Source organism: Schistocerca piceifrons, chromosome 11, assembly GCF_021461385.2.
Source record: "Schistocerca piceifrons isolate TAMUIC-IGC-003096 chromosome 11, iqSchPice1.1, whole genome shotgun sequence".
In the NCBI taxonomy this organism is placed as follows: Eukaryota; Metazoa; Arthropoda; class Insecta; order Orthoptera; family Acrididae; genus Schistocerca; species Schistocerca piceifrons.
Window position 1 is genome coordinate 108,397,892 of NC_060148.1, and position 144,179 is coordinate 108,542,070.

General features: G+C 42.6%; 1 protein-coding gene across 2 annotated transcripts; it reads right to left on the reverse strand.

Moving 5' to 3' along the window:
• Positions 1 to 17,622: 17,622 nt before the first annotated feature.
• LOC124719976 (TD and POZ domain-containing protein 1-like) lies at positions 17,623 to 90,675 on the reverse strand. Of its 2 annotated transcripts, none has more exons than XM_047245199.1 (4): positions 90,514 to 90,675; positions 29,723 to 30,296; positions 25,651 to 25,797; positions 17,623 to 18,034 (listed from the first exon to the last, which is right to left on the reverse strand). In XM_047245199.1, the coding sequence occupies exons 2-4, from the start codon at positions 30,283 to 30,285 to the stop codon at positions 17,641 to 17,643; spliced, it is 1,104 nt and encodes a 367-aa protein (XP_047101155.1). In that variant the 5' UTR covers positions 30,286 to 30,296; positions 90,514 to 90,675; the 3' UTR covers positions 17,623 to 17,640. The 2 variants fall into 2 exon arrangements, with proteins under 2 accessions (XP_047101155.1, XP_047101156.1); XM_047245200.1 differs by lacking the exon at positions 90,514 to 90,675 and adding an exon at positions 67,722 to 67,843.
• Between the last annotated feature and the right edge of the window lie 53,504 nt (positions 90,676 to 144,179).

Below are 144,179 nucleotides of genomic sequence, written 5' to 3' on the forward strand. Positions count from 1 at the left end.
TTTTACAATAAAAACATTATTTGCATGGCGAATATCCTTCCAAAAAATCATGAAAGAAGAGATGAGCGACCTTTCAAACGAAGTGAAAATTAAAATGTTTTTGTTGCTATTTAGCAGACTCAAGTTTTCACACTGATGTACGAGAAAACTTTGGTATACACAGAACAAGTGTACAACTGACATTTCCGGATATTCAGCATCATCTCTTCTCACACCGTAAATCTTACAGTTTGTTACGTTAGGAATATAGGCCAATCAGAAAAATTAACAGCTGGTTGATTACAAACGTAGCGATGTGCTTCTCGTAACGAACCCCACGGGCGATCGCTTACGTCCTTGACACGCGAGCAGACCATTCTGCGTCGTATTTAAACAAAATTATCTCGTCTTAGAAAACTCTGCCACAGTCCCGGTTTGGAGTAGATGAAAAATGATGTGATTTTAAGATTTCATTCACATAATGTGTTGACCTAACTTCAGTAACAGGAATGGTTCCCACATGTCGTAAATTCAATACGATCGCAGAAAATGCATTTTTCTAAATTGTCTTTAATCGTCTTAACTATTTGTTGCCGCACATAAAAGTGAAATCTAAACGTAGTGCAACTCTTTACAGAACACACTGACGCCAGTTCCATCTTCGTACACTGAACGCTTTGCCTGTTTGAGCGAGCTGAATGAAGTCTGACGTTACGCGTGCGTTCTGTGCGTGACACGGCGGACGACACACACAAGAGAACCTTCTCAGGAAGGTGGGGAGCAAGTGGGAAGGAAACTCTCTCGCCACAGAATACGCTTCCGATTTTTCATTCATGCGAAACTGAAAACTTTCTGAGAGAATATTCTTTAGCTCTGATAATCTTCTCCGGACAAAGATGTCTTTTTATGTATACGACTCCTTATCCTCACGATTCGTCCCCATGAATGCGAAATCGAAGGGCGTACCCAGGACATAAACTAGAGGAATTGTGGCGGGAGGGGGCAGGTCATACTATTCGCAAAGAACTGGGAGTAGGCAAACCAGGCATCATTTCTTGATAGAGGAAACAGAAAACTGGCGACAAACTGCTTTCAATAAACATTTTAAACATAAGAATGCACTCGCGTAACAACACAATAATTTAAGTTCTTGGATTGGACTCAGATGTTTCTGATACTTCCTTTTTTTAAATTTCGCCTTATTCTTTCACGCAGTTTCGGTGTTCGCTCAGCAGGAACAACGCAGCCAGTCTCCCTCGTCTGTCTCGATTCGGTTCTGAGCCAAGTCTTTGCTGTTCGTAGGGTATTGAACGATCGTTCCATAGTCACCGTCCCCGTGGAATAGTATTCAAAATATTAGTGCTAGAGAAAAGGTTCTTGCCCTAGTCAAACAGAGCAACGACCTATAAATCACTTAATTTAGAGTCAGAGACACACTTTCACCTCAATCAGTTGTACTGCGGGTGCAGCTGAATGACAATGGCCATAAAACCGTGAAGCTTTTAAAACAACTCTACGTTTTTATGGAAGTGCGCTGTGCTACTTTTGCAGATATTCGTGGGATGTACCTTGTTCAGAGCAAACGTTGGAATAATTTCAGGGGAAACTGAATCCTTAATGGAGACGGGAGTGATTCGATATACGGTGATGCGACCGAACGTCATCAGCACTTCCTCTCTTTTTCCGTCAAACATTTTCTTTCGAATTTTTCCTTACAAGCGAAAGGTCAAAATTTAATTTCCACCTCCGGTCCCCCTGCAGGAGCAGCCTGTGCTTCTACAAGTAATTCCACACTCATCGCGTCTCGTTCACTTAGGTTTGCACTCAGATGGTCGAGAACCCGTGGCGTGTGTTCACCCACCGACTTACACTGCAGGACATCCACAACGGGTACCACAACTCTAGAGACCTCGCTACTACTATTCTGCGAAGAGAAGATAAACTACAGCAACGTTGTCTTTAACATGTGGATAACTGAATACCACTTTCTGTGACCTGGTAGGTAATTACATGACTAATTTTTTACAAATTAAATGCCATTATCTCATACACTCATTACAGATTCATACAGGTCATGCAGTAATACGCTTATCTCCTGGTCTTCATCAGCAGCATAACGAGTACCGCCTGCCTGCCACCACTAACTCTGCAGTCGACTGCCTTTCATCTGCAAACAGAACATGCCCTGCTCGAAAGCTGCGTTTGAGATGTAGGGATGTGTCTTTATTTCCTTCATTTGATAAAAATGATATGTACAGATTCCTATACGAAATGTAGTTCATCTACACAGATGGGTTACTGCTGCTACGATGGCAGCTTATCAACATTTAAGTGAGTCTGAACGTGGTGTTATAGTCGGCGCACCAGCGATGGGACACAGCAACTCCGAGGTAGCGATGAAGTGGGGATTTTCCTGGACGACCATTTCATTGGTGTACCTACAATATCAGGATAGAGGAAAACATCAAATCTCCGACATCGCTGCGGTCTAAAAAACATCCTGCAAGAACAGGACCATCGACGACTGAAGAGAACCGTTCAACGTGACAGAAGTGCAACCCTTCCGCAAATTTCTGCAGATTGCAATGCTGGGCCATCAGCAGGTGTCAGCGTGCCAAGCACTCAACGAACAATCATCGAAAAAGGGGTTTCGGATCCGAAGGCCCACTCGTGTACCCTTGATGACTGCACGACACAAAGCTTTACGCCCGTCAACACCATCACTGGACTGTTGATGACTGGAAACACGTTGCCTGGTCGGACGAATCTCCTTCCACATTGTATCGAGTGGATGGACGTTTACGGGTGTGGATACGACCACATGAATCTATGGACCCTGAATTTCAGCAGGGGACTGTTCAAGCTGGTGGAGGTGCTGTAATGGTGTAGCTGGAGTGATATGGGACCCGTGACACGTCTAGATACGACCCTGACAGGTGACAAGTACGTAACCATACTGTCTGATCACCTGCGTCCATTCACGTCCGTTGTGCACAACGACGGACTTGGGCAATTCCAGCAGGACAATGCGACATTCCGCTCGTCCAGAACTGCTACAGAGCGGCTCCAGGAACACTCTTCTGATTTTAGACACTTCCGCCGGCTGTCAAACTTGCAGCATACTGTTCAGAGGAGATCTCCACCCCCTCGTACTCTTACGGATTTATGGACAGCCCTGCAGGATTCATGGTGTCAGTTCCCTCCAGCACTACTTCAGATATTAGGCGAGTCCATACCACGTCGTGTTGCGGCACTTCTGCATAAAATATGTCGACTTGAACAGCAAATTATAGGTGTGTGCCTCTAGGTTTACATCTACTCCTTTTCCTGAAATTGCTGCTCTAGCTTTACTCTTTTCTAATGGGACTGTAGGGCAAGAATTATTCGGATTGCATTTATTACATGCTGCGTCACTAATCAATGTAACTGGAGATCTATAGTCAATTACCGCGGTGGAATTTCTGAGTCAGTTGATATCTTTATAATAGCACGATACACATTCTCTTGTGGCTGTTCTTTTCCCTGCAATAACGCGTCTCTTATATCTTCCAACGTGATAATACGTTCTGTTACTGTGTTCGTGTTGTAAAAGTGTGCAAATTTATTAAATCCGGAACTTTACGATTAATCTGTTTAATAAAAACAAACTAGTCCCCATGGGTTAATGCTCTGGAAAAAATGCTGTTCGTGAAATGGTCCCCGTCCGTTGACGATTTTCGTAGCAAACAGATACTGAAATGAAAATATCTCACCTCGTTATGCAATTGTTTTCTAAGTAGTGGCGCCTAGTCGCTCATAAATTATTTTGCAGAAAGCTTCGTCCATTTCGTGCTCAGGTGAACGCCAAGTCGAGTTACAAATGATGTTTACAGTGATGCTCAGGTGTACTCACAATAGGTTACATTTCGTTTGAAACAAGTGTGCACAAGTTAAGAAAATGGTCCACACTAGTATTGTGCACTAGCTATAAAGTCATCAACTGAGGCAAAAAATTACATTCATGGCATTATTTTTTGTCGTTATTCTGCACAAAATCTCGTGAGACTAATTGTGATTATATTGTCTTTTAGTCGCAGTAAGTATGTATCGAAGCAATGTCTTTTCGTGGTTTTCATACACGAAGCTGTTGGTGTACACAGTACGCTATGCAGCTCATGTTGGAGTGTCTTCCAGCACTCGTGACGTTGTAACACCTCACCAAGTGAAAGCGTCGTATCGTGACTGTCTGGGAGGCGGCTGAGAGCAGACTTGGTGCACTCAGTACGTGTCAGTAACAAATCCAGTGACAACTCAGAGCCAGACCGCTCACAAAAGGTACCACCATGTCACTTTTAACAAAATGTCTGTGAAGTAACCTAAAATCACGATAATCGATGCGGCATGTCGTGGTGTAGAAAACGTTAATAATACCTCCAACTTTCTCACAGTCCAAAGAATAACTATACTCGAGTCCACGAATGTGCCGCTTTCTGTTACAATACAGTGAAAGAAAATAAAGCTAAGACGTTTATCGAAAACTACGTATGGTAGATTCTCGGATTAAATGACAAAGACTAACAAACATTTCTCACGAATATCAGCATTACAATTTAGACAGATGTGTCCATAGTAACATGTCAAACAGAAAAATCATAATCGAAATTTGTTGTCACTGTGCTAGAATAGAAACATTAAGATACAGTAATCATTACATGTATAATGCATTATCAAAATATCAATAGGTAAACATTGTGTTGTTACGTAAGAGTACAATAGTGATTTCTGCAGAGTGTGTGTTTCTATGTACTCAAGTAAATGCACGTAAGTATACAGGCTAAAAGAAAGGAATGGAATGTGAACAATATTTTGCTGCTGTAGAGGAAAAAAATAAATTATTACATTTCTCTGGTGTCTGTCAGTCACAAAAAAAAAAAAAAATAAAGCAAATGAAAATGTGTCCACAAAACCTTAACCTATGCACGTGCCAGTTACTTAGAATTACCCCAAATGCAAAATTTAAGTGTTATCAAGAAGAGCACTTAATATCTATGAACAACTAAACTCAACGTGCAGAATGAAAATAATTAAGAAATTCTTTTTCCGATTAAATGTGGGGAAAAAAGAACGAGAATTGATATTATTCTGTGAATGAGAAGAAAATCAATTAGTGCAAGCAAAGTCACAACTTTCATCAAAGCAAGTAAATCGTAATAAGCGTCTTCAATCCTTCAGGTTGTTATTCCCAAAGAAAAAAATTTAAATGTTTGAAAGAAAGTGTTTATCTTCCTATAAATTCATAGTTTTGTCTTACCGCTTTGTAACACCTTATCGCAAACCATTAGAAATTCCAGAATGAGAGTTTCACTCTGCAGCGGAGTGTGCACTGATACCAAACTTCCTGGCAGAGTAAAACTGTGTGCCAGACCGAGACTCCAACTCGGGACTTTTGCCTTTCATGGGCAAGTGCTCTACCATCTGAGCTACCGAAGCACGACTCACGCCCCGTCCTCACAGCTTTGCTTCCATCAGTACCTCGTCTCCTACTTTCCAAACTTCACAGAAGCTCTCCTGCGAAAGGCAAAGGTCCTGAGTTCGAGTCTCGGTCAGGCACACAGTTTTTATCTGCTCGCAAGTTTCATTAGAAATTCTATTCATCAGAGAAACACACCAAAACACAATCAACAAAACATGCTCCAAAGGTTAAATCATCTCGTAACACCTAACACCCCCAAACATCAGTGTGACACACTTCATATTATAAATCATAAACGTCTGCATAATGATCATGAAAAGTTCGCTACCCTCACTTCCTATTATCTCATCATATCTTTGTTGCAAAAATCCATAAATCATTGCTACACATGCTCCACCTAATATTAATCCTTAAGTCTTCACATATGACGCAGAGTAAAATTCTTACAGTCAATGAAGAAACCCTGGTTATAGCTCAGGATTAGAGTATCCCAGTGGAAGACGAAGAAATTAAATATCTTCTCCGATAGTTGACAGTACGTGTCATACCTGTGCAAATATACATTGTCTACCTGTTTTATCAGTGCTATCTGGAATCCGTTATTGCATACTTCTGTACCTCAACCTGTAAGAGAAAATGTATTAGCTCGGGCGAAATTCTATGTTATTGTTTCACATGTTGCTTTTATCTTTTGTGATGCGTTTGTCTTTGGCGAAGGAGTCGTTACTGTCTTCTTTTACGTAACTTTTGCTTTTAAAATGATGTATTGTAAAGATCGGGGTCAGTTATGTTAGAACACGGAATGGTATATACTCTGTAACAATCATGACAGAGTGAAAATAAACATCCGAAATGGCTTGTGCTGTATGAGATAAAAATGTTATTGTCATGTACTCATACATGTCAATGAAAGAAAATTTGTAGAAAAAGTTTAACTACTACGTACAAACGGTTGGCGTTATAAGGAAACGAAGTGTAGTATATCGGTATGGTTTTGTCTTCATGAGGAGTACAAAGTCAAACAATGACACAGTGAACGGTTTTGTATTGGTAATGTGATGAAGACCTCTCGAAGCTTTCGTTCTGAGTGTTTCAAGATGTCCTACGTTCCGAAGTGGGATTCGTCGATTCCGAAACGGTTCGTTATAAAGCAATGCAAATTTCTGACACCTGTTCTTTACTTTACAACACAGTGGGCGTGTTTGAACTAAAACCTTTTGTCCAACTTCAAATTTTTTAGTGAGACTTACCTACTGTTGTAGGCTTTTTCTCTTCTCAGCTGCCTCTTTTGTATTAACTGTTGCAGTGTGTCAGTTTACGATGACGTAGACGCTGTGACTTGGGGAAAGACACAAGTTCTTTTATTTTGTCTGGCTGATTTTTATCCTTCGAAACAAAACGTGGCGAGAGCTAAGTTGCATCAGTAGGGGCAGAATTAGTGGTGATCTGAAAAATCTGTCCAATGGAGTGTGTTGTTTGGTTCGTCTGTTGCTGCTTCACGACTGTCTTCCTTGGGTCTGACTGACTGCGAAACGTCGAAATTTAATCCTTCATCTGCATTGACTGTGGCAAAAGACGTGTCAGTGAAAAAAGATGTGACCCACTGATTACACTGTTCTACAAAAAAAAGATTTTTTCTATTTCTGATAAAAAATATTGTGATCCTAGTTGTATTTTGAGTGCTGAATTGAAAACTGTTTTTGGTTTCTTTCTGCCAGGGATAGTTTATGAGTAATCGCAATTTTATTTCTCTTTTCAGTTTCTGATATAGTGCAGCAAACGTGAGGTGAAATTCGACAAACAAATGTACATCTTTATGATGTTATAAGTTCATCACATTAATGGAGGGTGGGATCTAACATATAACACAGTAACCTTTGTGTATACACTTTGAAGCATTTATTTGACATGAGAAATTACAGAAAATTGACAAAAAATGAGCCACTGCTTGTAATGCACATCACTTTTTTCTCTCGTATTGTGAATCTTTCTTCTCTCGAATGATATTCCAGCAATAATCTGCTAACATAGAAGGTACCCACTTCCCTTCATAGCGCCTTTCTATGGTAGAAATGTCTTTATGGAATCTTTCCCCATGTTCATCCGATACGTCACTACAACTCTCTGTGAAGTAGTCCAGATGAGAGTCCATCATACGTACCTTCAAAGAGATATTGCACCCCAAATCCTGATATGCTTTGATCATATCCTTCACCATTGCTTTGTAGTTAGTAGCTCTTCTTCATCCGAGGATGTTTTCCGACACCATCTTGAAACAGTCCCAAGCGGTTTTTTCTTTATCAGTTAAACATGCTTTTAAAATTTGCATTTTTCTGCAGCTCCCTGATTTGTGGGCCCACAAATGCACCTTCCTTTACTTTTGCAGCTGAAAGACGGGGGAATTTGGTAGCTAGATATGCAAACCCACAGCCTGTTGGATCCATGGCCTTCGCCAATTGTTTCATCAGGCCAAGTTTGATGTGAAGCGGCGGAAGTAGTATACATTCAGGAGCTACCAGACTTTCACGTTGTACATTCTTTTCGCCAACTTTCCATCTTCGCCTAGGCCATTTCTTTTTCATGTAGTGAGAATTTCGGTCTCGACTATCCCACTCGCAAAGAAAACAGCCATACTTTGTGCAGCCTTGTTGCATTCCCAGTACCATAGCAATTACCTTGAAATCCGCACATATTTTCCATTTGTGTTCATTGTATTTTAATGAATTTAGCATCATTTGTACGAATTCGTAATTCTCTTTTGTCAAACTAGCGTAAGCTACTGGAACATAGGGTATTTTATGGAGCAAAACACCCTTCAGACTTGTTTTCGATGCATCTATGAAAAGTCTCCACTCCTATGAAATATAGGTGAAGTTCAGCACTTTTATCAGACCAGCAACGTCATTGCAAAATGTCAGTGCTTCGTCAGTTGAAAAATGAGAAATAAAGGCATGTTCTCTGTGCCTGAACGCACTGATTTTATTACTTTGGTGCAGTAGATTATACTCTTGTAATCTTGAACCAAGCAGCTGCGCCTTTTGTTTACTTAGTCCTAGATCACGTACTAAGTCATTTAAATCTGCCTGTGTTAACAAATGTGGCGATGACTCACTTGTGCAGTGTTATAAAGAATCATCATCTGTGATTTCTTCAGTACTACTTATTTCACTGTCACTCGGAATTTGACCTCGAGCTCTTGAAGGTACTGGAAGGTTGTCGGAATGCTGCACTGGCATTCTCGCTGAAGGCAGATCTGGGTAAACAATGTGCCTCAGCCACTTTTTGTTTGTAAAACTCTGAATTTTTGTTAGACAGAAATAACAATCATTAACATGGTCCTTAGGCTCCCTCCACACCATGGGAACAGCAAACAACGCCACATTCTCTTTACCTTTCCACCACTGAATTAGTTTGCAGTAACATGTAGCACAACAGAAATGTGGTGCCCATTCTTTATCTTTGTCTCCTACCTCTGCTCCAAAGTAATGTTTGTATGCTTTCTTTATGACTGAAGAAATTTTCTTCCTATTTCTGGCAAAAGTGAACTTCCCACAAATGTAGCAGAAGCTGTCCGGCTTATATCGACATCCACGACGACGTGGCATTTCTGCAAATTTAAAAATGCCACTTTGGTAATACACTTGTATTAAATTAATAGTAGGGAACTAGAGGAATGCTGATGTGTAAAAAGAAGCACTCGTTTTACCTTCATCACCAGGCTCAATCAGTTTACACACAGGAACCAAAAAACTCAACCGTGCTCGGAAATATGACAGACAGTTACTTGTCAGCCAAAATACCCACTCGTTAAGACTGACACAAATTGCGGCTAACGCCACTGTTGTAAACTCGATGCAGCTGCCCCTAGGAGGCGTGAAGCTTTACTGCCGAGGCAGCGACCGGCTGTCGCCGTTCGAGTTAATGAGATGTTTCGGGTGGTCTTAATGACATAAGTGTGGCGGGGGATAACCTAATGATGTCTGATTCTTCCCGCCTGCTGTTGCACAAGAAATTATCACGTTCTATCACTACTGGATGCCGCAACATACCCGTATTTCTCTATAACGTCTGTGTATTTGCCATTAATTGTGAATATAAATATATACACATATTACATAAAAAGTATCCCTGACAACGATATTTTGTTTACACATTTGAATTTCCCAGGGTAAAATGGTCTAGAAGCACATACTTTAATATCAGAAATAGAACCCATGTCAAACAGTGTTATTCTTTGTGTATGAAAAAAGTTCTGAACTTTCGTCTTTTGTAATGGGATTGTAGAGCAAGAATTATTCACATTGCGTTTATTGCCCGCTGCATCACTAATTGATGTAACTGGAGATCCATAGTCAGTCAGTGTAGTGAAATTATGTAAGTCAGTTGGTATGCTTTTAATCGCATGATGAACATTCTTTTGTGGCTGTTCTTTTCCCTGCAATAACGTCACTCTTATGTCTTCCAACGTGATGATATGTTGTCTTACTGTATTGATACCGTAAAAACTGTAAACTGATAAAATCCTGAACTTTACTATTAATCTCTTTAATAAAAGCAAAGTGGCCCCAAGTGTTAATGGTCTGCAAGTAATGCTGTTCGTGAAATGTTCCCTGTCCGTTGATAATTTTCGTAGCAAACAGATCCTGAAAGGAAAATTTCTCACCTCGTAATGTAATTGCTTGGAAACACAGTGCTTGGCTGCTCTCTGCGCTCCAGTTGCAAATTTCTGACTCCAGTTGCTGAGAGCCCAGTGCAATGCTCCAGACAGCGAGCAAACTGTTTTATACACACCACTGAGTGAGACACTGCTTTGAATAAAAATGGCTTGGACCGAGGATGTGGACTATGCTCTTAGGTGAAATATGCCTTCAACAAACTGTCTTTGCATTATCTGATATTTTATTACCTGTGTGCAGTTCATATTACAACACTTATTAACACTGTCAAAGGAAGACACCGATACCAAAATCTTACTCTCACAAACGTCAGTGAAATAATTGACAGACATCAAAAAACCCTCACAGTGAGAATTAAACAATCTTTAATGAAAAATTTCAATTTCCTTGATGTTGCTGTCTAATTCAAAAATGAAACTAATGTAACTAGCGTGACTGCAGTGCCATAAAATAAAAAAAAGTTCCCTTCATTCCTCTTCACACTCTTTTCTGATATCCTTACACCTCATTTCATTCTGAACCGTTAATCGTATCTCTCTCCTCTGTTTCACAGCATTCAAACACAGAGCACTTCACTTAAACGCAGGCTCTCTTAACTTCACGCCTGCACTGCCCAGAGCCCCCTGCTCGGCGTCTCAACTCACAACTACCCCCCTGACGCTGGAACTCCAGCGCCCCTCTCTCTGCCCGGCAGCGACGACAAACACGTGGACACCCTCCAGCTACACAGCTACTCCTCCCTTCTTCCGTTTGGTAGGTAAATAGACCTGGTTAGACACTGTTCATATGGGACCCTGCTACCTCAAATGCTGTCTCCCTTATCAGCAGGTTAATGAGCGCCACGTCGCTGCCACCATTTATTCTGATATCGACTGCATTTTAATTTTTTTTTTTTTTTTTTGCCAAGGAAAGATGCCCTGCCCTGCTCGAAAGGAGGCTTTTAAATGAATAGAAATAAGTACTTTCTTCTAGCACTGGGTAAGTAATTACATGTGGTTAACATTTTTTTAATTTTACCCTCTGCAACGTCAAAGGCTATTATCTACAGCTTCCTAATTTGAAGTAACAGGGGGGTATTCTCCTGTTCTTTATCAGCATTTAACGGACGTCTTTTAGTCTACTCTGCCGATGACTGCATTTTATCTGCAAATGGAAGATGCCCTACTCGAACACTCTTTTTGAGAAGTAGGGATCGTGAGTACTTCTTACTTACATTTTATAACAAATAACATCTGGTTAACGTTTTAAACATTACATTCTGCTGCCTCAAATGTTTTCTACAGAGCCCCACATGAATTGTAGTAATAGCACTGTTCTTTTCCAGCATGTTATGAATGTCTTTTGGATGCCACCATTTTCTCTGTGAACAACTGTGTTTTATTTGCAAAGTGGAGGTGCCCTGCCCAAAAGCATGCTATGAAACGTACAGAAACCAGTACCTCCTCCTTTAATTTGGTAAGTGATTACATCTGGTTTAGACTGTCCATATTACGTTCCACATATTCAAAATGTTACAATAATTGTGACGATAATGGAAAAGAAAAGCGTTGTAATTTTGTGTCGCGTTACCAAGACCTTAGTGAGTGTGTCTGCAGTTTCTTTGCCTCAGTCTGTCATCAACTGAAGGCCGCGGCAGCCGCCTCTTACCGACACACTGTGGTGACGTCACAACACCACCGCCCACACACGCTGGCCACGTAATCGAGTGAGCCTGGCCTTACTGCCTCTCACCGGAACAGCAAGTCAACACTTTGAAGTCTGGAAACAAACAAACTGAAAGGCATTTACTAAAAAATATCTTAATACACAACTAAATTAAATTAAAATTTTTTATAAATAATTTGTATACGTAATTGGCTTTCGTGTGAAATGGTTCAAAGCATTCTGGCATGCACAGCGCAACATCACACACTGGACAACAGTGTATTGATTCTTCCCTTTTCCACTCTCCAGCTTCTTTTTTAACTTTGTCAGCACACGCTTTACACCATCTCCACGGCCTCGCTTTGCTCTCAGTTGGAGGAAATTTTCTTCCAAAATGTCGCCCAGTTAGTCTGTCGCCTGCAGTCGAAGGCTTCGCCCCTACTTGTTCCTTTCCAGCCACTGTGGCCAGTGTTCCTCCAGTTAACACACATGAGTTTATCTGGAGGACATGGTTGCCTGTGTAGCATTTTATACATAATGTAACTGTTTACTATTCCCCAAATGAAAATTCTGTAGATAAGTGAGTCGTGCGAAGGGCTTGCCAACACGTTTTGTATTATTTACAGTTTGATATGTCACGTGAACGAGTTATTTTTTTCAATGATGTGGTGAGAATTACTAATTATTCTTACAAGTTTCAAATAATTCAAAATGAAATTCACGATTTACTTCAATCCTGTAGGCGACATTTGTAACTAATTTCCGAACACCGGGTTTTACGAGATTCACCCACCATTCAATTGCTTTACGGAAGAAATGTTTCCAGTTAACGCACAATTTGTAGAGAGCAATGAAATCCATATTACGTGCAGCAGGTTAGAATTTAATTTCCAGTATCCACTGAGAATTATTTTGGGACTGTGTAGACCTTTTGCTTTCACAATTACAGTGTCACGGTCGGAGAAGCTGACAGGGGCTGCTTCGTAATCCTGCGCAGTTACTCACACCCCACTGTGGTGTGGAGTCTGTCAGGCCTCGAAGCCCACACTGGCGAGGCGTGCGTGCAGTGAGTGCGTGTGGCGGCGCGCCGCTCAGCTACGGCTTCCGTGTCCAGACCTGCAGTCAGAGTTTGCAGGGCGCCACACAAGGGTGTCGCGCCTTCTGAGTCTGTCGCCCTTAAAATACAATTAAAATGTCCTGCGCTGACGAAGTCACCTTTTGCCTGTCTCAGGAAATACGGGACTCGATCGCTGAAAAATCTTTCCCTAGCAGCTCTCTTGTTTGATGCGGAGGGAGTGCAGAGGTTTAGAGAGGTGACCACAATCACAACGCCTGTCGCAATTCGTCCTCCCGGCTCTTTTCCTACATCCTTTAGTAACTGTGTTCGTGAACAGTCACTCCCTGAAAAAGGCGCAAAATCTGCATTACGAAACTCTGCACTTGGCCGGTGGCCACCCGAGCCAGAAGCAGAACGGGTACTTCTGCGCATGCGCGGGCGTATCGAATCCCTCTGCTGGTTCTGTGATGCTGGCACCCTTTCTGCCTCCAGACGGCTGTCGCGCTGGACCTGTACCGTACGTTTCTGACAGCTCCGTCACTCTCTTAATAGTAACTGGTTCCAGAACAGAGGAGCGTTCCGTTCGGACAGCTAGGCCAACAAATTTAATTACAATCAGTGTTCATGTCCACTGTAAGGTACAGTGACTGTCACAATGTATGTGTAAAAATATATCATTTCAGAGGTCCCAAATACGTAAATGAAGTCTAAACATAAATATTAACAATATTCAGGGCCAACATTTTAATCAGAGTAATTTGTTTTGCAGACAAATGACATATACAAATTAGACTGAAATCGGCCTGCTCTCTCGCAGGCGAATTGTTCGATGTACTGACTAGCCTCTAATTCGCTCGTGTAGCGTGTGCTTCACATATACATATTTACCAAAAGACGTGGGACATCCTGATTAAAAAATAGACCGATCGTCCATGTGTAACGTCAGTCCCGGATGGCGCGTAAATATTTAAGCGGAATGTCTCAGCGACAGAACATGCAATTGCACGTCTGCTGGGATAAAGTTGGACGTTTTCAGGTGTAAACCCATCCCTCAAAAGAACTGCCGTTGCGTTGTTTATTTCTGCATGGATAGTAATGACAGCTTGAAAGCCAGCTGATGTCCCTACAGCTGCCGTTGAGACTTGCTGCAAAAATAATACATCAAACGTGACATCTTGTATTAAATCATCTAGCGCACTATTTGTAACAGAGGTTGTTATCGAAATAGTGTTTAGTGTTAGTACATCGTGGGCTGCCATTAGACAGATGTAGCGTGCTGTGACGTAACTCCGAAATTGCTACGAGAGTGGGAAAAAATATCTTTGTATTACTGGGACATTAAATGGCAGCTGGACGCTGGTGTCTGCGATCATCACCGACTTTGAAACTGTTGAGTACAACTGTAGCTCTAATCGCTAAACAGTATTACACATTTTATGTGGGAAGTGATCGTCCTGACTTAGTTTCGGCCCCCCTGTCGTGTGGCCGGTCTTTTCTCCGCCGCCGTGGTTAGAACGCCCCTACCGCCTGCTCCCGCCCCGCCGCTGCTTCTGCGCATGCGCGGCCCTCTGTCGGATTCGCTGCCCGCATTCCGCGTCGCGCCCCCACCTGCGAGTTTCCCCTCGGCGACTGCGCGGGCTGTCTGACGCCACCTGTTGCTGTTTGCACGTGAATAACAGCGTTGTAAGCGTTTCTGCCTAAGAGACAAGACCGAATGTTTACACAGGCTTTCGTTACGTAGAGAGTAATGCAACATGTTACAATTATGTTGCTCTTTCTGGAAATAACTGTTTCTTTGGCGTCATTTTTATCGATGAAATTCGGATCTCGGAAATTTCTTTGTTATCTCGTGATCTGGCGTGCGCTGACGCATACTTAAATGAAAAAAAGTGCCCTAAACTCATCGCTGTGAAACTGGGCTTGAAACGCAGTTGATCAGTACACACCTGTCTGAAGCGTATTTCACAATGCTCTTCAACTTCTTCCACTGATAGCCGCGCTGTTGGTGCTGCAGAGGAAAGGAAAGCTGAAGCCTGTTTCTCGTCGCTCTTGCGAAGCACAATAATATTCCCAACTTATTTTCTATTTCTCTTTACGGTCGTATTCAGTGACACTGTAACGCTCGTCACAACCGATTCCCCGTTCTACCCTAACAGATTCGAAAAGTTCGGGTCTATTTGTCACTTGCAAGCCTAAGATGCTGTCTTCACGAATCGTTCCTCAGATTAATGGCCCGAGGTAGTTTTTGAGTGAAGCACTTGGATCAGTTTCTCACGTTTCCCTGGCCCTGCCGTCAGTCTCAGCCACCTATGTCGCCCACTGCAGAGGTGGCAGGTTAAAGGTTCCACCTAAAACTGTAACATGGCGAGGAAATGCACGCCAGATGTTCTCCGGGTTTCTTACTTTCTATTCAGAGCTCTTCATGGACGAGTAGTCCTAAGATATTTCTCGCATCGCGACTGCAACAGGAAAAGGCCGAAACAGGTCTCGTACTCAAACTATCCTCCGCCACACACCAGAATGTATCTGAGAAATTATCATTTCAGACTTTCCAAATCGGTAAGTTATTTCAGAAAGGCGTTATCTTGTGAATTTTGTAGCAGTTCTGACACAAAGCGGGATGCGTTACATTTTATCTTCATTTGCACTACAGATACGATAGCAGATCTGGTGCAGTTATTGTTTACAAGTCTGAAGATAAAGATTTACAATATTCAGGACCAATATTTTAAATTGAGTTATCTGTTTTGCAGATAAATGGTATGCATAAATTACATTGAAAACGACCTCCTCTCTCGCAGGCGAATAGTTTGATGTACCGGCTAGCTTGGATTTCGCATCCTCTAGCATGTGCTTCGCATACTTCGGAACAAAATTTAATTTTTAGACTTTTCTGTCGCACTGGACTGAGATTTACGTATTTCGATATCAAAATAAATTTTAGCCATTTCTCAGATACCAACCACACACTTAGAAGCACTAGTTTAAATAAATGCGAACACATTTCAAGATATATGACGTCTGTTTCGACAGCGGATGTCTGCCGTGAGTGCTATTGTGTTTGACGATGCGAAGAACGCAGGTGGAGCTCTGGGCTGTTTTCCGTCTGCTGACGCGTGCCATACCGTTCCAAAGTGCCGTAATAGCAGACTGCAACAGGTGAATGGCGTTAGGCGCGATCCGAATTTTGGGGAGTCATCGTTTTTTTTTTTTAGGACGCTCTAGCGCGGTCACCACTCGCCGTCAGAAAATCACTGCTGATTGCTGCGTGTTGTAGAAGAGTTTGTCCAATTTAATTTTGTGTTGGGTTTTCAACTTTGAGAAACACGTAGTCTTTGTGAAATAAATGAAAATCTGAGAAAAGTCGGAAAATATTGGGGCTTTCGTTGTTAAGCCGACATACTACAGGGCAGGAAGCACGAAATTTGGATTTAGGAGCCCAAAACATGTGATTGTGGAATCGCTGAGGAAAGATCTGCCGCAGTTTGTTACCAATTGGTATTTTTTGGTCATTGCACGCAGGGTGGCTCTGGATAGTTACTGCTCGATATTTTACGGTAGGTAACATACTGTTTCCAGCAATTTGTGATCAGCAGTGTAATTGTACAGTAGTGGATTTCTTTTCCTATGTATGCAGAGCGTGTTAAATTTATTTATGTTGAGGATCAACTGGCAGAGCCTGAAGTATTCATCAATGCCGTGGAGGTCACTCACCAAGTCAGTATTGTCTCCTGGCGTCGCTGCTTCCTCACAGAGAATGTTAAGGAGCTTCCGTGTGTAACGCCGCCACATGAGGGCCACAGAGGCTCTTGTTCAGAATGCAGTCTGCCACTTTGGTCACACATGCACGCACGGGGATGCCAAGTTTAATTGTATCACAGCAGACAGGGGAATGAATGTTCCAAATGTGGTCTGCTTTCAAAACGTCTACAGAGACGCAAAAGTGTACTTTTTGAAAGTGATGTATATTTCCACTACTGGCTGCATGTCTCACGTAATTGAGTATAACTTCCTGAGAGATGGTAATTTGTTCTGTAAGAGCAGCAAGTGAGGTGTGTGGGAGAGGAATGATTTTAGGTGGTTCTCCAATTCTCCTTATTTGTAGGTGAGCTGGCAAGACGGCTGCAGATGGTGCGAGCATGATGTGGTATGAGCATTGCTACAAATGTGACATTACAATTAAACACAAAAGTACTTGTGCAGTGCACACACAGAAGTGAATTCAGTGTGAAGTCTTAAGTGAAGATACATTCTAAGTGAACAGCTTATATGGCAGTAATCTGAGTATGGCGCAGTTCGCAGTGATGTAATGTAGCACCATAGACACTGCTAGCAATTAGTTTGCAGTAATTAGGTAATGTAGCGGACTGGTGGGAAGAAGTGACTGCTGGGCGACGTGTTACACAACAACCGCTATTCTCGCATTTGTCTCTTGGAAGAGATTAGGTGTTTACGTTTCGAAATACAGGCGGTTGTGAAAGAAGTCAGCTGTAATCTTTTAAGCTGTTTGAATATTGAATGTGGGACCAGAAACACAAGACGGAGAGGGAGAGAGAAGTGGACTTTATGAACGATGGAGTATTTTGCAATTGTTGCTGAGCTTTTGCAAGAATTGCTTGTGAAATGATTTACAGAGTGAATTCTGAAAAGGAAGGTTTGTCACGTTGGTTTACAGATATCCCCTGTTGTTGCAGTAGTTGTGGTGTTACTGGAGTAATTGTGTGGACTTCAAAAGGTACAAATGAATAGAGAAAGCAATCTTTTCTTTCAATTTTTTATTTTAATATTATGTACAATGGAGTACATGATGTCATTTCCTCTAGTAGCACGTATTAACGCTCTGTTAGCATCTCAACGATCTGCTGATGGTTGCACAGCCTGGCGATGTCCAGGGGGGTCCTCCCTAACTCATCCGCCGCCCCCCTGTCGGCTCCGGCTTGCAGCAACGCAGCCGCCGCTTCTGCGTGGCCCCACCACGCCGCCCAGTGCAGCGGCGTCCGACCCCGCTGATCCCTGGCGTTGGGGTCGGACGCCGCAGAGAGCAGCAGCAGCAGCTGCACCACAGCCGCGTGGCCTCTCTCTGCAGCCCAGTGCAGGGCGGTCAACCCGCCCCCATCCCTCGCCCCCACGTCCGCCCCAGCCGCGAACAACAGCCGCACCTCCTCCACCGCCCCCTCCCCAGCCGCCTCTCTCAGCCTCCTGTCTCGCTCCTCCTCAGAAAGGCTCCTGCACAAAACATCAACACACTTACTCTCTACTATCGAGACACAGACACCAAATGAAAAACTGTAACAGCCGCAAAACTGCCAACAATTCTGAATACACTTCTTCCGAGCAACAAGTCACAACTCTAGAAATCTCGCCTCTGGGATACGGGTTAACCAGCGTATTACAGACAGATCCACAGCACTAGCCCATAATCAAAAACTTCAGCCATCTGCCATTAAAAATAGGTGCACTCCATCTCCTAACAAATTCATTTGGCACATTTCCTCATAATTCACTCCACAGATCCGCCTCCTTTCACGTCGGCATGAAGTTGCTACCCAACCCTTCATCTACATTCAAACACACCCCTAAAACTACCTTCTCTGGGTACCTATTCCTTCTGTCACTTAGGAAGAAAACGCTAGATACCATACATATCTGTAAGAACTGAAATACAATTTCCTCACCAGACAGCTAAGTGATTCAGACCAGTGACATGGAAATTTCCTGACATACCGACAAAAGATATAAAAGTCACTGCTTCGTACACAATAAGTTGGTCGACATCTTTCAAATACAACAAGGGCACAGGTCGACTCTCCCTGACACACACACACACACACACACACACACACACACACACACACACCTTCTACACAGTCCTCCTTATCCATTTTCCACTTCTTGTCAATAATTTGTTAAACGTTCATATTTCCTTTTGCCTGTTTTATTTGCTGAATTTTTATAGTTTCTTCTTTTAACAGTTGAACTCAGTATCTCCTGCATTAACCAAGGATTTCTATTTGGCCCTGTTTCTTACCTATTTGATCTTTTTCTACCTTCTCTAAAAGCTACCGATTCATCCCCCAAAACTTTATTCTTTGTTTTTCATTGTCCTAGTTTGTTATTGTGTGTGCTGTAAGTCCATTGCTTCCTTCTCTAACAGTAAGTTTCTCACTTTTTTCGTTGTAACATAACCTGTTGTGTTTGCATCCCAAACATTTCCCCACTTCCTACCTTTCCAAGTTTTGCATCTCATCCTGGCGTTCTATTTTTTTCTGCTTTGTTTCACATTGTCTACGGAGCATACTGATTTTTAATATCACCAAGTGCTGCATAATTAATACTATTATCCTGGACACTAACTATACAATTCGACACTATCAGTGATGTTTTCGGTGTGCATGTAGCACATGTACGTGTGTGTCATATTATATTGCGCGTTTTTAAAATTTTCTTTACTTGTTAGTATGTACTTCCTGTGCCAAATTATGCGCTATTACCCGCATGATTTGTATGCACGAAAATTGAAAAATTTCTGTTTGTTGCCTGCTCCTGATATAATTTCAACACTAATTCTCTGTGTCTTCCATGACTGCCACTCGAAATGGGTGTGCTTCAGTTGCTTGCCTGAGGTGCAGGAGGGTTTTAAATGTTCAGTGGATTCCAAAGTCTGTATCTGCAGCTGATTATCTTGGTCAATCAAAGCAGGAAGTACTTGAATCTCTATACAGGAGGGAATCAACATCTACATCTACATGGTTACTCTGCAATTCACACTGAAGTGCCTGGCAGAGGGTTCAATGAACCATTTTCATACTACTTCTCAACCATTCCACTGGCGAATGGCGCGTGGGAGAAAGAAACACCTCAATCTTTCCATTGGAGCTCTGATTTCTCTTATTTTATTATGATGATTATTTCGCCCTACATAGGTGGATGTCAACAAAATATTTTCCATCGGAAGAGAAAGCTGGCAATTGAAATTTCGTAAACAGATCTCGTCGCAAAGAAAACCGTCTGTTTCAGTGACTGCCACACCAACTCGCGTATCATATCAGTGACACTCTCACCCATATTGCGCGATAACACGAAACGAACTGCCTTTCTTTGCACTTTATCGCTGTCCTCCGCCAATCGTACCTGGTAAGGATCCCACACCGCGCAGCAATATTCCAGCAGAGGACGTACAAGTGTAATGTAGGCTCTCTTTAGTAGGTTTGTCGCATCTTCCAAGTTTCTGCCAACAAAGCGCAGTCTTTGTTTCGCCTTTCCCACAATGTTATCTACGTGGTCATTCCAATTTAAGTTGCTCGTAATTGTAATCCCTAGGTATTTAGTCGAATTGACAGCCCTTAGATTTGTGCGATTTATCGTATACCCAAAATTTAGCGGATTTCTCTTAGTACCCATGTCGATGACCTCCCACTTTTCTTTGTTTGGTGCCAATTGCCACTTCTCGCATCATAAAGAAATTCTCTCTAGATCATTTTGTAATTGGAATTAATCGTCTGATGATTTTACTAGACGGTAAATTACAGCATCATCTGCAAACAATCTAAGGGGGCAGCTCAGATCATCACCTAGATCATTTATGTAAATCAGGAACAGCGGAGGGCCTATGACACTACCTTGCGGAACACCGTATATGACTTCTATTCTACTCGATGATTTGCTGTCTATCAGTCTGAACTGTGACATCTCTCCGAGGAAACCAAGATTCCAGTCACACAATAGAGACGATACTTCATACGTATCAAATTTGATTAATACTTGATGTATACGTGGACAAGGAAAAAAATTCCCGGATTTCCCGCTTAAAAATACGCTTTCTCCCGCGTCAAAACACTTTTTCCATCTAAAGTGACAGTATATTTTCCCTCGGAAGTGCAAAAAATTATCAATCCTTTGAATGGTTATGGTTTTGGACATAGGCGTAGAATTTCCTGGCACTTTAGAAAACGAAACTCGGGGAAAAAATCACGTTTTGGAAACACCTTTGATGTGCAGCAACATGTACGTTGCATATTTTCGTATTACGACAGCACACATTGGAATTCCACCAAACACCGCATGTTACTTTCCAAATCACTGAAATCTAGATAGCGATGCGCTTTTGTAACCCAGTCACAGCTCATGTCACGTGATCTCGCCAGCTCATGACAGCAAGTGTTCAGAGCATAGGACGCGTGATGTAGTCAGCCAATAGCAACATCCCTGTTAAGCAGCGGTAAGACACAAGTTAAGGGCTTACATTAATATACATAGTGTTGCTACAAGAAAAGCAAAGCTTCCACATATAATATTGGTCACTAAGGTTAATAAGCTGCAAGAGAAGCTAGTCTTTCGATATAATGTTGATTTTTGCGCATGTTACACTTTACGATACATCACACAAATGTGGCGGTAAAATGTTTAATACTGACATAAATGTCTGATCTTCAGGGTTCAAAATTCTTCTAAATGGCCATCCTCGAAGTGTTGATTTTTAAATGGAGTCAAACACTCTGTGATTTAAGAATTTCATGGTACATCCTCGCGCATAGTCCAACTTACGTTAAAGGATATTTACTTTGAAAGTAACGCTTTTCAACCAGCATTCGCAATATTTTTCCATGACCTGCTGGAAACAGATTCGTTCCAGCAGCTGCCAGAGAGCGCCAGGTAAGAGGCACCCCGAGCTTGCGCAGCTAACATGACTTAGGGAGCCCGTATGTACGTACATGTAATTGAAAGATCTTACATTATGTTGTAAAAGCAGTAAGACGTCACAGGGTACTCCAAGAGCTCAGAATTTCGTGAACCATACTAAAATGTGCACATTTAAACTGCAACTTAAAGCGCACATTCGTATGTCCAGATTCGGATGTAAATTTTCTTGGAGTACCAGTGCTGCATTATCTCATGTTTGGTTCTTTATTATGGCATAATGCCGTACGTGCTAGAAGGTGAAAACTCGAAATGTCGTTGTCTAATACTCAAAAAGCTTTTAATACAAATAGTACCAAAGACTGGTGTGGTTTCTCGATCTCATTACGTCTATAGTCACTGTTTGCAGGACGAAAGAAAATAGGCCTTTCTAATATTGCAGCAACTGTAACACACACCAAACAAGCGAGATTGTTTTGGTAATAATGGTCATTTTTATAATACGGCAGAATATAACTCGCCAAGTACCAATATGAAATGCCTGTTTGGCCTACTACAAGCAAAAGGCTTTATGTTAGGTAATAGTTTCATGTTTCATTCATAAGCTCCCGTTTCTTAAGCATGAGATCGAAAAGTAGAAAAGTAGTAGTACGAAATTTTTGTACAAATCTGGAACCACCCCATTTCTTCTCCTTCCTCGTTCTAACAAAATCTTCTCATGCCTAATTCTGTAACTATTCCTATCATTGTCAAAGCTCATTCTCCAGTTAACTCTACTAACTCTGCCAGAATCACCGGTTTAGTAATTATCCAGCGATTATTCTCCATTTAGGCGTTATTACGTGTTCGTACAACGCGTTTTCCGCGCTACTCCCAGAATGGAACTTAAGCGGCTGCTAACCAGGAAATGTACAACTTCCCTCTCTAGTGTACCGACCTGGTCAAAAACTTTGTCAAACTCATTTTCTTTGATACAGCGATAAGATAATACGTTAATATTTCGTATCTGTTATTCCTGTTGGTCGTTCATTTCTACTCTGGTCGTCTGAATCTATGGACGTAGCTATTCGCTCATCATCTGCATACCAGTCAGCACATACACATACTACATTCACCCGTGCGGCTTTATTCCGCTCAGCTCGTGTAGCCCCGTCCCCTTTTGTCTGCAGGAAAGTTTATTTCCAGATGCGACGAGGATTCCCCTGGCAGGTACATCACGTACACTATGCACGCATTCAAAAATCAACTTATGATTCTTTCAGATATCAACTTAGAATGTGATCAAAAATGTTCAAAAAGCAACAGGGATGAGGTTCAAACTCTTTTGAATAAACGATAGACCAATGTGCTCTAGATGCTAGGTGCTTTGTGAAACAAGGTTATTTTTCCTCAACAATACGAATTTTCCCCCCGCCCTCCCCCCTCGCCGCGGAAATTGCCGCCTGGTTCAGATACTCCGGTTTGCTGCGTGCAGAACCAACAGCGACATTCCTGTTTCCAGAAGCGGGAGAAGGTACTACTCAGACGCGACTCAACTGCGCATGCGTGTGATTCCGCTCGTAGCTGCTTAAATGAATCCAATGTAAACAGTTGTGACATCACGCTCATCGGAGATAATTTGTTGTTACGAAGCACTGCATTGTCTTCCTACAGCCTTTCTCACATTTTGCTGTTGGCAGACGCTTGTATGAGCGCTGTGTGTTTTTTGTTTGTATATGAAGCAATTCCTTTGGAATTTAAATTTCATTCCCTCGTTCATATTTTGTTACTGCAGTATTATTCTGCAGTAGCGGGATACAGTAATGTCCTTTGTTGGAGTATCGGTCATTACCAGTCACAATGACAAAAACTGAACTGAAAACTAAATCAATGAAAAACTCCCAGGATTCTAGAAAATTCCCGATTTTCCCGGTTTTCTTGCGGATGAAAAAATTCCTGGGGTTTTCCCGGATCTTCCGGGCCGTATACACCATGTAATAGTCTCTTGTTAAGAATGGTATCAAAAACGTTCTGGAAATCTAGGAATATGGAATCGATCTTAGATCCCTTGTCGACAGCACTCATTACTTCATGGGAATAAATAGATAGCTGTGTTGCACAGGAACGATATTTTCTGAATCCATGTTGGTTATTTATCAGTAAGTCATTTTCTTCAAAGTGAGTCATAATGTTCGAGTACAGTATATTCTCCAAAATCCTACTGCAAATTGAGGTCAGTAATATGCGTCTGTAATTCAATAGGTCACTCCTATTTCCTTTCTTGAGTATTGGTGTGACCTGTCCTACTTCCCAGTCTTTAGGAACAGACCTTTTGCCAAGTGAACGGTTGTATATGATTGCTAAGAAAGGAACTATTGTGTCTGCATACTCTGAAAGGAACCTGATTCGTATTCCATCTGGACCAGAAGACTTGCCTTTCATAAGTGATTTGAGTTGCTTCACAACACCTAAAATATGTACTTTTATGTCACTCATGCTAACAGCTGTTCTGGTTTCGAATTCTTGAATAGTTACTTTGCCTTTTTTTGTGAAGGAATTAAGGAAAACTGTATTAAGTAACTCTGCTGTAGTGGCACCATCATTGGGAACATTTCCATTGCTATCACAGAGTGACGGTGTTGACTGTTTTGCCACTGGTGTACTTCACATACGACCAGAATCTCTTTGGGTTTTCTACCATATTTTGAGGCAATGTTTCATTGTGGAAACTATTGAAAGGGAATAAGTCAAGTCCATTCAAAAGACTCCTGCCACATTATCCACATTAAATTACTTGTTTGGCTCCCACATTTCCCTTTGTATAGGGGAGAAATTTCTGTATTATACAATAGCTTATTGCATTCTGCTATGGTTAATTTCAAAAGGCATGTCTAAGAGTCTCACTGCTGTTGGTCCCAGGTGTGTGTGTGTGTGTGTGTGTGTGTGTGTGTGTTACTGAAGCATAAATTGGTCCATACTTTATTTTGAAATCCACCAGCTATTAGTCATCTTGCAAACATGTCAGTTCACTTTGAGATGGCAGTATATTTTCAGTAGGACCGACTATCTTTGCCCACGTCGGTTGCTCTTTTCTAAAAATAAAAGTTAACAATACCATGGAATTATGCAAAACTTCTCCTCGGTGAATCAAATCCACTTCTCATCACACCTGGTGACCTCCATCGAATACAGGAGTTTGTTTACGAGTGACGAGCCATACAGTGCTGTACGCATCTCCACTCAGCCACACCCACTGCATTTCTCACTTCTCGAGAGCAGATGCCTCAACCAATAGACCAGCTGAGTGCGTTTGCTGGCGTAACTGGAATTGCCATTGTGGATGACATTTTTTACCCATGGTTTGCAAACACTACCAGAGATTCTCATGTACATTCTCTGAAGTAGGATAACATCCACCGATTCGATTTCCCTTTTGCTACTCTTCCCCCAAGTCCCCCGGAATAAACTCTAGTGTAAGCGTCGATGAGACACTGAGTCAGAAGTGGAGGTGTACTCAGGCAGCCTACCGGTCAAGGTGACTGCCTGCAATAAGCAGCAAATCTGGGTTCCTGTTACAGTGCGGCACAGATTTTCAATAGTCACTACAGATGTAACTGACCAGAGAACCATTTAAGGAATATTCGAATTACATTTTAAGACATACCCAAAACAAGCTGTATCCTCATTACTGTACTAAATATTAACTTTTTGACATTATTACTTGTATTTCTGTTTACCTTAATTTCGCCATTTCTTCCTCAGTGTCTTCAATAACTTATATCTACAACCATTCACATAGGTTTTGTTGAGTGGAATTGTGTGAAAAATCCCGTTTCCATACCCATTTAATTCAGAATCAATTTGTAAGACACACAAACATCACTAAAAACAAAATCTAGATTAAACACATCAATATATAAAGAATCTTTGGAAATGGGTATGATTTGTATGGGACACTTCCTACGTAACTACAGTTGAGTGACTCTGAACTGAACGTAATTCTCACGGCAAATACAGAGAACGAGAAATCTTCTGCATATGTGCTCAATCTTCAAAATATCATAGCCAAAAAAGTGAGAAAGGAGTAATGTTTACTGGCAACTGTAAACTCTATCCAAAAACTGAAGGAATCTGTATTTTATTTTAATTACTATATCGGCTGGTTAATGCCAAAATAAGCAGTACTCTGAGGGTAAGACTTGGGCACGTATGGCAACACAACTCACCGGAAGCGAGAGACGGCTGCATCATCGGGTGGAGGGGTGTGTCGGGCAGACGCGGGAGGCGCAGCTGCAGCAGGAGTCTGGCTGTGGCCGCTGTGGGGTTGACGCTCAGAGTTGGTGGTGGACCCGCCCCCTGTGGCAGTCGGCGAGCTGCACAGAGAAACACTGTGTGGGTTGGCGTGTTCACACAGGGGCTCACTGCAGGCGGTACAGTTGAGGGACTGTCCACCGGGGCAACAGAACACTCAGTGCCAACAACACCAGCCTGTCACTTAATGTGACTGTGCCACCAATTAACTGGTCTTTTTCTGCACTACTTCTGCCATATTCCCCATTGGTGTAGCTTAAGATGCAAAACAACAAATTGTTCAAAATGAAGCACAAACCAAATTCCAAACATAAGGGCCAATAATTTTGCTGCCCTGACAAAACAACTTTCAGACAGAATTTAGAAGCAGTTAAAGTCAACTGGTTGCTACTTTGGGTTGTGAGGTAATTTGAAAACTGATATATGGATGCTGAATTATATCACTGGAGGGAGGGGGAGGGGGGGGAGGGGGGGAGAGAAGGAGAGAGAGAGAGAGAGAGAGAGAGAGAGAGAGAGAGAGAGAGAGAGAGATATCCAGCGATAGGGAAACAAACTGGTAAGTTGGGGTATCAACCTACTGTTGAAACTATACGGTCATGGATATGCAGGCACTGTTTGATGTGAAGCCCGAGGGAATGAAGAAGATGGACAAGAATTACAAGAGCTATGCTATAAAAGTTATCAAGAGTATATTCAAAATCTGCATTTGAGTAAAGCAAATAGAACTGTATATATGCATGTAATGTCTCCACAATTTGATTCATTGAAAAGACAGCAGTGGTGATTTATTTCTTAAACAACAATTTTCGTGTTGAGCAGTTTGCAGTAGAGGCCACCATTAAAAGAAAAAAATGGGCTACCCAGTGTATGCAATTTTATCTGATGGACAACGTTTACAACTTGTGAAGTAACCTGTAGTCTACTGAATATGGATTTTTTTTTTATTGAAAAGGAAACAAAATAGACTTGTATGGAGCATATGTATCCGAGAGACAGAGGCAAAAAATGATAGCTGGATGAAAAGTCACATCAATACTGACGTCGTGGGAGATATGTCTTACACCTGTAGGTGGACAGCGAATATAATCTGCTGTATCCCAGTAGCAGGAAAACTGATAGGATTCCCTGGACGACCTCGTAACGCCACAGGGAACTTCAAACAAGACAGTGGGGCAGAGATTGCCTGTCTGTTTAGTGAACGGGAATGCACGGAAAATATTCGGGGAGATAGTTGAACAGAGACGAGAAGGAAATGTGATTGTAAGGCACAGGCTTGAGTGTAACAATATTATTGTGCTGGCTGAAGTATTCTCTTCTTGTTTGCCCCCAGTGTGCATGAGTAGCCCCAGTACTCATAGCTCCTGCTTTACTGGATATCTCAGGGAGTCATACCCCGCTCTTTGGGGCCAGTCACCCAGGGGTAGCGTCTTTTTTAGTAATCAGGAAAGTCCTCAGTCCCAGGTTTGAACCTCACCATCACTCTAATTTTGAATACGAATCATCAGCATTGGTGTCTGAAGACTTCCAGCATAAGGTGTCACCCTCTTTCAGCCAACAGCCTTTCCAAAGAGGGTGGAGGGGCCGACAGAGGTTCAGGGCACTCTCCTTATCTTGAGGTCGGAAACTGCTCCTAAATGAGGAAGAATGGGCAATTATCAACGTGAGGATGCAGAAGGCAATGTAAACCACTGTGTAAATATGCATAACGTGCATCAACATGACATGTGCCATGTGATTCAATAAGAGCCATAATGGTCTCTCCATTGGCAAAAGACTAGTCCCCCATTCAAACCTCCAGGCGAGGTGGCCCAAGAGGGAGGTTACTACGAGAAAAAGGTTGAGTAACCAACGAAAGGATAAGATTCTATTATTCGGGAGCTGGAAAGTGAGGAGTTCGAATGTGGTTGGGAAGCCAGAAAATAAGAAACGGATTTCTGGTCACATGAGAATAGGGTATTAGCAACAGCAGTAGGATTCAGTATCAATAGAAAGGCAGGGCAGAAAGTAAGTATAGATATGTTCTCGTGAGAGTCAAAAGCAAATGAACAACATGCATAGTTCAGCTATACATGATGACGTCGCAAGTTGAAGGTGAAGAGGGAGAAAAAGTATGAGGATACGGAACAGGTAATTCGGTACTATGTAATAGTCATGGAGGGATTGAAACGCAATCGCAGGGGAAGGAGTAGAAGAAAGGGTTACACGAGAATATGTACTTGATAATAGGAATAGGAGAGAATAAAGGCTATTTAAGCTCTACAGTCTATTTATCCTAGTAATAGCTGTTATTTTCTATTCAAGAATCACTAGACGAGGGGGTATACTTGGAGAAGGACTGAAATATGGGAGGTTTAAAGGCACACTATATTACTGTTAGGCAAACATTTTGAAATCAGATACTGGACTGTAAAGCATACCCAGGAGTAGATATAGACTCATAACAATTTATCAATGATGAAGAGTAGGCTGAATTTTATGAGACTCGTCAGGAGCCATCGATGTACAAATAAGTGGAATACAGTAGTACTAAGGAAAGAAGAGATGAGATTTATGTTCTCTGAGGCTACAGATACTGCAATAATAAGCAGCTCAATAGGCAGTTCAGTTGAAGAGGAATGGATATCTTTAACAACGACAGTAACAGAAGTTGGAAAGAAAAACGTAGGTACGAAGAAGCTAACTGCGAAGAAACGATGGAAAACATAAGAAATCTTTCAGTTTATCAATCAAAGATAGAAGTTCCAAAATATTCAGGAAAATTCAGTAATAGAGAAATATGTCACTTAAGGATGAAATGAATAGGAAGTGCAGAGAAGCTAAGGTGAATCGGCTGCACGAAAAATGTGAAGAAATCAAAGAAGAAATGATTCTTGGGACGACTGACGCAGCATATAGAAAAGTCAAAGCAATCTACCACGGAATTAGAGGCAAGCGTGGTAAAATTAAGAGCACAATGGGAATTCGAGTGATAAATACAGAGGCCAGACCGGATAGTTGGAAGGAGTACACTGAAGGCCTCTCTGATTGGAACAACTTGTCCGATGGCGTGACAGAAGAACAAGCAAGAGTTGGTATGGAAAATATTGGTGATTAGAATCAGATTTTAAAAGCGCTTTGGAAAATATAAGATCAAAGAAGGCATAAGGTATAGAGAACAATCAATCAGAAGTTCTAAAATCATTGGGGGGAGGTGGCAAAAGGTCTATTCTCACTGGTGTGTAGAATGTATGAGTCTGGCAATATACAATCTGACAGAGAAATATAATCTGCACGATTCGGAAGACTGCAAGAGCAGAGAAGTGTGAGAATTATTGCACAATCAGGTTAACAGCTGAAGCATCCACGTTTCTGACAAGGATAATACATAGGAGAATGGAAAAGAAAATTGAAGTTCCGTGACGTTCATAGGATTTGTGGTCCTGGAGAAAGCGTTCGGCAATATTCAAGTGGTGCAAAACGTTAGAAATTCTGACAAAGATACATGTAAGCTATAGGAGAAGTCGAGTAATTTGCAATATGTACAAGAGGCAAGAAGGTAAAATAAGAGTGGAAGACCAAGAACAAAGCACTCGGGTTAAAAAGGGTGTCAGACAGGGATGTAATGTTTCGCCTCTACTGTTCAATCTATATACCGAAGAAGCGATGACGGAAATAATGGTAAGGTTGAAGAGTGGAATTAAAATTCAGGGTGAAATGATATAAGATTTGCTGATGACTGATTCCCTCAGTGTCAGTGAAGAAGAATTACAGGGTTTGCTGAATGGAATGAACAGTCTAATGAGTACAGAATATGGAATCAGAGAAAGGCGAAATTGGTAAGAAGCAGAAGAAGTGTAAACAGCGAGAGACTTAGCATCGTGACTGACGATCGGTAAGTAGATGATGTTAAGGTGCTATGCAACGTAGGCAGCAAAGAAACCCATGATGAACAAAGTAAGGACGACGTCAAATTCACACTAGCACTGCCAAAAAGGGATTCGTGCTTACCTGGCTTCTGCTGGTGGCTCACGGAGTTGACGGATGACTTCGTTGACTTCTTGTGGATACTCGAGCACAGCGTCCACCCAGCCCCGCGTGGCCATCACCTGCGGGTGGTCCTTTATGAAGGCGACGGCAGCCCTCGTGGCGTCCGGGCACGAGTGCCTCACTGCCGTGACGGCCGTCGCCGCTGCGGTCTCGACGGCCAACTGCGAGATCAGCTGCCGCTCGCAGGCAACCTTCAGGGCCGACAAGCCGTACTTATCGGCCACCGCCAGCAGCTGGGGGGCCGTGTCGGGCAGCTGGGGGGCCCGCAGGGTATACGTGTAGGCCACCAGGAGCCTCAGCACCGGGCCCTCCACGTCGTCGATGCTCACCTGGCCGCAGCTGGCCTCCAGCATGTCGTGCGCGAACATCGCTTCGAACACTGGGCTCGCGGCTGCCAACACGGCCCTGTGGGCTGCCACCCTCGTCTCGCCCGCCACCAGCGTCACCAGGGCGCCTTCACCCCCGTCTAGCAGGGCGGCCAGGGCCTCGGTTGTGGTGTTCTGAACCTCCGTAACTGCCGACATGGTGGGTGGTCCTGAAACACAGTACCACTGAGCAGCCCTCACACTGCACCCTCAACACTTGTACGAGGCGCATGCATACGTGTATGAAACAGCAGCTGTGAAAGCGTTGTCCACCCTAAATCAATTGCAATGTCACCAGTTTCCTTAAAATGACAAGGGCCCGTACTGCTTCGTGATCACCTAAGGTTTGTAACTACCAGCATGGTACTATGATAGACTGCTTTCACCTTCTAAAAATGTTATCGTTCTCAGTCAAAAGATGGTTTATATATGTCATAGCAAAAAAATGGCAAAGCAACAAACTTCTTTCAGCACTAAAGTTACAGGACTTATATTTAAATCCAAGCTCGTGGCACCTCTGAGAAAAATTTTCTTCCTCCTTATCTCAGATTCCTCAGATCCGTGACACATCAGAAGCAATGTACATGTAATGCAGAAATCAGTTTCCTCGGTGAATGTCTCAGGGTAGGCACAATTAAACTTGACCGACCATGGTGGCCGAGCGGTTCTACTCGCTTGAATCCGGAACCGTGCGCCTGCTACGGTTGCAGGTTAGAATCCTGCCTCGGGCATCGATGTGTATGATGTCCTTAGGTTAGTTAGTTTTAAGTAGTTCTACTGGACTGATGACCTCCGATGTTAAGTCCCATAGTCCTCAGAGCCATCTGAACAGTTTTGAACCACTGTAAAAGCCTAAATTCATTGGTATGTTTAACTCTCCTTTTAAGAGACTGATATCTGCGTCTTCTTTCTTAAGAAAAAGATGCAGCGCCCACGTCAGTGGTAAAGAATGCTGCATAATACAATCATAAATCATGTCACCATTTTATCCGAATGTTGCAAGCTATGGTGTACCCAGGTATTTCCAGGTTGAGCAGTTTAGGAATTAAACTCGTTGCCTCCATTTCCTGAACGTGTGTTGTGGAACTTTCGCACAAATATATATGTGTACCTCCTTTTGGCGTGGACATGTTTGTATAGCATCTTTGCCCCACAGAACGTTCGGATACTTATTAGATGGCAGATACGTCATGGCTAAACCAAAGTAAGCTCTATCACAGCTCCGACATCACTCTTGACTCTCCTGGTCGTATGAGGGGCGAACGACGGAGTCAGTGAAGTAGCTCCACACCCTACAGTGTAAACTGGTTTCCTAAATTCAGACAAGTGGGTTTCGCGAGAATGGCGTCCACTTTTTTCGAAACGTGCCGAATCAGCATCTCCATTCCACCAGTGTAAGACGTCTGCCGCATCGTTGCGGTGCTAACAGAGTGACTAAGAATTCGTCCGAAGGCTTCTGTCGCGTCAGCTCGACGTGGATGGAGACGCCGAGGCAGTGCTGCACAGAGCGTAGCGCCGGAGGTCAGCGCAGGATCGCAGGCCAACACGTACACTGCAGGCTTCTGGAAGCCACCCGACCAACCCAAGTCTTCCTTTACCATCCCTCGTTAGTTGTACATTTGCTTCCGTTTTATGTCGCTTTGTGGTTTTCTTCGCCTCCCCATACCAAGTATGCACTCAATGTTATAGGCTCAAAACTTTGGACACTGGCGTTGTAATCGCATAATGAACGACTTTTTACTGTTGTTTACAGGTATTGTTACCGTATTTTCCTACATCCAAGTGGTGCTGCATGTCAATAAACGAAGTGGTAAAAGCTGTAAAGACGTTTACATTTCCATATAGTCTTCGAGCATTGACATGTTCCTCGTCTAAGAAACAGACGTCATTGTCTTATAAATCTTTAATGTATCCTGAGATCAGTGGTGTAGTATTCTACTTTATTGTGACACTCTCAATCCGACTGTAGTTTACACTGAGCTTTCGCAGATTCTTTCACTCGAACGGTTTTCTAAGTAATCACAAATTTTCCAAGATACTGAGCGGGATCGTGTCTGAATTATTAGTAGACAGAGTCATGGTCCCGATCACCTTCAGCATATTTTGGAGACACAATCTTTGTACGTGTCTGCGCCATGTAACTGACAGAGAAACGTGTGTGAAATGCAAGTAGTGGACTGGATATGCAGGGCGCGGCGGTGAGACACACTGGGCTCACATTCGGGAGGACAGTGGTTCGACCACACACCGTGCAGTGTGTCTGCGGCAGGTCTTCAGACAGAGGGTGAATGGGTGGATGTGGCTGCTTGTCATTTGTGTCTTCTGCACCGGTTTTCTGTTTGCTGTCCACCCACACAGGTTTTTCTTCATAGAGTCTGTCTCAATAGGAGTGCCGTGATGGTGCCCTAGAAGAGTCATGACCTTTAAGGTAGCCCTACCGGTCTTCATTACCAGATGTTCCACAAATTGCAACAGGTATTTAGCTGTCGGTGTGTCTTTTCCCAGGAAAACCATGAGGAAGTGGTCTCATTTCGTCCATCATTAAAGTTGTTTACAAGCTTTCCAATGAGTACGACGTGCATTAAACTACTTTTCAATATTTATATAATTTCCAATGGTGAAGTTTCCTTCTACAGTGTAATTTCCGTGTGTGGGTCACACAAGTCAAACGATTTCACGGTGCCATCAATTTGGAATCTTTACATCAGTATGAATTGCAGACTTTATTCTTTTCCCATCCGAATTAAAAATTAATCAGCGAAAGCACTCGACGCCCTCTAAGGTTTTTTTATTAATGAGAAAACATTTGACTGAGCTTTTGATATTAATAGATCATTTTCTTCCAGCCCTCACAGGCGTTTTCGATGTGATGGGGCCTTCCACTGTAATTCCACATATCTCATGGCATCTGGTCTTTATCAACCAACCGGTCCAGAAATAGTCCAATAATCGACGAAACTAGTTTTTCAGACAGTATTTTCTGAATAGACAGCCAACTATGGTCCAATATTTCTAAGACAATATATCATATTCCGGATAGATTGTTAGGTAACAATGTCTTTCTTAGTTTTTCTTAAGAGAGGACTTCTTTCCACGTTGTTGATTAAAATGAAAATTTCAACTCGTAATCTCTGGTTCAGTAAATAAATTTCCAGCTGATTGGAATGGACATTAGCAACTTCCAGAGTCATTATGAGAGAAGAAGGTTCGATCCAAGCACATTTTCATTTGTTAAGTAATAGTAAATATTAGGGCTATATAGTATGTCTCAAATAGTGAGGTGCATTCTGACTCCTGTCATGTACGCAATTGTCTTTCATGATTCAAACCAACTGTTAGCAGTGGTTAAATCGTGCTCTGTGCAAAATTCTGCCAGGCAGCTTTCCCCTTTCATTCCCTTACTTCAGTTCTTTTCTCCCCCAACTTTTCTTCCACTTCGTATTCTGCCTATCGATTTCGAGTGCCCCATCACAAGTTTTCATCTCGCTTAACGATCTGACCAATTTCTTTTCTCTCTAAAAGCATTTCCTTAATCTCTTCGTCATTTTCGGAACCAGTTGACGTGCAGGCCAGTACTTCTGTAACTGGTTTGGCTGTGTGTCTGTCCTGGCTGTGGTAGCGACTTCACTGTGCAGCTCAGATAGCAATAAGATGTTAGTGTTTTCGGCCGAGAACGATATTAAACAAATTTCCAGTGACCTCGGGGAGAAGTCTAAGGAAGAGCTATTCTCAAACACGCATTTCTTGCTACCAGATGCTGAGAAGAAGACAGGCATTGTGAAGAATCTAGCCACATCAACAACAAGGACCCAGATTAAAATACATAAGCACAATCATCGTCCAACTGAGCTACCTATAAAATTACGGGGGCGTTCGATCTGCAACGCTACACTTTTTTCTCGGCCACTCTGTTGGAAAAATGCGAAATTTGTGAGACATCGTGGAATATTCCCACTTCAGCCCCTACAGCTTCATGAAATTCCAACAGCTGACAGCACCGTATGTAGCCTCCAAAATGGCGTCCATAAAGGGGGTGCGACCCAAGCAGAGAGCTGTCACGAGTTTCTTTCGGACGAAATCCAGAGCATCAGATGTTCATACCCGCTTGCAGAATGTCTGAGGAGATTTGGCAGTGAACAGAAGCACCGCGAGTCGTAGTGCGAGGTGTCTGTCATCGTCAGCAGAGCTTATTGGTGATCAACGCCTAGCCTAGCAGCGCCATCGTCGCAGCAGGGTTGTGCATATCTGGCCGACCCCCGCGTGTCGGTCAGCTGCAGACGGCTGTGACTCCTGCGATGTGGGGACGTGCTCTCCTTCAAGGTGACCGGTGGATCACTCAGAGCTGAACAACCCGCATCTCGCACCTTCCGACTTCCGTCTGTCTGGTCCAACAAAGGATGCACTCCAAGGCAAGCAGTACACGGATGACGGGCAGGTCACTGATGCAGCAAGACGTGAGTGGCTGATCAACTGTTTACTCACTCTGTCAGTTTTATCAGTTGAACGAAACAACCAGACGAAACTGGCCATGTCAGCTATATGAACACTTTTTCAACCACTCTCTGGGTTTGCAATGTAGCCAATTATTACGAATTGTCATCTTACATCGAAAGCGTAGCTTACCACGGAGCTGGGAGGATAGCACAATTTTGGTTCTCACGCTGGCACAGCTGAATTCAAGTGAATAACTTCAGTACTTTCGGAGATAATTTTTTACCTAAGGGACGACTGTGATGGATTCATCTATAGCATCAATTGAAACTAAAACCAGAAGTACAGGTCCATAAGATCTAATTGTCTGGAATTTCATTACCACAGATTTCTGACTAAATAAAAAGTACTTTGGAAAATAATTATTTCGTCGTGTTTTGGTTATTTAAGTGTTTTGGAGGGTTTTAGGACATTCGTTGAAATTTTATGGAAATTAAGTAAATTTATGTGTGAGAAAGTTTCTTGTACAATAGTGGAATTTGTGGCGTATGCCCGACTTAGGTTGATTTTGTAAAAGGCAGCCAGAAGGGGCGTTGAGTATTAAATTTTTAAGTAATGTATGTTGCGGAATGGAATCTAATTTTGTGTTCATTAAATTTTATTTAGTTTCGGAATTACGTGATTTCTCGTCTAAATTACCTGCAGTAAACTGATTGGCTGTGAAAATACCTGAATTTTGCAAGTGCTCGAAATGATCTGATTGACTGTTTAATATATTAGCCAATAGGAATTAAGCATATCCCGTGCGTACGAGTATGGCTTTGTGCCTCCGATCTAGGAGTCGATTAAGTTGTTCGGGAACCATCTTCAGGTAAACGCCTATGTTAAATCGCGCTGATCAAATTTATCCCAAATTAAAGAAATTTGCGCGTTTTACTGATTCTCTTCTCGTTGACAAAGGGCGACTACAGTACTGAATATTTTGTGAGAGCTTGAGATTTGTGAGTGATTTATTTTAGGAGATATTCGCATGTGAAAATTTTATTTCGTACACAAACACGGCGCGGCGTGTTTCGTGCAGATTATTAGACATTATATGCATTATAGGAATGTTTCTATACTGAGTCTGGGTGAGTGAATCCACTGACTTGTTTTCAAGGTTTATTGGAATGCCGCAATTGTTACATCAGCCCAAAAAATTTGCCACTCTGCATGCTTTTCGAGGAGCTGAGTACTGCACTGAGTGCAGGTTATTTCTGGAGGAGACAATATTCCATAAAACCACATTTAGAAAGTCTGTAGAGCCACCGTCAAATCCTGACTCTGCGAATACATCACAACTCCACTAGTATTGCTCTCGCACAGATCACGAAGACAGTTTAGACTGATTACTGCACACACACAGAGGCACTTTAATGATTCTTCACACACCCCTGAACGCGAATGGACCATGAGAAAGTCCTATAGTTCAATTCTTTTATCTTGGCGGCTCGCGCACGCCCGCCCAGACGCGGGAGATTGCTGCCTTGCCAGTTGTACACGCCAAGAGAAGCAGCGCCATACTATAGTATAGTTGGCATACTTACGTTTAGGGGGGAGCGCGCACTTCACGAAGTAAAGCCACCACGGCCGCATTAAGCCTTTCGCTGCTGCAGACACGTGCTCCCCGCATTCCGCGCCGTGCGCGATTTTGTCATCACTGCACTGCTCGCCCTGTGCAGACACATGGTCTTTCGACTGCTTCGACAAACTTATTCGATTTCACAAAAAGTACTTGGCCCAAAAATTTGATTTTAACATATCTTCACTGATACCTTCCTCCCATAAATGACAATTTTGTTTCGATGTTCAACGCAGTTATTGCGCAGCATTAAGTGTAGTAAACCATTGCACGAAATTTTGAAGAGTTTGCAGAGGTGAAAGTCCACAGCGTATACTTTCTGTATGGTCGATTTTAGTTGCCACTAGAAATTTCAAATAATTACATTCAAACGAATGAAATTCATGAAGACACTTCGATATTGTTTTTAAATAAAGAAAATAATAAACACCACACAATGTTTGAACTCATAACCTTTTGCTTAGCAGCCAAGCACCTTCACCACTATGCTAACGCAGCTCGTCATTCAACGTAATTCCTGGAGGACTTTAAACTAGGACGCAAAATACCGACAAACACTGTTGGTATGACTATGAATTACACACGTTTCGTCGAAGTACAATAGGAAATAGCCGGCCGTGGTGGCCGAGCGGTTATAGGCGCTACAGCCTGGAACCGCGTGACCGCTACGGTCGCAGGTTCGAATCCTGCCTCAGGCATGGATGTGTGTGATGTCCTTAGGTTAGTTAGGTTTAAGTAGTTCTAAGTTCTATGGGACTGATGACCTCAGAAGTTAAGACCCATAGTGCTCAGAGCCATTTGAACCATTTTGAACAATAGGAAATAATTACTGCTGTTCTTTATTGTGAAAAAGCGGTTAGTGAGAATTTCCTTGCTATTGCCTGAATTAGGAGGCTTATTGCTTGCTTGGTTTAATTAATTAATAGAATATGAAGCAATTGGTGTAAAGAATGCTTTTTCCAAACTTTCTTTTATAGAAAGTCTGCTATCAAGACATTGCTTTTGTTCAATTACTTTATTAATGACTGAACATTTCTGAAACTGAAGACACTCGTCCGTGCTCTGCACTGCAGTCGAACTCTGGCAGCGTCGCTCTGTTCATTGGCTGACTTGTGACGTCAGATGCGCAGAACGAACCTAAACTCGGCCGCCATCGTAAATGACGCGCACTTTAGCATCATCATCATCATCATCAGTTATCTGCTATATTAGCAGGTCCTTTGCCTCTCCATTTTCTGCGATTCATTGCTTCCTTCTTAAGGCTGCTGTATGTTTTACCGTCCATCATGTCTGCCAGTATCTGGAATCTCTTCCTTCCTCGCTTCCTTTTCCCTTCTACATAACCTTCTAAAACTGTTTTTATCAGTCCGTCATTGTTTCTTAATATATGCCCAATCCAATTTCTTTTTCTTCTCTTTATTACATCTAGTAACTGCCTTTTCTCTCCCACTCTTCTCAGTAAGTCTTCATTTTTTACTCTGTCCATCCAACTTATTCTTTCCATCTTCCGCCACGTCCAGATCTCAAAAGCCTCCAGCCTTTCTCTGTCTTTTTTCCTCATAGTCCATGTTTCAGCGCCATATAGAAGAACACTCCATACAAGACATTTTATGAGTCTCTTTCTGAGTTCTCTGTCCAGACCGCTGCAGAAGATGCTCCTTTTCTTATAAAACGCCTCTTTTGCCATTGCTATCCTTAATTTCTGTGGTGCTCTTCCAGTCGGTGTCTATCCTGCTTCCAAGATACTTAAAATTTTGCATCTGTTTTATTGTTCCTCCATTCAGCACAATTTTTATTTCCTTATTTCCTCCTATTGCCAATACTTTTTTATTTGTGTTAATTTTCATTCCATATTTTTTTACGTTAGTTGCAATGGTGTCCACCAAATCCTGTAATTCTTTTTCCCCTGAGGCTAGAAGGACCATGTCATCAGCAAATCTCAAGCACCCTACTCTTCTTCCTCCAATTTCTACTCCTTCGTCATCTAATGAGCATTGGTCAATCATATTTTCCAAGTACAGGTTGAAAAGAGTAGGTGATAAACAGCATCCTTGTCTTACTCCTTTCCCTAGTCTGATCCAGTTTGTACTTTCTCCTCTCACTTTAACTGAAACTTTTTGATTAAGGTACAATGAGTTTATAAGTCTTCTGGTTTTCCAGTCCACTCTTTTCCCTCATAATAGTCGCCAGCTTGTCCCAAACCACATTGTCAAATGCCTTTTCTAAATCGATGAAGTACATATATAGGTCTCTTCCTTTTTCAATAAACCTTTCTCCCAAGATTCGTAGGAGCCCTATTGCATCTCTGGTGCTCGTATTCCGTCTAAAGCCAAACTGCTCCTCGCCAAGATTCTCCTCTATTACTTTTTCAAGTCTTTCATTAATTATTCTTAACATCACTTTGGCTGCATGTGAAATGAGGCTGATTGTCCTGTGCTCGCTGCATTTCTTGGTTCCTTGTTTTTTCGGTAATGGAATCATTACTGTTGTCAAAAAGTCCTCAGGCCATTCATCACTGTCATATTTTATTACATAACCTCAATATTTCTCTTATTCCATTGTGGTTCAAGCATTTTAGCGTTTCTCCCGGTATTGTATCTGTACCTACTGCTTTGCCATTTTTCATTGCAGCAATGTCAGACTTTACTTCTTCCATTATGATGGTCGGTCCTTTCTATTCATCACTTATACTGTTGTGTGATTCAAGTTTCTGGTTTGCTATTTGTGTCATATAGCTCTTTTATATATTCTTCCCATCTCTGGAGGACATCGACACGATCTTTGTACACTACCTCTTCGTCTTTACTCAAAATTTCCATAGTAGCACTTCCTGCTCTGTTCCCATGTCATAGTCTTTACTCTGTTGTAAGTTTTATCTTCCCTTCCTGTCCAGTTCTTCAATTTCATCACATTCCTCTTTTAGCCATTTTTTCCTAGCCTGCTCTGTTTCTCTTCGCAGTTCGTTATTTAACCTTCGGTAAATCTTTCTTGCATCTTCAGTGTTCTTGTTCTTCAATTTTCTTCTCTCCTCCATCATGGAAATCATTTCTTGTGTGACCCTTGGTTTTTTTGACCTTTTCCCTTTTACATATCCTATATTTTGCTGTCCTGCTTTAATGATTCCTTCTTTCAGCATATTCCAGTACTCGTTGGCATTATCAGGTGCTTCTTTGTCTCGTAATGTGTTTAGGAAGTCCCGAGACAGCGTTTCTGTAATTTGTTCTTTGTTGGACCTTATCTTCTCTAGATCCCACTTCTTCACCACTGTCGCCTTTTTCAGTTTTTCCATTCTTATTTCTATTTCTGCCATAATTGAGGTCACTATTAATATCTGCACCTGGTAATGTGTGCACCTTCTTGATTCCATTCCTGTATCTTTCTTCTACCAGTATAAAATCGATTTCGTTTCTATATTTATCCCCTGGTGATTTCCAAGTGTAGAGCCTCCCCTTATGGTTCTTGAACCATGTGTTTGCTGCTATCAGCTGCCTTTCCCTGCAGAAGTCAATTAACCATTCACCTCTGTCATCTCTCTTTCCAAGACCATGACTGCCTACTATGTTTCCCTCTTTCCAGTCTCCCATTACTATTTTGCAGCATTTTTTATTTTCGTCCATTATTCTCCCTATTACATTGTACGTTTCCTCTACAATTTGGTCATCATGTTCTGAAGTTGGCATATACACCTGGACAATTAGTAAATCTTTTTGTGCTCATTTCAGCCTTACACCAATAACCTGGTCATTTGCATAGTCTACATATTCCACACATTTAGCCAATTCCTTTGTCATAATCATTCCTACTGCATTAATTCCTTTTACTTCTCCTCCTGAGTAGTAGAATACATATTCATCTGACTGCAACTCTCCATGTCTATTCCATCTTACCTCAGCAACTCCTACGAGATCCATATGATTCTTTTCTATCTCTCTTTTAAGGTTTTCTAGTTTTCCTGCTTGTAGCAGAGTTCTGACATTCCACGTACCAATTCTCGTTTTGATTTTTTGCCTCCTTTCAAGTTGTCCCCCCCTGATATCCGAATGGGGGGCTATTTTACCTCCCGACACTGATTTAACGTGAGAGGAAGCCTTTTTTTGCATAAAATGGAGACTGCATTATGCAGGGAAGATAATCTGCGGTGGTATTCCATTGCTTTCTGCAGTTCTGGAGGCCGCCCCTAACATGGGATACAGACGCCTTTTGCAGCCGTCCGCTCCGGGTCAGACGCTGCATGAGAAGTATAGGTTGGAAAATGAAAGACCCCTAGCCCTCGAAACCTAATAGCGTCAGGGTCGGAAAAGAACAAGAGCTGGCCGAGGGTGGCCAGATAGGAAAGATAAGTCAGGAGCCTGGCATAAGTAAGTGGAAGCAATGCCAGGACTCAGCTCGGGGCCCCGTGGTATAAGAGAAGAAATTTTCTGTTTATTTTCATATTAGGAAATTCTTCTTTCACTAGCTGCGATAACTCTTACAGATTTACAGTCGTTGGAATCTATTAACTAAAATAGAAAGTACAACTTCAGATATATCGCCACAGATAAAGTTCGATGTGTTTACGAACTGGTAAAGGAGTCTCCTCCTTGTGTGCCATCATTCGCCAATACTTCGTTTCCGTGTCTGTAGCGGTTTATCAGATATCAGGCACGTTCTAAAAAATATTTCATTCCCGCGGGCGAGAGATAGGGAACGAACGCGCTACGCAGGATCCATTTTTCTCGAGATCGAGACCGCCTAACAAGTCTAAACAAAGATTCAAATTGTTAACTAAATTTCATTGTTGTTGTTGTGGTCTTCAGTCCTAAGACTGGTTTGATGGAGCTCTCCATGCTACTGTGTCCTGTGCAAGCTTCTTCATCTCCCAGTACTTACTGCAACCTACATCCTTCTGAATCTGCTTAGTGTATTCATCTCTTGGTCTCCCTCTACGATTTTTACCCTCCACACTGCCCTCCAATACCAAATTTAAGATCCCCTGATGCCTCAGGGTTAGGTTAGGTTAAACATGTCCCACCAACCGATCCCTTCTTCTAGTCAAGTTGTGCCACAAACTTCTCCCCAATCTTATTCAATACCTCCTCATTGGTTATATGATCTACCCATCTAATCTTCAGCTTTCTTCTTTAGCACCACATTTCGAAAGCTATTCTCTTCTTGTCCAAACTAGTTATCGTCCATGTTTCACTGCCATCTAAATTTCATACGGAGGAACATTTCATACGCACCAAACATAAAATTATAGCGAGCCCATTTTTCATTGCAAACTTTTCGATTTTTGCGTAGCGTCTTACGAAAACGTGCTCCCGTGTCCCACTCCAGTCCAGTCCAGCCTCCCGTCTCCAGGACAGAGGGAGGCTCCCTCCCACCTGCCGCTGCTCCCCCCCCCCCCCCTCACCCTGCCGTAGGAAAGCGAGTGGCGGGGCGGGGCAGCCGCTCTGACGTCACGTCCCCTCCCCCTCGCCCTACCGCCAGCAACGAACACTGCAAGCCGCGACCTTCGCGCTTCGTGTAGTCTTATTTTGTTCCACGTAGCGAGCACACGCAACGCTTCCCCCGACAGAACGCCGCGTTCCGAATAAACAACTCCGTCCTCTGCTTGCTCCTACCTCCGCTCAGCCTTGTTCAGTAACGACACGAGAGATCGTAAGGACCTGTTTTAATACCCGAGACCCTGCTTTGCAGTTTAACGCAAACTATGCTTTGCACCGTCCATCTCTTTTCCTGACAATACAGGAATTACTTGTAGACGGGATACGATCGTAAAGATTTGCACGAACTTATGAAAACAGCGCCATTCGCCACGTCAAGGCTGACTATTGCATCTCATACTGTGAGAACAGACACTGCCACACTCAGTTTTATACTTCTTTCGAGACCTCCTGGGTGACGACTGCACACGTTTTGGGACAGCCGTGTCGGCTGCTGAGTCCTGACTGCACTGCGCCGACGTAAGGGGTCGCGGCTTCTCTCCCAGCAGCAGCCCCTCCGCACCTCCGCGCCTCGCCGTGCTGTGCTGTGAGAGAACGCGCCGTGCAGCAGGCCCTGCCCGACCTGCTAGGCCACGGCCGCACAGGACGCGCCTGCGGTTTCTCCTCGCACTTTTCGTGATTATTCACCATCGCTGTTGGTCTGAGTATTCAGCTTTCCTGATACTCGTTAATAGGCGACGATAAACTGCTGTGACTATAATAAACATCAAATAAGGATGTGATTAATAAGTAAGCTGACTCATTCTCATTTAAGTAAATAGGATTCCTCCATTATTAACCTTGAGCCACACAGAAAAAAGATGATAGTAATTCTCTTTTGGCCACATTAGAGTGTAACTGTCCACAGATACAATTTGCATGATTCACGTCTACCTAGGCGGTAATGATCATTTGGATATTTTTACGCAGAGAAGTAAAAAGAGGAAATAATTTGTACACGCGATAGGTGTAAAGAGATATTCAATACTAATTTTCATAATAGGAAAAGATAAAGAGAAATAGCTTTTTGAAACTTAAATAAGGAGACAAATTATGCGTCTGACTCGCCAGTTACCTTGTCTGTTTGCAGTTCGCAAAATTTACACGACAAAAGAAAGAAGGCGTGAAGATCGAAGCCATATTTTGATGAACTATAAGTACAACAATATTTGCGTACGTATTCAGAATTTTAAGCGTAAATAAACGAGAGACGGTATCATTCGTGAGTGGTAACGAAAAATTATATTACCGGTACAAGTCAGCGATATAATAGAGGTCCAACTGCGCTTAAAAGCACGTTGCATCACCTACTGTGGCATATATATGAGCTTCTCGTCTTATGGCGGAATCAGTTTGTGTGCGTTGTGGCACCAAGAAAGATGTTTCGTAGCAAAAACTTACGTGTATTTCATCATCCAATATAAAACTAAGTTATCCAGCTGAAGTATTCATCTAGTTTAAGCCACACCACATTTCCTCCATCTACATGAGTATCACGCAATTCGCTCTTAAGAGCCTGGCAGAGGGTTCATCGAATTACCCTCCGACTAACTCTTTCCCGTTCCACTTCCCAACAGCGCGCGAGAACGGCGGACACTTCAAAACGTCCCACGACAACTTGTCTCACTACCCTGATCATTTCTCTCCGTGTAAGTGAGGGTCGGCAGAATATTCTCGCATTCGCGAGACAAACCTCGTGACAAATGTCGTCGAAAGCTCTCGCCGCAACGAAATCTCCTTTTACTTCTTGCCATCCCAACTCGCGTATCATATCCGTGACACTTTCCCCCACATTTGGCAATAAAACAAAACGAGCTGCCCTTCTTTGGACACTCCCGATGTCCTCAGTCAGTCGCACCTGGTCAGCGTCCATTCCCGCACAGCAAACACTCCGAGCAAGGCAGGACAAGCGTAGCGCAGGCAGTCCCTTTAGTAGACCTGTTGCACCTAACTGTTCTGCGAATAAAACACAGTTTTCGGTTCGGCTTCCCCACAACATTGTCTTTGTGTTCTTTCCAATTTAAGTTGTTTGTAATGGTAATTTCAGTCTGTTCTCTATTTGGCCTCACACTTTTCATTACCTAGGAGCAGTTGCCACTTTTCACCAACAAGTTATCGTCTCCAAATCATTCTGCATTTGGTTTCAATGTTCTCCTGACCTTAACAGACGGTAAACGACAGCATCATTTGTATACAATCTAAAGTGGCTGCTCGCACTGTCTCCTGAAACATTTACGTACATCAGGAACAGAGGGCCTTGAACACTTGCTCGGAGCAAGATAGATGTCCCTTCTGTTTTACTCCACGACTTTCCTTCAATTACTACGAACTGTGACCTTTCTGAGAAGAAACCACGAATCCAGTCGCGCAACTGAGAAGGTACTCGCTGGGTGGGCAGTTTGATTACCAGTCGCTTGGCCACCGTCAAGAGCCTTCTCGAAATTTATAAATATGGGATCAATTTGAGATCCTCTTTCAACAGTGCTCATTACTTCGTGTGAATAAAGAGCTAGTTGTGCTTAACAAGAAAATTTTTCTCAATCCATGTTATGTGTGTGTCAATAAATCTTTTCCCTTGAGGTAACTCATGGTCGAACAGGGTGTAATTTCCAAAATTCTACTGCAAATCAATTCCAGTGATATGGGTCTTTTTTTGTGGTTTTAGGGCGCACAACCAATGGTCGTTACATTAGCGCCCTGACTACGTTAAGAATGCACCGCGAGGCACAAGTTTAAAACAACAACTAAAAGGGAAAACACGATAAAGGACAGACTGACAAGCATAGGATTAAAAAACAGCATCATCAAATGTCCTTCGAGAGGTTTGTCAAATTGATAAAACGAAGAACACCAGCAGCTGCTCGTGGGTCATCCGCTAAAATGGCATCTAAAGTACATGGCAGGTTAAGATCTAGACGCAGTGTGTTAAAATCCGGACAGGACATTAAAATGTGGCGGACCATCAGCAATTGCCCACATGGTCAGAACGGCGCCGGCGCAGCCGTCAGCAGATGGCGATGGCTGAACCGGCAGTGTCCAATGCGTAACCGGGCCAAAACGACCTCCTCCCGCCCTCCCGCCGAGATCGGCGGGAGGAGGACGTCCAAGCCGCGGGAAGAGGTTTCAAGGCCCGAAGCTTGTTGTCTGTAAGTGCAGCCCAATCGGCATGCCACAGCGATAAAATGCGCCGACAAATAACCCTGCTACAATCTGATGAAGGGACACAACAAGAAGCCGTCCGAGGCTGGAGGACCGCAGCCTTGCCGCGGCATCTGCAGCTTCGTTCCCAGGGATACCGACATGGCCAGGGACCCACATAAAGCTAACCGGAGAACCGACGTCCACCAGCTGCCGAAGAGAGCGTTGGATCCGGTGCACGAAAGAGTGAACCGGATACGGATCACTGAGGCTCTGGATGGCGCTCAGGGAATCTGAGCAGATGACATAAGCAGAATGTCGGTGGCGGCAGATGTAAAGAACAGCCTGGTAGAGGGCAAAGAGCTCAGCTGTGAAGACCGAACAATGGCCATGGAGCCGGTATTTGAAACTTTGTGCCCCGACAATAAAAGAACACCCGACCCCGTCATTGGTCTTAGAGCCATCTGTATAAATGAAGGTCATATTGATGAACTTCGAACGAAGTTCCAAAAAACGGGAGTGGTAGACCGAACCGGGGGTAACCTCTTTTGGGAGCGAGCTGAGGTCAAGGTGAACGCGGACCTGAGCCTGGAGCCAAGGTGGCGTGTGGCTCTCGCCCACTCGAAAGGTTGCAGGGAGTGAAAAATTAAGGTGTTGAAGGAGGCGACGAAAGCGAACTCCAGGGGATAGCAGGGCAGAGACATACAACCCGTATTGACGGTCGAGAGAGTCGTCAAAAAAGGAACGATAAGACGGGTGGTCGGGCATTGACAGTAGCCGACAGGCATACCGACAAAGCAGTATATTGCGCCGGTAGGTGAGTGGCAATTCGCCAGCGTCAGGATGAAGACTCTCTACGGGACTAGTATAAAACTCCGATCGCAAGTCGTAAACCCCGATGTTGTATGGAGTTGAGGCGGCGTAAGATGGATGGCCGTGCAGAGGAGTATACGAAGCTCCCATAATCCAGCTTGGAGCGGACGATCGACCGATATAGACGAAGTAGGACGGTTCGATCCGCTCCCCACGACATACCACTGAGAACACGGAGGACATTTGAAGAACGGGTACAACGGGCAGCCAAATATGACACATATGGAGACCAACTAAGTTTCCTGTCAAATGTAAGACCTAAAAATTTGGTTGTCTCCTCGATTGGGAGAGCAACGGGACCGAGTCGTAAGGACGGTGGGAGAAACTCTTTGTAGCGCCAGAAGTTAATACAGACCGTCTTCTCGGCAGAAAAACGGAAGCCATTGGCGACACTCCAGGAGTAAAGACGGTCTAGAGAACGCTGAAGACAGCGCTCCAGGACACGTGTACGCTGCGCGCTGCAATAGATGGTAAAATCGTCCACGAAAAGGGAGCCTGATACATCAGCTGGGAGGCAATCCATTATTGGATTGATCGCGATGGCGAAGAGAGCGACGCTCAAAACAGCCCTGTGGCACCCCATTCTCCTGGCGAAAGATGTCTGACAGGACAGAACCCACACGTACCCTGAACTGTCGATCCATTAAAAAGGAACGAATAAAAAGATGGAGGCGACCGCGAAGGCCCCATGTATGCATGGTGCTGAGACTGCCCGCCCTCCAACAGGTGTCGTAAGCCTTCTCCAAATCAAAGAACACAGCCGCGGTCGGGCGCTTCCGCAAGAAGTTATTCATAATGAAGGTCGACAAGGTAACCAGATGGTCAACAGCAGAGAGGCGCCTACGAAATCCACATTGTACATTGGTAAGTAGGCGTCGAGACTCGAGCAGCCAAACCAATCGAGAGTTAACCATTCGCTCCATCACTTTACAGACACAGCTGGTAAGCGAGATAGGTCGATAACTGGAAGGCAAGTGCTTGTCCTTCCCCGGCTTAGGAATCGGGACAACAATAGACTCGCGCCAGCATGCGGGAACATGTCCCTCAATCCAGATGCGATTGTATGTATGAAGAAGAAAACCTTTACCCGCAGGAGAAAGGTTCTTCAGCATCTGAGTATGAATAGAATCAGGCCCTGGAGCGGAGGACCGTGATCGGCCAGGTGCGTTTTCGAGTTCCCGCATGGTGAATGGGGCATTATAACTTTCACGATTCGAGGAGCGGAAGTTAGGTGGCCTAGCCTCCTCTGCCTGTTTGCGGGGGAGGAAGGCAGGGTGGTAATGAGCGGAGCTCGAAACCTCTGCGAAAAAGCGGCCGAAGGCATTGGAGACATCCTCAGGGGCCACAAGGACGTCATTCGCGACCGTCAAGCCAGAAACTGGTGAGTGGACCTTAGTGCCAGATAGCTGGCGCAGGCTACCCCAGACAACAGAAGGAGTAAAACTGCTGAAGGTGCTTGTGAAAGCAGCCCAGCTGGCTTTCTTGCTTTCTTTAATAATACGACGACACTGAGCACGTAATCGTTTATAATTGATACAATTCGCCACTGTAGGGTGGCATTTAAAGGTGCGTCAAGCACGTCGACAAGCACGTAAAGCGTCTCTACATGCTGCAGTCCACCAGGGGACCGGTACGCGACGTGGAGAAGAAGTAGGGTGAGGGATGGAATATTCAGCAGCAGCGAGAATGACTTCCGTGAGGTGTGCGACCTGACGATCGCAGCTTGTGAAGGTTTGATCCTGAAAGGTCGCCCTGGAAGAGAAGAGCCCCGCCCCCAGTCTGCCTTGGAGATGGTCCAACTAGAGGAGCACGGAGAGGGGGTATGCTGCAGGAGATGGATAACACACGGGAAGTGGTCGCTCGAATATGTATCAAAAAGTGCATACCACTCAAACCGGCGTGCAAGTTGGGGAGTACATATAGAGAGGTCTAAATGGGAATAGGTGTGAGATGTGTCCGAAAGAAAAGTAGGGGCGCCAGTATTGAGGCAGACAAGATTGAGCTGGTTGAAAAGGTCTGCTAACAGGGAGCCCCTCGGGCAGGATGCTGGAGAGCCCCAAAGGGGATGGTGGGCATTGAAGTCTCCAGTTAACAAAAATGGTGCAGGTAGCTGAGCAATAAGTTGCATCATGTCTGCTCTGGTAACGGCAGATGACGATGGAGTGTAAACGGTACAAATGGAAAATGTAAAAGTGGGGAGAGTAATGCGGATGGCAACTGCCTGCAGGCCGGTGTGCAAAGTGATGGGATCGTAGTAAATATCATCCCGGACCAGCAACATAACCCCTCCATGAGCTGGGATACCTACCACAAGGGGTAGGTCAAAACGCACAGAGGTGTAGTGTGCCAAGGCAATTTGATCGCATGGGCGGAGCTTCGTTTCCTGGAGGGCTACGACGAGCGGACGGTGCAAGCGGAGCAGCAACTTCATGTCCTCTCGGTTGGAGCGAATGCTGCGAATATTCCAGTGAATAAGTGCCATCGTAAGAAGAAAAGGAAGATGAAAGGTCACCTCGAAGGCCGCTGAGGGCCTGGCTTCGAGCGAGCACTGCCGCCGCTATCAGTAGGTGGACAGTCATCGTCCATTGGGTCTATAGGTTCATCGGCCATCTTGGGAGGATGGCCAGGAGGGGGAGCTTCCTCCGCCGGTGAACGGCCAGATGTTCGGCTACCAGCGGTGCGGCCAGGCGAAACGGATGACGGCCTGGGGCGGCAACCGCTGGGTGGCGCAGGAGAAGAAATGCGCCGTGGCGGAGAAGGAGAACTGTGCTTCCTATGAGCCTTCTTGGAAGGACGTTTGGTGGAAGTACCGGTCGAAGGCCGGGAGGTCGAGGTACGTAGGAAGTCTGCACGGGATGGTTCCTTCTTGAAGGCCCGTGCATTTCACTTCTGGGTCTTCGTCTTAGCAGAAGCTGATGAAGGGGCTGGTGTCTGTGGGGTGATGGGAGGAAGAGGAGACGTCGACCGCGCGATCTTAGCACTGGCCGAACGGACGACCGTGGTGCTGAAGGTCAGATCGCATGTCTGGGTTGCCACCTCCCTGGTAGTCCGAGGAGAGGCGAGGACAGTACTGTATTTCCCCGCTGGGAGCAGCGCGGGCTTCCTACTGCCCAATAGCTTGCGAGCAGCCGAGGTGGACACTTTCTCTTTGACCCGAATTTCTTGGATACAGCGTTCTTCCTTATAGACAGGACAGTCGCGGGAGGATGCGGCATGGTCACCTGACAGTTCACACAACGAGGAGACGGAGGTGGACAGTCACCCTCACGGGCATCCCTGCCACAAGTGACACATTTAGCCGCATTGGAACAAGACTGTCGAGTGTGATTGAAACGCTGACACTGGTAGCAGCGCGTAGGTGTCGGGACAAAGGGGCGAACAGAAATAACCTCGCAGCCCGCCTTGATGCGCGATGGCAGCTTAACACTATCGAAGGTCAAGAAAAGTGTCCGGGTCGGTACAAGGTCATTGTTGGACTTTTTCATGACCCTATGGACAGCCGTCACGCCCTGCTCAGCGAGGAAAGATTGAATCTCCTCGTCAGTCAATCCGTCGAGGGAGCTAGTATAGACTACACCACGAGACGAATTCAAAGTTCGGTGGGCCTCCACCCGGACAGGGAACGTGTACAGGAGTGTGGCCCGAAGCAGTTTTTGTGCCTGAAAGGCGCTCTCAGTTTCTAGTAATAAGGTACCGTTACGCAACCTGGTACAAGATTTGATAGATCCGGCTATGGCATCTACGCCCTTCTGGATAACGAAAGGGTTGACAGAGGAAAAATCCTTTCGTCCTCAGATCGAGAAACGACGAGGAACTGTGGGGCAGGCGGTAGTACTTTTGTCACTGGTGGCTGGTCATGTTTCCGTTTTTGGGCAGAAGTCGAGAGAGATGGAGTGAAATCCATTGCGGAGGAATCCCCCATGATTGCCAGCGTCTCCGATGGCGCGCTCCTTCCTTGTGGGGACCCTCTCAGAGGGCCTTAGGTGAATGTTTACACCTCAGGTCACACCTCCCGAGAAACAGACGGAGGGACCAATCGGCATGGTCAGAAGGTATCAGCTCAGGCAATCACCCCTCCCCGGGCCTGGCCTTTACCAGGGGGTACGCGCGTGCCTTACATGTCTACCCAGGGCGGGGAATTACGCGTTACCCCGTCACCGGCTACGCGTGCGAACGCGTGGGTCGGTCTTCAGGCACGCACAGGGAGGAAGGAAGAAGAGAAGAAGGCAAGGAGAAGAGAAGAAGGCAAGGAGAAGAGAAGAAGGCAAGGAGAAGAGAAGAAGGCAAGGAGAAGAGAAGAAGGCAAGGAGAAGAGAAGAAGGCAAGGAGAAGAGAAGAAGGCAAGGAGAAGAGAAGAAGGCAAGGAGAAGAGAAGAAGGCAAGGAGAAGAGAAGAAGGCAAGGAGAAGAGAAGAAGGCAAGGAGAAGAGAAGAAGGCAAGGAGAAGAGAAGAAGGCAAGGAGAAGAGAAGAAGGCAAGGAGAAGAGAAGAAGGCAAGGAGAAGAGAAGAAGGCAAGGAGAAGAGAAGAAGGCAAGGAGAAGAGAAGAAGGCAAGGAGAAGAGAAGAAGGCAAGGAGAAGAGAAGAAGGCAAGGAGAAGAGAAGAAGGCAAGGAGAAGAGAAGAAGGCAAGGAGAAGAGAAGAAGGCAAGGAGAAGAGAAGAAGGCAAGGAGAAGAGAAGAAGGCAAGGAGAAGAGAAGAAGGCAAGGAGAAGAGAAGAAGGCAAGGAGAAGAAGGCAAGGAGAAGAAGGCAAGGAGAAGAAGGCAAGGAGAAGAAGGCAAGGAGAAGAAGGCAAGGAGAAGAAGGCAAGGAGAAGGCAGGGAGATTTTGCAGGGGAAAGAGTAAGGAAGACAGTGAGGTGGAGAAGAGCAAAGAAAGGAACCAACCAAAGGTAGGAAGAAACGAGAAGTGAAAAAGCAAAATGACCGCAAATAGAGGTCGTGGAACCGTCCGTCTCCGGACGCAGGCGCTAACTACCCCCGTGAGGGGGAGGGACTCCTTTTAGTCGCCTCTTACGACAGGCAGGAATACCGCGGGCCTATTCTAATCAAATGGCACTGAGCACTATGGGACTTAACATCTTAGGTCATCAGTACCCTAGAACTTAGAACTAGTTAAACCTAACTAACCTAAGGACATCACACACATCCATGCCCGAGGCAGGATTCGAACCTGCGACCGTAGCAGTCGCGCGGTTCCGGACTGCGCGCCTAGAACCGCGAGACCACCGCGGCCGGCTCTATTCTAATCACCGGACCCGCAGGGGGGGATATGGGTCTGTAGTTCATGGCATTACTTCCATTTCCTTTCTTGAATACTGGTGTGACCTGTGCGACTTTCCAGCCTTTAGCTACGGATCTTTCGTCGAGAGAGCGGTTGTATAAGGTCCAAGGGATGTGCCTTGATACTCAACATTTACTTTGCCAAAATAGAATACTGAATAAGTGACGGATTAATCACCTTTGAAGTACCACTGCACTGTTATGTTCCACAACAATTTCTGAAGCGAGCCATCAAACAGGTAACTGTACCTTACAGCGTCACTGAGTACGGCTGTAAATTCGCAACTAATTTACAAGTCGAATTCTGTCGACCGTTTCAAGTCAACAAATAGGTCGAAACCAAGTGTCCAGCTGCCCCCCCCCTCCCCTTGTATACTTCCTCCATTACTAACTTGGCGATCCCTCTGTGCCGAATCAACTGATGCATTCTTCTAGTCAGGTTGTGCCACGAATTTCTCTTCTCGCAAATTCTCTTCAGTATTTTATTAGCTACGTCATCTACCCATCAACTCTTTAGCATTCCTCTGCAGCACTGCAATCCGAAACCTACTATTCCCTTACTGACAACACGTTATCCTGCGCATTTCACTTCCAGACAAAGCTACGTGCCAGACAAATACCTTCAAGAAAAGACCTGCAAAAACTTGAATTTATATTGGAATTTGAAACCTCTCTTCTTCAGAGATAGTTTTCTTGGCCACACCAGGTTGCAATTTATGTCCTCTCTACCTTGTTCCTCATCAGTTATGAATACATAGCAAAACCCTTCTAATTTTAGTGTCGTTTCCTAATTAATTTCCACAGCATTGCCTAAATAATTCGGCTGCACTGCATCGCTTGATGATATATTCCTTCCACGACACTGTCCATTCCGTTTTGTCCTCAAAACATTCATTTTGCTCCACGAACTTTAATTCCTTCGCCACACTTTTCTTTGGTTTCTTTTACTGAGTGTCCAGTGCAAAGACCGAATAACATCGGGGATAAGCTATAATCTTGTCTCAGTCACTTCTCAAACACTGCGTCCCTTTCATGTCCTTCCCTTCCAAGTCTTGTAACTGCTGTCTGGGTTCTGGTCAAGTGGCGTAGAACCATTCGTTCCCTGTTCTTTACTCCTGCTGCCTTCACAATCTCTAAAAATATTCCGGTCATCATTGCCAAGTGTTCGTAAGTCTACAAACGTTATAAAAACAGGTTTGTCTTTGTTTAATTTTATCTTCTAAGAGGAGTCATAGGGTCACTACTGTCACGTCCTTACAATTGTCTGCAGCACAAACTCATCTTTTACGAGGTCAACGACGTCCAGTTTTTCCAAGCTTCTGTAGATATTACGTATCAGTATTTTGCCACCATGACTTATTAAACTGATACTATTTTGGTAATATTCACACCTGTCAGCACCTACTTTGTTTGGAATCTGAGTTATTACATTCTAGCATAATGGCATAAAAACGGCGATTACAGAGAGAGGCCCCAACGTCTTCTCCGAAAACTGTTTCACTGACGGTGTTAGTCCTAGTTCCGCTTTAACCATCGGAGGAATATCAGAATGGCGGATATCGAAAGATGTGACCATGCGATAGAAAAGTAACTGGAATCACACAGGAGAGATCGCCACTGCGCATTTTCCGACAACTGTTTCGAACCGCTAATTCGAGAACCCACACAGAATGGGAATTGATTAGACTATAGACACAGGGATTAATGATCACGATTTCAACGTAGGGGCGATGGTTACTGAAGCCAATACATCCTTCAAATCTAGGAGAATATTTACGATGGAAAGAGTAGTTAAGCAGGTGTTAGTATCTTGAGACAATGAATGTGCATATATTTTCGATATGATGGACGTGAAGGAATTATGGGCAAAGTGTAAAATGACCAGATGGATAGAAAGTAATGTGTAGCACAATGGCTACCGTCTTTCAGGTTTTGGGTTATGTAATTACTGTAATTACGTAAAAACTGTAATTACTGAAGCCGGCCGGAGTGGCCGAGGGGCTCTAGGCGCTACAGTCTGGAACCGCTACGGTCGCAACTTCGAATCCTGCCCCGGGAATGGATGTGTGTGATGTCCTTAGGTTAGTTAGGTTTAGGGGAGTGATGACCTCAGAAGCTAAGTCACATAGTGCTCAGAGCCATTTGAACGATTTTTGTAATTACTGGAAAAATGTGAAGTCACTTTAAAGCAAAGTCAACAGTCAGCAAGCTACTAAAGCTACCGCAAGATTTAATTGAAACAAAAATAGCTCTTTTAAGCAATGACACAGCTATATCAAAATTTCACTATCGTTTATGACGAACATGCTTCGTCGATGAACTTTCATTCTGACACGACACTGTTCATCTAGCAGTACAAAATGAGTCCTGAGCTGGAGTGCGATCCAAAAATAAAACGACAAGCTACTTTCGGCCACTTTACGGTGTGTGGCGGAGGGTACTTGGGGCAGGAAGGCCATTCTGCGGTCCATCGTCACGTCAGCCTTGCTGCCGCACACTCCTCTCCCCCCACAGCAACAGGTACTTTTTTTCCGCGGGTGTGGCCGCACTGCGCCAGCTGCCCGGGGAAGTCCCGGCCTCTGTGGGGCCTGGGCTGGCCGCTCCCCGGTGGCAGACCGCTGGCTCTCTCTCTCTCTCTCTCTCTCTCTCTCTCTCTCTCTCGCAGTGGCTGTGTGTCTCCTCAGTGTTTCGGCCTCGCAGGCAGAGTATTTGCCTCCGCGCACATCAGCAAAGCGTCAACCACACCCGCGTATTCAGGCTGTTGAGACGTTTACGCCCGACATGAGGTTGGCAACGTGGAAGCTTCACTCTTGCCAGCTGAGGTATCCGCCCACGCCTTATGGCGCAAATTTCAACATGTGTAGATACGCAAGCTTCATCCATCGTGCTTCACAAAACTAAAGTGTCAGCAATAGTATAAGCAACCCAGCAGTGGTAACGATTCACTTAAGTTATCTCCTTTATACAGAACATGTGCAAGCGTAACATCTGACACAGTAATGAAAAACTTACGAAATCTCCATTTATTCTGATTTTTTTCCGATACACAAGTTGTTAGGGCGTGACAAACGTATCCCTATATGTAACTGTAGGTTCGTGTGGACGGGAAACAGTTTTACATTTATTGGGTAATGTATTCGAATTTCTCGAATCCGGACTGACCGCTGCTGTTTGCGAAACACGAAAATTTGGGCCGGATCTGAACTGTAACCCGAATGCCTTCCACAGCTCATGTTAATCCGGGTTCGTAAAACGCGAAACCATTTCGTAATGTTTACGACAGCTACAATCGTGAGAAGAGTGTGTCTGCATCTCTCAAGGGCACTGAAGTGTGATCCGGAGATGGGATTAACACGTACATTGCAAACATGGAGTTGAATTTATTTCAGAACTACGTATCACTGTATTTCGATTTATAATCTCGTTGAGTACACTGGAATATGCAATTGGAATTATCGTGCATTGACGGAGACTAATGGGTTACGATTTCCCACAATACTGTTGTCACGGCGTACACACTCGACTGGAGCTATGGCTTTGCCCACTTTTAAAAGTATGCTCTCTTCTTCATCAGCGGTAGGTTTAGCTTCCGTTTTGTTTTGGAAAGACGTAGTTATATTTCTTGCACGAAAGGACGTTTCTAAGGGAACCTGTAGTTTTCTTTCACTTCTATTCCGAGCTCAGCAGCTAACTGCAGTAGCGAGTGACGTCGGCACGAGAGCTTCCTGCAGCACATTCCTGTCTTCTGGTATCACGAGATCTCAAAACGACGTCGTCCTTATACGTAAAACACAGCCGGTATCGGTAATTTTGAAATTTGTCTGTGCCCGTACCTCTTCAAACTGAAGTCCGCATATAACTACCTAAACCAGGTATCACGTTTTTGTGAAAAAAGCTAACGCACTCCAGAGAACAAGACGGGCTGCATGTCTTGCAGACAAATATGGCCGCCGATATCCGGCAGTCTGTGTCGGCAGCCTTTAGTGCGCACCGCGAATACGGCACGACGCTGCTTTCAGCTGTAGGGACAATCTGTGAGCGCCTCATGCCGCCCTGCCCGGCGCGTGGAGCAGCCACCAACGACGCTCTTAAAGCCCAACTCCAGAAAATAAGCTGCTTATGTATGAGCAGTAATGAAGAGGAGATGAGGTTATTGCAACATTTTCAACATTTCGCGGCCCTGTCAGCAGCTGTATAAATATTAATTTGAAATTAACAACAGCCTCAGTTGCAATGTTTACCTAAATTTACCTAGGTTTCAGCTGGGACAACCCAACCATCTTCAGAATAAAAGGAACTACGATTTCTCCATACTGGGCAACGTCAGAAACTAAAAACTATAATACAGAAATACGTCGCCACGTTGTAATAACTTACCCGGGAAACAGCCACGGCCCCACTCCGCCACCGCAGTACGGCAGCAACGGACGTTGTGCTGGTACTGTCCACAGCCTCGAGAGCGCATGCGCGACACTGTGTGTTGACACTCGTACCAACGTGTACTCCTGAACTTAAAGTTTTATGAACAACCAGGTGCGGCTAACGAAATTGAAGTACACGTTGTCCTGTAAGGAGCACAGATATAGCGACTGTCTTAACATATGTAATAATTTGTTGGACGTCAAAAGTGAAGGGACCAATGCGGTTACTGTTTTAAGCCAACCTAGCATATGTGAGCTGAACATCGAACTTGACCGCATGGGAATAACTACGGGTTTGAAATACCAGATAATCCCAGCTATTCGGCAAAACATGAGTGCTAAAACATGTTCCCAAGGGTATAATGATTACTCCCTACGATTATGGGGGATGGAATAACGGTTGCACACCTTCAAAAAAGTTTTTGATTCGCAGCTGCAGCTGGACGTTAAGAAGGTTATTTTTGTCATGTAGTACGTGAACTTTGCTATGAAAGAGCTGAGTATTATTTGCAGGGTTGAGTGCGTGAGCCGTTTGCACCAAGTGTTGAGCGAATGTCGAACCAAGCGTGCCATCCGCAACTTTAGTAGGGATAGGCTCCTTGTGTCTCATTATTAAGGCTCTTCCTGTTTGGCCGATGTAAAATTTCGGACAATTGCCACATGCAATCTTGTAAACTCCGGATAATGACAATTTAGGCTTTTTTAAAGTGTGAATCATGTTCTTCTGCAGCCTGCAATTAGTAGGCAAAATTGTCTTGAACCCCTGGTTCTTTAGAAGACGCCCTATTTAATATGAAACTTTACCTATGAATGCACTAACTTTCAGCACGATAACCTAACGTGGAACTTTTACTTTTATTATTATTTACTTTCCTGTCATAGAGCCGTCTCTTCATTTCAAGCTCGTAACCGTTATTTCGGGCTGTTGTTTCCAGGGTTGCCAGTTCGTGTTCCAAGGCTTCTGCTGATAGGGGAATGGATATCGCTCTATGTATACTAGAATGAAAAAGTGCGATTTTATGCGCCAGCGGGTGTGCAGAATCGGCAGGTATGAAATTTTTTCAGCCTATGCTTCCTGGAGATGTCATATTCAATGTGATCATCTACTATAGATAACGTAAGATATAAGTAGTTCAACGTCCTACTGGGTGACTCGTTTTCAACACTAAAAATAATTTTCTCGTGGAGATCGTTAAACAGTGCAAGTATCTGATCTATGTCTTCTTGGGATGAGTCAATTACCAAGAGAATATCATCCACGTATCTCGGCATACAACTTTATTTTCTCCGCCATCTATATATTACTAACAAAAAATTGAGATTCTATCGTATCCATGAATATATCGGAAAGAATCCCAGCTAGAGGGCTACCCAATGCTAACCCGTACGGTTGTGAGTATATTTTGTCATTAAAAGAAAAGTAATTGTATTTCGAAACAATGCGCAGGAGATTCATGAGTACATCAATTTCAATATCTGACAATTTCTTATGGAAGTGTAAGTCCGATCTACAGGTACGGTGGTACGGAGGCTGGAAACATCAAAGGAAGCCAGCTTGGATGTCGCATGGCAGATTACATTATTCAGTTTATTTACCATTCGACAGAGTTTCTGAAAGTAAATTTTCTGGAAAGCGAAGTTGTCCTTAATTTTGTAATGTAAACACACTGGCCAGCTTATGGTACGTACTATTTGTACTGTCCACGATAGGACATATCGGATGGAAGTTTTTGTGAACTTTGAATTGTCTCGTTAGTCTGGGAGGCTTCGGGTTCATATTCAGGAGCCATTACTTTTGAAACACTCCTATTAATTTATTAGTGTTCTGCAAACCTGTTCTTATCTCTCTATGTAGCACTTGAGTAGGATCTGATTCGATGGAAGTAATGCCATTTTGATCGAAAAAATGGCTGTTTTATCTATGTATTCCGCTTTGGAAGCTATAATTAACGAGTTCCCGTTATCGGCTTTCGTAATTAGGGCGCTATTATTCTCCAGTTTACGATTAATACTTTTCACGGTTCTATAACGTAATGCTTTGATTGAGCGACAGATCATTCATTTTCTAAGATTTTACAGGATTAGCCAAACCGCGTTTGAACATTCTTTGGCGTTTTGGTACACTCCAAACCTAATTTAAGGCATACTATGAAATTGTCTACCACGTGTGGTTCTTTAATCGCAGGTGCGATATTGAATTTCAGCGCTTTGGACAGTAACTGCGTCTTAGCTATTGAAAACATTATAGAAGTTTTATTAATAACACGTTCACAGAACGTGGGTTTAAAACTCTATTATTGGAACATCCTTGTTGGTTACCTCTGATAACACCCTTGGACAAATTTGACAGTTTTTTCGCATGCCTTGTAGCGTGTTTCTTCTTTCTGTTTGGCAATGACATCAGTGGCCTGTGCCCAAAAATCATCTATTTGATAATTGGAAGAGTTCGAATAGTGTATCAATATTTCAAGATACAACAAATAAGCTTTCTCGTTTAATTAATCTTTCTTTGTATGCAATTCCACTACCACAATTCTGTTATTGAGGATCTGAGCTATGAATTTCTTTTTGAAAGTAGGCGATTTGTAATATAATTTTCCTACATAATTGCGAGTACTAGCATGGCCATTTCATTTATTAACAAGTTTAAACAGAATAAGGTGACCCCGAAGTTTGTCAGCGGATATTCCATGCCGCAAAACAATCTTTCTTTCCGTTGAACGGACAGCACGGCTCTTATCAGAGACCCATCTGAGAAGAAATCCGCATGTTCTAGGTCAAAATGCGAGTAGATTTTTGTTTTGTAGAAAATCTTCACATCCCCCCTTGGCACCCCCCCCCCTCCTCCAAAGAGATAAAACGCGACGTTGTTAAGGCGGTAATGAACTGAAGAATTTCGAAACACTGACTACTTCTAGCAGGGAGGAGAGGTGGTGAGCCCTGCACAGCGTATCCCAGACCGACTCGTGTTCACGGTCGGTGCAGCAGAGTCCGCAGTCCGTGGTTAGCGTCCCAGGTTCGATTCCCGACCGAGTCGCTAATTTCCTTCTCTGGGGGTCTGGGTGTTTGCGCCGCCCTCGTAACTTCGGGTCATCTCCATCGCCGAGCAGATCGGCCAAGCTGAAGGAAACGTTCTTCTGCCTGAAAAATTCATGTGGCGTACACATTTTTTACGCGCCAATGTTTTCCGGCTCAGCGTGAAACATCGCTTTCAAACGATATGAAGTACACAAAATGCACCGTCATGAATGTAGATGTATACAGTCATGTGCATGATCTTAATACGTTACAGTGCTCTTTTCCAACACACTTCTCGTGTATCAATCAAATCTAAACATAAAGCACCACAAAATTAATATCGTGATGGGGCATGCAGTAAAACTAAGTAACCATCTACAGATCCAAACCTGAGACGACTTTGCGGAATGGTGGTGGGTACTTTGTTCACCGAAGCCGTTCTTCGCTGCGCCGTGACGTCAGTCTCGCTGCTCTCCCCCTCACCACCTGTGCACGCAGCAGCCGGTCCTTATTTTATGGCGGCTGTTTTTCTGCAGTAACCCTTATATATTTGCGCTGGTCACTTTCAAGAGTTCCCAGTAAGTGGCTGTTGTCTGCGCTCTGATTCGTTGATGCAGAAGAGACTGACCGGTCGCCGTATTGGGTTTTATACTACCGGAGCACTGGTGCCACATTTTGTGGCTTTGTATTGAACAAAGAGCAAGGAAAAAATCCCTCGAAATCTCGTAGTTACAGGTACGAATTCTTACAATATAACCGCGCAGAATATCGCTGTATGACGTCATCCCCGCAAGCTGCACTTACTTTAGGTTCAAATACCAAGTTTAATTTCTGACGCTTCAAACTAAGCACAGTAAGAGACTAACTACAGTAAGATCCGCACTGTGGATCACCACACAAAAACTATCAAGAGTTGACGCCATCGTTGTTTTGTTTAGTCCTGTCTGAAATATTTCGGTCGAGTAAAGTCACGTTAATAAATCTTTGCGTGAGTTTATAAAAAACAGCACCGTTCATCATGTAATGAATATATTTTTGAAGCACCTACATAAAAGAGGATACAAAGACGGTAGTAATTCTCTTTTAGCCAATTTAGAGACTAACCGTCCATAGATATAATTTTCATGTTTTACGTCCCTCTAGGTGGTAACGATTATTCGCATATTTTTATGTAAATAAGTAAAAAAGAGGAAATAATTTGTACACGCAATAAGTGTAAAATATGCAATACTAATTTCTGTAAGAGAAAAATAAAGAGAAACAGCTGTTTCAAACTGACATAAGGGGACTGAAATCCCTGATTTGCCAGTCGTCTTGTTTCCTTGGAGTTGGCAAAATTTACACGACAAAAGAAAGAAGGCATGAAGGTCGCGGGCATATTTTGATAAACAGTAAGGAGAACGATATTTGCTATCACCAGATTTGCCCAAGTATTAAGCATTTTAATCGTAAATAAACGAGAGACGGAATTTTTCCTGAGTGGTAACGAAAATTCATTGTATCAGCTGTGCAACTCAGAGACAAGCAAAGGTCCTGCAGTGCTTTATAGAGGACGTTACTTCACCTACTGTGGCATTTCGTAACTTGTAATCGCAATTTTACGTACGGAAAGGAACGACGCTTCAATGATACTATAAGTGAACTAAGGGTAGGTAGGGCGTGAATTACAAGTTAGTGAACAGCAACACTGATAGCTCACCATACACAAGGTATTTACGCGTTAGAAAGCACTTGTGTATAAATTTCTCAGCATTATTTTGAAAGAAGAATAAAGCCATTGATGCAGTGGTTTTCCGTACTTGGCTCTCCACATAACGAACTTCTACAACCAATTTTAGAATTCAAACACTTACACTCGACGTATTAACGATACCAGCGTCTTTGTATACGTCGATTACACGCGGAAATGCATCGGTTACATGTACGTACAGAATTAAATAGTGTACCACAGAGGAGTAATATGGGTTCAGAAGAAGTAGGCATATACTCATCATTTACGTACATTATCTTTCACTGCTTACGGAAAGATTCCCGACACTAAGGTACACAGTGTATGTACTGGGATTAAAGTCAGCACGTGAAGTGTAACCAAGTGCGTTCAAAAAGTTAAGAGATTCTGTGAATTAAAATTAGGGACAGGAGTGATTAATTGTAAGGGCACAGAAGTACTTTGATGGTTAACATTTCGCACGTGTTCTTGGAGGCACATTACGTGTACAGATATTATGTACGTTATTGAAATAATTCGGAAATGCAATGTTGTCAACCAGACTTACTAAGAATTTAAAGAATTCTTGGCCTTGTGTAAAATGAGCAAGGGGATAGAGACCATGAGATGGGCTGCTCAGTACCGTACTTGTGCAGAAACTAAAGACGACGGGTAAAAGGCGAGACAGAGGGCTACCATCAACGATTCACTCGTTTTCAGAATTCGAATTTTTCGGGAGTATTAAGTGTACGAATATGATTGCATGCCATTACGAATTCAGCGCCTTGCCAAAATGCCGACAAGGCAAGACTTTTCATGTGTTGGAACATGCGAGGTATTTGACCAAATGTGGCAGCTGCAAAAAACCGTGTAAGTGGTGGGGGGGGGGGGGGGGCTGAACGAGATTTCTGTACGCAGTCCACACAAGTGAACAGCACGCAGAAGCCACGAACTCTGAACACCGCAGCAAAGTGTGTGGAAGACAGTGCGTCGGCGGTTAGACTCCAAACCGTACCGTCCGGATCCCTCACAACAATTAAAAGCGGACTGTTACGGCCGGCGCCTTCAGATTTGCGCCAAATTGGAGGCAGCAACTGAGGATGGACATTTCGCCCCCACGCTGATATTCAGCGACAAAGCAACTAACACTTTTCTGAAAAAATTTATCTCCGCAATGTGAGAGTGTGCCGTACTGAAAATCCTCACCAAATTTCGGTGCATGAACGCGATGCGCCGAGGGTTAATGTATCCTGTGCAGTGTGACAGGCGAAGCTGAATGGGCCGTTTTAATACTGTGAGACAACTGTGGCGGGTACATCTTACCTCGGTATGTTGCAGTTGCGGTTGTTTCGACTACTCATTCCTTCAGGGACCATCGATGTTTATTGCTACCTAAACGACGAAATTTCGCATCGCTGGATTGGCCGTAGGCGGTTAACGCAAGTACTGATCAGCTTGCAAAAGCACTTAACAATGGATGTTTGAAAATCTGAAACTGGTCACGGGTTTGTGTAATTCAACTGTGTGTCGTAATTCCGGTTGTCTCCTATATTTAAGTCATAATGTTTATAACTGTACTACAGCCCTGTTTCTCTTAATGTTTATTTTCGAAAATCTAGCTATTAAAATAGGGTTTCATTGCACTGTGGCTGACTCAAATGAACTTGAAATATTAGCAGAAGGCCACTCGATCACTGATTACACAAAGTAGAGGCCATAATGGATGTTACCGAGAACTCGCGTCACAGGTATGTATGCACGATGATCTTCAGAGCCATTTTGTTTCTGTTTAGACCACTCGGCCGATGGGCTTGCGAAAATTTGAAAGGGCGCGAAACACAGGAACGTAACAGTGAGACGCAGTAGAAGAAACAGACAAAAAACACAGTGGGCGGGGGAGAGCGCGGTCTGCGCTCGTCCGGAGAGTAGGGGCTGCCGCTGTCTGCCGTGCTCACGTGTCGGCTGGCCGGCCGGCTGCACAGCTGTGGACCTCCACTGCCCCCACACCAGGGACAAGCGGCGCCCAGCACTGAACCCGCCGATTCCAACTGTGTGTCACCAAAACGGACATACAACACTCTTCGAAAGCTAACATGAGTGAAATACGTGCCACACAAAAATTGTTACTTGAACATTCCATTTCTTTGGCTCCGCTGAGTGACAACCATACTGTAACCTGACAACCTGTACCAGAACTCTGGCTAAGCAGCGGAGCACTTCTCCACAACACACTTTACAAAAAATAATATAGCAGCCACGCGTTCTGTTGTATCCGTGAGTGTGTGTGACGTCACGCAGCACACCATTACGCCACGGGTCAATGTCGACGGCCGGTATCAGCAGCTGCGAGCTGCTCCAGTTTAGGCAGCCGCCTGTACTGGAAATACGGGTACTTGCAGAGCCTTGATGCTTTGAGAAAAGTGAAACACACGACGGAAGTCTGAGAAAACTGCAGATTTTTTTAACTGATTAACTACTGAATGGTGTATCACTAAATGGACCACCAAGGCGACAGCGAAATTTTCGCAAACCGTTTTTTTCTTCTTCATCTGAGACACTGAAGTACCGGGTGCTCATAAGTAAAATGCAGCTACTGACCCAAGTCCACTGCGGTCTGTGAGTATGGTAAGGCAGCGAAACACTGTAGACATGCTAACGCGAAACCAGTTGGCGCCGGAGGAAATCAATTCCAATGTTGGTCAGCAGGTGCGAATCTGTCACTGTGCAACACCTCGCGGAAGTCTCCGGTGCTCATACTGAACAAGTTCTGCAAGTGGCGGTTAATAATATCGACATTCTGCCTTTCTCACTTGTTTGTCCCTTCCTGTCCACATTCCGTTCCCAATGCATTAGATACGGGAACATTTCTTTCCAGTGTAAATCGGTTCCGCAAGGGCGCATTAGCATACCAAGTTTCGCTGCCATATAGCAGTTACAGCCCACGATGGACCTCTGTGAGTGGCTCAACTTCAGATTACAAGCACACTGCGGTACAGCGAATGACGGACATTTGCCACGCCGGACATTTGCAACACTTGACTAGCTTGACTAGCGATCCCTCAGGTTACGGACGCCCTTCCTCGTACTACTTCTGTCCGCTTTCAAACCGCCGTCTTCACGTCTTACTCGATGTAACCAGTACGTAAGGGACCTCCTTCATCGACATCTCGGGGAAATACAGAGCTTCTTCTCCGAAATCTAAACATTTATAGCTTTTGGGAAACGAAAGCAATACCGACGATTAAGTCAGTATGTAATCAGTTGTGCCAAGTATAAATACAGATCCCTCTGTCTGTACGGTAGCTTCCTTTCATGCTTACTTATTGAGATAGAAACAGTCCATTGCCAAGGGAACAACAAGAACGGAAAGATGTAAAAGAGTGCGAATGTACGCTAATCATTTCTTTTTGGTCACTGCAATGTGCCTACTTTAATTACTACAAGTGCATGCCCAAAAGACAATAAGGAAAGAAGAAATGGGTATGTGGACGTTTGAAAAGAAGAACGACATACTCCATATTAATTTACTCTCTAAAATCCGGTATCTCTTGCTGCGAAACATTAGTTAATAAAGTGTAGCGGGACAATGTTCAAAACATGACTGAAAATACGCTACTAAATAGAGATAAGAACTTCTATGATTGACATGTCATCCAAAGTCTACGTACATTTTTAAAATGTTAGAGATACGGAACTGTGGTAATACAGAATGCTATGCTTGTAACGTACGTTGTTCTACATTGTTTAGCTCTGGTATTTACAGTCACAGAGAAAACATCCTAGGTTTTGGAGGGAAAAACCGTAATTGTAATGATCTACACTAGAACAGAAACAAGAAGCACAACGAAGGAAAAATAATGTAATGCCTGTTCCAACTCACAAGTGACACTGAAGCAGATAGTTCCTGTCACTTAGGGTGGGCAGCGGTTATATTCGACAACCTGAATAAATTAATAACTGGCTCCTTTTACCGACCCCCTGTCTCATATGAAACAGTTGCTGGACAGTTCAAAGACAACTTGAGCCTCATCACAAATAGGTACGCTACTCATACAATTATAGTTGGTAGCGAGTTCAATCTACCTTCCATATGTTGTCAAAAGTTCATTTTCAGACCCTATACAAACAACTTGTGTAATTGTTGTAAATGGTCTCTTTAAATTATTTTGAACAATTAGTTCACGAGACCATTCACATTGGAAATGGTTACGAAAACACACTTGACCTCTTAGCCACAAATAATCCTGAGCATCAAGACGGATACAGGGATTAGTGAACACACAGTGGTAGCGAAGCTCAATTCCGTAAAAAAGAAATTCAGGAAAACTAAACGCGAAATATATCTACTTATAAAAGCTGCTAAAAATTCGGTTGACTTCTTTCTAAGAGACACTCCCCAATCCTTGCAAACTATGTAAGTGAAGACCATATGAGGCTTGAGTTCAAAGAAATAGTATCAACAGCACTCAAGAGATTCGTACCAAATAAATTAATAAGAGACGGAACTGATACCCCATGGTACAGAAAATAAGACAGAAAGCTGCCGCCGGAGCACTGAAAAAGGCAAGTATAATTTAGACGAACGCAAAATCTCCGAGATTGGCGAAGTTTTACTGAGGCTCGAAATTTGGTGCGAATTTCAATGCGAGATGCATTTAATAGTTTCCACATCGAAAGTATCTCTAGAAATGTGGCGGAATATCCAAAGAGACTCTGGTCCTGTGTTAAGTAAATCAGCGGAAAGGCTCAGTAAGTGGCTTTACTACGCGGCGGGTGAGAAGGAGGAGGAGGGGGGGGGGGGGAGATAAAGGACCCAACCCTTCGGAGCAGATAAAATCGTGGCAAATGTCCGCACACCGGTACAGCACGGTTACTCCTGCACGCAGGTTACCCTCAGCCACGTGTCAGGGCGACACCTCGCCACCGTCTCCGCGTTGAGTCACGTTTACTGCCAGCCCAAGTATCATGTGAGACACCACAGTGTGAAATTTTATGCAGCTATCACATTTTACTGGTGGACAGAACACCTAATGAACTGAAAGCACCCGGAAACACTGTGCACATTCCCAAGTCACGAGTGACCTTACTCCCTTATTACTGGATACCTATGTGTGAGCTAAAGAGCTGATTCCACACACTCGCGATTAAATGGCGGCCTTCTTAGGAAACTGTTTCGGCTGCCGCTACTGTTCATCCGTGAACGCCACAGTTTTCTACAATTCAGCAAATCTTGTCTCGCTACACACGACACGTTTTGAACAGGTCTTTAATACGGCGTGCATCAATTGCGTTGTACATTTTGTGATAGGCGAGTATAAATACGAAAGCCACCACACATAGTTCCAAGTCACGAAAGTGAAGGGCATTTAGAGCACCGATTCCGGGTTACTTATTATACATAAAATTCGCGCAACTTTTATCAAATCATCCTGTCCCTCACGTGTGACGACAGTCACTTTTCCGTGACGTCACGCGTTCTTTGCTGGCAGTGGATGAGGGGGGGCACACTGAACAGTCGTCGTGTTGATCTACCTGTTTGCCAAGAAAATTGTCAATTTTATGGTTTTGGTATTCAAATTTGCGTTTTACGACGATGTGCAGTCTGACACACGACATTTCTGAACTCTTCAAGACAGGTCGTCTTCAGTACTTTGTCATGCCCAAGTGTCGGTAAATGTGACGTCAGTGGCCACCCACGATTCCGAAACTGTGACTTACCATCAATAACGGGTAAGGCTTCTGTAACAGTATCTGGCTAAACGAAATAATGTTTACTGTAGGTTTCTGTCAAATATAATTAGCAAATGCCCCCACAAATGTTTTAATTCTGACGTGATTCAGTCCTCTGACGGAAACTAACAACAAATCTACCTCTATTCTCGCAACTGTTGCACTGGAAATGGCACAAATTAAATCTAGGTTCTGCCGACATTAGCGCCTGCACATAGAAATCTACACTGCACTTTAATCGTGTCATTTCAACGTCAAATAAAGAAGCTGGTGAGTGACGGCGTCAGAATCACCGACATTCATTCCTCCCTCACATAATATACGACTGAAGCGCAGGCCGCACAGAACACGGCGCGCCTCACAGATGGCTGACGCGTTGCTTTGTCGACACACAGGGCTCTCTCATCAGGCAAATAGTAACACGAGAACAGCCCAACAAAGCGATGCAGCGTTGTAGAGTGCTAAAAAAATTTCATCAGTAAATCACAAACGAGGAGACGTGACAGAGCGATAAAAAACACGAAATGTTTATTTCGTGAAAGACAAACATTACGATAAATTCTCAAGAATTCGCCAACTACTACGCAAATGGTCGCCTGTTTGTAATGAGGGTGTTGGGGAAAGCTACAGATTGCTCGTTGACCATAACCTTAATTCCAGAACATTGTGAAAATACGGAAATGAACGCGTGTGCTGCGTCTCATCGCCACAAGCGTGTCGGCGTCACGCCACGAGTTGTGATTCGCGAACGGATTTCAGGATCCGCAACGCCCACGCACGAAACAGCTTCCGACGTCTGATTACTTTGCAGACGATTTAACGTGTGTAACATCTAACGTTAAGCATGTAAGCGAGAAAGTTCACAAACGGTTTGAAATTGTTCTTAACGTGTGTTCGAAAGCAAGTGCTCATTCTGAAATACTGCGTGAATACAGTGTCTAAGTTGCGCTCCTTTTTAAAGAAAATCCCGTTTATCGCGCGTCTAAATTTTTGACACGTCATGTCTACTGATGTGTGGGCCGTACGACGATGTAATTTTTGCAGATACCCTACGGGGTGTGGGGATACTGTCTGCAAAGTGCGTCGCGAATAGACAGGTACTGATAGACTACAACGATACGTCTGCTGCCTAAGTTGACTCCATGAACAGCGCGACAACGGGGGCCCGGGGTGGGGGGGGGGGGGGGGTAGCGGAAAAATCTCTCCAGTTTTTGTAGTCTTGGGTGCAGTTTCTTGGAGGTCGGTAACTGCCGTCATTCTGAAATACTGTCTGACTAAAGGTCCGCGTATTTCAGCGCCCTTAGTCACGTTACCTCGCGACGCGCAATGTTTCCAACTGCGGTACTTCTCTTACTGTGTGACAACCGCAATTTAAGATTATACCTCTGAATGAGTACATCTTGACAACATTTTAGATGTCTGAATTCGGCCACATTACGCGAAACATTAAAAAATAAATTTCTGGCACGCCTGCAAGCCGCTACACGCCTTGTCGCACTAAAACTCGCTTACTGCAAAGTTCTCCGTTTGATGGTTTTCGTAAACTTGCGTCCTACGAACATAATCAAGAACGCGAGGTTTTCATTTTGAATGCCTGTTGTACGTGAATTCCGTGGAAATCTACACTGGCACATCGAAACACTAGCCGACTGAATGTGGCGTAATTTTCCATTCGTTCCACGTTATTCTCGCTCAAGTTTTCATAGACTGGAGCAAGGCCATAAGTAACGACCAATAAATCACTGAACACTCAAAACGGTAATTTAACACACTGTTAGCCACTCCCTTTGTTCGTAGCGGAGTAGGGGGGTAAGACAAAGTATTAGACAAGAGCAGTAAGTGAGTTACGCGACAAAAACCACACAAAAGCGTGCAGAACATCCGCCGCTCCCATAAATTCCCGCCTTACCTTTCTGAGGTATTCCCGTGCAGACACAAGATACACGAGCTCTGTCTGGGCAGGCAGGACAACGTGGCACGCTGCTTCCCTCCAGGCTGCTGCGTCACAACTGGGCCGCACTGACAGCCGGCTGCCCCCCCCCCCAGCGCTGACGTCACGGGGCGGCGTTGCCAGCTCGCGCGGCAGGCGAGGGAACTGCTGCAGCAGTGCCTGCGGGGCGTCTACGTCTGTGTCGGCACTGCCGGACCGCCTGCGTCCCATCCTCGCCACAGTCAGTTATCTCGAACCGCGCTATACAGCTGCCAACACACACCCCCTTCGCCTGGCGTCCCAAAAACCGGATTTCGTCAACTGATTTCCCAGTACCGCTTTTGGTGAACGCAAAGATGGAACAAATACGCTGCATTTTGGTCACGGGATGAGGAGAGGTGTGAACACAACATCTTCCGTCATCGTGCTGAGTGCCAGTGACTTACGCGCGAGCTTTGCGATTCGTATCGATCATTTGCTACTCCAGAAATGACGGACGAGTGTGACAAGTTTTCGTTAAAGAAGGTTACAGGGATATCAGTGCTGAGATCATCGGTGCCTGGGCTCACGTACTTCTTACTCTAACAAGGGAATGGTCAGACTTGTCATGCCGAAACATGTATTACTTTTTTTAGCACTGTTATTTAACTGTGCAAAAGGTACGTATGTAAAATTGTAGCTGCTGACATGAACTGGAAGTCACTTAAAAAAAATCACGAACATGACTGTGTTTTCCGCTTGGCGCTTGCAGTGACGGCTGGCCACCCCTGGAAGTGGCGACTCGCGAGCGTTGTGCGCATGGTCGGCAAATGCGGCCGTCTTATCGCGGCGTTCACCAAAGAGGAGTATCGCTGCACGGTTTTGGTGGAAAGGGGAATCGAATCTTCGTTTCTGTGGCACGCACGTTCTTTTAATTTCTGGTACGTATTTCGAAACATACCGTCCTGAAACTGATTAGAGATGTGAAAGACGTTCTGTACATGTTCGTCTATACTCCGCAAGCCACTTTACGGTGAACATTCAATCTCCCATCACAAGTGATGGTGAACCCTGTAAATGTTTTGCTGCTTGCCATGGAGATATACCACAGATGCCAAATGAAGCAATCAACAGAAAACACGCGTGAATACTATGTGTTGTGCAACATGGTTGTTAAACTTCTAGACGAGCATGTAAATGGCGCAGACATGTGGCCAGAAACAACTGAAACACTCGATATTGCAGACTGTGAATCTACAGACGGCGAAGACACTCATGAAGACTCTTCGAGTGATAGTGTCACGTACCATCATCAATTATCTCCGAAAGTAACACCAGCAACTACAATTATCTTACCAGATAAAGAAAAAGCGGTGACGTATTGGTTGAACGAAAGTGGTAAGAAACGCCTACGTGTCAATACTGTTCAAAATAAGTATCGCTTTGTGCGTTCTGAACATGGATTGTATAGATGGAAAAAGGAAGTCGCTGGACGACGTAAGAGTCGACTGGAAATTGCGACGGAGATAAATACGCGACTTTTTGAGCTATTTACCGATGCCAGACAACAGTCATTTAGTGTCAGTGATACAACTTTGCGTGATTGGGCGTTAGAGATTGCCAACGCGATAGGCGCTAAAGAATTTACAGCTTCTCAAAGTTGGATTAGTCGCTTCAAAAGATCACATAAAATTGTGGCAAGAAAAATAACAAAATTTGTATCGAGAAACAGGTCGGAAAATGAAGTGACACAAATCGAAATGATAGAAGCTTTTCTTACGAATGCAAAAAATAAGATCGCTAGTTTTAGTGAATCGTACGTGTACAATGCAGATCAGTCAGGTTTTCAAAAAGAAATGCGTGCGAAAAGAACACTGTCATTCAAAGGGGAAAAACATATTGAGGTGATTGCGCAGTCCATGACTGCACTCACCCATTCATACACTATAATGCCCATAATTAGTCTGGATGGTTCATTGCTGCCTAAACTCTATGTGTGTCTTCAAGAACCAACTGGACGTTTTGGATAACGTGTCAAAAGAACAATGTTCTACGCAAACAATCTTGCGGTAGACGCATCGAAGTCTGGAAAAATGGGAAATGAAAACGTTACGCTTTTCATGCGTCATGCTTTTCTTCCGTTCTGCGGGAACAAATCTCTTCTCCTTCTAGAATCGTGGTCAGGTCATAAAAGGTCTGATTCATTAAAAGCTGTATTTCGAGCCCACCCTGACAAGAAGTAGAGATACTTCAGATTCCACCCAGCACGACGAACGTAATCCAACCTTTAGACAGAGAATTTTTCCGTCAGTGTAAGGCATTTTACAGAAAACTAACAGAGAAAATTATTGTGTGCAGATCACTGCAATTTCCTGTCTATCACCGTGACAATATTCTCAAGCTGCAATCAGTAGTACATTATCAATTTCCCCCCCCCCCCCCCCCACGGTTTCAGAATTTGATTAAATATGCGTGGCACTCCTCGAAATATACTGATACTAGGCCTGATTCATTCCTAACACCAGCCCAGTTTTGTCTACGGACATCTAACAACGTCTGTGATTTGCAGGGCTGTCATATGTCGTCTTTGCTTGTATGTTCTTGGTGCACAAAAAACCTATGTTTTGAACATTGTATCAATATTTCGCGTTTTTGCGGTAATTACAAGAAATAAAATTTGGACGTGTTCTAAACCGTATATTTGTGTCTATTTCGTAGCTATTTGGAAAGAATGTTGTAGATAACATCAGCCATATTTGTCAACGAATGTTTAATTATTATACGATTGCTTTCACTGGGGGAATCAGCTCTCTCACTGCTGTGGCAAGAGAGCGGCACGTAGCTAACGCCACCTTGTCCCTAGATGGCGTCGGTATAACGTAGCGAGAGAAGTCAGGGATGTACAAGGGCAGTTATAAGCGCGTAAACCATGCGACAATACTGTCTTACTTCATAAAATTGTTTACAGACTTCCAGGTCATGTCAGCAGCTAAAATTCTGCATACAGCCTTCTTCCAATGTTAACTCACAGTGGTAAAAAAAGCAACACAGGTTTCGACATGACAAGTCTGACCATTCCCTTGTAAGTTACACTGAGCACGACACACATTTACCCTCAACGTGTGGACCAGCTGAAATCATTCTGTGATTTCGTTGATACTGGATACGGCAAAGTTCTAGGTAGTATTAAAACTAGATGGTTGTCATTGTTGCCAGGAGTTACGTTATTGAACCTTTGAAATCTTGTTTTCTATCTCAGAATAGGTGTCCCACGTTGCTGGAACAAATTTTCGAAAACCAACAGTCACTTCTTTGGCTTCATTTCGCACAATGCCCATTGAAAATGTTTTTAAATTCAATCCAAAAGTTGGAAATAACCACGGTTTCAGCTTGATTCAAGAAATAATCAATACCATTTTAATTAACTCGGGAAAGGAAGGTACTTTCACTCGGTCAAAATACGAGCCTTTTACCAATTCTAAGACACTTCTACACTTTTGTGACTTGTTTGGAAAAGTAGAGTTCTCCACTTCAACCTCTGATATCATTTCATTGGAGAACACAAAAAAAAAAAAATGCTGTTTCTTGAGCTGAACTTTTAAATTTTCTGATAATTCTTAAGGCAGACTCATGTGCAACATTTCAGACGAGATAGGATGCGTGAACAACATTGTATCCCAGAAACTTGAGGAATTGGAAAAAGCTAATTTGGAAACAGTTAAGAGACTGTGTGATATATTCCACACACTTAAAAGTACAGGTACTTCAAGTAAAAATATAGACACGCTTGTGAGTTTTGGTCCTGCTGTACTATTCACAAATATTGTTGTGGAAAGAATATTTTCAACTGTGAAGTCACTTTGGAGGGTGGAATGTGTAGTGCTAGAACCACTTCATTCCCCACAGGTGTTGTGTGTCTCATATTAGAGGCCAAAAACAAACATAAAATTCTTTGTCAAGTACAGAGTAGAGGTGCTCTTACTCGGTAACTGTACTGTCTAATTATTGGATTTATAGTGAATTCTTGCAATGGGCCTTTTTCCTCAGAAGTTGACTGTCGAAAGTATTTTGCTCTCTGTCCCAGTGTATTTAAAAGCAGAATAAGCAAGCATTCTTCAAAACTATATAATGTATGCATGGTCAGTGTCTGCATCAAGTAAATCCTACCCCATATTTGGCAGACTGGGTTCCACATTTGGAGGCTGCATTCGAGAGACACGTACCATATGTCGAAGTTTCAGCACCATTTAATATTTTCGTGTGTTTTAATTCAGACGTAAACGTCGAGTGGCTCTTTACATACCACCTCACAGCACCACTCTGCTTCCTAGTCAAGATCCCTAAAATCATTCAGTTCTTATCCTCCCTTAATAGCGATCAATAAAATTGTAATATGTTGTCTTGTGTATCCAGTACGAGGATATTTCATTCCTTAGCTCATACAACAGCCTGACAGGTGGTGGTTTTCTCGGCTATTTTTCCAGTACATGAACGAATTTCAGCCACAATCTAAGTTTGTGTGTCTGGTGCGTACTCAATGAAACGAAAATAACCTCTGTTTGCCTGGTGGCTGCTGGTATTTGAAGTCAGGAACATGTTTCATTCGGAACACCGACATGGCCATTAAATCTGAATTTTGCGGAGAACAGGTAGCCTCCATAATGGCGAGACCCTTTTGCACAGGATTTCGGTCACCCCAGGGATCTTATGTTGATGCTGTGACATTGTTAGGGTGTACTAACATGTAAATTTTATTTTCTACAGATCTCACACAATTACTTCATTGTGGTTGATCAGCGTTGTTGCTTGCTTTATGAAACAGTGTCGTCTTTGTTGTCTGTTTTGAATTTTGTGTGAAGTGTGTTTATGGTACTTTGGGAGCTTTTCGTCGTAATCCGTTTCATTGGGGAGTTTTTTAAATGTAATTAATGCTCGTGTAACGATTTTGCGCTGCGAATTGCGTGTGAAGCTCATTCTCATTCTACTAGGTTGCTTCTCCCCCCATGAACCATGGACCTTGCCGTTGGTGGGGAGGCTTGCGTGCCTCAGCGATACAGATGGCCGTACCGTAGGTACAACCACAACGGAGGGGTATCTGTTGAGAGGCCAGACAAACATGTGGTTCCTGAAGAGGGGCAGCAGCCTTTTCAGTAGCTGCAGGGGCAACAGTCTGGATGATTGACTGATCTGGCCTTGTAACATTAACCAAAACGGCCTTGCTGTGCTGGTACTGCGAACGGCTGAAAGCAAGGGGAAACTACAGCCGTAATTTTTCCCGAGGACATGCAGGTCTACTGTATGATTAAATGATGATGGCGTCCTCTTGGGTAAAATATTCCGGAGGTAAAATAGTCCCCCATTCGGATCTCCGGGCGGGGACTACTCAAGAGGACGTCGTTATCAGGAGAAAGAAAACTGGCGTTCTACGGATCGGAGCGTGGAATGTCAGATCACTTAATCGGGCAGGTAGGTTAGAAAATTTAAAAAGGGAGATGGATAGGTTAAAGTTAGATATAATGGGAATTAGTGAAGTTCGGTGGCAGGAGGAACTAGACTTTTGGTCAGGTGATTACAGGGTTATAAATACAAAATCAAATAGGGGTAATGCAGGAGTAGGTTTAATAATGAATAAAAAAATAGGAGTGCGGGTTAGCTACTACAAACAGCATAGTGAACGCATTATTGTGGCCAAGATAGACACAAAGCCCATGCCTACTACAGTAGTACAAGTTTATATGCCAACTACCTCTGCAGATGATGAAGAAATAGATTAAATGTATGACGAGATAAAAGAAATTATTCAGGTAGTGAAGGGAGACGAAAATTTAATAGTCATGGGTGACTTGAATTCGTCAGTAGGAAAAGGGAGAGAAGGAAACATAGTAGGTGAATATGGATTGGGGGGAAGGAATGAAAGAGGAAGCCGCCTTGTAGAATTTTGCACAGAGCATAAGTTAATCACAGCTAACACTTGGTTCAAGAATCATGAAAGGAGGCTGTATACATGGAAGAAGCCTGGAGATACTGACAGGTTTCAGATAGATTATATAATGGTAAGACAGATTTAGGAACCAGGTTTTAAATTGTAAGACATTTCCTGGGGCAGATGTAGATTCTGACCACAATCTATTGGTTATGAACTGCAGATCGAAACTGAAGAAACTGCAAAAAGGTGGGAATTTAAGGAGATGGGACTTGGATAAACTGAAAGAACCAGAGGTTGTAGAGAGTTTCAGGGAGAGCATTAGGGAACAATTGACAGGAATGGGGGAAAGAAATACAGTAGAAGAAGAATGGGTAGCTCTGAGGGATGGAGTGGTGAAGGCAGCAGACGATCAAGTAGGTGAAAAGACGAGGGCTAATAGAAATCCTTGGGTAACAGAAGAAATATTGAATTTAATTGATGAAAGGAGAAAATATAAAAATGCAGTAAATGAAGCAGGCAAAAAGGAATACAAACGTCTCAAAAATGAAATCGACAGGAAATGCAAAATGGCTAAGCAGGGATGGCTAGAGGACAAATGTAAGGATGTAGAGGCTTGTCTCACTAGGGGTAAGATACATACTGCCTACAGGAAAATTAGAGAGACCTCTGGAGAGAAGAGAACCACTTGTATGAATATCAAGAGCTCAGATGGCAACCCAGTTCTAAGCAAAGAAGGGAAAGCAGAAGGGTGGAAGGAGTATATAGAGGGTTTATACAAGGGCGATGTACTTGAGGACAATATTATGGAAATGGAAGAGAATGTAGATGAAGATGAAATGGGAGATAAGATGCTGCGTGAAGAGTTTGACAGAGCACTGAAAGACCTGAGTCAAAACAAGGCCCCGGGAGTAGACAACATTCCATTAGAACTACTGATGGCCTCAGGAGAGCCAGTCATGACAAAACTCTAGCATCTGGTGAGCACGATGTATGAGACAGGCGAAATACCCTCAGACTTTAAGAAGAAGATAATAATTCCAATCCCAAAGAAAGCAGGTGTTGACAGATGTGAAAGTTACCGAACTATCAGTTTAATAAGTCACAGCTGCAAAATACTAACGCGAATTCTTTACAGACGAATGGAAAAACTGGTAGAAGCCGACCTCGGGGAAGATCAGTTTGGATTCCGTAGAAATGTTGGAACACGTGAGGCAATACTGACCTTACGACTTATCTTGGAAGAAAGATTAAGAAAAGTCAAACCTACGTTTCTAGCATTTGTAGACTTAGAGAAAGCTTTTGACAATGTTGACTGGAATACTCTTTCAAATTCTGAAGGTGGCAGGGGTAAAATACAGGGAGCGAAAGGCTATTTACAATTTGTACAGAAACCAGATGGCAGTTATAAGAGTCGAGGGGCATGAAAGGGAAGCAGTGGTTGGGAAAGGAGTGAGACAGGGTTGTAGCCTCTGCCCTATGTTATTCAATCTGTATATTGAGCAAACAGTAAAGGAAACAAAAGAAAAATTCGGAGTAGGTATTAAAATTCATGGAGAAGATGTAAAAACTTTGAGGTTCGCCGATGACATTGTAATTCTGTCAGAGACAGCAAAGGACTTGGAAGAGCAGTTGAACGGAATGGACAGTGTCTTGAAAGGAGGATATAAGATGAACATCAACGAAAGCAAAACGAGAATAGTGGAATGTAGTCAAATTAAGTCGGATGATGCTGAGGGAATTAGATTAGGAAATGAGACACTTAAAGTAGTAAAGGAGTTTTGCTATTTAGGGAGTAAAATAACCGATGATGGTCGAAGTAGAGAGGATATAAAATGTAGACTGGAAATAGCAAGGAAAGCGTTTCTCAAGAAGAGAAATTTGTTAACATCGAATATAGATTTAGGTGTCAGGAAGTCGTTTCTGAAAGTATTTGTATGGAGTGTAGCCATGTATGGAAGTGAGACATGGACGATAACTAGTTTGGACAAGAAGAGAATAGAAGCTTTCGAAATGTGGTGCTACAGAAGAATGCTGAAGATAAGGTGGGTAGATCACGTAACTAATGAGGAGGTATTGAATAGGATTGGGGAGAAGAGAAGTTTGTGGCACAACTTCACTAGAAGAAGGGATCGGTTGGTAGGACATGTTCTGAGGCATCGAGGGATCACAAATTTAGCATTGGAGGGCTGCGTGGAGGGTAAAAATCGTAGAGGGAGACCAAGAGATCAATACACTAAGCAGATTCAGAAGGATGTAGGTTGCAGTAGGTACTGGGAGATGAAGAAGCTTGCACAGGATAGAGTAGCATGGAGAGCTGCATCAAACCAGTCTCAGGACTGAAAACCACAACAACAACAACAGGTTGCTTCTGATGAACACTCTTGTTTAGCCAGTGTGATGAACTTAGTAAAAATTTAGCATTTTATTTAAGAGTGTTTCAGGTAGTGTTTCTTCTGTATAAGATTTTCATTTGCGTTATTCGAAAATAGTTACGTGTAGTCGCTCCAAAAGCAGTACGAGGAGAAAAGAAAAAAGGTGGTGAGGAGTCAGCAGACGAAATGCCCAAAAAAGAGACTTCGAAGGTACAGAGACGTGTGGGAGATGGATTCTCCCCACTTTTAGCCTCGAAAATGTGCAAAATGAAACAGTAGGTTCCGGCGATGCGAGACAAATGAGTGAGCCAGACTTCAGGGGTGCAGCGGAGACGTTTAGATTTAGGACATGCACAGCCTGTTCCACTCACAGCTAGCAGTGTTTCGGGTCGAGTGCACAATTTACTAAGTGTGAGTGCGGGCGAGGCTGAAGCAACGATAAGTGAACAGAGGGCAGCAGAGCACGTAGCTCTGAGCAGAACATGATTGGCCGATTTGGCCACGCTGGTAAAAAGAATGAGCACACAGCGAAGAGTTAAAGGCACACTGCAGACTTGCTGGCGTCAAAGGAGGAGCTGAACTGAGATTTAGTTGCCGAATATGGCACCTTAACGACTACAGTAGAATCACTGAGCTCAGAAATTGATGATGATATGGAAGAAACGTTCAGAACTTAGAATCAAAATCAAGGACGATATCGCTGTTGAAGTTACTGCGAAACTTGAAGAGGCGCGCGCGCGTTCGTGTGTGTGTGTGTGTGTGTGTGTGTGTGTGTGTGTGTGTGTGATTCGTAAGAGACCAAACTACTAAGGTCATCAGTCTAGACTTACACACTACTTAAACTAATGTAAACTAACTTATGCTAAGAACAACAGACACACACCCATGCCCGTGGGGGGCCTCTAACCTCCGGCGGGAGGGGCCGCGCAATCCGTGACACGGCGCCTCAAACCTCGCGGCACTTGGAGAGGCAGAAAACAGGTTAAGTGGGATAGAAGGAGAACAGGAAGGAGTGAGCGGGAAAGGCTGGTTGCCAGGAGGCTAGAACAGGAGCATGGGGGATGTGACTGATGGTGATCATAGGGGATTCTTTAATCTACTAAAACAAATGCCCATGTTCACTGGCAACATATGTACGCCAAGTACAGACATTATCGAGACACTTGGGAGCGAATAAACAGCAGGAGTTTTGGAACTGGAAAGTACAGTTAAGGAAACGCTCGATGTTGCAGATACAGTACATGCACAGAAGCCTTAGGAAATCATAACAAATACCTACAGGCAGTCCACTTAAACTGGAATCATTAAAATTTTATAGGAATCCACAGTACTTGCGAGCTGAAATGAGAAACATTAGGTAATTTTGAAAGAGAAAATGGGAGCTCAACTTGGAATCGACCGAAGTACAAGTAGGAACAACTGTGGATGAATAGGCTGACTCGAGAAAGTGCAGAAGAAATTGAGAGCAGAATTCCTGCGTCTGTCATGAAACGAAAATTAGATGCACTGCGATGAAAAAAGAAAAGAAAATGAGAACGAGAATTGCCCGAAACTACGGAAGACGCTGTGATAATACGATGCTAAACAGCATCTTCTACATTTGCATCTGCATCTACATCTACATGCTCTGCAAAAGACCGTGGCAGATAGTACGTCCCACAGTACCAGTTATGACGGTTTCTTCCTGTTCCATTCACGTATGGAGCGCGGGAAGAATGAATGCCTTTGTAAGCTTAGTACTTATTGTAATTTTATCCTCACGATCCCTATGTGAGCGGTAAGTAGAGGGTTGTAAGTATATTCCTAGCATCACCATCTAAAGGCGGTTCTTGAAACTTTGTTAATACACTTTCTCGGGATAGTTTGAGTGTGTCTTTAAAGAGTCTGGAAGTTCAGTTCCTCGCGTACTTCTGTTACACTCCCACGGGTCAAACAAATCCATGACAATTAGTGCTGTCCTCCTCTGTATACGTTCAGTATCCCGTGTTAGTCTTATTTGGTGCGGGTCCCACATACTTGAGCAACATTCTAGAACCGGTGGTACGAGTGGTTTGTAAGCAAAGTCCTTTGTAGGCTGACTGATCTCCACCAGTATTCTTCCAGTAAACGGAAGTCTGTCACCAGCTATACCCACAACTAAGCGTATGTCGTCATTCCATTTCATACCAGGTACTTCTTATGTGTCGGCCGATTCCAACAGTGACTCGTTGATATTATAGTCATAGAATACCATTTTTTTCGTTTTGTGGAGGCACAGTCTTACATTTATGAACATTTAAATCAAGTTGCCGTTTTTCCACCGCTTCGAATTCTTATCAAGATCTGACTGAATATTTATGCAGCTTCTTGCACACAATACATTACAGATAACTGGATCATCTGAAAAACTCTGAGGTTACTATTATTATTAATACACTACTGGCCATTAAAATTGCTACACCACGAAGATGACGTGCTACAGATGCGAAATTTAACCAACAGGAAGATGCTGCGATATGCAAACAATTAGCTTTTCAGACCATTCACACAAGGTTGGCGCCGGTGGCGACACCTACAACGTGCTGACATTAGGAAAGTTTCGAACAGATTTCTCATACAAAAACAGCAGTTGACCGGCGTTGCCTGGTGAAACGTTGTTCTGATGCCTCGTGTAAGGAGGAGAAATGCGTACCATCAAGTTTCCGACTTTGATAAAGGTCGAATTGTAGCCTATCGCGATTGCGGTTTATTCTATCGCGACATTGCTGCTCGCGTTGGTCGAGATCCAATGACTGTTAGCAGAAAATGGAATCGGTGGGTTCAGGAGGGTAATACGGAACGCCGTGCTGGGTCCCAACGGCCTCGTATCACTAGCAGTCGAGATGACAGGCATTTATCCGCATGGCTGTAACGGATCGTGCAGCCACGTCTCGATCCCTCAGTCAACAGATGGGGACGTCAGGAAGACAACAACCTTCTGCACGAACAGTTCGACGACGTTTGCAGCAGCATGGACTATCAGCTCGACGACAATGGCTGCGGTTACCCTTGATGCAGCATCACAGACAGGAGCGCCTGCGATGGTGTACTCAACGACGAATCTGGATGCACAAATGGCAAAACATTTTTTCGGATGAATCCAGGTTGTGTTTACAGCATCCGTGTTTGGCGACACGGCGGTGAACGCACATTGGAAGCGTGTATTCGTCATCGCCATTCTGTCTTATCACCCGGCGTGACGGTATGGGGTGCCATCGGTTACACGTGTCGGTCACCTCTTGTTCGCATTGACGGCACTTTGAACAGTGGACGTTACATTTAAGATGTGTTACGACCCGTGGCTCTACCCTTCATTCGATCCCTGTGAAACCCTACATTTCAGCATGATACTGCACGACCGCATGTTGTAGGTCCTGTACGGGCTTTTCTAGATACAGAAAATGTTCGACTGCTGCACTGGCCAGCACATTCTCCAGATCTGTCACCAATTGAAAAGGTCTGGTCCACGGGTGCCGAGCAACTGGCTCGTCACAGTACGCCAGTCACCACTCTTGATGAACTGTGGTATCGTGTTGAGGCTGCATGGGCAGCTGTACCTGTACTCGCCATCCAAGCTCTATTTGACTCAATGCCCAGGCGTATCAAGGCCGTTATTACGGCCAGAGGTGGTTGTTCTGGGTACTGATTTCTCGGAATCTATGCACCCAAATTGCGTGAAAATATAAGCACATAGCAGTTCTAGTATAATATATTTGTCCAATGAATAACCGTTTATCATCTGCATTTCTTCTTGGTGTAGCAGTTTTAATGGCCAGTAGTGTATTTCGTCTTCCGTAGAGTGTGATCTTACAGGCAACCTACAGTTCACAGGAGTTTCTGCAAACGTAACGTTATTTTGACGCCATAAGTTTTGTATTCATGTGGACCGGGCTGTGGATAAGGGAGAGATTATAATGTTGGCAAGAATTAGCTCCGAAACTTACTGAAAAAGTTGTGCCAACTGCTTTTGCTAATACGCCTTCATCAACACCAAAAGTGAGACCAATAACTGATTTACAAGCACAAAGAATCTTAAGCCAGCCTGCACAGGTTCGAATATTCTACTCATTCAAGTTTTTCAAGGAAATAAAGTTTTTAAAACATCTGAAAACTGATGTGTGGAGTTGGTCCGTGGTCAGAAAAAAAGGGGGGCAGCCATTCTAACAAGTGAGGTAAACCATCAGCTCACTTACCTCGTGTCCAGTAAGTAAAGCCGTTTCGAAACAACACAGCTAGCATCTCTCGAAAACACGTCACTATCTGTAGCATTTGGTGTAATAAAATCAAGAAAAGCGTAATGTAAGTGGTTGAAGAGGTACTTTAATGGGAGATTTTTGTCTGGCAAAGAAGTGGCCTAGAAAAACTAGCCCGTAAATTGTATTTTGTACACTTCACATATGGCTAAATTTTATGTATAGCTGAGACGACGCCACCTTTTTATTCTGTTGCAAATGTGTCAGTCAGTTCTACGCTTTTTATTTTGAATGGTAATTAGCTTTGCCAGATGATCAACGTGTTAATATTTATTCGCATTTGCGACTTTCACATTTAATACGTAGATTTGTAAATTATTGACAATGACAACGCAGACCTGATACGCACACGCCCGGAGAGAGAGGGGGAATGATTCAAATGGCTCTGAGCACTATGGGACTTAACTGCTGAGGTCATCAGTTCCCTTTAACTTAGAACTACTTAAACCTAACTAACCTAAGGACATCACACACACCCATGCCCGAGGCAGGATTCGAACCTGCGACCACAGCGGTCACGCGGTTCCAGACTGAAGCGCCTAGAACCGCACGGCCACTCCGGCCAGCAGAGAAAGGGAACTACTATATGTACACAATATCTAATATTTAAGAACTAACTGCAAATAACTTAATAAAGAAGTCCCGGAACCTCTGCAAACGTGAAGGTGAGATGGTAGGACGCGAGTCACGTCCGTAGCTACTCTCTGCTCTGTAACTCAACGGTTACAACCGCTGCCTCACAATCAACCGCTGGAAGATCAGCCCCCACACCGTAAACTGAATGTAATGAAGGCTTTAGCAGCCGATACGTCCTTACATGACGTCTGATTATAACGCATCAGAAAGAAAGTGACGTGTTTTAAAGAATCTTCCATGTGCAGTTGCCTTGAAACGGTGCTGTTTGATAATACGGAATTTAGGATCTCATATCCAGCAGCAGCCATGACAAATGACTACTTTTTTGATGGATAAATAATTATTACGGTCACGTGCAAATGTCGTCAACTCACGGGGTAACAGTGTGATAAGTTTCTTTTTTTTAACCATTCTTGACGGCCCACATCAAGTCTGGTCTTCCGCCATTTCCTTTGTTTGTCTTCACAGGAACACAGCCGACCAAGCGGGCAGAACCGTTGTTCCAGCTCCAAGTACTGGAGACGCTGTCCAATGCTCCGTACTGCATGCCTGGACTGCACAATTGCGAAGGACGTTTCCGTTTTCCAATATCTATGTACCCTGAAACGTGTCACTAAGAGTTTCGTGGCGTGCAATTTAGTAAGTAAGGACTACGAAATGCACCACTTAAGCTTCGAGGAAACTGAATGTACTGCGACTGCTGTTTCCAACCAACCGCAACACGACACAACTGACGTCATGGGAGAATTCACTGACTTCCCGCTAATTGTAAATGACGGGAAAATTCTCCGTACAACTTCGTATGCATTACGTAGCTAAAAATGAAATTTCCATCCCGATGACAAATTTATTACTGTCTGTTCATTTGCATACTGATGAGTGAACCATCATTTGAATTCTGGGTTCCATTTAACACTTTACAGGTTTGCATGAGAAGATCACATGATCAGAAACACCTAAAGAGTGAATAGTAATGATATTGTTTTCCGACGCAGACTGAATGCACATTTAACAGCACATGACGATTCTTGCTGCACGAATTTCGTGAAAGGAAATACGGACCAGTACTCTACGAGATGTGACCACACTAGGAATAAGAAAATACCGCACCTGTTGCTACCGCTGCCCATCTTCTTTGACCGACGACGAAAATGCCGGATAAACCACTAACCAAAATGCAGTAAGCGTAAAAGACATCTAGTAACAAGGACTATTTAGTTTGTTCCCATCACAGCACATTCATACACTTCACCAAATCACAAACTGCCCTTTCAGTCTCAGCTGCAGAATACTGTCAGCACACCCTGCCTTCCAAGCAACAATGTGGGAGGGAAACAAACGTCAGTGCTGTGTTCTGCCTCTGTACTGGGAGTAGAGAGAGAGTCCCGTGAAATGACGACACAGGTCAAAGCCAGTGTGTGGCATCGCTAGGACACTCGGTGGGGAGTCTTGTTTTACGGTACGTGGTTGTGCCCTAGCAGCGTTAGGTTTTCATTTGGAAGGCATGATATATGCGGAAAAGTGCGCTGAATACATTGCAAGCCTGAACATCGGACTATAGTCCGTTCATCACATTAAACTTCATGTAAACATTACACTATGTACTCTTCCGCGTTTGCTGGAACCTCTTTGGATTTAGTTTCAGGTGGAGCAGATGCCAAGCGGTCACAAGCGCAATCAAGTACGATGATGAGGGTTCGTTTTATGCTGTGCGTATCGACTTGTGCTGTAATACGGGGCAACAGCTTTACCGGCGCGTTTGGGTCTGACAGCGCTGGTCGGGCAAGTGGTCCAGCTAACGTGCTCTGGTGTGAGCAGTGGCGGTTCAGACGTAGACAGAGACGAGCAGAGGACAACACAGCTTTGGATGTGAATTTTTGAACAGAAGGAAATAATATATGGTAAAAGTCGGGTGATTTTCTCCTCAGCTGACCGGACGGAAACTATAACATGCCATCGATATTAGCGAACATAGTATTTTAATTAAAAGCAAGAGTGATGAAAATTAGTGACTAACGAGGGTAATTTTTCTACGTGAGCTGTGTGTGGCGTAAAAGCGCAATGTAGTAAAATACTAAGCCACTGAAGGTATCGGAGTCAGTTGTCTGGTAATCTCTGAACTCCTTCCACGTCGGACACCGCTGAACACACTTCAGTACAGCTACGTTGATATCGAGCCGATCAGAGACAGAACCCCCAAGCCACAAGAATGTCCACATTTCCTCCTCCTCTTTTGTGACGTGCTGTTCTGCAGTTCGCCATCGTTAGGCAGTGACGTGTCACAAAGCTTTGCGCATTAGTTGCAGTACGTTTGACAGCGTAATGTCTTGTTATTTCTCGCGACAAATCCCTTAACTTGGCTCCACTGCCGTCTTCAGATTGCAGTGTTAAGATCATGACTCTAAATATGCTTCATTTTTACAGCGTGCTCGACGGCGTCAAAATTGTCTTCCATGTTTCTGCGCCATTTATCACTCTGGCTCATGTTAGATCACATCTCTCCTACAAAACAATGGGCATATGCGAAGAGCGTACTTGACTTTATAATTTTTCTCCAAGAAACTTATTTATATAACGTTTTATCTTCAACCATCTTTTACCATCTTTTATAAAATATTGGTAATTGAGAATTTATACTTGCAATGAAAACCAGAAATTTTCGTGTCATGTGTAATTGTGAACTACAAGATCTGCATTTTTCTTAAAATTGATGACTCATGAGTTAATTGCCATATATGGCGCAAAACCATATCAACCAAAACCACTAAAAACAAACGCAAAATGTAACTATTTACAACAGCAGATAAAAATTCTGCTTGATGCTTTCCTAAGAGTGTCTCCATTCCTTCCAAGCTAATTATGTAAGTGTAGAGAAGATATGGCTCAAATTCACAGATACAGTATCGACAGCAATACATTCATACCGCCTAAGTTAAGAGACGGGACTGATCCACCATGGTACACAAAACACGTCAGATCACTGTTGCACAAGCAACGAAAAACGCATGCCAAATTCAGAGGAACGCAAAATCTCGAGGACTGGCTAAGATTCACGGAAGCTCGAAATAGTGTGGACGTCAATGCTAGATGCTTTTAATAGTTTCCACAATGAAATATGGTCTCAAAATATGGTAGAAAACCCAAAGAGATTCTGGTCGTATGTAAAGTACAGCAGTGGCAGAAAGCAGTCAACACCGCCACTGGGCGATAGCGATGGACAAGTTACCGATGGTGGCGCCACTGAAGCGGAGTTACTAAATACAGTTTTCCGTAATTCCTTCACGAAAGAAGACGACGTACATATTCCAGAATTCGAAACCAGAACAGTTGTTAGCGTGAGTGACAAAAGTAGATTGGTGTTGCGAAACAACTCAAACCACTTAAGAAAGGCAATTCTTCCGGTCCAGATGATATAGCAATCAGGTTCCTTTCAGAGTATGCAGACAACACCGCCTTTCTTATGAATCATATACAACCGCTCACTTGACGAAGGGTCTGTTCCTGAAGACTGGAAAGTAGCAAAGGTCACACCAATATTCAAGAAAGGAAATAGGAGTAACCCATTTAATTACAGACCCAAATCAATGACCTCAATTTGCAGTACGATTTTGGAGCACATACTGTACTTTAACATTATGAATCACTTTGAAGAAAATGACTTATTGATACATAACCAACACGGCTTCAGAAAACATCGTTCTTTATTCCCATGAAGTAACGAGTGCAGTCGACAAGCGATCTCATATCGATTCGATATTCCTAGATTTCCATAAGGTTTTCGATACCGTTCCTCACAAGCGACTATTAAACAAATTGCGTGCATATGGAGTATCGTCTCAGTTGTGTGATTGGATTCGTGATTTCCTCTCCGAGAGAGGTCACAGTTCGTGGCGATAGACGGTAAATCATCGACTAGAACAGAAGTGATATAAGGCGTTCGCAAGGTAGTGTCATAGGCCCTCTGCTGTTCCTGATTTACATACATGATCTAGGAGATATCTGAGCAGCCCCCTTAGATTGTTTGCAGATGACGCTGTAATTTACAGTCTAGTAAAGTCATCAGACGATCAATTCCAACTACAAAATGACCTAGAGAGAATTTCTGTATGGTAAGAAAAGTGGCAATGGGCACTAAGCAAAGAAAAGTGCGAGGTCATCCACATGGGTACTAAAAGAAATCCGAGTAATTTTGGGTATACGATAAATCGCACAAATCTTAGGGCTGTCAATTCGACTAAATACATAGGAATTACAATTACGAGCAACTTAAATTGGGAAGACCACATAGATAATATTGTGGGGAAGGCGAAACAAAGACTGCGCTTTGTTGGCAGGACACTAAAGAGACAGCCTACATCACACTTGTCCATCCTCTGCTGGAATATTGCTGCGTGGTATGGGATCCTTACCAGGTAGGATTGACGGAGGACATCGAAAAAGTTCAAGGAAGGGCAGCTCATTTCGTGTTATCGCGAAACAGGGTTGAGAGTGTAACTGATAGGATACGCGAGTTGGGCTGAGAGTCACTGAATCAAAGGCAGTCTTGATTGAGGAGAGATCTGTTTACCAAATTTCAATCTCCAACTTTCTCTCCTGAATGTGTAAATATTTTGTCGACACCCAACTACGTAGGGAGAAATGATCATGATAATAAAATAAGAGAAATCAGAGCTCGAACGGAAAGATTTAGGTGTTCCTTTTTCCCACGCGCCATTCGAGAGTTGAATGGTAGAGTAGTAGTATGATTGTGGTTCGATGAACCCTCTGCCAGGCACTTAAGTGTGAATTGCAGAGTAACCATATAGATGTATATGTGGATGTGATGAGTTTCATATTTAAATGCTTTAGGTATTCAAACCGAACAAAGAAAATTACGCACCACGTGGAGCGTAGAACCACCGCCCGCCGGCACACACGATGGTCAGTCTACGACCCTGTCTATCACGCCACGCATACAGTCAACACCTCCCTTATTTCTGATACATAGTCCTACTCGAAAAAAACTCAAAAGCTGATTTTCGCCTGTAATCTTGTGAAGAACATTAACTACTTGTTTCTCGCCATTAACGGTGTTCCACGCGCGTGTTTCACTACGAAGCAGGAAGCAGTGTCGTCAATTTTCGCGGTACGTATGAACAGCGAGACAATCAGAGCACAAGCACTGGTTACAGAGACACTGACTGTACACAATTTTTAAGATAAAAGTTACGTAGGTAAAGTAAGATTAAGATAGACGTTGATGGCTGTTAATACGTCAGAATGTCTGAAAGGTTCTTCCGCACTGACATACTAATAAGCTACCGAACACTTAAGTTGGACCTACTTCCAAGGGAGGAGCACCACCAGTTTAAGAGAGCTACGGCTGCTGACCAATCATCCCGCTTGCGTTTGTTTACATCTGGTTTGCTCTTATGATGAAGTACATGCTACATACGAACCCCGTAGCCCCACCCTTTATTTCGCATTCACGTTCATTGTCTTACCCGTCTCACAGCCATACCACCTTACTCCACACCAACCTAGACCTCTCGCTGTGCTACGGAGTACTGAAATTTTGTTCCCAACAAATAAGTAGGAGTCTCAACCAGATATGTATTTTTCCTGATAGACTGAAATACGCTGTTGTTCAAAAACTGCGTAAAAATGAGGGGTCGACAGAAGCGTCCGATCTCACGCGTCGGCTTTGACCCGTGACGTAAGGGTGTCGTCTGTGACGTCACGACGGCGCGGAGTTTGGTTTGTGAGTGTGGCGTGTTTGTAGATGTCGTCGTGTTGTGGTTTGTTGTGCCCTCTGGTGGTATGTTCAGGATTTTCGTTTGTGTGGTGTAATGGGCTCAGTTTGCTTTTGCTCATTATCCAGAATTGTTCGAGTGTAGGCTGTGTTTGTGGTGGAATTCGTTTCAGTGAGTTAACGATTTTGTGTGAAAGTTAATTTAGTGTTCGCTGTACATCGTGTGGTAATTTTAGGAAAATTAATCGGTTGTTGTTTTTGTTCAGGAATGGATATGACGGATAAAATTAACAGTGCACAGGTCAAGGGAAGTGTTCGATCCCAATGTGTGGCTGCGTATGTTGGTATTGGTATCGGGAGATGTTTTTCGAGCTATATAGGCCAAGTAAAGTGTTTGATCCTAATTTATGGGATCGGGAGCTGCTCTTTGAGCTATATAGGTCAAGGGAAATGTCCGATTCCAGATGATATTGTGTTTAGTGGTATTTGGAGAGTTTTGTGTTGTTTTGTATTGGGGTGGGTGTCTAAAATAGTTTATATTTAGTTTTCCCCCATCCAAAAACACCCCATTCCCCGCGCTTGTCCCGTTAGTCTCATTAGGCTTTTTGTGGAAAGTGTGTGTGTTTGTTTTTCGATGTATTTTCGTCCTCATAATGTGTACGTAACGACTTTGTATGCGCCATATTGGAATCGTGGTTTATGGTCGTTTTCGCCATATTTGTGACGTCAAAGCAGATGGGCGGGATCGGACGTTTGCGTATTTCCAAAATGGGGATAGGTCTGATGCTAACAACTACCAGCCAGTCTCACTTCTGATAGCTTTATTCAAAAGTCTTGAAAAAGTAATGTATTCAGGAGTAGCATCACGTACCTGTAAAAATGAAGTACTAACAAAATGTCAGTTTGGTTTTCAGAAAGGCTTTTCAAGAGAAAATGCTATAAATGTGCTTTCACTGATCAAATATTAAATGCACTGAATAACCAAACATCACCTATTAGGATATTTTGTTACATCTCAAAGGCTTTTGATGGTGTGAATCATGAATTTCTTCTACACAAGCTTAAGTACTGTGGCATGAGTGGGACGGTGCACAAATGGTTTAATTCATATTTAACTGGAAGAATGCAGAAGGCTGAAATTAGCACTACAGATTGTCTGCAAAAATCAGCAGTCCTTTAACTGAGGAAGTATCAAGAATGGTGTCCCACAGAGTTCAGTCTTGGGTCCCTTACTGTTCTCAATATATATTAATGCATGCAAAGCTAGTTCTTTTTGCTAATGATACAAGTACAGTAATCACACTCAAGGAAATTGTAAATAATGTCTTTCACAAAATTATTAAGTGGTTCTCTGCAAACGGACTCTCATTAAATTTTAAGAAAAAAGTGTATGCAATTCTGTGCAGTAAATGGCGTAACACCATTGATAAATATAGGCTATGAAAGCAAGTCTATTGCTAAGGCAGAGTATTCAAAATTTCTGGATGTGTACACTGATGAGAAATTGAATTTGAAGAAACATCAATGATCTGCTGAAATGATTAGGTTGAGCTACTTATGCTACTGGGGTTATTGCAAAATATTGGTGATGAACATCATTAAATTAGCCTACTATGCCTATTTTCATTCACTGCTTACACATGGTATCGTATCTGGGGCAGTTCGTCACTAAGAGGAAAAGTATTCATAGCATCAGGCTAACAGCTGGAGCCCACCGAAGATGACCTTGCGGACATTTATTTAATGAACTTGAGATATTCACAGTACCTTCGCAGTACATCTATTCATTTATGACATTTGTCAATGACTCATCCCAATTCAAAAATAACAGCAAAGTGCATAGCTACAACACAAGAAGAAACGAAGATCTTCACTACTCTGGATTAAATCTCACTTTGTCACAAAAAGGTGTGAATTATGCTGCCACAAAAATATTTGGTCATTTGCCAAATAGCATTAAAAATCCGGCAGATATCTAAACAACATTTAAAAGAAAATAAAAGTATTCCTGAATGACAGCTCCTATTGAATAGATGAATCTTTAGACATGAAGTATTAACTATAAAAATATTTACTATTTTGTATAAAGAAAACTTATGTTAAAGTGACACATCCCACATCATTACGAAATGTATTAATGCTCTATGCAACAAGGATCAATGTATGTATGTATGTATGTATGTACGTATGTATGCATGCAGACCAATTTGTCAACACAACCCATATTTCAGGGAGGTGATGAGGTGGCTATCGTATCAGCCCTTCTTTGTGGAAGTTTGTCTACAACCACCTGCATTGCTATATTTCATTTACTTCCACAAAAGACGATGAAATTACTCTTAACGTATTAATGTCAAGAGATCCGCTTGCTGTGATATAAACTGTGTATTCCTTTCTCTACGCAACAGCAACACACTTTATACTGTAGGCAACTACAGATGTAACAATGCGTTCTTCTTAAAGCCACAACAGTTTAATAATTCTTTATTTGTCCTAATAAAGTATTACTCAGGAGCACCCGTTTGGTTTGACAAGAACATGTATGTGAATCTTCAGTTTCTCCCAGCTTATTTTTTGATGGAACAATCCACAGGTGAACTGCCTGTTCGTAGTGTCCAACGGGCACGCTATGAACCGAAAGTACAGCTATGGACTGTTCCATCAAGAATATATGTAACAGTTGAGTTCTGCAGTGAGATTTGTAACTGATACTCTGTATTTTGATATCGTTCTGAGCAATGACAAACACTTGTCAGAAAGGATTCTGAGGATGGCTGGTTTTACTGCAAAAATGTTTGAGTACTGGTCCTTTACGTGGGGCACTGCTTCACTCGTCCAGATACCCCCTTAGCAGAAAACCGACTACTTTTTTGGTAAGTGTACGGCACAGTCACTGCCTGGAGATACACGATTATTAACAGAAGTGAAGACTAAGTCCCTAACGCCGGGAATTTTGACAACTTTTCTAACAAGAGGATCAATTTTAGGTCAACGTAAGAATTCATTCATTTCTGCACTTACACATATAGAACAAAGACGAAATGGAGGGTAACATTATCTGTTTTACTGACTACCCAACAGACTACCTTGTCACCAAAAACATTTCTCTAGAAAAGTGAAGATATCGAAATTAAATGGAACAGCGTTCTGTACTAAAGCACATTTGCGTGACTTAACGTGCTGACGATTGCTAATGCAGGACTGGGGGAAAGACGCGAACAGATTAGTTGTACTAAATTCGGCAGTTTTCGTGGAGCCGACTGCTTCGGGAAATATCTGATCCAATGCTCCACTATGGAACTGTCAAAATGCGTCTAGCTTGGTTTGATTTCAAGCCATTAGGAGTAGGATCAGACTGACCCAAGGTCTACGCACTATCCTGACGAAAAGTAATTGTTTGATTCCTCTATAGTCCAAGTTGCCATAGCACCTTATCTACTTGCACAAGCAGTGTTCCATCATTCTGTTCTGTTATTCCTAACAAGCAGAATAATCCTTTTATGGATCACATGCGTACAAATACGAACCTACATTTCGGGAAAAAAAATTCAACAAAATGGCGCGAATACGAGTAGAAATCTCGTCCGAGCCTATGCTTTTCACCCATGCCTAAAGTCCGTAGAACAGCGGAATTAATAGGAATGTCGGTAGGACTTTAAAATATCAAGATTTGCAATACGAAATTCGTTAGTAATTGACAGCGTAATAAACGAACGCGGTTTGTTTTATACGCGATAGTCTCCATAGTGAACCTAAATGAAACCTTACGGCTGCCATGACTTTGCAGAAACAAACCAAAAGAAAACAAAGAAAATAATTCAACACTACAGGAACGCATGAAAACAGTCGTCCTTACCTTATTAAGGGTGTGGGTGTAGCAGAAGAAATTCTCGGCGCAGAAACAGCAGCACGAAATCCTAACGCAGAACGTCACACCGGACACGACTCGCTACAAATGCGACAGACGCCTGGGCTGTGGCACGCAGTCAGTGCTGCCAACGGCTGCGAGGCCGGCAGGTACCAACTGCAGTCTGCTACGGGGCCTCACACAGGGAGCAGCGCTTCCAGGGACCCCGCGGAGAACAAGCGAGTGTAATACGGAGACTGTCGTCCTAATTTTGTTATTGCTGATAAATTCAAAAAAATTAAGTAATTAAATTTCATCATTTTTTCACTTGCTATTGGCTTTTCTTCATAGGTAAGACAGACTCTTCGGTTAATTTGGCGTAGCGTACAAACCATGCTTACAGGTGTATGAAAATCTAGAATTTTCCAAATCTATAAAAACTCTGGTAAAAACTGAGATAATTGACAATAAAATTAGATTTTTTATCCAAACATAAAGTTTAAAATGTAACAGTTTACTCATTTTTTCATAAATTAAGTAAACTCTAGAGCTTCATACAGCTGTAAGTATGGTTTGTATGCTGTGCCAAATTCATAGTAGAATCTCTCTTACTTATGAAGAAAAGTATACCTATAGCAACAAATGCAGCCAATAGTGGGTGAAAAATGTTGAAATTCCACATGTAAAAAGAAAATTATTTTGTTATGTTTTTGAACTTCCACTGCTATGAGTGTGATTTCTGAATAAAATGTCCTGTGGAGCCTCTCCTGTTACAAGTCGGGCCGTTTGACGTCCTACCCCCTTAAAGACAGCACAGCTGTTCATGTGCCCAGTATGTGCGGCGTTCCTTGTAAATGTGGCAGCATTTACATGCGTCAAACAATTCACAGTTGCAGAGCGTTGTACTGAGCATAAGATATTAAACAAAGGGAGCTTGTCAAGTTGACCATAACTGACCTTTACTTGGAAAACGGACGTGAACTACAGTTCGAAAACACGAGAGCCCTAGCTCACGCGTCAACATACTGGGATTCCGTTATAAAAGAGATGAATGAGATTAGCCGGCCGAGTGGCCGACCGGTTCTAGGCGCTTCAGTCTGGAGCCGCGCGACCGCTACGGTCGCAGGTTCGAGTCCTGCCTCCGGCATGGATGTGTGTGATGTCCTTAGGTTGGTTAGGTTTAAGTAGTTCTCAGTTCTAGGGGACTGATGACCTCAGAAGTTAAGTCCCATAGTGCTCAGAGCCATTTGAACCATTTTTTGAATGAGATTAGAGTGGACAGCAACAGTTTTAAAAGAGACGAGGGGAACACAGTTGTCAGGGCGTGGCGGCGGGCACTGTATGTTGAGAGAAAACAACGGTGGGCGCTCGACGTTTTCAGAGAGACGGGAGCGGCAGCTTCAAACGTGGCGCCGGCCCCTTGTTCCAGATGACATCATTCGGTCCCGCGGCGGGCCAGCGCTGCTACACCATGTGACCAAAAGTATCCGGACACCCCCAAAAACATTCGTTTCTCATATTAGGTGCAGCGTGCTGCTACCTACCGCCAGCTACTCCGTATCAGCGGAACTCACGAACTTCGAATATGGTCAGGTGACAGATGTCACTTGTGTCATACGTCTGTACGCGAGATTTCCACTCTCCTAAACATCCCTAAGTTCAATGTTTTGGAACGCAAAGGGACGCGTACAGCACAAAAGCGTACAGGTCGACCTCGTCTGTTGACTGACAGAGACCACGGACAGTTGAAGAGGGTCGTGATGTGTAATAGGCAGGCATCTGTCCAGACAGTCACCAGGAATTCCGAACTGCACCGGGATCCACTGCAAGTACTATGACAGTTAGGTCAGAGGTGATAAAACTTGGATTTCACGGTCGAGCGGCTACTCACAAGCCAAACATCACGCCGGTAAATGCCAAACGAGGCCTCGCTCGGTGTGAGGAGCGTAAACATATGACGATTGAACGGTGGAAAAACGTTGTGTGGAGTAACGAATCACAGTACACAATCTGGCGATCTGATGGCAGGGAGTGGGTATGGCGAATGCCCGGTGAACATCTGTCAGAGTGTGCAGTGCCAGCAGTAAAATTCGGAGGCGGTGGTGTTACGGTGTGGTCGGGCTTTTCATGGCGGGAGGGGAGGCTTGCACCCCTTGTTGTTTTGCGTGGTACTCTCACAGCAAAGGCCTGCACTGATGACTTAAGCACCTCTTTGCTTCTCACTGTTGAAGAGCAATTCGGGGATGGCGATTGCACCTTTCGCCACCATCGAGCACCTGTTCATAATGCGCGGTCTGTGGCGGAGTGGTTCACGACGGTAACATTCGTGCAATGGTCTAGCCTACACGGAGTCCTGACCTGAACCCTATGCAACACCTTTGGGATGTTGTGGATCGCTGACGTCGTTCCAGGCCTCACCGACCCACGTCACTACCTTTCCTCAGCGCAGAACTCCGTGAAGAATGGGCTGCATTCCGCAAGAAACCTTCCAGCACCTGCCTGCGAGACTGGAAGCTGTCATCAAGGCTAAGGGTGGGCCAACACCATTTTGAATTCCAGTATTAGCGATGACTAGTGCCAAGAACTTGTACGTCATTTTCAGCCAGGTATCTTGATACTTTTGATCGCATAATCTAGTTAACCGCCTCTTAACAGCCAATCACACAGAGGTGTGGAATTACCAATAGAAATGTCCATCACAGAAAAGTAACTCAGCGACTCAGAAACTATTGGATTAGAGCAGGCGGTTTCTTGCACTGGAAACGACGAGACAACTAGCTGTTAATTAAGTACTGGTCAAACAAAATGTAGAATGGTAATGAGACTGCATGGTAGGCTAAAAATGACTGATGAAAACCAGTTAGCAGTTCATTACCATAGCACCAGCACTGGTGGTAGACATCCAAACAGTTGTCTGTACGTTGTCAGTTTGGATGCTCCATACTCAAGGGGCTGATTTCATGTATCAGGGTTTGACTTGCAATTGCGGACAAGTATATGTGATTTTGACCACTACCAGTATCCCCTGTTTTTCTGTTTCTTTTTTTTAATGAAGCACTACCTGTATTATTATTGGGCTTATAGAAAACAGGAGATTATACAAAAATGCAACTGATGAACAAAGAAAAGCTGAATACAGAAGACTAAGGAATTTAGTTAATAGAGAATCTAGGAAAGCAAAAGAAAATTTGAAACTTCCTGGCAGATTAAAACTGTGTGCCGCACCGAGACACGAACTCGCGACCTTTGCCTTTCAAGGGCAAGTGCTCTACCATCTGAGCTACCCAAGCACGGCTCACGATCCGTCCTCACAGCTTTACTTCTGGGTGTACCTCGTCTCCTACCTTCTAAACTTTACAGAAGGTCTCCTGCGAACCTTGCAGAACTACCGCTCCTGAAAGAAAGGATATTGCGGAGACATGGCTTAGCCACAGCCTGGGGGACGTTTCTGGAATGAAATTTTCACTCTACAGAAATGTGCAGGGAAGTGGAAGAAAATATGCAAAACGGAAGAAACTGATTTAGCCTACAGAAAGGCAAATCAGCTTTTTAACAAACGTAAAACAACACTCTTAGGCACAATAGAAAATAAAGAGGGGAAACTGCTGTTTGGTGAAGACTTAGTGAAGAGATGGAAAGAATACATAGAGGAGTTGTACGCCGGAACACCTCTTTCCGAGGAAGTAATAGGAAGAGAAGAGCAAGAAGATGAAGGTGACAAGGGAGAAGCCATTCTGCAAGAAGAATTTTACAGAGCTCTAAAAGAACTACGAGACAACAAAGAAATGGGTATTGATGACATCCCTGCAGAACTAATAAAGAACGTTGGTGACAGCACGAAAATGATGCTGCTTAAACGTATTAGGTCCATCTATAACACAGGAGAGATACCGACAGACTTCCGGAAATGTATCATTGTTCCTATTGAAACGGAACTTGTCGTACCGTTCCAATGTTTTATTAAATTGCTAGCATGCAGAAATTATTAGCAAGAGTTTCTTCTCTTGCAGGTAATAACTGGTGTCCAAAAGGATAGAACGGACTAAACAGTGTTATTTATTGAATTTTTTTATGTTGTGTACCACGTTTCCCATTTTCTTTTCCCTAGTGCGGCCTGGACGGTATAAATGAGTGAATGTGTGAACTAGCAGAAAGCTTTAGGCACAGATTGTAACACTGCACGAATGGTCGTCCTGGCTTAGGGTAGTACCAACCCCCCAAGTGCGAACAAGTTTAGCAGAGACCAAGTTTGCAGGTCAGGGCAAAGATGACACGTAGGCGCGCGTACTGGCTCTGTCAGGTTGGCGCGCTACCCCCACCACGTTTGTGAGCGGAACTGTTAGGCGAATTCGGTTGGAAGAGCACTTGTTCCTGGGTCGTGGTGCGGGACAGACATGGAGACGCAGCTCCCGTTTTGGTAATGTTAACATAGGTATTAGATTGTCTCAAATCTGCTCTGTAATGAAGTCCAGATGTTGAAATCAGGTGCGAGATTACCACTGAACAGCATAAGGGAATGGATTTTCTTAATTTACTCGAATTTCAGTAGGCCTTGCGTCAGTGCCTTGTTCAGGCAACGCACCATGTGCCTTAAGCTCACGGTCACGTTACTGCTCTGTGCTTAACGGAAATTCACTCATTCAATGTATTTTAATCTGCTCTTCCATTTACAGTAATGTTTTGGGGATTTTTATTTATTTTCCATATGTTTTCTTTGTGAATTTGCTTTCGCGCCACGTGGTCGGTTGGAGCAACCGCCGCATTGATAAATTGTAGTTTCGGTCTGAAAATATATTGTACACGATGAATAATCATAGGATAGTGAGCGAGTGTAAAATAGGGAAGGAATAATCGTGTGTGTCCATATTTTTCTGGGTTTCTGTTGGCTACTGAAACTTGGCCATGTGGGTTGAACTGCGCTGCGGTGATGTTTCTTGTGCACCCCCATAGCGATGTGATTTGTTGGCGATGTTGTGCGTTAAGTAAAATACTCGTGCCACTAGGAAAAGTATCGGATTTTAATGGCCACTGACTTGATAAAAATTTGCGAAATACTCTTCCACACTGACCTAGTTTTGCTTGTATTGTCTTTGCGGAACTTGTTCTGAGTAATCTATAGCAACTGAATGTAATACCCGAGGGTTTGGGTATAATTGTGCGGTTGTATAAAATTACATTGAAGCCAGGTCTGCGCTCATCTGTCCCATTTCATAATTACGTGGCGAAACTGAAGCATGTTAACTAGAGACCGGTTTTGATGATGTACATATCAAGAGAAACACGACTAGTTGTTGAAATAAAATCGGTATTGCATAAATATCAATTAATCTCTACCCTCGACTGATTATTTACTCCGTCCATCATAAAGAATAGGTGGCAGTCAGTACCACAGTCGAATTGTGGGTCATGAAAGCAAATAAAAACTATATACTGCCTATTAAGCGCTGTATAGGTGCCTTTTGTAGTGGTTAAAAAATGCGTTATCCGTTGCGTTCAAATTTCTACCGGTTCGTTAAAACCTTCCGCTAGAAATTATTAATACCCAGCAATAACTCGCAGGGGCCAGTAATTTCGTGGACCACAAGAAACCATTTACTACAGATGGTAGCTTGCAGGAGCGGTAGGACATGTCAAAGCGACGGTAATCTACCTACGTAGGTAGACTTTTACCACCACCAGTACTAGAAGGTTATGTTGCACGTGGCGACCCCGCCTGGATATCGAGTCACAGGTCCTTTTGATCAGTAATTAGGTTGCATTAAATTAACAAAATTGAATGAAATAATAATATTTTTTCTTGTATAGTGGAGCACAATTCTGCTTGTGCTGAACAGAGCGTTGCTTCTATCTATGTTGTGCTCTGCTGATTTTGTTGTGTCTTGGCCTATTGTTGAATTTACGGATGTTTTGGTACATGAGATCGGTTAATTAGATATTTCTGGGTTATTTTATTGTACGTTGTATAGTGTGTAGGGGACAGTGATTAAAACCGTAAACATAGGTAATGAGTTAGATTATTACTAGAGTGCGCGCGAAAAGCATAGCAGAGATGGATACGTTGCACGACGAAAACGGTGGTGTGTGCAGCACGCAGGGATTGCCGGCTGGTGCGGAGTACCAAACCGGGGCGAGCTGACCGCGGGCCACGGACAAACAGTGGAGCCCAGTGCGTTCGTAGCGGGACTCGGGCCCCAGGCAGGCAGTGCGGAGGCGACCTCGGAAGCCGCCAGCGCGAGTGAGGGTGCGACTCAGGAATGTGCATCCGAGCCAAGTCTCACAGCACAGGCTAGCGCGGGAAATACGGGCCACGAGAACCCACTGCTAGCAAGTGTTTTGCAATTCATGAAGCAGCAAGCCGATGATCAGAAGAGGGTACATAAGGCGTTAGAAGACTCAAATAAGGCACTACTAGACTCAAACAAGGCGTTATAATATAATTTGACCTTACAGATTAATTGCTCAAATAAGGCATTAAGCAAGGAACTAACAAGAAAATTAGATGAACAGATAGGCGCTATTAATAGCCGTTTCGACGAACAAGAACGCATGCTAGCGCACCAACAGGAACGCCTAGAAGCGTTAGAAACCCGAGTCGAAACAGCCACTGCTGGAAACCAGGCACTGGCTGACTCCATGTTAAAGGGGATACAGTCTGTGCAAACCGAAGTCAGCGAGGCCACAAGCAGACTCGAAAACGGGTCACAGTGCTTGAAAGTGATCTGTCCCTGCGAAAAATAGTGCTTCCTTCCGAGTCGCAAGTTAGAGAAGTATAGAAGAGCGTCTGCACGGAACAGAGGGAAGTGGTTGCTCGTATGAGCGAACAGGTGGCCGCTCACGTGAGCAGCTAACGGCGCGAGCAGACGGGATTGATGAGGTCATCAACCAGGTAGGCGTCCAGACGGGTGCGGTAGAGAATATCGCGCTGAATAATGGAACGGACTCGGACAGGACACGGCCAGCACCTGTCGCGGAATCCGCAGAAATTCAGTCACTTCTGCAGTTTAAAAGGGTGCAGGCGGATATTAACAAATGCAATCGGGACATGATAGCTGACCTGCATAATAAGCTGCAGGAAAATCAAAGCGCCAACGGCAGTAATTCTGTTAGTAATGCGGCTAGGGGAGCAGAAAGTTCCAGCAGTGAACGTAGACGTAGAGAAGAAGAGGAATACCGTGATTTTGAAGAGAGATTCGGTAATTTAAGGCGTAATCCGGAGCCGCCTACTCGGACGACTGATCATGGTATGAATTTTGATACTGACGAGGAAGAATGCAGGAGACACTTCGTCTCAGTGCAATCTTATTTTCTTTTCCCCGACCCGAACCACGACGTAGCGCCCTCGATGCGGCTCAATCAGTTTGAACACTCGCTGCCTCGCTCCTGGGGAGAAGTGCTAAGAATAAAATTCGCGTGCAGCCACCTGAGAGGTGAAGCGGCTACCGCGATTACAAATAATGCTTAAGGACTGTCGAACGTACGAGGACTTTAAGGCGGCTTTCCTCAGCGAGTTCTGGTCTCGGAGCATGCAAGAGCGGGTGAAATTGGGCAACTTAACGCAAGAGAACTACGTAGACAGTACGTTCAGGCACCCGGTAGAGTACTACAAAGACATGGTCGAGAGCAATCACTTGCTTGACGCACCGTATGATCCTAAGGAACTCAATAGAATCTGTCTTACTAAACTCCCGAGCAAACTGCGTAAAGAAATTACAATTGCGGGAAGAGGCATGGACGAAGTTAGTGGCTCTCAGAACCTGCTGCAAGAGTTGGGTACTGAAAGAAATACAGGTGAGCAGCAAAACGCCGTTAGGTTTGAAGGAAACCGCGACGAGAATCTCGGGCGAAGGCACAACCAGAGTTGGAGACCTCAGTTTTCCGGTAATAATAATCACGGTCGTGGGCATGACAAGCGTGGGCGCGCCTCTTGGAGCCCGCGACAACGCAGCAGAGGCTGGGGACGCCCTAGGGAAGAGCGGTGCCGTCGTAACGAGCAGAATTCACGGCACGCAGTAGGCGGGAGGCCAGAGGAGCCACGTAAATCCCGCGGTGATACGGAACGCGAAAACAGGGGATCAATATCTGGCAGACTTCCAAGGAATCCTGAACGAAATCCATACGGGACGATGAAGCTCAGTCCAACATTGGTCCTGAAGAATCAGGCACCTCCCAACAGAATAAGGGAACTGGTAGATTGGTCACCAGAAAGGCGGCAACGACACAGGGTAGTGGTAAAGTTAGCAATTGCAAATATCAGGAAGGAGGCGTTAAGTAGAAAAAGGCAACAAAAGGGACGCATTAGATAATTAGTACTGGAAATTGGCGATAAGGTTCTCGTGAGGACTCATAGATTATCCAAAAGACACCGGCATATTAGCAGTAAGTTTTTCAACGTGTATTCAGGACCCTTTAGGGTGAGACGTGTCGCACATCAGAACGCCAGTGAAATCGAAACTGTCTGGTCTCGTAAGCCAAGAGGGTTGCACCACATATCCAACGTCAAAAAATGGATAGAGTAAGAACAGGGGACAGGAGGGTCATTGTTTACAGGCAACCATTTAGTTTAGTGTAATCATAGTACTCCACAACATCTTAAGCAATGGATTTGGTACTCTTCTTGCTGTTTTTGCCTGGTCATAAGCTAGAAGCTAAGTGGAAAAAACGAGTGTCGAAGGAAGATATTCGTACGCTATGGTGGTGATTTGCTCTGGAGAAGCGAGGATCACTCGTAAGGGAAACGAGAAGTACACTCCTGGAAATTGAAATAAGAACACCGTGAATTCATTGTCCCAGGAAGGGGAAACTTTATTGACACATTTCTGGGGTCAGATACATCACATGATCACACTGACAGAACCACAGGCACATAGACACAGGCAACAGAGCATGCACAATGTCGGCACTAGTACAGTGTATATCCACCTTTCGCAGCAATGCAGGCTGCTATTCTCCCATGGAGACGATCGTAGAGATGCTAGATGTAGTCCTGTGGAACGGCTTGCCATGCCATTTCCACTTGGCGCCTCAGTTGGACCAGCGTTCGTGCTGGACGTGCAGACCGCGTGAGACGACGCTTCATCCAGTCCCAAACATGCTCAATGGGGGACAGATCCGGAGATCTTGCTGGCCAGGGTAGTTGACTTACACCTTCTAGAGCACTTTGGGTGGCACGGGATACATGCGGACGTGCATTGTCCTGTTGGAACAGCAAGTTCCCTTGCCGGTCTAGGAATGGTAGATCGATGGGTTCGATGACGGTTTGGATGTACCGTGCACTATTCAGTGTCCCCTCGACGATCACCAGTGGTGTACGGCCAGTGTAGGAGATCACTCCCCACACCATGATGCCGGGTATTGGCCCTGTGTGCCTCGGTCGTATGCAGTCCTGATTGTGGCGCTCACCTGCACGGCGCCAAACACGCATACGACCATCATTGGCATCAAGGCAGAAGCGACTCTCATCGCTGAAGACGACACGTCTCCATTCGTCCCTCCATCCACGCCTGTCGCGACACCACTGGAGGCGGGCTGCACGATGTTGGGGCGTGAGCGGAAGACGGCCTAACGGTGTGCGGGACCGTAGCCCAGCTTCATGGAGACGGTTGCGAATGGTCCTCGCCGATACCCCAGGAGCAACAGTGTCCCTAATTTGCTGGGAAGTGGCGGTGCGGTCCCCTACGGCACTGCGTAGGATCCTACGGTCTTGGCGTGCATCCGTGCGTCGCTGCGGTCCGGTCCCAGGTCGACGGGCACGTGCACCTTCCGCCGACCACTGGCGACAACATCGATGTACTGTGGAGACCTCACGCCCCACGTGTTGAGCAATTTGGCGGTACGTCCACCCGGCCTCCCGCATGCCCACTATACGCCCTCGCTCAAAGTCCGTCAACTGCACATACGGTTCACGTCCACGCTGTCGCGGCATGCTACCAGTGTTAAAGACTGCGATGGAGCTCCGTATGCCACGGCAAACTGGCTGACACTGACGGCGGCGGTGCACAAATGCTGCGCAGCTAGCGCCATTCGACGGCCAACACCGCGGTTCCTGGTGTGTCCGCTGTGGCGTGCGTGTGATCATTGCTTGTACAGCCCTCTCGCAGTGTCCGGAGCAAGTATGGTGGGTCTGACACACCGGTGTCAATGTGTTCTTTTTTCCATTTCCAGGAGTGTAGTTACGTTGGGAAAGGTAGACCTTTGCAAAGTATATTGATGGGGAAACGCGCCATAGATGCGCTTATGTGGAAGTAATGGCTCGCGCCAAGGTAGCGATGGGACCAGTTGTCGGTTGCAAAAGGCACCGAATTTTTTTGTGTGGTTGTGGTATTTGTGTTTTAGTGTTGTGCAGAGACGCAGCGCTATAAAGTGTTACTGACTTACGCGGTGGTGACTTTGAGAGACCCCGAGAGCGAGCTGAACTTGGTAAGGAGTATGTGACACACCGTAGCAAGGATAATCAGACGGAGGCAAGTTAAGGTTCCTGGAGGTAAACCACCCAGAGGAATGAAGGCACGACTGAATGAAGAGGAAGCCCCAGATAGGTAACAGGAGGGAGTACCGGTTGCAGTCATCTCCTTGACGTAAGATGATGACACTCTAGATATAAGATGTAAAGTGTGTCCTTAGATTTATAAGTATTAGTATGTGGTATGCGGTTTCTGTGCTTGAATGTTTGTTCCCAGGGAATAAACAGCACTAAAAGGGACGAGATGCTGATTAGAATGGCCTCAGATGAAATTGCGAGTAAAGAGGACTGATGTGATGACCCAAAGTTGTTGGTGTAATGTTCTGTGAGTCTTTTCCATGTAAAAAACAGCCGTAACTTGTTCTTGGCGGACTGAACTTGACAAAACGGAGAGGAAACATCTGAGTCGGGTAAAGCATGAAACTGTAATGAGAGGTAATAACTCCAGGTGGTATCGTTCCAATGAACCTTTATTCTATGTTTTTTATTGTCATGTTTAACTAGCTACTCAGTGTTTCATGGTGTGCTAAACTGGTCATACCTAATGGATGAGCAGTTACGTCGCCAGTGTTGGCTTTGCCTGTGTGTTAAAGGAACAAAAAAAAAAAAAAACGTTGGGATAATGCTTCTAGCTGTCTGTCAGTACTGCTAACGATCTCTCATAATAGTAGATTAGAAAATTTGGATGGTGAAAGGAATATCTAAAACGTTGTGGTGACATATGAATGTCTGCAGTAATACTCGAGTAGTTTGGAAATGCGAGCATGCAAGAAGGAAGGAAGATAGAGAGGTAGATCGTGGTGGTGGTGTAGTGGTTTACATAACAATCCCCAAAACCCAAGATACCTGCCCTACTCCACAATCGAGACAGAAGGGTTGCTCCTTTATGGGCACTCAAATATGATTGGTATCTAAGGAAGTAGCCATAAGAATATAACAGTTGTCAGAGAGAAGTAAATCACCTGTAGCCAAAAAATAGGCTAGCAATTTTTATAAAACGTCTTCCGCACAGTAACGCCTTTTGAAAGAGGCCCTGATGTTATCGCTCCGGCGCATCTTGTCAGGCGGCGACTCGCATGCCGTTACGACTGGATGCAAGAGGCGGCGGTCGTAAGGACTTTAGCAGAAGCCATTAGCGTGACCGAACTTGTCAAGTGAAGTAGGTTGCTGTTTGGTTTGTTTCCAGAGCCAAGAGATGATGGGGTACAGACTGAAGGCTCCTAGTCTCATAAGTAACCCCTGTAGTGACTATGGACACGGAAATGAAGGAGAACTTTTGGACTTAGAAATAGGGCATATACTCGCCGATATTTAATTAGATCGTGATCAACTACACTAGCAGTTTTACTGATCCGTGATAGGTTTCGGACTCAAAGAGAACGTAACCTCGCCGATATTTAGATGGTATCACGATGAACTTCACTAGCACTTTTCGTGATCCGTGATAGGTTTTGACGTAAAGAGGACAAGGACCCACCGATATTTAACTAAGAAAAGTGTGTCGTGATGAACTTCGCTTGCATTTTCAGTGATCCATGACGTTGAGGTGTAGACACCGACGCGGTGCCTGCTCAGAGAGCTACGAACTGTTCACCACTGAAAGTTAAGACAGTAAACGCTAGTAAACCTGCCACGAAATAATTTAGCGGTTGAATGAGGACAGTAGGAAGACTTCAAGCCATAAAGGGACACAAACGTTCAGAAAGAGTGTATGACAGGTGATTTAAGTGGGCTTACGGGAACTGCTGTACCTTTAGTCCAACCCATTCCACTAGTCATGGTGCTTGCAGGACAACAAAGGCAACCGCTTTAACAGTGTGTTCACTGCCAACGGACGACTAGCTTGCCATCAGAATTTCGCAGAAGACAATTGATCTGGGCGCAATAAAACTTAAGGAGACAGCGTGTGAGGAATGAGACTCGGCAGAGTGTAATAGGCTACCCCCCAAGTTACTTTGGAAGAAAGCCCTCCCCGACGATAACCCTAGATTGTGTGCGTGTGACTTAACAGTGCCGCGTGACTACTGAAGTGTAGGAAGTGCCAGTGATAACCGACCTAACCAGAGAGCTAGCCCCTTCTTTCAAGTGTTTCTGTATCATGCCACTCAAGAGAGAATCTTGTATCTTATTCATGTCAATATGTTGAGTAAGATGTATAAAATGTTTCTTGTCCTACGTTAGTCGTGTCATTAGTGTATCCTTCTTTGATGACTTCGTAGCGGATTCTCAGCAGAGAGGAAAAGGAGAGGACCATTGGCTTCAACATAAAGTATTATCTCTAAAGTTAGAAGTATAGTAAGGTGCATGTCGTTAGTCTGTCATCTACCAGCCTGAAACTGGGGACGTAAGATCGGGTAAATTTTCTGACCCAAAGCAAGATGTACGCCTAATGAGTTAATCAGAACCTAGGCCGACAATGTTTCTCTCAATCCTGTCTGGCCAGAATTAAGTGTGTGTCATGACAAGGCGGCCATAAGCCTCGGTGTAGCAGAGATAAGATACTTGATTTTAACTGGACCTAAGACATGTGTAAAGGGATATTGTTTTGTGAGCTATTTGTGCCAATATAATTGTTCATAACATTGCTTTCATAGCCCACGTAGCTTTATTGCAATCACTAAAGAGAATGCTTTATTAAGGGTTTAGTGAGAGGCTAGCAGACTCAATAACTAATGGAACTGAAATTAGAGTTTTTATTAGAGTTTCTGATAAGACGAATAATAGAAAATGTCTTGTAGCCCCTAAAGACGATATATTTTTATTAAGTGATTGTTTATTCATTTTTGATGTGTTGTTAAACAGTAACTGCCACCCTTGCTACAAATGTTTCATCTCATAGTGTCTTGACATAACTAAGAGTGTTTCCTTTATGTGTGTTTATTAGTATCTGTAATTACGTGAATATTTACTCATTTTAATATTTAGGACAGAACTTCTGTGATGCCTGTTGAGAATCATTAACTGCCCCCCTTGTCATTAGTGTTCCAGTTCACAGGGAGTTAAAACAATTAAGTTTGTTTCCATCTGTATTGTACAATTGTGATTAATTACTTAAGGTGATATCATTACTAAAACTTTGAAGGATGCTCTGAATATTTGTTGCAATAATTCATTGTGTTTGCATAATACGTACCCATCTGTATTTTATAATTGAGATTAATTACCTGAGATGATGTCACTTATAGAACATTCGCAATGCTGAGAATATTTGTTGCAATTGTCACTGTGTCAATGATATTATTTTGTGTGGTCTTGTCAGACTCACTGTCAAATGTTGTACTTTGAACAGTGCCTAGCATAGCATGTTAAATATATATATATGAAACCGATTGGTGCAGCGTGGAGATTAGGGTCTCCTCCCCGTGGCATCAATTGAAAAATGTTCTGGACTGTCGTTCCATCGGAAAGACAGCCCCAAGTCCATTTTCTTCGATGATACCCGAGTGATGAAACGGAACTTGTTGAACGGTTCCAATGTTTTAATAAATTGCTAGCACGCAGAAATTATTAGCAAGAGTTTCTTCTCTTGCAGGTAATACCTCAGCTGGTGTCCGAAAGGAGAGAATGGACTAAACAGGGTTATTTATTGAATTTTTTTCTGTTATGTACCAAGTTTCCCATTTTCCTTTCCTTTGTGCGGCCTGGACGGTATAAATGAGTGAGTGTGTGAACTAGCAGAAAGCTTTAGGCACATATTGTAACACTGCATGAATGCTCGTTCTGGCTTAGGGTAGTACCAACCCCCCAAGCGTGAACAAGTTTAGCAGAGACTAAGTTTGCAGGTCAGGGCAAAGATGACACGTAGGTGCTCGTATTGGCTCTGTCAGGTTGGCGCGCCACCCCCACCACGTTTGTAAGCGGAACGGTTAGGCGAATTCGGTTGGAAGAGCGCTTGTTCCTGGGTCGTGGTGCCGGACAGACATGGAGACGCAGCTCTCGTCTTGGTAATGTTAACATAGGTATTAGATTGTCCTAAATCTGCTCTGTAATGAAGTCCAGATGTTGAAATCAGGTGCGAGATTACCACCGAACCCCATAAGAGAATGGATTTTCTTAATTTACTCGAATTTCAGTAGGCCTTGCGTCAGTGCCTTGTTCAGGCAACGCACCATGTGCCTTAAGCTCACGGTCACGTTACTGCTCTGTGCTTAACGGAAATTCACTCATTCAATGTATTTTAATCTACTCTTCCATTTACAGTAATATTTTGGGGGTTTTTATTTATTTTCCATATGTTTTCTTTGTGAACTTGCTTTCGCGCCACGTGGTCGGTTGGAGCAACCGCCGCATTGATAAATTGTAGTTTCGGTCTGCAAATATATTGTACACGATGAATAATCATACAATAGTGAGCGAGTGTAAAATAGGAAGGAATAATTGTGTGGGTCAATATTTTTCTGGGTTTCTGTTGGCTACTGAAACTTGGCCATGTGGGTTGAACAGCATTGAAGTGATGTTTCTTCTGCAACCCCATAACGAGTTGATTTGTTGGCGATGTTGTGCGTTAGGTAAAATACTTGTGCCACTAGGAAAAGTATCGGATTTTAATGTCCACTGATTTGATTAAGATTTGCGAAATACTCTTCCACCCTGACCTAGTTTTGCTTGTATTGTCTTTGCGGAACTTTTTCTGAGTAATCTATAGTAACTGAACGTAATAACCGAGGGTTTAGGTATAACTGTGCGGTTGTATAAAATTACATTGAAGCCAGGTCTGCGCTCATCTGTCCCATTTCATAATTACGTGGCGAAACTGAAGCATGTTAACTAGAGACCGGTTTCGATGATGTACATATCAAGAGAAACACGACTAGTTGTTGAAATACCATCGGTATTACATAAATATCAATTAATCTCTACCCTCAACTGATTATTTACTCCGTCCATCATAAAGAATAGGTGGCAGTCAGTACCACAGTCGAATTGTGGGTCATGAAAGCAAATAAAAGCTATATACTGCCTATTAAGCCCTGTATAGGTGCCTTCTGTAGTGGTTGAAAAAATGCGTTATCCATTGCGTTCAAATTTCTACCGGTTCGTTAAAACCTTCCGCTAGAAATTATTAATACCCAGCAATAACTCGGAGGGGCCAGTAATTTCGTGGATCACACGAATTTAAGAAACCATTTACTGCAGACGGTAGCTTGCTGGAGCGGTAGGACATGTCAAAAGCGACGGTAATCTACCTACTTAGGTGGACTTATACAACCACCAGTATTGGAAGGTTACGTTGCAATTTGTACTTACTTGTGTATTACTCGTACGTAAACTCATACTGGCCATTACTATGTACTTGGTTTTCATTTTAGGAATCCACTATCACCAATAAAGCGATGCATAAAAATGGATAAAAATACACACGAATGAAGAAACATGAAAAGATGTACATAGAAACACATATGTGCTCATTAGAGAACCGTCTTCCCACTGGAAACTCATTTTATTGAATAACTTGCAAAAAAGAAAAATAGATACCTTTGGTTTCTAGTATGAATAATTTATAGTACCTAAAACTGCTTTCGTAACATGAAATTTGATGTTCTACAACTTTGATTACGTTTTCCATTTGGAGTAGGCATTTTTGAGTTACAGGAGTTGAAGACGATTTTTTAGACAAGTTGCTAGAAATGCAGCCAGATGGCTACACCGATATTGGCATTTACGTAATAATTCGATGCAAAATTTAATGCTCCTTCATTTTGCTAGTAGTGAAATTCTGAGTAGGACGCATTGTGACCGAGTAATAGGTGAAAACCCGAGAAAAGTACCCAAATTTTGTGGTTTTCTGTCCATAAAAATTGTTCTGAGGGTTTTGGAAGTCGAAAACTTGGATTCTACATGCTCTCAACTATAGGCAAAAGATGAAAAAAATTAAATATTCTATCTCAGCTTTTGCAAGCAAGCAAACAAACCACGTTACGGACTAATACAGTTGAAATTGCAGCAGAATAATGAGAAATTGGTTTATTAAACTGACAACTAAGGGCAAGTCAGGTCAATAGTTTGTGAAACAGGCGTGTCTCAGTATAGAAATAAACTTGTAAATTTTTTACATGTACTGTTACAAAACCTACAGCAGTTCTCATTGCACAAGACATCTATGGTTCTCAATAATTACATTATTTAATTGAAAAAGTCTGGAGTCGCTTGAATATCGAGGCAGACATTGAATTTTACATATTAATCATATGCCAAAACACTCTCGTGCTATCATTTGCCAAAATCTTGTTTCGATATCTCAGACCATTAATGACGTACGAGGAAATTTTGACTATGTCGTTCTAGTTTTTCACTGACACACGAGTTCGTGATGGAGCGCTTTACATACATTCTATTATCTCGAGATTGGAAACAGACAGCGATATACTTCCAAGTTTAAAGAATGACTCAATATATTATCTACATTTAATACACAGCAACATGTCATCTGACACGAACCAAACACAGATTCATAGCGGTACCTATTTTTCACTGCAAACTAAGAATTTCTTGAATAGTTTACCTACTAGCGAAATATCACAATAAATATAACCATTAACGAAATGCTAGATGGTTCATCATGAAGCTGGCGAATTAAGCTATGAGATGCGCGAGAATGAGCGTTTACTACCGAATAGTTTCTTTAAAATCGTTTCAGAAAGATCGCAGATTGGCCGGCTTCAGCGGCAGTTAAGCGAGCCTGACTGGTTCTGCGCCGAGTAGGTCTGTACTGGCATTACACTGTGGTCACCTGCTCACCCGCCCAGCACACACTGGTAGACTGCACTTCCCTCCACTCGCTCTGTAGTGAAGTGTCGAGAGTCGCCACTTATTTTGAACGCACTTAAACTTCAGGTTTTCATAGTGTAAATTTACCACAGTTTTCTGTGATTACATTTCCATAAACGTAATAATTAAACAAAAGCGATATTTTGCCAACAAACTTTCTTTTAGACAAATTGTTACAGGAAATCAGTCTTAGTACTGATTGTTTCGTATCCTACAGATAGAAAGAAATAAACAAGCATTTAGCGGTATAAATCATGTGTTTGGTGAAGAATCGTGTCTGTATGGTCATCACAACCCACTGTATCATATTAAAGTCGTCGGCAAACGTTTAGTTCTGAGTAATTAAGTGTAGAACATTATATCTGTACTTTAGATTTCTATATGTATTGCCATAGTTGCTGAAAGGTCACGTTTGATTTGATTTCATTTTTTGGTATATTTCATCATGCCAGGAACGAGAAACTGCCAAGAGTAGGTGAGAGTGCTCGATTACAAAATGAGCAAAAAATGATTTACTGGTTTAAGTCTTACTTCTGTCTAGATGAAAGTGTCTCTAACATTACTGTATCTGTTGAGTGAATTACTTCCTTCATCACAACCGCCTGTCGAAATAAGCCACCCCATTCTCACGAAGTTCCAGAATTCCTGCAGATGTGCGTCAGTTCCTTCATCAATAGGGAATACATGCCATCACCTTCCTCCCTTTTTCCCAGCCTGGTTTGAACCCAACAATATCTGGCTTGTGCTCTTCATTATACTCCCCTAATCCCAAGAGTGACAAACACTGCCTGTCCAGTAGCTTGAAAAACAACTGCATCCTCCATGTGCATAATGCTGTAACAGTGCAGTTCAGACAAACGTATTCTTATGATGCCATATGTCATAACTTAAAACAAACAGTTAAGCCCATAATTCAGAACAGAAATAATATAGTTCCATGATAGTTACATAAGTGAACAACAATGACTTAATAAATAATAATAACAAGAAATGCAAACAATTACTTAATAAATAGAAACTTCGAGTTCTCAGACATTTTTAATTTGAATGAACACCTTTACAAGAAATCAGACAGCCCGCCTCAAGATTTGCACATAATTACCATCTAGTGTGAGTGCCTGGACTTACACTAGGACTAATCTGTCTGCATCATGTAATTAAGTGACGTTAACCAATGTGCAGTTCCAAACATGTACGCTTGGGGCTCTGCTGCATAGGCTTAGTACTACATGTTAGGTACATCATGTAATACAGGCTTAAAACCATACCACCTACAAGCGACGACTTCAAGCGACTACAAGTGGAAGACAGTTTTTGACAGTGTTGGTTTTCAGTGATGAAGCCACATTTTGTGTGTCTCGAAAGGTGAATCATCCAAACGACATTATAGAAGAATTTCGTGGTTCACCTAACATTAACGTCTTTTGAGCCATGTCCTCTTCAAAAGTTTACAGACTACTTTTCTTCCTGGAGAAAACTGTGACTGGTTTCGTGTTTCGCTTCAGGAAGCGATTAATAGCATTCAAAATACAATTACTTCATTAAACCTTTTGTTAATAATAGTTACAAGTAATGTACGTATTTACATTGAAAAGTCACATGGAACTTGCTGTCGCATCACATTGGTTGCAAGTCACTCCTGCACCCCACAGCAGTTAAATAAGAGCAAATATTAAAGTTACTCTATAACGAATTTGGAATTATGCTTTGTGCAGGTGCACTTAAAGACACTAATACAATTCATTTGCATTCTCAAAAACTACACTTATTCTCTCTAATATCGTTCATTTCCTTTATTAAAAAGTATACTTGATCTGAAGTTATAACCGAGTGAGGTGGCGCAGTGGTTAGCACACTGGACTCGCATTCGGGAGGACGACGGTTCAATCCCGTCTCCAGCCATCCTGATTTAGGTTTTCTGTGATTTCCCTAAATCGTTTCAGGCAAATGCCGGGATGGTTCCTTTGAAAGGGCACGGCCGACCTCCTTCATAATCCTTCCCTAACCCGAGCTTGCGCTCCGTCTCTAATGACCTCGTTGTCGACGAGACATTAAACACTAACCACCACCACCACCATCTTAAGTTATACTGTCACCAGAAACTTCCTTACTTCCTTCCTCAAATCCACTAGGTCAGTGTCTAACGCTTTGTACTCCGTAATGGAGACATAGGGCAACTGTGTACACTCATATTTAAATCGCCATCACTTGGTGGCGAGTGTGCCACAGAGAATTTCACTCTTTTTGGAAACAATAAGGTCACTGACCAACAATTAGGATATACATTAAAACAAGAAGTGCACTTTTTTGCAAACATATTTACATAAGCATTACAATCCAAAACTATTCATTGTGTGATATTTTTTGAATCTCTTCAGGGTGGTGTGTTTCCACTATCATTTTACTCGAATCGTTCACAGATGAATCATTGTCACTATATAGACCATTGTCATGGAAATCGTTGTTGTTCTAGTTTTCACTTTAAGATATCTGTAAAAGCTCTGCAATCTCTACCTCAGAAAGGAATGTATGTGAAGAACTAGCCATTTCACACCTATTTGAACATGGTAATTACAACTTTTCTCTCAACATTATGGCTCTAGTTCGACACTGAGTTGACACAGACTTCCCTCAATTGGAAGCAATCAGGTTCGAGAATGGCGCATACAAGAGCTATGAAAAGCAATATTTGGAATATCGAGCGTCACTGGCCATTGGAGTGGGAAGGATTGAGAGGATTGAAGCTGCCAAACCTAAAATCCGAATATACTGCCAGTTCTGTATTTAGTTTCACCATTTGTAGAAATGAGTGCGCTAATGTGCAACTACAAATCACATTCCATTAATTATACAATAATACTTTCTTACTCAGACAGAAATCTTAAGTGTGCATCATATAATGGAACATCATAAACAGTATAAATTAACATTGACATGCCCACAACTGCAGTGGCCAAACGTTTCATTGCTAGCAACCCCAAATGTAGAAAGTTATATTGCTGTTAAAATACACACCATATAGTCACAGTCAGGGCACATGCTGTTTGGAATAAAAGCACCCATGATGTTGTCAAAGTTACTTGGTACTCACCATTAATGAAATCATGCTCCACGTCTCTTTTTCTTTTTTTGCTTAAGTACGGTAACATTATTATTGTTATCAAACTTTCACAACTATCTCTCTGCATTTCAAAGAATATGTAGGATATTTTTCTAAATGCACATAAAATTAACTAGTACTTTCTTTAAGTAGGCTATAATATAACTTATTTGCCACTATACAGTTGCAACACAATGTTTAGAAGTCAGTCTTTATAAGTGCCAGTTGGACTGGCAGACACACCACTTCCTGTGGCTGTAGCACAACAAACAGTACTACAACCGACACTTTTTGTAGAGATCTTTGGTATGGTGTAAAACTGAATCTGCATATTATCCTAATTTACTGGTATAAATATCAAAGCTACCAATACTGCATACTAGCTTCAGAATCACTGAAATCATAATGGCAATTGCTCGATTTACTTCTGACACTAATTAGTGTGGGTGAAGGAAAGTAGTGCCAAATTGTTAAAACGACTTTGTCTTTTATGACATAGTTAAAAGTGGCTTCACTTGAGTGATGCCACAGTAATCGGGGTGCTACAATTTCTGCATAGTTACACAGTTTCCTATATAGCATCAGTGTCAACTGAAATTATTTAGGCAGGTATTATGTAGTAGTACAGAGCGTGGCATTCGAATAATTAATTACACATGAAAGAAAATGCAAAGGATACCAAAACGGATTTCAGGCAGGAATAAAATGGAAGTCACACATTCACCTTTAAAAGAATTACCATTGAAACCCGAAAATTGTTTTATAAATCATTTCTGAATTACAAAAACAAATTTAGAGTACTTCTTGAATCATGTATCAAGCTCCATTTAAAGATGAGGAACACAAATTTTGGATGCAAACCCAGTTTGCCTGAAACTGCAGGTGGTAGATACTGGCATGTCAGCGCTATAGTGCCTCTACAGCATCCTCAAAAATACATTTTGGGGTACTTACATGAGATGCTGGATGATGTTTACAGACGTAGCAATCATAATAAAATTTCTATCTGTGAACCAATTTCGAATAACAAGAACAAATGTTACATAGCTGTAGAGCTACATATTGGACACTATTTAAAAATCAGATACTCATATTAAAGATGCATTATAAGTTCGAGTAAAACTGCAAATAACACTTCGATATTTCACATGTGGCATTTACCTGTCATCTCCCCAATATTTATATCATGTCCCCAAATACAAATTTTTGGATTCTGGCATGTTCTGTTGGATGCTGATTACTATGACCAGAAGACACATTTGAAAGCTAATATTTTTTCATCCTTGCACCCAATGTCAGTTAAAAATGACAAAACGTTAATGTTACTCTATAATAAATTTTGGAGCTATGCTTTGTTTAAGTGCACTATAATATAATCGAACATTGAATATCCATGTTGCTGTATTAAAAGCTAGAGTCAAGTTGAAAGTATATTGCTATCAGTAACCTTTGTTACTTCCTTTCTGAAATTCACTGGATAGATGCTCAAATGTATGTCGCCAGTACTATGATCTGAATACATTTTCCAATATTGCATTGATTTTCAACATTTGTAGAATTCAATGAACTGCAGTGAAACTACAAATCGCCTTCCACTAATTACTCAATTACACATGCTTACACACAACCAGAACCTACCCGTGTACCAGATAGCACGGGTACGATACATTTCCACCACATATATTAACCATTTGTGCTCATATCTGCTATCTCAAAAACTTTGCCTATGAACAGCTTCGAAAGTAGGAAATTGATATATGCTTCTATTGAAATATTTTAACTAAAAACACACAGATCATGTTGTAAGAATTGCTGCGTACTCATCTTGTACCCAACCTACAGAATGATACCACATTTCATATCTTCTTGTTGTCACACCGGCTAAGCAGAGTAACAACAGTATTTCTACCCAACTTTCGCAAATTATCGCACCATATTTTAAAGAAAATGCAGATTGTTTTTCTAACACAAAGAACAAACAAACACCATCCAAACAGGCCTTGAAGGTTCAATAATACTGACTGGCTGCCGTGTCATCCTCTGTCCTTAGGCATCGTCAGATACGGAAATGGAGGGGCATGTGGTGAATACATCATTCTCCCAGCCATTGTCAATTTCTGTGAGCAGCTTTTGTAAACACACAGAAAATAAAATAACGGGTTTCTGAAGTATAATTTTTTTCATGTAGTGCCAAACATTTTCAGAAAATCTGTACACACGCCAGTCTTCTAAGATTTTAACAATTTGTTATGTTCATTGATTTAGACATAGTGATTAATTCTTATTTTAGCTTTTGGCACAACTAAATGACAACTGTAGACAGTTCCTGTTTACCTACGTCTACATCTATGCTCTGTAAGGCAGCCTGAAGTCAATGGCACAGGGTATGTCCAAATACCAGTTATTAGTGTTTCTTCCCATTTCATTCCCATGGAACATGGGAAGCATGACTGTTTGAACGCCTCTGTATGTGCTGTAATTATAGTAATCTTGCCCTCAGTGTACCTATGTGAGCTATGCATAAGGGGTTGTAATATATTCACAGAGTCATCATTCAAAGTCGGTTTATGACACTTTGTTAGTAGCCTTTCTCAGGATAGTTTATGTCTATCTTCAAATTGTGCAGTTCACCTTCTTCAGTATTTCTGTGAAACTCTCACAAAGATCAGACAAACCTGTGACCATTTGTGCTGCTGTTTTCTGTGTACTTTCAATATCCCCTGTTAGTCCTATCTGGTATGTGTCCCACACACTTGCCAATATGCTAGAACCAATCACATGACTGATTTGTAAGCAATTTTCTTTGTAGACTGATTGGACTTCCCCAGTATTCTACCAATAAACTGTAGTCTACCCTCTGGTTTCCCAACGACTAAGCCATCTCATTTCGCTACAAAGTGTTACACCCAGGTATTTTTATGGTTTGCCTATTCTAACTGTGACTCATTGGTATTATAGTCATAGGATATTACGCTTTTTCATGTTGAAGTGCACAGTTTTATGTTTCTGATCATTTAAAGCAAGTCGTCAGTTATTACATGCCTTTGAAATCTTATGACGATCTGACTGAAAATTTACACAGCTTCTTTCAGGCAGTACTTCATTATGGATAACTGCACCATCTGCAAAAAGTCTGAAGTTACTGTTAGTATTGTCTGCAAGGTCATTAATATACGCTATGAACAGCAAGATCCTAACACACTTCCCTGGGGCACATGTGTATTACTACACCTAACGACGACTCTCAATCCAAATAACGTGCTGCACGCTCCCTACCAAAAATTCCTCAATCCAGTTGCAAAATTCAATTAATACCCCATACAAACGTACTTTTGATAACAAGCACAGGTGTGGTACTGAGTCAGATGCTTTTCGAAAATCAATAAATACTGCATCTACCTGACTGCCTTGATCCAAAGATTTTAGTATGTCATGTGAGAAAAGAATGAGTTGGGTTTCACATGACTGGTATTTTCGGAATCGTTGCTGGCTGGCATGGAGGAGGTAATTCTGTTCGAGATACCTCATCCTGTTTGGGCTCAGAATATATTCTAAGATTCTACAGTCTCAAGGATACTGGAGACTGTAATTTTGTGGTTCACTTCTACCACCCTCTTATAGATGGATGTATCCTGTGCTTTATTCCAACTACTAAGCACCATGTTTTGTTTGAGGCATCTGCAACAGATTTTAGTTAGAAGTGGGGCTAACTCAGCTGTAAATTCGGTATAGAATCTGGCAGGGATTCCATTGGGCCCTCGAGCTTTATTCAAGTATAACTATTTCAGTTGTTTATCAGCACCACTGACACTAGTACTTATTTCCCTCGTCTTTCCAGTGCTATGAGGAGTAAATTGGGGGATTTCTCCTGGGTTTTTCTTTGCAATGGAAAATCTGAAAACAAAGTTAAGCATTTCAGAATTTGCTTTGCTACTCTCTGTTTCAGTTCCTGTTTCATTCGCTAGGGACTGGACACTAACTTTTGTGCCACTAACAGCCTTTACGTACCACCAGAATTTCTTTGGGTTTTGTGAAATATTATTTGACAAGAATGCCCGGCAATTCCCGTCCATCAGTACGTGAGGTCTGCCTGGTCTGGGTTCAGCTATGTTTATTCCTTCACAGCTCCACTTCAGAGTCACAGCATCGATATTCGACGTGGGCAGCTGACAGAACACTGCTACGGCAGCCATTGAAAGCCTCACAAATTGATCTCTTGACAGACAAATGCGTTTTATTCAGCAATTCTCTAGCTGCAGCTCTATGCTTTGTTTTACATCTATTACATGGCAGTCTCTGTTTGTTTAGCAGTTTCTTTACAGTAACTGTATACTGTAGACAGTGCCTACTATTATGAACTCTTCTATTGGGTACATATCTATCCAGTGCATGCTCAGCTATTCTTTTAAACTTGGGCCAGCGTTCCTCTACATGCTCCTGCCCTGTGCTTAAACTTTCAGTTCCTCAATGAGATATACACGTATATATATATATATATATATATATATATATATATATATATATATATATATATGCTTGTTTTAGTTATTCTTTGTACTCTGTTAAGCTGAATATTGCATATCACAGACACAATACTAGAAGGAAACATGATATCCACTATGAACAGCTAAATCTAAGTATGGTGCAGAAAGGAGTCCATTTCAGTTGCTGTAAGATTTTTAATGCCCTCCCTTCAAGAATTAAGTGTTTGGTAGATGATGATCTCTTGTTCAAAAAGCATTAAGGCAGTTCCTATTGCAAGGATCATTTTATACAATAGAAGAGTCATTGAACTACAGTGTTTAACATTTCTTGTATTGTAAATTGCAAATGTATGCTCAAATTTGTATTTGTAATACCAAATATTTTTATTGCAAACATATATTTTGTAATATCTATTTCTCTGTAACACTTATTATTTTGTAATCTTTATCTGTCTCTAAAATGTATTTTTTGTAGTGGGACTTAAGTTACTGTTTACTGTTTTTGTTCTGTAATCTCTGTCTATCTCTAAAATGTATTTTTTGTAGTGGGACCTAAGTTACTGTTTTCTGTTTTTGTTTTGTTTTGTGTATTACCATAAATTCTGGCCAAAAGCTTATAAAATTGGCAGCTTCCATGTCTTGTGATAGTGTCACAACATGGATCACTGGAACAACATATAAATTAAAAAATAATAATAAATAAAAAAAATTATTGCTGTCGCAACCATACCATGTTCACTGATGTGGACATCCTCAAAGAGGTCAGGTCTGTTTGTTGTTGCCATTAGAAACAATATATTTTCATCATGAGAGAGGTTCCTAACTGTCTGTTCTAGGTAGTTTTCAGAGAAGCCATTTAGTAATGTCTCACAGGGTGTCTTACCACACCCATCACTAACAAAACTGTAGTTTTTCCAGTTGATTGTTGAATTACTAAAGGTCCCCCAATGAGTACAGTATGATTTGGAAACTTTCGTTCAAGCAAAACATTCTCACATGCAGCTTCAATTGCCATCATGGTGGCTTTGAGTTTTTTGTCTATTGCAACGAATTTCTCATTAGCCTATTCTTTCGATATACTCTTAAATTTTCCCCAGAAATCTCACTGCCATTATTTTCAGGCTCAGCCATCTATAATTTAAGCAACTTTTATGTCTAAAGTTCTGTATTTTTGGTGATGGTTCTTATACTTCCAGAAAAAGAACGTTCCCTACAGCTAAGGATCTGTAATAATGTTGCTAACAACAGGTCTTTAAACGTTTTTGGTACTCCAGAATGCGCATCACACACAAGGGATGGTGCTTTGAAATTCAGTCAAAAGGACGCAGCCAAATGACGCAATTCACTGGTGGGATTGGTAAGTGGAGTCACAAAGTAGAATGGAGTTGAACTTTATATCACAAGATAAATGTTGCTTAATTTTTGCCATGTAACTGAAAACTGTGTCTTTACTCATTTAACTGTGGTGTCAGTCCAGTATTCCATCATCTGGGGTGTCATATTAGTGGCACATGTGCACTGGGCTTAAATCATGAACGAAGATTTACTACAAACTATTTCACGTACAGCACTAATAACTTAAGAAAACTCTCAGACATGCACTTTTGTTCATGTTGATATGCTCTAAAGATAGGGATGAGGGTTCTTTGAATGCTAAAATTGTATAAAGCATTGCTTTACTTAAATTTGTTTAAAATCTGGTAGATGGTTCCTTAAGACAGTATTAAGCTGACATATCATACATTCCACATTACACTTCAAGCCTTGAGTGTCTCTGTTTTCGTTAGTAGTATTATTTTTAAAATTTAGTAAGTACAGCATATATTTTTCGCAATATAGTTTTGGTTGAAGCTTTGTTATATAGACGATTGGGTGAATAATGTTTTTTTTTTTAATTTGTGTGACCATAGTATCCATAAATACTGTGGAATTATTTGTAGATTTCGAAACCATACTTGCAACTATCAAAAAATTAATAAAAAACACATAGTTTCCCATATGACTTTCATGAAACAGCGAGGTGGCGCAGTTATAGCACAATGAACTCGCATTCCGGAGGAACACGGTTCAAACCCGAGTCCAGGTTTCCTGATTGGGTTTTCAGTGACTTCCCTAAATCGCTCACGCAGATGCCAGGACAGTTCTTTTGAAAAGGCGCGGCCGACTTTCTTCAGCAACGGGACCAATGACCTCACTGTTTGGTGCCCTCCCCCAAATTAACCAACAAACGACTGTAATTTTTTTCCTAGCCGATATGCAGCTCTGATTCCAACAATGTTAGAACAACCTCCGTGGTAGGTTCTTTCTTCCGCATTTATTGACTTTGACCACAGCAGCAGATGACTGTAGAGTTTACTAGTTTAGTAGTTCGTGTCATGCGTTCGTACGTTATTGTGTTGCGTTTTCTGTGTAATATGTAAGTGATTTGATGGTGGAGACAGGAAATCACGGAAAGACACATATTGAGTGTGGTACTAAGTCAATACTTAATTTTTATAATCGTTACAGCTAATTGCCTCGAATGACATAGTTTGCCAATGCCTTGTAATGATGCCACATTAACTGTTCGTACAATTATTGTATTAGTTTAATTTCATTTATTGGGCACATTTCAACGATAAGTTTGTACCACATTTAATTCTTGTATCATCTTTGGCGCTTGTGGTTATGGTTTGAGATAGCTTTAGAATTTCGTAAGTAATTATTTCTTCAGGTTATTTGTATCAGAACCAAACACTTATTTTTAGTGAGCTTGTGTTTCAGCATTGCGAGCAGGAGGTGACTAGTGTTTAGACAAACATATTAGCGCACATTACGTACCTGTGCTGTTCGACAATTACGAAAAATACCAGATCGACGCGTGGGTAAGTAATCTGCTTGGTGTTTTAGTTCTGTCCGATAAAATTGCTAAATGTTTCCCGTGATTTAGCAGAAGAACCGCCAGAAATTTTGATGTGTTGTCTGTAATTACCGGAAAAGTGTCTATGCTGTGGTGGTTAGAGAAAGTGAAGGTTAATGTGAAATACTTTGTCATGGACGAAAAAAGGCCCTCATGAAGTTCACACACATGCTGCATTCATATTGTTATATTTACTTGTGTTGTGCATGCCAAGTTCGGTAACAATATTCGTGGAGGAAGGAATAGGGACAGTAAGAGTTTATTGTAATCTGATCTGTAGTTCGCCCGGGTTGTAGCGCAGACACAACTGCCGATACATCAGATTCGTTAGCACACGTTAATGCAGAGTATCAGAGATTGGTTATGTTGGTATGAAAGAGAATGCTGTAGAGGGAATTCATTGTGTTGCGTTTTCCATGGATTTTCAAGGTGCCTATGTGCTCCGTAGTTTAGTAAATAGTGTTCAATTGCTGTTTGTAGTAATGTGCACGTTTCAATCTATGGAAGGATATGGGAAATATAATTGACTCTGTAAGGCCTAATGGGTATGTGTAATTGCCACCGACGATAGCATCCCAAAACCACAGAACATCGTCATGGGACGCTTAAGAGAAAATAAATTCACTAAGTCTTGTTAGAGGAATTTAATCGTTAAATCTTGACAGTGAAGAATCATTTATTTTTCTATGCAACGTGCAGGCAGCAGTGTGTGTTTTTTAGTGACTGGGTAAGGTTGCAAACTATATTGCTCTATATTGAGTTGATAACGTTGAATATAGATGACTGTATAAGGAAACAGTTGTTAAAAATACATACTAAACTGACTCAAAACAAGCAAGTTCTGCCTCTATGGGTGGATTTTCATGTTCTGCTTTCCTGAATACCATGAGCAAATATGGGTTTATAGATTGATTGAAAATGCAGCCAATATGATTGAGAAATAATTCTTTTCTGTTCTTGCATATGTTGTTAAGAACATAATTATAAACCTCTTACATTATTCTATATATTAAGGAATTTGCGGGATACATTGACAGGCTTAGATACAGCTCGAGACTCATTTTAATCTTTTATTCTTCATACGTAAAATTGTCTACAGTAAATAGATTTGTCTGGTAAATTCACTTTGTCTTAGTTGCTACACATGACAGTTAGAAATTTATGTGGAAAAAGAAAGATTAGTCAGCTACCATATTCAGGATAAGACTGATTACCACAACCAAATGCTACTAAGGAACAGCAGTAACTGAAAGTCATTTGTTTCCATTGTGTGGGGGTTTTTGTTTTCTCTCAAATTGAGTTTTGTTTTCCTTTAATGACACTGAGGCTTCAGAGTCCTCATAACCAGCAAGTTGTCAATCAGTTCATTTTGTCAGGTTCTTCGTCCCTCAGTCATTTTTAAATTTTTCATATGCATAGACTCATTTGCTGCAGCCAGAAAATACTACCTGTGCACTATGTTGAATAATGACACTGTAAACATATCACTTTTGCTTTCTTGTTTTTCAGTGGCTTAGGAGGGCAATCATGGACTGCAAGGGAGCTAGTTGGGTGAAAAAAGAGAAGAATGAAATATATGCTGAACCAGAATCCTTGGTAAATAGCTTCTTCTATTTTTTACCATTGTTTCATTAATTTCTTTGTGCAATGTGGTGTGTAAACAAGGAGATTACATGTCCTGTTTGTCAGATGAAAAATTTGGTATTGGCTGTTGGTTTTGCTTCTTGACCAAACGAAGTTGACTGTTGGCTGTGAAACATATTTGCAATGGATTGGTGTCTTGTAGTATATGATGCTGCTCTCTAATATTTAATGTTTCAAAATTTCTGCAGCTTATTGTTAGTGTGATGTTGGCATCCCAGTAGTCAATGATCACATGTTTGCTGTCTACTAAGAAATTGTCAAATATTCTTGAGTTGTGACGTTAGCAGTCACTTGTTACAAATTGATTTCCTGCTTTGAGATTTAGTTCGGTGTGTTGTTAATGTCTAGATTGCTTCCTTCTTTAGAAAGAGGTATTATTAATGGATATGATAAAGTAATATATGAATAAACTCCACTAGCTAGAGTGCAGATGATTTAGCTACTACTGTAGATCAGTTGTATGGTTTACTGGATGAATTGATCATACGCTATATTTGTGGTCAATTTTTAAGTTAGCCAGAGTCGCTTTCTCAGACAAGAGGGATATACACTCCTGGAAATGGAAAAAAGAACACATTGACACCGATGTGTCAGACCCACCATACTTGCTCCGGACACTGCGAGAGGGCTGTACAAGCAATGATCACACGCACGGCACAGCGGACACACCAGGAACCGCGGTGTTGGCCGTCGAATGGCGCTAGCTGCGCAGCATTTGTGCACCGCCGCCGTCAGTGTCAGCCAGTTTGCCGTGGCATACGGAGCTCCATCGCAGTCTTTAACACTGGTAGCATGCCGCGACAGCGTGGACGTGAACCGTATGTGCAGTTGATGGACTTTGAGCGAGGGCGTATAGTGGGCATGTGGGAGGCCGGGTGGACGTACCGCCGAATTGCTCAACACGTGGGGCGTGAGGTCTCCACAGTACATCGATGTTGTCGCCAGTGGTCGGCGGAAGGTGCACGTGCCCGTCAACCTGGGACCGGACGTCAGCGACGCACGGATGCACGCCAAGACCGTAGGATCCTACGCAGTGCCGTACGGGACCGCACCGCCACTTCCCAGCAAATTAGGGACACTGTTGCTCCTGGGGTATCGGCGAGGACCATTCGCAACCGTCTCCATGAAGCTGGGCTACGGTCCCGCACACCGTTAGGCCGTCTTCCGCTCACGCCCCAACATCGTGCAGCCCGCCTCCAGTGGTGTCGCGACAGGCGTGAATGGAGGGACGAATGGAGACGTGTCGTCTTCAGCGATGAGAGTCGCTTCTGCCTTGGTGCCAATGATGGTCGTATGCGTGTTTGGCGCCGTGTAAGTGAGCGCCACAATCAGGACTACATACGACCGAGGCACACAGGGCCAACACCCGGCATCATGGTGTGGGGAGCGATCTCCTACACTGGCCGTACACCACTGGTGATCGTCGAGGGGACACTGAATAGTGCACGGTACATCCAAACCGTCATCGAACCCATCGTTCTACCATTCCTAGACCGGCAAGGGAACTTGCTGTTCCAACAGGACAATGCACGTCCGCATGTCTCCCGTGCCACCCAACGTGCTCTAGAAGGTGTAAGTCAACTACCCTGGCCAGCAAGATCTCCGGATCTGTCCCCCATTGAGCATGTTTGGGACTGGATGAAGCGTCGTCTCATGCGGTCTGCACGTCCAGCACGAACGCTGGTCCAACTGAGGCGCCAGGTGGAAATGGCATGGCAAGCCGTTCCACAGGACTACATCTAGCATCTCTACGATCGTCTCCATGGGAGAATAGCAGCCTGCATTGCTGCGAAAGGTGGATATACACTGTACTAGTGCCGACATTGTGCATGCTCTGTTGCCTGTGTCTATGTGCCTGTGGTTCTGTCAGTGTGATCATGTGATGTATCTGACCCCAGGAATGTGTCAATAAAGTTTCCCCTTCCTGGGACAATGAATTCACGGTGTTCTTATTTCAATTTCCAGGAGTGTATATGTGGATTTATTGCAAAGATAATATTTGGCAGTCTATTTGTCATGGTGCCTGATGGAGAAATCTAAACTCGTGACCTAAAAAATTTTTTTCCTCGGGTATAATTTTTACTATTGTTCATCTAATTGGTTTTATATCCTCAAAGTTATTGTTAGCAATATTACCATTCATGATCTGTTTTTATTTTCTCAGTAGGTATTCAGAATCTATTAAGTATTGGGAAGTGGTAGGGGACCAAGAGTTGTTGATGAAATCCTTTGAGGAGCTTAAATACTATTAAATGAAAGAGCAGTTGGTAGTGTAATGTACAACCCTAAAAAGGAAATGGTGGTAATGCTGATACTAACAGGAAAAAAGGAGTGTTAAAGTTTTAACTACAGAATGTTGGAATGTTTGCAGTGCTCTTTAACGAGTAGATCTTAACATTACCACTCTAAATATTTAGTATCAAATAAATTACTTAAATGTTAATATAATCACAGAGTTAAACTGTGCGGCCTCAAGTATGGCCCGTCTGTAACATACAGCATACGCTTAAAGGTAATTATAGCAGAATGTCACTGTCAGCTTCAGGCAAATTAAAACATGCTGAAGTTACTGTTACAGCTCACTCCTTGATTCAATTTTTCTGAGATTAGCAGGATTTTTAATTTTCCAGTGTGTGGCCATCAACATTTTATGGAAAGTTCATTCCTCATCAAGCTTGTTTTGAAAATATATCATTCATTTCTTTCTTCATCAAAGTGCTGTAATTTGTTTTATGTAGCTAGATCAAAACACTCCTGTGACACTGTAAAGATGTCATTTGCTCTGAATCGTTCATCTTGAGAGTTTCTCTAGAAGCAGTGAAAACACAAATGTACACTCGCGCTAGATATTGTCATGTTATAAAAGTAGCCTTGTCAGGTTTTTGTTAGTGTCAGCTGCCAAAGTCTGTGTCAAGTAGGACCTTCCTCCCCCTCCCCCCCCCGTCCCCAAAAAGAAGCCTTTGTGATTCAAATTCCTCACTTACCTTTCTTTCTATGAACTTGGTGTGTGTAGTGTCGTGCTGACATTCAGGATGTTCATTCTTCTAGTGATATTGTAGTTCGTGTATTGATATCAAAATGTCAGCAGTTGGTAAAGGCAAGTAGTTTTAGATATAGCACACATGCCTTTGCTGTACCAATCTTATCACTTCTTTTTGGAACAACTACGGAAGTGAGGACTACATTGCACCTTCATATCATGTGTTACATCTGTATTGTAAATGTATCTGTTTTTCCATTAGCTCAAAGCTGTGTAACTGAGCAATTGCTGTTCAAGCTTTTCATGTGAGGTTGTATCTGAACTGGTCCAATGGTGACAAGCAGAACTCAGATGCCTCAGTTGTGTTTTCCAAAGAACAGAGAAATTAAAATCAAACATGGGAAATGTCAGGATAGAGTAATGATATACATAGCATGCGTTCCCACTCAACACATTGAGGAGACCTTAGGTTGCAGTAGGTAGAATGAATTGACTGCTAAATATTTAAGCTTTCGGACAAAGTAATTCACATGAAATACAGAACAACACTAGGCCATGAACACATCTAATGTGAGTAGAAATCTGTTGGAGTGAGAGGTAAAGAGGAGCTGAGGGGTGGGAAGTGAGGGATAGCAGGGTAGGGGTGGAGGTGATGCTGTGCTGCCTGTGGTATTGGTCAAGGACATGGGGGGACAGAATAGGGCTGCTAGGTGGAGTGTTGGGAGGCTGTGTGGGGCATGGGGGGGGGGGAGTTGTGGGATAGGTGTGTGCAGTGCTAGAATGAGAGCAGGGTAGGGAATAGGTGGGGTGGAGCATACAGACTAGTGAACGTTGAGGCTTATGGGGATGACATACGTTGTACGAAGAGTTTCCATTTGCACAATTTAGAAAAGCTTGTTATGTGTGTGCGTTTTTTTTAATGTGCTCCCAAAGATGGAATCTTTGCTCATCTTCAACCTACCCTGCCACAAAAGACACCAACCATTTCCTTCACTGAGCTCCACAGTTCCTGCTCCTTTACCATTGGGCACCCTGCTCATCATTGTCAGTGCTATCACCCTCTATGATTACATCCCCCAACACCCATGGCTTTCTGTTACTGAACAGTACCTTTCCCAGTATCTGACTCTGTCCTAACCTACAGCCCCTTCCTGGTCGCCATGACCAACTAGATTCTCACCCACAATTCTCCATTGAAGGCACCGCCTACAAACAAATCTACTGCACATCAAAGGGCATTTGTGTGGCACCATGTTCTGCCAGTTCATTCACATGCCACCTACAGGATTCCTTTCTAACCACCCAGAATCACAAACCCTTCACCAGATCAAGATTCGTTGATGACATTTTTATGATCTTCTTGGTTTGTTTATTGAACATGATCTGATTAGGTCCATCAGGCCCTGTATTAAATTGGACCACGGTTTCACAAATACTTTACCCTTTTTGTATCATATTTTCCTGAAACTAAGTTTTAATATGACAAATAGTATTACAATGATTTGGGTGTCTCAATTAGCAATGTCAGTGAATAATATTAAGAACTAAAAGTTAATACTGGCAGTACTTCTACTACTGCAGTTGATACCACTAGTGGTGCTAGTAGTGGTGATGAAAGAATTTGAAGGAGTGCAAGGTAGATTTTTTCTGGTACAGTGTGTTATGGGGAAAGGAAATGTAAGGAGACTCCACCAGCTAAGAATATTGGAAAACAATGTGGTTGCAAGGAATATACTAAGGGTCACACTGAGGCGTGCACAGCCTAAAATTTCCTTTAGAGCGTTGTCCCAGAAACAGATCTCCCATGCCGTGTCTTGTCAGTCACAAATACAGAAGTGTCCAATTCCACCCATCTACTATGATCCATGATGTCACAAATATGGCAGAAGCAACCATACACTAAGACTCCAATATGCCGCCTATGATGTCATTACGTAAACATGACCACTAACACGAAAATACAATTAAAAAAACACACACACACACACACACACACACACACACACACACACACACACACACACACACACTCCCAGTGCACTGTGCACTCATTATTTTCCCTTTCTCATTTCCTCTCCTCCCCTTCCCCTCCTACAATACACATTATCTTCCCCCCATCCCTCCGCCCACCTTTACATTGCTATCCCTCTCTCCCTGCCCGTGCCGCCTCATACCTCACAACCCACCCTAACAGATTGTTGCTCATGCCAAAAGCAGATGATCATGTCTCAGTTCTTGGAGACAGTGGCTGTGTGTGTGTGTGTGTGTGTGTGTGTGTGTGTGTGTGTTTTTTTCTATTTCAGAAGAAGGGCTTTGTCCAGAATTTCAATTTTTAACACTCTTTCATTGTACATGTCTGTGAGTCAGTATAGAAAGTAAACGTGCCAAATTTCATGTTGATGGGAAAGTGAACTGGGAAAAACACAACAACCAAATCTGGAAGAAAAGCCCTCAAGATTGTTGTACCTTATGTGTAAACTGAGAGTAGTGTTTGGTTGTAACACGCTCTGTATGTCATATTTTGGTTCCTTTGTCAGATACATGTTTATTGCGCTGATATCAGTGGCATAAAAAAATCTGTGGAATATGCTAGGCAGAACATATAGTGGTGCCTGTATTTGTTTACCAGGCTTAGAATACTAATAGTTTTTGATATCTCTATGACTCTGCTGTTGGCATCAGGAAGAATGGTAAATGTGTTGCCAGGACACAGTTTACAAACAAGATACTGTAAGTAATGCAAATGTCGACATCCCAAGGCATGGGCTAGCAAGAACAGGAAACTCTCACAAAGTGAATGACCTCAAAAGTTTTATTTATTATTCCCTCCCTGCTTCATCCACATCATTTTAAAATTTCAAAATAAAACTGTGTGATTGGCTAATAGAAAATCGATATTACAATTAGTTGTATGGTGTGGGTATTGTTGATTTCAATATTAAAGATTCTGGTTGTACCCACTGATTTCACTAAACTATTGTTTTTTTTTATATGATGAAGCACATTTTGTATAAAATAGTTACCGATAAGTAACTAAAGATTATGGGAGTAGTTAATATGATTCAAAGTAGCAGCATAGGAAAATGAAGTGCAAGATGCTAATAAATTTTCAAATTTCTTGTCTCTGATCATTCATATAACTTTTAGATCACAACCATTGAAATATACCTTACTGACTGTCACTGAGAAGGCCACTCTGAAGAGAATGAGTCATTTATTCTTTGGAAGTATCATAGACTTAAAATTAGAATTTGTGTAACTGTATGAAATTAAGCAGTGTTATGTTATGGCTCAGTTTTGGTGAATATAATATAGATTGGCTTGATGCACTTGCCCATGCTAGACTACCCTCCACAAACCTCTTAATCTCTGATGACTGCCACCTCCTACATCCATTTGAACTTGCTTCTTGTCTTCAAGCCATAGTATCCCTCTACACTTTTTACCCTCACATATCCCTCCATTACCAACTTGACTATCCCTAAAAGCCTCAGAATTTGTGCTATTAACAGGCTCCTTGTGTTAGTGAAATTGGTCCCTATGTTCCTCCCTCATTTGTTGTTTTGTTTACCCATTAAATCTTCAGCATTCTTCTGTATCACATTTCAGATGCTTCCATTCTCATCTTGTCTGAATTGCCTATCATTTATGTTTGACTTCCATACAGGGCTGCACTGCAAATATCTTCAGAAAAGACTTCCTAACACTTAAATTTATATTAGATGTGAACAGTCCTCTTTATTAGGCACATGTTCATTGATATTGCTAGTCTTCACTTTATTTCTTTCTTTCTTCGGCCATTGTCAGTTACTTTGATGCCCAAATAGCAAAAGTTGTCTACTACTTTTAGTGTCTCATTTCTAGTCTAGTCTAGTTTCAGCTAGATTCCATTGCTTTTAATTGATGTTTGTCATGCAATCTCCTTTAGTGCTGATATCCAACTTTACTCTTCAGAGTTTTACCTCCCACACATCCCTTCATTGACAGTTTCAAGATGCCTGTTTTGTTTGATAGGATTACGTTGTCATTGGTAAACACACAGTTTGCTTTAATTTCTTCCAGATTTCGTTTTTGTCTTCATCGTACAGAGTGCATATCAGATGTAGGCTACAAGCCTGTCTCATTTCCTACTCAATGCTTCCCTTTCATGTCTTTAAAGTCTTAAAACTGGTGCCTGGTTTCTGCGAAAGTTGCAAACAAACTTTTGCTTCCTGTCTATTTATTCTGCTGCTGCCCAAATTCCAAAGAGTGCAGTCAACTCCACATTCTCAAAAGCATTTCAGTAAATCTGCAAAAGCTGTAAACACAATTTTGTTTTCATTTAACTCATCTTCTAAGGTAAGCCGTAGTATCAGTATTGCCTTGTGTTACATGTTTCTGGTACCCAAAGTGATCTTATGTAAGGTTAACCCTCTAAAAGCTTTTCCATTCTTGCAAGCATGTCATATTAATCTGATAATATTCACACCTGTTAGCACCTACCTTTCTTCAAATTTGAAATATTAAATTTTGGTTGATGTATGACTGGATGTCAACTATCTTATATCTCGCACAAAAGTGGAATAATTTTGTCATGGATGGCTTTCCCATGTATCCCAATAATTCTGAGGGAGCCGGCCGCGGTGGTCTAGCGGTTCTAGGCGCACAGTCCGGAACCGCGCGACTGCTACAGTCGCAGGTTTGAATCCTGCCTTGGGCATGGATGTGTGTGATGTCCTTAGGTTAGTTAGGTTTAAGTAGTTCTAAGTTCTAGGGGACTGATGACCACAGTAGTTAAGTCCCATAGTGCTCAGAGCCAATTCTGAGGGAATGTCATCAACTGCAATGGCCTTGTTACTACTTCACTCTCTCAGTGCTGTATCAAATTCTGGTCATATTACGATATTTCCAGTCCTGTCTACAACTACTTCCTTTCCCCTTTCTTGCGCAAGTTTGTTCCCCTTTGCGTTACAACCATTCTTGTTTAGCCATATTGCATGTTCTGTCAACATCATTCCAGTAATGTCTGTATTCCCTTTTGTCTGCTTAAATAGCTACAAGTTTGTATTTTCTCTTCTCATCAATTAAATCCAGTATCTCATGATTTGTGAAGGTATTCCTACTAGGCCTTACTTTTTACCTATGTTTCCTCCTGCCTTCACTGTTTCATCTCAAATCTGCCTATTCATCACCCAGTGTATACTTACCCTCTATTTATCACTTGTTGCCTAATGCTCATTTTCAAACCATCAATGAGTTTCGGTTCATGCAAGTTTATCCAAATCCCATGTACTTAAATTCTACTTTTACCATTTCTTCAACGTTACTCTGCAGTTAATAAAAACAACTCTAGCCAGAGTCCACATCTAGCACTGGAAATGTTTTGTAGTTTACATTCCTGTTTCGAAATATTTGTTTTTGACATTACATAATGTGTTTGAAACGTTTTGGTTTCTCCATGTTATTCCACATACACAAGCTTCTTTCATGATACTGGAAAAAAGTGTTTGCAGTGACTAATTCATGAAATGCACAAAATTCTACCAGGCGGTTTCCCCCTTTCAGTCATTTGTGCCATTGGATGTTCTCTTAACTATTTTACATCCTGTTCCTACTATTGAATTTCATTACCTTCTAGAATTGGCTGTCATCTTCCTTAGCTGTTGAATAATTACTCATCAAACTTTTTCCTATTCCATTCTTCTGCTGGTCTGGTTGCCATACAAATATCTACCACTGTTGTATTTTCTTCATGCCTATTTCAGCTATGGTAATTCAGTGACATTGCTGTTGACAATAGCTTACTCATGTGCCTATTTTCTTGCTCATTACTAGGGCTCTCCCTGCATGACCCCTATTTGATTTTTTGTTGATAATCCTGTACTGGCCTGACCAGAAGTCCTGTCCTTTCTGCCACTGCACTTCGTACTACAACTGAATACAACCTATCCATTTTTCCTATTTAAAGTCTCTAACCTTCCTAGGCTGTTGTTGTTGTCTTCAGTCCAGAGACTGGTTTCGTGCAACTTTCCATACTACCCTATCCTGTGCAAGTTTCTTCATCTCAAAGTATGTACTGCAGTCTACATTGTTCTGAATCTGCTTAGTGTATTCATCTCTTGGTCTCCCTCTTTGAATTTTACCATCCACACTGCCCTCCTATACTAAATTGGGGATCCATTGATGCCTCAGAACATGTCCTACCAACCGATCCCTTCTTCTAGTCAAGTTGTGCCATAAATTCATCATCTCCCCAATTCTATTCAGTACCTCCTCATTAGTTACATGATCTACCCATCTAATCTTCAGCAGCACTACATTTCAAAAGCTTCTATTCTCACACGCACACACACCCGCGCGCGCACACACATGCAGAGAGCTGAGACCACACTGCCAAGCTGTGGTCTCAGCTCTCTAAGACTGCGAGCGTGCGTGCGAGAGTGCACGTGTCTACTGCTGACAAAGGCCTTAATGGCCGAAAGCCTTAATTGTGTGAATCTTTTTATTGTGCCTATCGCGACTCAGCATCTCTGCTATATGGTGAGTAGCAACTTTCCTTCTCTGGTATTGTTACATTCCATCCTGGATTTTCCATTGTTTGATGTTTGCTTCTATTATCTTCTTGTTTAAACTGTTTGTCGTCCGTGTCATCCACTTCCATACAAGACTGCACTCCATACAAATACTTTCAGAAGAGACTTCCTGACACTTAAATCTATAATCGATGTTAACAAATTTGTCTTCTCAAGGAAAGCATTACTTGCCATTGCGACCCTAAATTTTATATACGGTCTACTTTGACCATCATCAGTTATTTTGCTCCCCAAATAGGAAAACTCATGTACTACTTTGTGTCTCATTTCCTAATCTTAATCCCTCAGCATCACTGATTTAATTAGACTACATTCCATTATCCTTATTTTGATTTTGTTGATGTTCATCTTATATTCTCCTTTCAATACACTGTTCCTTCTGTTCAACTATTCTTCCAGGTACTTCACTGTCTGTCAGAATTACAATGTCATCGGCGAACCTCAAAGTTTTTATTTCTTCTCCATGGATTTCAATTTCTGCTCTAAATTTTTCTTTTGTTTTCTGAACTGCTTGCTCAGTATACAGATTCAATACCATCAGGGATAGGCTACAACCCTGTCTCACTCCCTTCCCAACCGCTCTTTCCCTTTCATGCCCTTCGACTCTTATAACTGCCATCTGGTTTCTGTACAAATTGTAAATAGCCTTTTGCTCCCTGTATTTTACCCCTGCCACCTTTAGCATTTGAAAGAGAGTATTCCAGTCAACATTGTCAAAAGCTTTCCCTATGTCTACAAATGCTAGAAACGTTTGCCTTTCCTTAATCTTTCTTCTAAGATAAGTTGTAAGGTCAGTATTGCCTCACGTGTTCCAACATTTCTGCGGAAGCCAAACTGATTTTTCCCAAGGTCAATTTCTACCGGTTTTTCCATTCATCTGTAATGTATTCGTGTTAGTATTTTGCAGCCATGACTTACCAAACTGATAGTTTGGTAATTTTCACGTCTGTCAACACATTCTTTCTTTGAGATTGGAATTATTATATTCTTCTTGAAGTCTGAGGGTATTTCACCTCTCTCTTACATCCTACTCACCACATGGTAGAGTTCTGTCAGGTCTGGCTCTTCGAAGGCTATCGGTAGTTCTAATGGAATGTTGTATACTTGCAGGGCCTTGTTTTGACTCGGGTCTTTCATGGCTTTGTGAAACTTGTCACACAGTATCATTTCTCCCATTTCATCTTCATCTACATCCTGCTCTATTTCCATATATTGCCCTCCAGTACATCACCCTTCTATAGACACTCTATATAATCCTTTCACATTTCTGCTTTCTCTTCTTTGCTTAGAACTGGTTTTCTGTCTGAGCTCTTGATATTCATCCAAGTGCTTCTCTTTTCTCTAAAGGTCTCTCTAATTTTCCTGTAGGCAGTATCTATCTTACCCCCTAGTGATATATACTTACCCTACTAAGGTATGTAATACTCCATACTCAGACATATAGTGTGTCTGTCCTGCTTTTCCTGATAAAATCCTACTCAGTAGCCTCTACCTGTAGATCTGAACGGGGGATCGTTTTACCTCCAGAATATTTTGCCTAAGATAATTTTGTACAGTAGAGCTGCATGCTCTTGAGAAGAAAAAAACAAACATAGCTGCAGTTTACCTTTGCTTTCATCCACTTGCAGTATTGGAACAGGAAGTTGGTTAATGCTACAAGGCCAGGTCAATTGATCATACAGACCATTGCTCCTGCAACTGCTGAAAAGGCTTTTCCCTCTCTTGAGGAACCATGTGTTAGCTTGATTTCTCCTCAGATAATACTTATTCATGTTTGCACCTAACTGTTTTCAGTATCGTTGACATGCCAGCAACCCTACCTTGGCAGTGTCCAATGTTCATTTGGGGTGGGGGCTGTGCACTATTGTTTAAAGTGCTTTCTTGGAGCAGAAGTAATAGTCTTAGCATGTATATTTGTAGAATTACTTCGTTATCTGTATGAACACAAATGACAATTCTGAGAGACTGTGTTGGTACACATACAAACCCACAGATGAAAACTGTTGCTATGTCTCAGATTTGAGGCTGTAACTCCTGGTTTTAGGATCAGTTACTTTAACAATTACCCTAACCAAGCATGCCTCCAGGGCTGCCAAGGGGATATCACTTACGTGTCCTCATACATTTTCATCTTAGGTTCAGGATTTTAAGGTCAGTGACCAGCCAATAATTTTGTAAAGCAGTATGACACAATTCTCTATAGAAGTAGAAACAAGAAATGCATTTGGCAGTTGGGTGATTTGTGAGTGCTGGTAAGTATAAAAAATTTATTATATAGTTGTCTGTAGCTGAGTGCATAGGATAACAGTATAAAAATCATAAAATTGGTGGTTCAGATAACACTAATTGCTACCGGTTCTTTTAGTTTTATTTACATTCCATATGTAAAATGAATGTTAATTTTATATTGTGCTGAATCATACTTTATTAAAATTATTTTTAATTATAAGTTACATAAAAATGCAAGTATTGTTGAAAAATTACAATTTGGTACAAACATGGAGAGTATCAAATGGAAAATAAAGAAATCTCACAGAAATGTATCAAAATTTTTGTTTTAATATCTCAAATGTTGAAAAAACTGTAATTTTTACTAAACCATTACAATTCAGTATTTGTTAAATTTGGGTGTTGTTAGTAGACATGGAAGTTTTCAAAAATTAGTAGTTCCGACTAGAAGATTCGAACCAGCAGCTTTTTCATTAAGGCACTTTTGTGCTATAGTCTCAATTACCAGCAATTGTGTTAATAATTAGGAAATATTTTGTAGTTGACAGCACTCAGAAATCTTCAGATCATCAAAGTCAAATTTTTTTAGTTGTTTGGTAACTGCATAGTGCTGGTTTAGGAAATTGATGTTCCAGCACTAAACTCCAAATACTCTAAATCTCAAGGAAATTGAAGAGGATGATTTGCAAGATACCATTTAAAGTCAAGTTCTTATTATTGCAGGGATATGTCCATAATGGTTAAGGTGACAGCCCATAAAATGCAAGAAATCCAGGTTTAACTCATCAGTGCAGCCAAAATAAATTTTTATGTCTGTTGTTTCATAGACAATTCTCTAATATTAGGCAGTCACTGGATCAAATTGTGAATGTTTCTGATCAGCATAATTTATCTGGTATTCAAAATTGTATTGGCTGACTGCATTGCAGCAGAATTGTGAGTGAATAGAGCAACTGATTTTAATTGATCAATGACTGTAGGATCCATTTTTATTCTTGCAGAGGAACTGTTTTGTTTCCAAAATCATATAGGAGAACAAAATTATCTGCTGTTCAGGTCTTTAGCTCCAAACATGTTTCCTGTGCCTCTTCTTACAAACTGAAATGACATGTGCATTTTTCTATTCCCATGAAAAGCCACTGTTCCATAAAGTAACACTTCAATTGCCAGAGGTTGTTCTGCAAGATCCACTTGTTTTATTTAATCTGATGGCTGCCACTTCAGGTCTAGTGGTCTACTGTGTAGAAAAAGTTTGGTTTTTCCTTCTCCCTCCTGTCCTCGCCTTAGTCAATTATGTATCTGTCATTTTAGTATCCCTGCTGCAGCCAAAAATGTGAAATGTATTTTTATGTTCTTTAGGGGAGAAACTTTCTAAGGCAAAGCATTGTAATTATGACTTTTCTGTTACTGTCATCTGTTTTGCTACCACATGCATCATTGTCAACGTTTTTGTGAAGAAGTTCTGGGGTTTTCGTTTTTTGTTTCATGTTTTGCAAGATATGATCTTGCTTATAAATTAATGGAAGACTTCTTATATAGGCTGTCTTGGTGGTTCTCATATGTTCAACTTCTGGTTGGCCATGGGGATTCAGGGGATTTAGCTTCATTTGAATTTGGTGTACAGATATCTGCTGTCATGTATGTTGTTAACATTTGCAGGTCCTCACCGTATTCCACAACATTCCCCATACTGGGTGTATTGGCTGTTGCATCATGTTTGATCACTTTAACAAGTTTGTTAGGCAGAAGTATGTTCCTATCTTTCAGAATTTGTTTTTAACAGTAGCAATCTGTGATGCTTCAGTAGTCCAGTGCTAATGTTACAATCTCTGTATTTAGAGAATTTATTATTTTGGGCATGTTTATTGCTAACAGAATAAATATTGTCCTGTTGTGTGTGTTTTCTAAACAGTTGCACAGGCTAATGTTCTGGAAAACATGTTTTGTAGAGTATCACAGGAATTTTTGTTCTCACAGCTGTGCTAATTTCACAGGATGTGGTTTTGAGATGAATGAGTTCCGATTGTCCTCTGGAAATTTAGATCTATGTTTTCCATGGATTCTCTAAATTTCTTCAAGGAAATGGATGGACAGCTCCTGATAAAATGACATGGCTCATGTTGTCTATATTTGCTCAACCTCATGTCATGTTGTACTTTATTGATGTAATTTTCCTCCACATTTTTCTCCCCATCTAAAGGCATGCATCTTCAGTTATGTAGCTGAGAAGCATATATATTCTGTCACTACAGTATGATAGAGAAATTCGATTGTATACAATATTTACCAGACTATATCTTAAGCATTAATCTACTCAAATGTTCTTTTTTTTCCACATCACATTTGACACTTTAACCGAGCAAGGTGGCGCAGTGGTAAGACACTGGACTCGCATTCGGGAGGACGACTGTTCAATCCCGCGTCCGGCCATCCTGATTTAGGTTTTCCGTGATTTCCCTAAATCACTCCAGGCAAATGCCGGGATGGTTCCTCTGAAAGGGCACGGCCGACTTCCTTCCCCATCCTTCCCTAATCCGATGAGACCGATGACCACGCTGTCTGGTCTCCTTCCCCAAAACCAACCAACCAACCAACCATTTGACACTTTAAAATTATTTTTTCCTCACATTTGATACTTATCTTTATGCAGATTTCAAATTTCAGTAACATGCAATGAGACAAATGCAGATTTATTTCATTGTACAGTACTGATTTTTCATGATAATAAAGCTATTACTGCCTGCATTCTGTGGTGCATCTTTCTAATGGGTCCTCTGTATGGCATATCAGATTTTGTAGCTAATCATTTCTAGTTTTCCTTCCAGTATTGTGTGTATAATGCCACTGTTAGTTTATGAAACTCTGGATCTTGTCTTGAATGCTTACAAACTTTTCTAAGAGTACGAGGATTGCTTCTTGAATGGGTGTGAGGCTACAAATTCAAGTGTTTTGGGTTCAGTCCCAAGCATCATCTGTCACTTTTTCTATGTGGAAAATGACAGTTTCCATTCCAGTGTGAAGCTCTAGGTCTTCATGTAAGTTACTATGTCAGTGAGTTCAGAAGTTGGAGGAAGCCAGTGGCATACCACATCCAGTAAGACAATGCCTAATAGAGCACTAAGATGTTAATAACTACTTCTATTTCTACATCCATACTCCGCAATCCACCTGATGGTGTGTGCCGGAGGGAACTTTGAGTACCAGTTCTCCCTTCTATTCCAGTCTCGTATTGTTCGTGGATAGAAGGATTGTCGGTATGCCTCTGTGTGGGCTCTAATCTCTCTAATATTATCCTCATGGTCTCTTCACGAGATATACATAGGAGGAAGTAACTTACTGCTTGACTCCTCCTGAAGATATATTCTTGAAACATCAACAAAAGCCCGTACCGAGCTACTGAGCATCTCTCTTGCAGAATATTCCACTGAAGTTTATCTATAATCTCCGTAACGCTTGCGCGATTGCTGACCTGCTATATTGTAGCTAAATGATAAAGGAGCAGCACATTTCACTTGTCTATATTGAGATTCAATTGCCATTCCCTGCACCATGCATAAATTCGTTGCAGATCCTCCTGCATTTCAGTACAATTTTCCATTGTTACCTCTCTATACACCACAGCATCATCCGCAAAGAGCCTCGGTGATCTTCCCATGTTTTCCACAAGGTCATTTATGTATATTGTCAATAGCAACGGTCCTACAACACTCCCCTGTGGCACACCTGAAATCGCTCTTACTTCGGAAGACTTCTTTCCATTGAGAATGACGTGATGCGTTCTCTTATCTAGGAACTCTTCAATCCAATCACACAAGTGCCTCCAAGTTGTTGAAAGCTTCACTTTTACATTGGGTTTGCATTAGTTTTTGTGACATTTGAGATGCATTTTCCTGAGTACCAAAATCATCTTCCACTGAATAACACAGGTCAGAAAATAGGGAGCTGAGATCATCATAAAATCAAAAAATATTCTTATTGGAGCCTTCACTGTGGCACAGGCAGAGGAGAGAGAGAAGCTCCAACTTAGTGTCAAACCCAAGTGATCATAAATAGTGATTGACACAGGAATATAAACATTGTTCTCAGTAAAGAAAAGAATTATAGCTTGTGAGTGGAGTTCTGCGAAATGGACATGAAATTTTGTGGTGCAACAAAATTGCTTCATAGGTAGGGATTTGGTGATTAGCCAACCAAACTCACCGGAACATAATTTAATTGCAGATGATAATCTATCAGTGCATAGAAAAATAGAGTATCATACATAAACTAGAAGTACAGAAAAATTAGGTAATAGTGAAAAGACATAAATTATGAGATCTTGAAACATGTAGCTGAGTAAAAGTACTCACTGATGATGGCAGAAAAATGCTGAATCATTTTTGGGCATTTATAAACAAAAAGTTTCCATAACAGGTGGGTCAGAAATTCCAGTAATTGTACTATACATTACCCAAACTCACCATTGAAATACCACATCTCAGATGGAACTTTGGCGAACACAAGGCGTTGACATGCGTCTTATGCCCTGTACTTTTATACTCAAAACATTATTTTATTTTTCTAATCTTGCTACATAAATAACTCAGAGTTGCTAGTATCATTTGTTGGAAAGATGATGTAGGGATATGCATCAACTTCTCCACAGTGGTATGTGTCACCACATTTCTTCATAGTGGTGTGTATCACTACATAAGGCTGCTGTGTGTCAGAGTCTCACTGTTCTGACACTGAATTTCACAGTGAAGAGCAACCCCTCACCGCTTGGTTGGATGCTGCAATGAGACATTCTTCAGGCCCAAATAAGCGAGTTGCATTGGTTTGGGTGTCCAATCAATCTGCACATCATGGAGCCAGTACCCTCCCTTTCTGTTTGACTGAAGACAAACCAGCAAAGTCAAGAACACTGGAAAGCTTATGAGCCTGTGGCATCTTGACTGGAACCAGGGGCTTCTGTCATTCCTTAGTCCTTGCCATGGAGACCTGATAAGTGCAGGTACTTTAGATGGACATATGTTACCTTGAAATAGTATGTGCCCCCATTAATAACATAGTTCCTCAAGTCAACAACTCCTGTGGACAGGTTCGTTAGCTAAACTTCACAAACAGTGCTCCACGTACTGCACTAGTTTATGGTAGAAAGTAGATATTTCTATCATGTCTCTGGACCGGTTTGTTGGCAGCCAATGGGAGGATATTACATCATAGACAATGCACAGCTGTTAACCATCTCAGTCCTGCCATTAACATACAAACTAATCATTTTGTGGATGGCCTTTACTTCACAGCATGATTTTGATACATGTTGACAATTCTGTTAATGTAATATAATCATATATGTGTGTATACAGAACACATGTGCAACTTTGATTTTGAAATTTTATTAATTTCATCTGATATAAAATCCTGGTTTTGGTGAGTGGTATTGTCTGCATAGTCGTATCTTCATGTTCTTCTGCTGCTAACAAGAGGTTCTTGTATTGGGGTGTAGAGCAGTGTTTCACTGCCTCTCTTCAAATACTATTAACAGCTTTCTCTCAGAGATGGATCTATGTTGTGACAGACTTGATATATAGCCTTCTCTGAGGTTTAGGTTAGCCTCAAAACTGACACTTTTCCCTTATTTACTGTTTTTGTCCAGAGTCCTGCTGGATACAAATCAATATCGGAAAGAAGAGTGCAAAAATAATTGATGAAAACCCAGTGTTACATTAAGTGTTACATGTTTTTTTTGTTTAGCCACTGCAAACAGGCTTTTTCCCTGAACATTCACTTTGATTCCACTCTAAGATCTGATATGTCAAGGTAGTTGTTAGATTAAACACTGTGTTTGTCTCGCCATTGAATTAAAAATGTCATTGGCTACATAAATAGGCTTTTCAGGCATCATAACTTCCCATTACAGCCTGCAACAGGTGTTACCAATATACACTTAGGGGTTGGAGAGGGGATGGCCCATGAAAAAGTTGTACCAGCTTATCTTGGATGGTCATATTTTCCTCCAGGGTTGCAGATGTATAACTTCATTTCCTGTCTGAGGTGTTCTTTAACTTTATAAATAAAAAGAACTTTGCAAAGAACTTACATGGCTTCCATGTGCGAAATAGTAGTGAGATGCATTTTAACTAGCTTGCTGCATCAGTGTTTCCACATTCACACTGGGTAAAACCAAAGTACCATCTTCAAACTTGTAGCTGTCAAGACATGTACTGGACGCAGTCATCTACATGGTGCCATGACTCACCCCACACTACTGTCAACAGTAGTTTCCTTATTGTGGTGGTTTGTGACATTATTCCATGGTGTCAAAAGACCCCTATGTCATAATTATGTCATATGAACCAAATTAAGTTTCATGTAATTGAAAGTTATGCTGTCAGCCGATTGTAATGGATACATTCAAATGCCCAAATGATATTTGGAGTTTCTCATAAATGGCCAGTTCTGTTTTCTTGCAGATTCTATTTATAATATATTGATTGAAATAGGCTGAAAGGGGGCAGGAAGGACTGGAACCATCCAAAAATAAAATTAACTTAAATTCCAAAATAAAAATCAAGAAATGCTATTGTGATGTGTCAACTGATTCAATGTGAATTCCATTTGAACAAGTCATAGTTGTGACTTCCAATAAATATTAGTAATATCAGGTTCAATATCTAAAAAGGAAACAAAAAGTGAATATTTGCATTACACAGTAAAAATAAGTTAAATAGCAGGGTAGAGGAATAGAATTTAAAGCTAATCAAATACTATAACAGAAAGCTTAGGTTACATAAAACTACCTTTTGTTTTGTAAAATTTTATGTTTTACTTTATAAAGGAGTTAGCATCTGAACCAGTACTTTACATGTAATAAGAGAGCTTGCAGTTGATCTTGGACTTATGAAAAGAGTGGAGAGCTCAATAGAATTTTATTACAAGCTTGAAGCCATTGACCACATCACAACCAAATCTCTGTATAATGTTTATTCAGATCATTGTCAGTATGCACGTACATCCCCCATCTAGGGTGTAGAAATGATGACTTCAATCACGGCACGGAGTCTGAGTCCCAACTTGTCAGTGGAGTAGGTGTGGTACTGTACCTCCAAGCAGAACAGCGTGCTGGTGTACGTAGCGTGGAAATGATTTGCGAGCCTTAGCACCATGGCACCACATGTCATATGGGAGGGACTGCTTTCCGGTCAAACTGGGGACCCAGACATCACACGGAACTCATTATGATGCAGCTTCATGCTTTAATTGACAACATCGTTGTCAAGTAACAGTGATAACCAAGGACCATACTAAAAGGAATAGAGTACGGATTGTTCTGCATTGTATCTGGCAGTATGGAAACTTTCCATCGTTGATGGGCTATAGGGAATGCAGTCGTAGATTAATCAGGAAAAAATTGTCTCATACCCGATTCTGAGGGCTCCATTCTCATCACAACATGTACCTGACACATATGTATCGAATCGATGTACGGAACACTGACCTTAGGACAAAGTTTTACGGCCAATAATTTCTATATGATAATTTTCACTGCCAAACGAGAGACCGGCACCAACCACTCACGAAGCGAGACCGAGTGAATTCTTCAGAGCCAAGTAAACAAACATTTTTATGCAATAGTGAAGCGTCATTTTGTCAAGTTTTACGTCAGCAGACATGTACTTCTGCATGTCAAGCATAGCAGTGTGAGATGGTGGGATGCACACTGCCGGATGTAAGCAGAAACATTATAAAAATGCCACAACTCATAATGAGTAAAACGAAAGACCTATTGTGAAATAAAAACACATGTTTGGTATTTGCAAAGACGGATTTGAAATAGTTTAAGTCATCGTATTGCGCTGTCCTTAGCCGTTGGTTTAGCTGAAAAGGACTGAATAAGTGGACCTGCTTGACGGTACATTCACATTTGTCCATAGAGCTCTTCTTCCTGTGGGGGTTTTGCTTTCAGCTGTCATACAGTCTTTACGGAAAATTATCGCAGATGTCACATCACCTAAAGCAGATACGAAACTCCCTGGCAGGTCGGATCCCCAACGTTTCAAGTGACTGCACTCTCCACTGCAGAGTGAGGATTCGTCCAGGAAGCAATTACCGAGGCCTCTGGTCACTGCAGTGCCCATCCTTCCGGGAGCGCTGGTCCCGCCAGCCGTGCAGGGGAGCTTCTGTGACGGCTGGAAGGCAGCGGCTGAGCTACTGGCAGAAGTAAGGCTGTGACGCCAGCTCTCGGTTCCTGCCTGGCTAGCTCGATGTCTATCTTTTTAAGGACGTCATATTCGCCATTGACTTTAAAAATTTTGTTTTACTATTGCAGTTTCGGCCTTTTGAGCCATTTTCAAGTGGTAACGTGGAAGATTTTGCTTCAGCTCATAACAGACATGTCTACATGTCAGCGTCTAAAATCATTTATAACAAATTTGAACAAGTCATTCATATCCTTAACATAAATATCACATGTTCACTCTCTTGCAATGAATACGAAATTCTTCTTTAAAGAAAAGAGGTATTCTGCGGCAAGCGCTGCAGTTCTGCTGTTTGATGTCTGAAACCAGTCAAAACGATACAGCAGCACAGAACGGAGTGGATGATCTGCAAGAAATAGTTACAATCGGTATATCACTCAAGTATTCTGAAATCTAAAGTTGAAATCTCGATGCGCTGAAATGCTAAAAAGACCAATGGATTTGCGATTGTTTGCTGTCTTACAATGCATCCTTTAAAGAATGAAAAAGTTCCAGGTTTGTGTCCCAGTCTGGCACACAGTACTCATCTGCCAGGAAGTTTCTAACCCACTGCTGAGTGGAAATCCATTCTGGATACTTTCAGCCGCGCGGGATCAGCCGAGCGGTCTAGGGCGCTGCAGTCATGGGGTGTGCGGCTGGTCCCGGCGGAGGTTCTAGCCCTCCCTCGGGCATGGGTGTGTGTGTGTGTGTGTGTGTGTGTGTGTGTGTGTGTGTGTGTCCTTAGGATAATGTAGGTTAAGTAGTGTGTAAGCTTAGGGACTGATGACCTTAGCAGTTAAGTCCCATAAAATTTCACACACATTTTTGGATACTTATACGTTCTTGCATAAGCTATACATGCTCGGTTTTCAACTTTTAACCTGACAGCTTGTGTGCTACAGGCGGCCGCTGTTGAGTGAACGCCTGCTGCAGTATCAGCCGTGGAGCCTCTCCTCTGACGACGACTTCTGTGCGCTGTGCAAGGAGCGGCAGCCAGAGGCGTCGCAAATGTTCAGTCTCGCTGACGATCTGTACGCCTTCTATCGTCTCTACAGGTACGATGCAGCTGACAACATCTATTCATTCTACAAAGACGATTTCAAGATTGTAGGTAAGTTTAATACTGGGACCCGGCCACTTCACAGTTATGTGCTGACAACTGTTCAGTTGTTCGAGGAATGAGATTCAAATATCCTTCTGAACATGTAGTTTTAGCTCTTGTGTGATTTTGCACGCCACGCATGATCTCTGGTGCTCTTTCCAAAGTCAGTTTGTAGATTCCTCGGCAACTCTCCGTCTGGATCTGATAAGCTAACTACTTAACTTCGATGTATTATTGACTTCTTCATTGTGGAAGGACTAAAAAAAGACTACGTAGACAAAATTTTGGAGTGTTTAGAGAAGATTAAAATGAACAAATGTTATGTGACACAAATGTCACAGGTGTGATGTTTTAGAGACGTTACTCAAGTGCCAGCTGGGTGCTAACGATTGTGTAACACACTCGAAACAAGTGGATGTCTCACAAATAATGTTTGCAGCCTCAGGCTAACAGCAACCACCTCACATGGGGTGTCTGCCAGTGCCTGGTACACTGAACAACTCGTCTCCCTCCCGTAGGAGGCCCGCAGCACTTCTAAAACAGGGCCCTTCCCACAGCACTTTGAACAACGTCTCTGAACGCCAGTGCAGATAAGACCTTCATACATTTGCGACACGTGCCTCATATAAAAAAGTGTTCCTTTTTATCTTCTATAAACACTCTAAAATTCTGTACGTGTAGTTTTTTTCAGACCTAGTCTAAGGCTTGTTTTAAAAATGGCGAATGGTTTCTGCAACTTAACGGCTACAGACAAGCTAATGTTTTGTCAATACTGTAACTGGTATAGTGTTCTACATTTCTCATCTATGATCCTGGCATGATACTGATCGTATTTACTAATTTTCTTTGTCGAACAATATTTCGATTTGTAACAGAACAGTTAATTGTATGAGATACACTGTTAATATTATCCTTAGAAGTGTTAATACTATGAACTGTAGTAGGACTGAGGAAACACTGTATTTTCAGCTATCGCACCTGTTTGCTAAAGAACTCTATTTGTTCGAATCACTATATTTTTTAAATTTATTATTTTATTCTCGTTGCTGGACTTTATCTCTTACTCGGTCATCTATCCATCGTGCACCAGACATGAAACGAGTTGTAATCGTTCATTTCTCTCTTTGTACCCGCCTGATAGCTTCTTGTTCGGCAGGGAGTACCTCCATTTAAATGAGAGGAAGGGAGGACAGTGGGCTTGTGCTCTCTCAGCGGAAAAATTATTTATGCCAACCGTTGTCACTCTTGACCGCTTCAGGCAATCGAACTTGCAGGGTTTTCATTGGTAGTAAGCCGACCAATTAAGAAACTAAGGTGGTCGAAAAGGGTTACAACAGATAAGGAAGTAAGTTATCATAAGAATATCCGTATAGTAGAACCAGGAACTGTAATACTGAGAAGAAAGGCCTTTCCAAAATTTCGGCTGTCGCCGATAATTTACTGCAGACACTCATACGAATAATACTGGCACATAAAAGGAAATATGCATTGTTAGCAAGTTACTAAACAAGCAGACTCGTACCCTATCTGTTGCCAGACTGAGCTGCACTCTGCAGCATGTCTATAATCATGACTGAAACTGTTATGGACACCGAGAACAAACGTGTGAGCTGAAGCTGATGTTTCAATTCCTCACGAGTGGCGACAAGATATTAAATAATGAGCAGCGACAAGACCTTACAGAGTTGTGGACCACTAGCCGTTTGTCTGGAAGCTAACTTTATGCCCGATATTGAAGATATCTTCAGGGGCCAGGCGGTGTGGCCGTACGGTTCTAGACGCTTCAGTCTGGAACCGTGTGACCACTACGGTCGCAGGTTCGAATCCTGCCTGGGGCATGGATGTGTGTGATGTCCTTAGGTTAGTTAGGTTAAAGTAGTTCTAACTTCTAGGGGACTGATGACCTCAGATGTAAAGCCCCATCGTGCTCAGAGCCATTTTATCTTCAGGGGAAAGTTGTCGTGATAATCCAGAGAGATCGGAGAGGTCGTGGCAGTTTGGTCGAGATGGGGGGGGGGGGGGGGTAGGGGGAGGGAAAGAAGAAACTGGTGTGAATCTTTTCTCAGCACGTGGCGATGTTCGAAATGGTTTGCACCATCCAGCAGGCTGCTACAACGCCCCTGTCTGAAAGAGTTGCCATCGCCACTATTAAAACCGTGGCGCTTCTCTGCCGGCTACTTTACGCATCACTGTCCAGCGGAACTAGATGCTTGCCCACAACAGACCAACGTATCAAGAACTGAGCCCTGATCTGTTGTCGCTGCCATTGTGTAAAATCACCTAAATCGCAAATCCAAGCCTACAGGTGTCAAAAATACTTCCTGTGTGACGACTATCTGACCCAGTATCGCAGAACCACCTGACCTATCCCAGTTACAAACAAGACCACCCATCAGTAGGACAGAAAACCAGTCCAAGTTGCAAATTTTTATTTTTTATTCATTCGATGATTTGTTTCGGACCGAGACCCATTTTCAAATCACCATAACATAGTCGAAAATGGCATTTCCGAATATGTCAAAAACGTGCAATGAACATTTACAGTGCATACAGGTAACTCATCGAATGAACAAAACCTTGGAATGGTTTTTCGTTCACTGATTACCAGAAGTTGCTGACCCAAACTACGGCAGCATACTGGAAGTTCGTAAAACCACCCATGTTAACTGTGCCAAATGTACAATCCTTGCACAACAGCATCATCTACACAGCCTCAACTTGAATCAAGATATTGAGTTCAGATCCACAGTTTTCTACACCATCAGTCGAGCTCACCGTCGTCATCTCAACAGTTTCTTGTGTCGCATCCCTAACATGAAAGACATCCAGTTTAGAACCACTGTTATCCACAACATTCACTCTCTTTCAACGTCCACATATCGTCCAACAGATGACGATAACAGCCACAGCCACTTTCCATTTTAACATCCAAGTCACCTATTCCAAAAAGCAATCCAACTTTATCTTCAGCCACACCAAAACATCAGCTTAAAACCTACACCTAACCTTGTTTCGCCACATAAAACATCAAGACAAAGCAGCAGCATAGCATTCCATCCATATGTCTGTTCCATCAAATCCAACGAGATCATCATCATTCACATGTTATCTCAATGCTACAACTATACTTTAATGAAAATTGTTACAGTCACGTAGCACAGTCCGTCATTCTACACTCTACAAGGCACAGATAATTGCTACAACATACAATCAGATGGT

Coding starts and splice junctions, on each gene's coding strand:
- LOC124719976 (XM_047245199.1), bottom strand. CDS start 30,285: ATGTCGGCAGTTACGGAGGTTCAGAACACCACAACCGAGGCCCTGGCC. Junction 25,798..29,722: donor GAGCCACCAGCAGAAGCCAG/GTAAGCACGAAT, acceptor TTCTCTGTGCAG/CTCGCCGACTGCCACAGGGG. Junction 18,035..25,650: donor GCAGCCGTCTCTCGCTTCCG/GTGAGTTGTGTT, acceptor TGTTTTGTGCAG/GAGCCTTTCTGAGGAGGAGC.